Source organism: Tachysurus fulvidraco, chromosome 23 (genome assembly GCF_022655615.1).
Source record: "Tachysurus fulvidraco isolate hzauxx_2018 chromosome 23, HZAU_PFXX_2.0, whole genome shotgun sequence".
In the NCBI taxonomy this organism is placed as follows: Eukaryota; Metazoa; Chordata; class Actinopteri; order Siluriformes; family Bagridae; genus Tachysurus; species Tachysurus fulvidraco.
This window is the reverse complement of record NC_062540.1, coordinates 4,398,091-4,542,269: the sequence shown is the minus strand read 5'-3', so window position 1 is coordinate 4,542,269 and position 144,179 is coordinate 4,398,091. Positions and strand designations below refer to the sequence as shown.

General features: G+C 38.7%; 5 protein-coding genes and 1 long non-coding RNA gene across 14 annotated transcripts in view; 2 read left to right on the top strand and 4 right to left on the bottom strand.

The window, feature by feature from the left end:
- The window catches only part of nol9 (nucleolar protein 9), a 9,118-nt gene extending 7,528 nt beyond the window's left edge, over positions 1–1,590 (bottom strand). The window contains exon 1 of one of the 2 annotated variants that reach the window (XM_027144551.2): positions 1,454–1,590. The gene's annotated coding sequence lies outside the window, so the exon portion shown is untranslated. Of the gene's footprint in view, positions 1–787; positions 1,285–1,453 lie in introns of those variants that run through there. The other variant, XM_027144552.2, reaches the window with a different exon arrangement.
- On the top strand, positions 524–19,280 carry zbtb48 (zinc finger and BTB domain containing 48). 6 transcript variants are annotated; one of them, XM_027144544.2, is made up of 11 exons: positions 1,706–1,914; positions 2,341–3,072; positions 3,553–3,927; positions 4,006–4,098; positions 4,403–4,489; positions 4,917–5,071; positions 5,177–5,313; positions 5,544–5,708; positions 5,905–5,993; positions 6,306–6,664; positions 19,008–19,280. In XM_027144544.2, the coding sequence occupies exons 1-10, from the start codon at positions 1,825–1,827 to the stop codon at positions 6,624–6,626; spliced, it is 2,244 nt and encodes a 747-aa protein (XP_027000345.2). In that variant the 5' UTR covers positions 1,706–1,824; the 3' UTR covers positions 6,627–6,664; positions 19,008–19,280. The 6 variants fall into 6 exon arrangements, with proteins under 6 accessions (XP_027000348.2, XP_027000349.2, XP_027000347.2 ...); XM_027144543.2 differs by lacking the exon at positions 19,008–19,280 and adding an exon at positions 7,024–8,132; XM_027144547.2 differs by lacking the exons at positions 1,706–1,914; positions 19,008–19,280 and adding an exon at positions 524–805 and having other exon boundaries at positions 6,306–8,132.
- klhl21 (kelch-like family member 21) lies at positions 8,130–16,555 on the bottom strand. 3 transcript variants are annotated; one of them, XM_027144558.2, is made up of 5 exons: positions 16,378–16,555; positions 11,401–12,490; positions 10,178–10,583; positions 9,734–9,806; positions 8,130–9,398 (listed from the first exon to the last, which is right to left on the bottom strand). In XM_027144558.2, exons 2-5 carry the CDS (start codon positions 12,425–12,427, stop codon positions 9,057–9,059), a joined length of 1,848 nt encoding a protein of 615 aa, XP_027000359.1. In that variant the 5' UTR covers positions 12,428–12,490; positions 16,378–16,555; the 3' UTR covers positions 8,130–9,056. The 3 variants fall into 3 exon arrangements, with proteins under 3 accessions (XP_027000359.1, XP_027000360.1, XP_047662890.1); XM_027144559.2 differs by lacking the exon at positions 16,378–16,555 and adding an exon at positions 12,717–12,877; XM_047806934.1 differs by lacking the exon at positions 16,378–16,555 and adding an exon at positions 12,753–12,876.
- Positions 19,281–50,327: 31,047 nt separating the features above from the next.
- Positions 50,328–115,083, top strand: syt6a (synaptotagmin VIa). Its single transcript, XM_027144561.2, has 7 exons — positions 50,328–50,647; positions 96,378–96,765; positions 99,948–100,506; positions 106,482–106,602; positions 108,055–108,226; positions 110,969–111,119; positions 111,494–115,083. Exons 1-7 carry the CDS (start codon positions 50,494–50,496, stop codon positions 111,563–111,565), a joined length of 1,617 nt encoding a protein of 538 aa, XP_027000362.1. The 5' UTR covers positions 50,328–50,493; the 3' UTR covers positions 111,566–115,083.
- On the bottom strand, positions 103,176–111,079 carry LOC125140056. Its single transcript, XR_007139291.1, has 3 exons — positions 110,942–111,079; positions 107,317–107,418; positions 103,176–103,235 (listed from the first exon to the last, which is right to left on the bottom strand). It is a non-coding gene; the product is annotated as an uncharacterized LOC125140056 (long non-coding RNA).
- A 709-nt stretch (positions 115,084–115,792) lies between the features above and the next one.
- On the bottom strand, positions 115,793–121,497 carry olfml3a (olfactomedin-like 3a). Its single transcript, XM_027144579.2, has 3 exons — positions 121,174–121,497; positions 119,139–119,424; positions 115,793–116,906 (listed from the first exon to the last, which is right to left on the bottom strand). Exons 1-3 carry the CDS (start codon positions 121,294–121,296, stop codon positions 116,116–116,118), a joined length of 1,200 nt encoding a protein of 399 aa, XP_027000380.1. The 5' UTR covers positions 121,297–121,497; the 3' UTR covers positions 115,793–116,115.
- Between the last annotated feature and the right edge of the window lie 22,682 nt (positions 121,498–144,179).

Below are 144,179 nucleotides of genomic sequence, written 5' to 3'. Positions count from 1 at the left end.
ACTGGTCCAAAAAAAACAAAACAACAACACACACACACATGTATATATATATATATATATATACACACACACGTATATATATATATATATATATATATATATATATATATATATATATATATATATACACACACACACACACACACACATATACATATATATATATACGTATATAAATATATATATATATATACATACATATGTATATACACACACACACACACACACACACACACACACACACACATATATATATAAATACACACACACACACACACACACACGTAAATACAACAAAGGCTTTATCATAGAAAACTATGCTATTTTTGCTTTTTAACTAAATTATTATTATTATTTCTTTTATTATTATTCTTTTTAGTACTTTTATTTCTCAATATTATTATATAATTTCTCAACAACAAATGATAGATAACAAAATGCAATGTCATATTATTCAAATCTTAGAATAATAACACAACCTGAATGAGAGAAAGGAAAAAAAAAACAAACAAACATATAAGGGACTTTATAACTAAATTATCCCTATTTTCTGCTGCTCGTCCTGCGTCACTCAGTGCGGTTCAATCCGAATCAGCGCGTTAGTGGATAAATAGTGCACTAGACTGCAGAACAAACCATGAGCTCTTTAGGGCACCTTTATAGGGCGCGAGAAGCAATTTGAGACACAGCCGGTGTCACTTCAGTACACGGGGCAATAATTACACCTAAAATTATGCAATAAACCCTTAGCGTGGCGTTTCAGACTAACTAGCAAGCTGCTACTTACCTCTTTGTGCGAAAAGCGGTGGGTAAAGAACATTAATGCACTGTTTAATAAAAAAAACTCAGGATTTATAAAGAATTATGTGGCTCCTTGGTGGCTAAAGGGAACTAATTAGCAGCACGTTACCGTTAGCGCTCGAACAGAGTGGAAAAGACACACTCACGCTTGTTTATGCTCTTTTGTGCAAACGGTCATACATAAAGACAGAAAAAAAAACTATAATATCACCACAATATTATAGAAAATCTATACAATACAGCCTGCTGTCGTCTAGCGTAGGCTAGAAAAGCGGTATGGACCGTACAAATGGGTGGACGATACAAAAGTATCACGGAGTTTGAATAAGCCTTTTTTCGCTTTTTAATATATAAAGTATGACGTATCGGTAGGGTTACATAACTATTTAAATTTATGGCTATGTCTAAACCGTTAAGGCTGGGTTTATAAATTGTTAATAAAACTAGGATGTTAAATAATTTCTCGAGCAAAATATAAACCCTTTGCAGCGTACTGTTGCAGCGGCCAACTATTTTAAGGTTCGTCTTGAAGGTAACGTAATTTCCTGTTGGTTTTTTTTTTGTTTGTTTTTCTTCAACATGGCGTCTTTGCTTTTTTTTTAGTTGAATAAAATACATTACTTGCTCGATCTATTGTTAATCTACTACGTACCACTTCGGTGTAGGTTATTTTATATAAAAGACAGACCACCGCGCGAGGTTGTTGATACCGGAACGAAGGTGAGGAGAATCGCCGCTGACTTTAGGGAGCGTCACTAAAATACACACATCGTGATTAACGTCGAGTTAACGGAACCGAGCTGATAAGTGCAACCGTTAAGGCACTTAATAAAACGTCATGAGTGCTTAAAGACGCAATGTATTCAAAATCTATTTTAGAATATTATATTTTCACTCAGTAATTGCAGGCTGTATTTCACGCCTCTCAGTGCTGATACAAATGTGTAGTATTTTTAATTGTGAATAACCTCGTGCAGGCATTAAATATAACTATGTAGACATGATTAGAGAAATAGTAACAAAATGTTCATTATATTGAATTTACACTTTATTAAATTTACATCAGATCCCCTTTTGCAGTTCTACGTTTCTGAATACAATGATGACGGTCACGTGAGCATTAAATAATTCCACTCAATTCTGTACGGTTTTTTGTTTTCATACAGTTGAACAGTGAGTTTTTTAAAAAATATATATATATATATATATATATCTCTGGAAGATATAGAGTGTATGAATAAAGTCAAAATTGTATTGAAAATAAAAAACAAAACAAAAAAAACTTAATGGAAACGGGCGGGCACGAGCGTGTTTGGGGTCTTTTCTAATTTGCATATTTAAATGAGGTTACTTTGTCAATAATTCTATTTATTTATTTATTTATTTAGGCAATAAATTCACAATCCCATGCACAAACTGTTGTAGGCCTTAAAACAAGCTTTGGGTGGCTTCAATATTTAGAACTAATACATTTAGTCTCTTGTAAATCTCTTAATAACGTAATTGCAATGTATTTATTTTTTTATTTGCCCATACCAGCCAGTCTTCATGGAGAAAAGCACACTAGATGGTGCTCACGCTCAGTGGGTGTTGTACGAGCTCAACCAGCAGAGGAGGCTTGGAAAGTTCTGTGACGTGATGCTCAACGCTCCGAGCGGCCAGGTCTTCCCTGTCCATCGCAACATCCTAGCTTGCTTCAGCAAAATGTTTCAGGACACGGCTTCTTCCACACCACGTACAGAGATCAACCTTCCACAAGAGTGTCCTGTTGATGGACTTGAGCTGCTGCTGCATTTCTTCTACACTGGTGATCTCCAGCTAAACAGCAATAACGAGGCGAAGGTTCGACAAGCTGCGGACGGCCTGTACGTGCCACATTCGCTCCTTCCTGTCCAGAGTTTGGTCGGAATTAACGGTTCAGTCTGTAGCGAAGAGAAGCCACTTTACCCCCCACAAACTGTGGACACCAAACCGGACTTGACTGCTATGCCACAATCAGGAACTCAACGGGAGGTGAAAATCAACAACGAAAAGACCTCAACGAGGTCAGAAGCAGTAATTGTGGAGCTTGATGAGTCTCCCAGCACCAGCCCAGCCACCGTCACTCGATCTGGCAGGAGGGTGAGGGGCCCTAGCAGGCTGGTCAGAGACGACGCTGTTCCTGTAGTCTCAAAAGCAAAAAGAAGAACTGCAGCTCCTGGGGCTAAGGATGAAGGCATCATCTCAAATGATGGAGAACAGAGCTATACACAAGTGCCAAGTGAGGCTCAGGTGATTCATTCATGTTCATTCAATTTTATAACATCATAATCACAATTCTCAAACGTTAATCATAAGAATTCAGTGAAAATCAAAGTGGTCATAGGCGCCGTGGGCAGAGCAAGGCATTTTCCCAGTGATTCCAGTTTAATTAAAGAACGGCGCACTATTCCGTTTATCAGGTCATAGTTAATAATTGATGCTGTAACGCATCCACAAGCCACTTAGTTCCTGTTATCACTTATGTTATAGCGGACATAAGCAGTCGTTCCTTTCTTTTTCTGTTTCTTCTATTACACGAGACAGAAATGCAGCACTGTCGTCTTTCCTAGTGCACTGTTCTAGAAAATTAATTCTATATCAGAACAAGGATTCGTTACTGTCCTGTACTTGTTACTGGCATCTCAGGTTGTAATTCTGCCTCACATCTAAAAAGGGAATAAATCCGATGTTTACAATAACTATATATAAACTCTAAATTCTTCTCTGCAGGACGGACCTGGAGCTCACGAGAACTCCTCCGCCGAAGAGGACGGCGTGGAGGTTTTCATAGAAGACACCGATGAAGAATACACGCCGCACGATTCGCCCGTCGCGTCTCCTAAAGCTCCAAGAGGGAAACGGAAACGGAAAGGAAGCACGAGCGGCAAAGAAAACGGAGGCGGCTCTTCGAAAGAAACGAAGAAGAGCTCCGTTCAGTGTCCGACGTGTCACAAAACATTCCTCAGCAAATACTACCTGAAAGTACACAACAGGAGGCACACGGGGGAGAAGCCGTTCAAGTGTGACAAATGCGGGAAATGCTATTACAGGAAAGAGAATTTGCAGGAGCACGAGGCGAGGAATTGTCTCAGCAGGACAGATATGGTGAGATAATATGTGCTCGGTGTTAAGGAATACGACTCTTCTGCACTGATGCATTACTAAACCCAAATATCTTGTCAGATGTTTTCCTGTTCAAGGTGTCCCATGAGCTTTAAGAAGAGACAGGAACTGCGTACGCACACAGTCACACACACGGGCGAGATGCCAAATAAGGTGATTTAACCCCCAAAATCGCATCATACATTTTTTTTTTATTTATTTGAGAATAAATACATTAAGTAAGGAATAAAACACTGCAGGACTTGCTGTGATTGGAAAATAATCAACGATGTTACCATCCTGAGGCTGATTATTTTTCTTCTATGTACAACTGTTTCTGTTTATTGTCACATTCTATGATGAGTATAACTGTAATTGTCAAGATGTTTTCGTTCCTGGTGGACCTGTGCTACATAAATAGATTAACTGGAAGCGTTTCTGATCCTGTTGTGTTTCTGCACCTGGTGTCTGTGTGTAGTGCGCGTCGTGCTCCGAGCAGTTCATGCAGAAGAAAGAGCTCAGAAACCACATGATTAAAGTCCACGGAGCTCCGAAACCGTACGCAGTAAGAACCGGATTGTTAATGTCACTAATGTCAGTTCAGCTGAGATTCTGTTTAAGTTTGTTGGGATTTTAACACAAGAAACCGCGCACGCACGCACACACACATACACACGTGCACACACATACACACACACATACAAAAGCACAGACACACATACACACACAGACACACATACATACTCGCACACACACACACATACAAGCACACACACACATACACAACTCTGTCTGTTATTCACACACAATTCTGAGTTATTTACATGCACACATTTTTCTGTATGTTACTTGTTCGTATACACACACACACACACACACACACACACTTGTGATGAGAAGTGTTGAGAATGTTGAGAACTCATCATTCTGTATGTTTTGAAACTATTTAAAACGCATGTATGTGATATTAACACCCCCCACCCACCCCCCAGTGTCCACTGTGCCCCAAATGCTTCCTGTCCCGTACCGAGCTGCGACTCCACGAAGCCGCAAAGCACCGTGGGGAGAAGCTGTTTGTGTGCGAGGAGTGCGGCCACCGAGCGTCCAGCCGCAACGGCCTACAGATGCACATCAAAGCCATTCACAGGTTTCCTTCCCAACTCCGTATCCGACATCAGTCAGATACAGCAAGTTATAGAAAGTACGTATACCATTCTTTTTTTTTTTTCTTTTTTCCCCTACTTGTCTGCAGGAAGGAGCGTCCGTTCGTGTGCGAGATCTGCAATCATGCCTTTACACAGAAGGTCAATCTGAACATGCACCTCCGCACACACACAGGAGAGAAACCGTATCAGTGCCACATGTGCGGCAAGACCTTCCGCACTCAGGGTAAGTCCACTTCTAACCTACTGAACCTCCAGGCTGACAGGAAGGACATTCTAACTCAGATAATCACTCAGTACAACCGTGTTGAACAGAAAAGCATCTCAGAATGCACGGCTGAGGCTGTATATATGCATATAAGCTGTTGTCTGGAGACGTACATGTAGATAGAGGTTACTCGGAAATATCAATAAACTGTCTGTTCGAATACGAGTCGTGTGTGTGTGTGTGTGTAGCGAGCCTGGACAAGCATAACCGCACACACACAGGTGAGCGGCCATACAGCTGCGAGTTCTGCGAGCAAAGGTTCACCGAGAAGGGACCACTGCAGCGCCACATAGCCAGCAGACACCAGGAAGGTCAACCACACTCCTGTCACATCTGCAACAAGTCCTTCAAAGGTGAGCAGGCCTCCGGGCATACACGGGTCAATCAGGGGTTATTACTTTTAATCAAATGCCAGCACGTGCGGCAAAACGTCTCTGTCCTAACACTGTTTTTTCCAACAAACCAAACCAAAAGAGAAGCGTATTTATGGGTTGGAAGACCCCGTACGTGTGCAGCATGTCAGAAATGCGTCTCGTTTTCTCTCGTCAGCTGTCGAGCAGCTCCGCGTACACGTGCGGAGACACAAAGGCATGAGAAAGTTCGAGTGCAGCGAGTGTGGCTACAAGTTCACCAGACAGGTACAGACTCACCGAAACACCTAGATATCACAGTCAGGTGAATTCTATTATGTTATCGATCACATCTGGGACAAGGCAGCGCCCCTGGGACCGCAGGAGGGTTGGGGTCCTGCTCATGGGCCCAGCTGTTGTAGATTAGTGATACTGGGGTTTGTGATCAGTATCCCATATCCATATCCCTGGATCCTTGTTGAATCCAGGCTTTGCCCTTATTTAATCTATTTCAACACTAAGACTTATTAATATTTTCTTTTTAACATCACTTCATCGCAGACAGCTTTAGTTTAGTTCATTCTTTCGTCTCACCTTCAGGCTCACTTGCGCCGCCACTCGCAGATCCACAACCGTGTGGAGAACTACACCCCACGCCAGAGGAAACTGCGCAACCTAATAGTGGAAGACGAGAACACAGAGAGTACGTCGTCTCCTCCTCCCACAGATATGGCAAACGAGGAGACCCAGCCAGGCGCGACAGAAAGCGGGGAGCAGCAGGACTCGAGGGCTGCCAAGGAAACCGAGCAGGAAAGCTTCGGCATGGACGAAGTGATGGAGGTGTTGGTGACGGACACGTTTCCCATTCAGACTGATCTGGTGGTGGAGCTGCAGGGTGACGGGGCTGATGGGAAGGCTTGAGGTTGGAGAAGAAAAACCTACAAGCTGCAAAGGACAAGGTCTGAGATCTTGATACACGTACTTGCATACTTCTAAGTATTATTCAACCTTTTTAGGATACGTACAGTAAGATTTTAATGGTGTAGCCATCATCCAGCACGCCATTATTATAATAATTTAAAGAACTGTACAAGCAGTGACTAAGGATTCAGAGCAGTCTTAGCCATGAAGGTGAAGGTTTTTTTTTTTTACTTTTGCTAATATATATATATATATATATATATATATTTATTAGTATGTACAATAATTTTTTGGCTGTTTTGACATTTCATAGTTTCAGGAATTATCCAGTTATTACGTTCAACAGCATCTATAATAAACTGGAACATTTAAGATTTTATGAAACTCTACGTTTCAGCTAACGCAGCATTCGAACCACACGAGGAAGAAAATTCACCAAACAGGAAAAGACACAGCAGTCATGTCAAGTAACATGTCGACCTATGAATTTCGGACTTTAGGAGACGATAGACAATCAATGAGAGGAAAAAAAAAAAAAAAAAGAGTTTATTATGAAATAGGAATCACAGGGTTTTTTACACCTGCGTCACTTCATGTGTTTTCTGTGATCAGATAGCTATCGGATGGTAAAAAGACCAGGTGTAAATGCCCTCCGAAACGTTTTCGAGACAGATCTAAATCCGATTGTTCGAACCCCTTCAGGAGGTGGTCTGGGACGCATTTCAGATGAAACTGGACAGGTGTAAATGAATGTGGTTGTTTAAGCCACATACGGCAGTGCTATACTCCTCCCAAATGGAAGTACGTCACTCGCAGGTGACTCACGAGTCGTGCATCGCGCCAGAAACATATGTTTTCCCACCAGTGCTGCTCCGATCTTTCACCCAGGTGTCTCGTTGGGTCTTAAAATGCACTGCTGCCGCCAGCAAAAATGCAGCAAACAGTAAATGCTGTTTTTTGTAGCAACAGCATACACCAAAGTGTGTTTCATTTCAATTACCCCGGAAATGAAGAAAAATATATTAGCATTTTGGGCGGGAGCAGAAAGATCAGATTGATATCCGATTCGCTGAGACGCATTTATGTGGCCTAATGTAAATGGAACAGTTTTAACAAATCAGATAGCTATCAGATCAGAGACAGCACATGAAGTAAAAAGGCCTACAAAAATAAATCTATTCGAATTGTGTGTGTGTGTGTGTGTGTGTATATATATATATATATATATATATACACACCTTTACATAAAATTGAGTTTTGCAGGAAATACATTTCTAGTGTCAGCATCGATACCGAAGACGTAACGTCTATTTTTTTCCGATACGGGAGAACTGAAATCTACGCTGAGACGTCATGGGTTTATTTTACAGTCTCATATCTGTATTCATTTCTGTATATACTGTACGTATGTACATATTTTCACTTCTTTACATATTGTATGTCACGGCGATGCGATTACATTCGTTACTGAACATCTAACGGTGCAAATAAACAAACGTCACGGTTCTGCCAGCAGTTTATTCCTTCGTCATGCTTACAGACGTCACTACACGAACCAAAACACGAGGCCTGGACGGTGACAAATTTGGCCACAAAGCTAAAAAAAAAAAAAAAAAAACTGTAAGAAAAAAAAAAGTAACATACAAGGACAAGTACCGTTTCTGTATAGAGTACATAATCGAAATTCTTCATATTATTAGTCGTAGTAGTTAGTAATAACAAAACACACAATGTCTGCTGGAGAAGAGATTGTCAGAAGACAGATGAACTGCTTCCAGTTATTTAAGAGTGTGTTGAAAGCAAGTAAATAATGAAAACAACTCGGTCTTCATCGACTGTTTCACACCTTCATCAAAAGCAAACGTCTACATGAACATCCATAAATAAACTTGCTATCAAAATAATAATAATAATATTAATAAAAGACATAAAATATAATAAAAGACTCCGGTTGGACATTTGCAGCCTGTCCTAGAACTGATTTGTTCTGTGGGGTGATGATTGGGGTCTTTGCTGCTAAGGTTGATTGTACAAGCCAGACGATAATTGGCTGATGTGTTGCTCAATAAATATTTGTTTTAGATCCTGGTGTTTTGAAGTATATAATAGTGAAAAAAAAATTATTTCAAATAAAAGGCTGTAATAAAGTCTCAGATCAAGTGCATCTTTTCCTCCATTAAAGCATCACCGTGCTACTTCTTTTGTTTTTCGTTTTAACACTGATATTACATTAGTTGGAGTATGGTGAGAATTAAGCTGGTGTAAACACAAATCCTGGACACATCCGGCCCAAGAGTAACGGCATTCTGATTTGGGGAGCAAACTGGAGAGAATGAGGACCACGTTCAGGTTCTGGTTCAGGTTCCTTGCTCTTTGGTTGAGGTGAATATGTGATAAAGTGCGTATTTAGCATCGAGTACGACAGAACCATCAGTGTGCCGGGTTCACTTCTCGATTGCGGTGGTTCTGGTTAAGCTCGTTGTTGAGCTCTTGAAGAGCCTGGTGGTGGCGATGGTGTCTGTGCAGGAGGATATCGTCTGCCTCTGGGATGTCCACTGGCTCGAATGTACTGAGGACCATTGGCATGAACTGGCGGAAGATACTGACGCTGCCATGCCAGAAAGTGGGCTGTGGGAGGCGGCCAGCCAGGCTCCAGGTGCGAGCGCCGGGATCGTACACCTCCACCACATCGGACAGCTCGAACGTGTTGTCATATCCACCGGACACGTACAGGCGGCCTCCCAGGACTGCCACGCTTCCACCCACATGTACCTGTGAAAATAGTAGTGTAATAGCAATGTGTAATTCTTACAGGCATTTACCTGGATAGAGGTGTAAAAAAAAGAGAGAACCTGGGCTAGAATAAAGACTCTTCTCCCAATCCTTACTTTTGTAGCCTATACGAAATCAGTATCCTGCTCCCCGCATGAAGACACAAACATCTCCGAAATGCTCAAACCATAGATGTATGAACGTCACTAAGGTCTGTTTGACTTGTTTAGATCATTGTATTTATCTGGCATTTTCTTCAAACAATTCTGTTTATCATACAAGACGACTGAACAAATGAGGATAAATGAGGCGATGAAGAAGGAAATATCCCTTACTTGGGTCATTGGGCTAATCTTGTCCCATTCGTTCTTCTGTGGATCATAGGTGTCTACGCCTGCAGAGTCGTCCCTGAAACACAGTAACTCAGATGCATGATTCCGCAAAAGATAAACCAAAATGTGAGAAAGGAAATATGCTTAACAAAAAAAAAAAGTATAAACTAAACAAAAATTTTAAAACAATCTGGTGGTGAAAATGAAAGTTAAACTTTATTTACTTTGTACATAAGAAAATCAAATCTCTAAACAGTTCTTTCTTAGAAAACTATTTTGGAGATTGGCGGTTCGTTAAAATCTCGTGTTGTCGGTGCTTATCGATATTTACCACGTTATCGTACTACTGCCTAATCTGTTAGTGGAGATCCTGTTATCATTAGATTTCCATTAGGACTCTTTTGGGGAAAACCGTATGAACTTCCGTGTGCATGTTCTGTACCTCACCTTATAAAGTAGATGAGCCCGTTGAGAGTCACTGATTTGGGAGCAAAGGACCAGGGAGGCAGCTGGCCGCAGTTGACCAGGTTCCAGCGGTTAGCGTCGACATCGTAGCACTGGATGGCCATGGCGTCGTCACCAGTGAGAGAGCCGGTGGCGTAGAGACGCCCGCCGCATGCTGTTGTTGAACAGTTATCCATGGGGTGCAGCATGGGTGCCAGCGTTTCCCAACAGTCCAGCACGTGGTCGTAGCGCTCTGTGCTCTCTGAGGCCACCACGTACAGCTGGCCCTTCAGCACGCAAGAGCTGTGGTACTCGCGTGCCTTAAGCATGGGCGACACCTCGGTCCACTCGTTCACACTAGAGTTGTAGCGCCACACGCCATCATAGAGGCGCGAACCGTCAGAGCCGCCTGAGATGATAAAGTGGGTGGAGTTATAAGGTAGGCGTGGCCAGGGCACACCACCATTTCAGGTTTTTTTTCCCCCCCAAATCCTCTTTTAAGTTAATAGCCTGTGACTGTTCAGGGTAAAAAGTGCACCACCAGTAGCACTGTATATGTATAGCAGCTTCAGTATAACTACCTTCCAAACACTTGAGGATTTGTGGGAGTTTGAGATGTTTCTCTGGTGCAAACATTATTCTGTATTCCTGTATCATCAACTGCTGTTGTTACTCTGGCAGAACACCATGTCCCCATTACCTAGGTCTTAAAAACAAACAGCTAGTAGTTTATTTATACTTGTGTGTGCTGCCCTTTCGTGAGAAGTGTTCTAGAAAGCTCTAAAGGTGACGAAGGCCATGAAGCCATGAAGGATTATAGATTTTTTAATTCTCGATAAACTGCAGGTGGTTTACAAAAGGTATCCCATTTGATCTTATATTACCATATGATGCAGCTGGGACGTATGGATGAAGTAAAGACTGAATGATAAAAACAGTTATGTAACACAAATTGATTGCTGGGGGGGGGGGGGGGGGTCCATTCTGAACGGCCTTCTCAAAATAGTAAGAATGCAGGTGTTTATGTTTTTAGTTTAAACCGCTCTATTTTCATGATTTCTAGAATATATATATATATATATATATATATATATATATATATATATATATATATATATATATATATATATATATATATAAAATGATTGTAAACTAAAACACACTCTCTTGATATAGGATATGGATAGTCCTGTATCATATCAGCTTTCATCACTGGTTAAACCTACCTGTGACATACATATCATTGCCTAGTGCTGCTATACTGTAGCCTCCTCCAAGATGGTCAGGAAACTCGGCCAGGTATCTCCATTGGCCCGTCTGTGGGTTGAAGCAGTCAACGGTCACAAGCTCGTCACAGTCTTGGTCACAACCGCCGATCATGACCAGGATCTCTGCGAGACCGGTGGAAGGACGAGGGCGCGTGCGCTGGCAGGGACGGTCATGCCGGTCGTACTCTCCTGACTGGAAGCTGCGGGCCTCGCTCACCAGGCGCAGACACTCTGGGTTTAGATAGACGAGTGGGTCGCTCTCAACGCGGGCAAGTAGAAAGAAGCGGCGAACAAAGGGCAGACGGACCTGCTGCAGGAGCTCTGGCCAGTACTGGAGACGTCTCCGTGGATCAGCCTTGACCCAGCGTGCCGCCATCTGGTAAGCCGTTTCCTCTTTGTCCACACGCAATGCATCGTCCGACACTAGTTCAAGCAAGCGCTTCCAAGGCAAGCGCTCAAACTCCTGGCTCTTAGCCAGTTCCATAATGAAGTGGAGCACAAATCGCCGGGCACTAGTGGCTAGCTCACTGCAGGCATATGCCTCTGCAAAATCCTGGATCTCCAGGCAATTAGATAAATCAAGGCGCTGCTCCAGGAAAGTGCAGCATGCCGCTTTAACTGATGGGAACTGAAAGAGGTCAGCTGCCTTGAGCAGCACGTCCACATTGTCACATGTAACAGTCACGCGGCCCGTGTAGCAGAAGTCTACGAGGAGGCCAAGCAGCTCAGCTGAGACCTCATGTAGAGCAACTCTGTCCATAGCGCTCTCACGGAGTGTACCGGCAAACATAGCACGGAAGTAGGTACTGGCAGCGGCCAGAACTGTTCTGTGGCAGTGGAACTCCTTTCCCTCGGCACATAGCGTCACGTCGAAAAACTTGCGCTCGGCACGCAGCTCGTGGATTCCGCGCAGCAGGTTGACAGCATGAGCTGTATCGAAGAACGGCAGCATGGAATGCTGCGTCTGTAAGGCCGGCTTCTCCATCGCAGCGCAGCTTTGTCAGATAACAGTCTCTTGTTGGGACTGGACTCAAAACACGCTTGTCATCTGTAAACAGAGAAACCACATATCGCAGACAAAAACAATGGAATCAATCCTGTTATCCCTTAAGTTACTTATGTACAGAACAATGACTTGAACTCTGAGCTGCTTAAAAGTATATACAGATTGTGTGCGATTGTCAAATTAAACTTCACACTGATCTAGTTGCTAATAAAATGTAGCATGAATTAAATAATAAGAAAAATAATAAACAGTAATTTGTGTCAAGTACCTGACTTCTATGTTAAAGGCACAATTTTCCTCCTACCGGTATAAATTCAATAGAGGTCTTTACTGCTTAAAGCACTGAACGCAAGATGATGTGTCCGAAGCTTCTAGACTCTGATATCACTTATGATGAATGCATGTGACTGTGACTGTCTTAAGAAACAGCTCTTTACTGTCTGCCTGATCTATAAATACATCAGGTGTCCATTTTCACAGGGTGAGGAGGGGGAAAGTACACCTCATGCCATACAGCCTGTTTCAGTTAAGGTTACTGGAACTTTCCCTCCCCCAACCACCTCCAATATCCATAACTCTCATGAGTAAGTCCACAAACAGGCGTAGGCCCTTCAAAACAGAACCAGATCCAGTAAAAATATCCATAACTCATAACTGCTGTAGCTAGGCTGGGACTAAACAAACCTCATAAGCTAATAGTTTGGAAGTATTTTAAAAGGCAAATAGAAACCTACTCGAAAACTTCAAGCAAATCGCTGGTCATGTGCTCCTCAAAGTGATGGGTTGCTCCATTACTCATCTCTTACTGAAAATATAGCAGCCATTTAAAGTTCGTTTCTTTAGTTACCTCAGCACGAGGAGTGTATTTGTGTGTGTGACAGAAACCTATCATGATGACAATATTTACTCATTTGACCATGACAGTGTACGTTAGCCATTTCTACTGACAAGTTTCCAGTCATCGATTAAACCGATTCCTTGGCTGACAACCTTTAAATAAAAAGTAAAGTTCTTTTTGATGCTTATTACTTTAGGTTTAGATTCACATTCATTGCATTGAGGGTGGTCTATTTTCAAAACAGGTTGTGAAACAACCAGCAATCCTGTGTGACAAAAAAAGGAGCTGTCGCCAGTGAGCCCAGTTTACTTTCCATACAGAGATCCAACAACGAAGCCAGCACAACATTGAAAGACAAATAAACCCTGGAGAGGACACAGAGAAGTTACATGTTCTACATAATGCATAACAGTATAATGTGGTGATGGGTCTATTTTCATGTACAGGTTGATATGACCCATGTAACACAAGAACAACAGATAAGCTGGATATACTCGGACTTTCACAGCCAACTTGTTATTCATGTAAACAGGAAAAGGTCAAGAACAAAATATCACAGATTTAAAACGAATGGAGACGACATGTTGAAAATTTTTGAATTAGGCTCGACAAACAAGTGAAGGAAGAGACCAGAATACTAGCAGGGAGTGGAGCTGGCATGGGGAATGAAACTTGAGATTAGAAAGGCTGGATCAGGGCCAACTGTAAGAAACTATTATGCCTTGGGAGTTGGTAAGAGCAAGATTTATGACTGAGACTAGATAATAGATGGGACCACGGACATGGGCTGATACAGGAGCAGGGACAAAGACCAAGCCAGCATCTGTGGTGGAGACTGAGCCAGGCACAGAATCTGTGGTGGGGACTGACCCGAGGCCAGAATCTGGGGTGTAGACCTAACTGAAGCAAGAATCTGTGGCATAGACTGAATCAGGGCGACAATCTGTAGTGGAGACTGAACCAGGGACAGAAACCATGGTGCAGACTGAACTGAAGCCAGAATCTGTGGCATAGATTGAACCAGGGCCAGAATCTGTGGTGGAGATTGAACAGAGCCAGAATCTGTGGTGTAGACTGAACTGAGGCCAGAATCTGTGGCATACACTGATCCAGGGCCAGAATCTGTGGTAGAGATTGAACAGAGCCAGAATCTGTGGTGTAGACTGAACTGAGGCCAGAATCTGTGGCTTACACTGATCCAGGGCCAGAATCTGTGGTGGAGATTGAGCAGATGTAAGAATCTGTGTCGCAGGCCGAGCCAGGGCCAGAGTCTTTAAGATCGACTGAGTTAGGACCAGAACATATAGACATAGGATATATGAACAAATAGGAACAGAGTCCGACACTGAGATAAGAATAGGAGCATGACAAGAGGCAGAGCCTGGAGACTGATTGTCTAGGGCATGATAGAATGTCTAAGACACAAGCCAGGTCTGGGGTCCCAGTTGAGACAGGGAGCTATTCGTCAACTTTAGGGCCAGTTATAAACAAAATATAGCAAAAATGCACCTCTAATAATTGTGATGGGGACCAGCTGTAAGCAACTTATTATAATAGGGGTTTAGCGCTCCCTCATATACACAGTTTGAGGGACAGAAGTGGAAATATCGACCAACTTAAAATTCAAATTGGACGTTGAGAAGATCCTTGCTACAGTCAGCTTTACCTAAGGACCTAATGTTGGTAACCCTTCTTGACATTTGTTGGTCCAGAGTCATTGAGTTACATCTGACTCAATATCAATCGGGTCCAACATCATGTTAATGCACAGTTCTCTCCACCGGCTACCTTAAAACACTGATGCCTGCCTACAAAACCAACAACAGACCCCCAACATCCTGAAGGCACTTATCAAACCACACTCTACACTACATACATTCCCAACGAGCCTCCGGTATAGCCTGAAGTACCACATAGAGAAGGAGAAACACTAATTTGCTGGTATCAAACTACCAGCATTAAAATAGCATTTTCGATTTGTCATAAGATGAGAACTGTCAAACCTTGTTGGAAATATATATATACCGTATTTACATATTTATGCATACATAAAATTAGCCATCCAGCCAATGACACAGTGTTGCAACAAATATAACAAATGTACAACACCACACTGTTCGCACCCAAAATTAATCATGGGGTGATTCCATGTCAACTCCACCAGTGGCATAGGACATTTCCACCACTACATGTCAAATTTTAGTACTACAAACATGATCACAAAAAAATGTAAATCTTCTTTTCTTAGACTTTTCTTAGACTTTTCTTACTTTTTAGAATATTGTTAAAAACCCCCCAAAACAAATCAGTTTTTCTGAAAAACCTTGTCTTTAATAACTTAAAGTGAATATCCTATAAACATGCTCAGTATATTGCTGCTGTATATTGTACAAAAGTTCTAAAGTAAACTCTATCGTACCTGATGCACAATATTGTTATTTGCACTAAAATGCACTCACACTTTATGTACATTACTGATCTGTCATATACATTGTGTTTCTATTTAATACTCGTACCATCTATATCGTCTCACATTGTCTGTATTGTCTCGTCTTGTCTGTTTTTGTCTTGTATAGTCCAAGCTAAATGTATAGTGTTATTTACCGAATTACTTGTGTGTGTCAATGCACTTGGCCAATAATCCTGATTTTCCTTCCAACTTTCATGCACGATCACACTCATAGAAGTCCAGAGTTTGCTCTACTACTTCTACAATGTTGTAATTTCACACCGATATCGACATTGGAGATAACTAAAAATGATCAGCATCAGAATCCAACTGGCTTGGCAAATGTCACCCAGTGACGTCATCACAGTACAGCTACAAACTTCTCTAATAACGGAAATTCAACAAAACCCAACAAATTAGCACCAGTATCACCAAACATATCACAAATATTTAAATATTAGCCGTGTGTGTGTGTGTGTGTGTGTGTGTGTGTGTGTGTGTGTGTGTGTGTGTGTGTGTGTGTGTGCGCATATGTTATGATTAGACAGGAATGAAGCGACGACCGTTAGCTTTAGCAGCTCAAGGAGAAAACCAGCACGCAACAAGCGACGCATTCAACGCATACGCACTTTTTACACTTACCGAAATAATCACGGTGCTTTTTTTCGTCAGTCGCCTCTCGGCTCCAATGTTTCTTTAATCAGAACTTATCCGTGGTTTCTTAAAGAAAACTTTCAAACGGCATTCGTCTTCTCCTCCTTCATCTCGGCGCCATATTTGCTCGAAGTGTCCGGCTCACGCGCGCCCTACACGCCCGTTCATTGGACACTCTGCAGCTTACAGTGTCACGTAGCAACGACCGTCCCAAACGGCACAACAATTCTTATATAGGTTCCCTACATAGTGACCAATCTAAGAGCGTGTACTCACTACCTAGTGCACTTTAGATTCGATAATCAGCAATTTGGGATCCAGCCTGGGACAGTCGCAACCAGCAAACTTGCGAAAATCCAGGTTTTTGGTTTTAATTACAGTTTATTTAGCGCATACAAACTGTATTGTACATTTATTTTAATAAACTAAAATATTATTGTAGTTTTTTGTAATTATTATTATTATTATTATTATTATCATTATCATTATTATTATTATTATTATTATTATTATTATTATTATTATTATTATTATTGGTTATGAGAAATGGCGTCCCCTAGCGTTAATGAATGGCAAGGCAGTTTGTGAAGCCTTTGTGTAGAGGAAATCCAGGTAATTTTAAAATAAAGTTTATTAAAGACCTACGACATTAGAAAGTGTTGATTAGTTTTCTAAAACAACAGCTCTAAAAGGCAAATCACAGGCTTATTATATTACTGTGCTTGTTCTAATTATTTGTTATTTCTATAGTAACAGTTCATTGACAGGAACCTATGATTAAAAATGGGTCAAAAACAGTCATGTTATTGGTTAAAAAGTGCAGTTATTTTAACACACAGGTATTTAACATTTATGAGAGGAGTCTCCAGTGTCAGTGTTTTGTAACAGTAAATCTGTACATTTCTGCCAATGGACAGAATTTGCTTCAGCTGGAGAAACTGGCTTTTTTTTTACAGTACGTCTTGTTTTACAGATGTTCTACAACATTAAATAAAATTATGGCACATGTTAGATACAGGATACAGATTAAAAACATACTCTACATGGCTAAAAGTTTGTTGACACCTGACCACTCCACCCAGACGTGGTTCTTCCCCCAAACTGTTGTCACTAAACTTAAACCATACAATTGTATAGAAAGTCTTGTATGTTGTATGCTGTAGCATTACAATTTCCCTTTAGTGGAACTAAGAGGGCCAAAACTTCCAGCAAGGCAATGTTCCTGTGCACAAGATGAGCTTTATGAAGATATGGTCTTTCAAGATTGCAGAAGAAGAACTCAAGTGTCCTCTACACAGAGCCCTGACTCTCACTCAACCCCAAGGAACACCTTTGGGATGAACCAAAACAGAGATTGCACCCCAGTCCTCCTCATCCAAATGCCCAAAGAACACACTTTAAAATCTAATGACCTTCCCAAAGATCACTAACACTAATAAATAAATAACATTTACTTTGGGTTGGAAACAATAACTCAGTCAGCATCACCACCCCATTTTTGGTTATTTTTCTATCAGACCATGCACCATGATGCTTTATTCATGACATCATTAGACATTCCTACTAGTCCTCTGTAACTTTACATGTTTCATGACCCATACTCAGAATTTGTTCTCTGCTTTTAACCCATCCAAAGCGCACACACACACAGCAGTGAACACACACACACACCGTGAACACACACCCGGAGCAGTGGGCAGCCATTTATGCTGCGGCGTCCGGAGAGCAGTTGGGGGGGGTTCGGTGCTTTGCTCAAGGGCACCTCAGTGGCTGGCCCGAGACTCTAACCCACAACCTTAGGGTTGAGAGTCAGACTCTCTAACCATTAAGCCAGGACTTCCCTTCATGTTGGTAAATTTAATGGCAGTTTATGTGCCATTTCTCCGAAGTGCATAGTCGGACTGAAATGTGAGAGTTCGAGTGACTTTCATGGTCCTTTTCATGATTATTCCTCTAGGGTTTATTTGACTTTTATTTATTGACTGTGCCCCTTCGAGTTTGTCTTTAGTTATTATCACAGACTTTCTCCAGCTCTGCTCTGGTATCAAAAGGCAAAATGCAGAATCCATGGTAGTTGTGGCTCACGAGGTTCCTGTAGCAAACCCCTTAAACCCTCTCTGTTCCAGGAGTGCACTATCCTGCAGCTGCCCCTGCTCTCAGACCCCAAATTTCAAAGCTCGGATCTGCAAAGAAAAGTATTCCGCTGTGCTTAAATGTATATGTGGTAAAAGCCTTTTTTTTTTTTTTTTTAACATTTGTAGCCTTTTCCCTCCACGGCTACAGTACAGTGTCGAGCTCTGAGTCAGCATTCTTAAATGCTGTGGTCCAGACACTGGCCAGTTAATGTTTGGATCCAAACCGTATCAGGATGTTTAATCATCCTCTTCCCCTCCAGGCACTGACAGAATGACAAGCAACAATAAATAGTAGTCCGACTCAAGTCTCAGCTCAAAGTGAAAATCCATATCTCGATTTTGCCTGAAACATTTCTGCATGTATTTCCGCATCTTCCTGTTATTCTGTGTGCGTTTCCCTTCCTCTATTTCTAGCTGTCTCTGGAGCAGAACTTACCGTGTTTCATGCTTTTGTGACTTCTGATTTCTTGTGTTATTTGCTAGGTTCCCTGCTGTTGGGAAATATTTGTTCTCTTCTGATGGGATTAGTCGTGCACACTGCCAGAAATAATTCACTACAGACAGACAATACGGGATGCTGGAGAATATTCACTCGAGAGAAGAAGTAAAAATGGGTCGATTTGGAATGTTCAGAAGCAGCGACTGTATTGATGGAGATAAACAAATCAAAACAAACAAAAATAAAAAGGATCATGATTAACGTTAAAGGCGAATTTAGATGGTTTGTCTCAAAGCAGAGACGTTGCATGAATTTCTGGGTTCTTAAAAATCCAAAGTTTTGTGATCTAACCTTGTGTCACCTTGAATGGACAGTGTGGGCTAATTACTTCTCTTTTTTTTATCCATTTACAGTTACGTTTAAGGTTGTGGATGTTCTGAAAGAATCGTTAATTCCCTTTTTTTTACTTAAGATATAACAGCTATAAACTATAATCTTCCCTAATGATCCTCTTTTTTTTATCTCTTAAAGTTCTTCTAAAAACTCTTACTTCTGAAAATCTTCACCATATCGAAGATTGGACAATTTTCATTGTTACACAACAGCTGAGTTTCTGCCTAGTATTTTGGACTGTTTGCTGACTGTGTAATAAAACATCCCTACCTGCAATTACATCTATCTCTGCCTCCATCTTGTGACATTTCAAATCTCAAAGCTCTTATCACACCCAACACAGCACCATACTTCCGATGCTTGACTTGTCCCTTGACGTCTCAGGGTACAAGGAAGGTACGCATCAAGACTCTTCTTTGTTCTGGCATATAAAGTAGTGGATTGAACTTCTCCTAGATGTTTGAACAACTGAGACACTGGTGGACATCTAAAGCATGATACAGTGAACCAGTGTCAGTGAATTCATTGATAGAGACTTAAAACACTTCTCTAAGTCGCTCAGGATAAGGGAGTCTCCTGAAAGACAAACAATATAAAGGTATCATTCATTCATTTTCTACCGGGTCACGGGGAGCCTGTGCCTATCTCAGGCGTCATCGGGCATCAAGGCAGGATACACCCTGGATGGAGTGCCAACCCATCGCAGGGCACACACACACTCTCATTCACACACACACTCACACACTATGGACAATTTTCCAGAGACGCCAATCAACCTACCATGCATGTCTTTGGACCGGGGGAGGAAACCGGAGTACCCGGAGGAAACCCCCGAGGCACGGGGAGAACATGCAAACTCCACACACACAAGGAGGAGGCGGCAATCGAACCCCCAACCCTGTAGGTGTGAGGCGAACGTGCTAACCACTAAGCCACCGTATCCCCAACACAATGTAAAGGTAATTTAACATAATCCTGTGATTTATATTCGTCAGCACTGATGAAACAAATCCTTCTGATAATCAGAAAAATCAGTGCATTAAATGTTGTTGTTTTTTTTTAAACTCTATGAAATTTGTTTAATACTCTTTTTAGGACTCTACGTACTGCCAAGCCAATGTTTCCTCTAGAACATGTGCTTCTTTTCAAACTAAGGCAGAAAATACGCTTTAATCAAACATCAGCATGTTATACATATCATACAGCACCAGTCATCAGTCTGCATGTGTGCAGCATTGCCTGCTGGAAGACATTTAAACAGTGATGTCAAGTTTCATCTGTGTTTGTACACATGGAGCTGGATCAAGCTTTTTGAGATAAGTGCAGCAGCAGAGATGCTTTTCAGCGAGGATTGTGGATGCTTACACCAGCCATTCAAACGCCAAAGTAATAATGCAACACATTTACAGCAAAGCAGAACCCGGCTTTATTGTGTACTGGAAGGTGAATCTCGGAGAGCCGTGGTATTAAAGCAGCAAAAGAGTGTCGAGATCATCAAGCATCAAAGGGAAACCAAATGAAATGGACTGGCGAAGGAAATGCTGATTGTGTCGTCTTATTAAAGTTTCTTATAACAGCACTGCAGCGCACTGATTAGCCACGAGACACCGTTGATCAAACCACGTTCATCTTCATCCTTCAGAAATATTTCGATTCATCACATTCTCTACAGCACCATGCACTCAATCTGATGTGAAAACAACCGCTGTATTTCTTTCCTTAACCTAACTGACAACATTGTATAAATAAGATATCATTATGATTTACAGTACATAAGTTCTGAAGCTGCAGTGACCGACACATTTCACTAGAGGGAACAGTGGCTTGTTGTTTTTTTTGGGCTCGACATTTTCTCTCCTAACAAATGAAATCTGATCATGAAGCATAATGAAAGGGATCCATTATTATTGCTGTATTACTGAAACGATTTTCTTTCTTCCTTTTTTTTTATCTTGTTGTTTGGTGAATTATTTTATTGAGCAAATGTTTAATAGGTTTCACAATACAGGCTTTCGTTTAAATTAGCTTCTCCATCCGAGCATCTCATTTTACATTTAGAACCTTTGGTCTTGTTTAAAATCTGTTAAAGATTAGGTTGCATTTAAAATCTGTTAAAGACGAGGTTGCGTTTAAAACCTTTTAAAGACGAGGTTGCGTTTAAAATCTGTTAAAGACGAGGTTACGTTTAAAATCTGTTAAAGACGAGGTTGTGTTTAAAACCTTTTAAAGATGAGGTTGCGTTTAAAACCTTTTAAAGACGAGGTTGCGTTTAAAACCTTTTAAAGACGAGGTTGCGTTTAAAATCTGTTAAAGATTAGGTTGCGTTTAAAATCTGTTAAAGACGAGGTTGCGTTTAAAATCTGTTAAAGACGAGGTTGTGTTTAAAATATGTTAAAGACGAGGTTACGTTTAAAACCTTTTAAAGACGAGGTTGTGTTTAAAATCTGTTAAAGACGAGGTTGCGTTTAAAATCTGTTAAGAAGGAGGCTGTATTTGAAATTTGTTAAAGAGGAAGTCGTGTTTTAAATCATTCATTCGTTCATTTTCTATCACTTTTCCGAACTACCTCGGGTCACAGGGAGCCTCATCTCAGGCGTCATCGGGCATCAAGGCAGGGTACACCCTGGACGGAGTGCCAACCAATCACAGGGCACACACACACACTCTCATTCACTCACACACTAACACACTACGGACAATTTTCCAGAGATGCCAATCAACCTACCATGCATGTCTTTGGACCGGGGAGGAAACCGGAGTACCCGGAGGAAACCTCAGAGGCACGGGGAGAACATGCAAACTCCACACACACAAGGCGGGAATCGAACCCCAACCCTGGAGGTGTGAGGCGAACGTGCTAACCACTAAGCCACCGTGACCCCCTGTATTAAATCAGTTAGATTTTATTTTGAAATGACATTGCATTGCTACTCACTAAGCAAACACTTTAGCATGTACTGCATTTCCCCATACATCAAGTGTTCATTACATTTTCACTTCCACCGTGCACACTGGGTTAGTTTTGATATATGCTTCATTTCCTGGAGGCAGCAACTATTAATCAAAGAGATTAATAAAAATGTCCAAAGGAAGCAGTTTAGTACCTGTCATGTTAATTCCATGCAAATGTAGATAAAAAGCAATATTGCGACTGACACTGAAACAGCTGTCCTCATGACAATCCCCGGGAAATCTACAGACATGGGCCAAATGTGAATTATTGATACGAGTGTTAAAGCGGTGTGGATGCGAATGCCAATGATGTCCTTATTCCGCTGTGTGCGCTGACAGACAGGAAGAGGTGACACCAAGGAGACTGACAGACAGATACATGCAATTATCAGGATTGATTTTAAGCCTAAGATCTATTACATGTCCGATGCAAATATATCTCACCTAATTGACACTTATTTGAATGCTCAGCCCAACTGAATTCGTGTCTTAGGTAAAAAAAAAACAACTTATCGGATTTAATCCTGATAAAGCATTGATGAAGTCACGATGTTGCAGACACACTATCGCACTGCATACACTTATCATTAACACCTCTGCCTTATTGCCTGCTTAAAGCTTTTGCATTAGAGAAGCTGCCCAATGCATGCTGGGATCATAGCAGGATATATACATGTAGGAACATATTAAAGCCTGCAGCTGGACATCTCAAAGAAGCCACTCGTCCATTACGGCTCAAGAGACTGGAATTGAAAATTCAGTCGTTTCCTGAAGACAATGGTTATTATACATGAAGCATCATTTCCAACAAGCTCCCTAGCTGCTTTGACTGGAGAGCAAAGGCAACTCTGAGAAGAAGAAGAAGAAGAAGAAGAAGAAGAAGAAGAAGAAGAAGAAGAAGAAAAAAACGAGCTAAAGTGATGATCAGATAACAGATGTTAAGACTTTTGTTCTCCGAGGAAGCTGAAAGTCCCCGAACCTTCCTGCTGGTCCGCCTAATGATGAATGCCTCACTATGAGAACTGCAGAATTCTCATTTAGACGACTTGCAGCATTATGTCTCTTAAGTGTTTATCATTGCTCTGAGTTCGGTTGGAGCCAGTTCTGTGATATATTAGAACATATGGGATGATAATGCAGACTTTTCCAGGAAATTAGATATTTATTGAACTTGAAACCATATCTTTTCCTCGTGCCGTGGAGAATGATAACGGACTGCCTCATTGACATTCAGATATCAAATTGTCCAGTATATTGCTAAGCAACAAGGACGTCTCATCCGGTGCAAAAAATTTAGCCACAGGCGACACATGGCACATCTGTGATTCAAACCTGTTTCGGCGCCACGGGCAAAAGTCACACCTATCGCTATAGTATATTAAGACCAAAGGTCAATCACAATAGTAACCTCTTTGAGTGTTTTTCTTCTCACAGTAAGATGGGAATGTTTTTCTATAGCATTAGAATTATTAATATACTCAACATCACATATCAGTATTAATATCAATGTAGAAATTCATTTGTTCGTTCATTCATTCATTCTCTATCGCTTATGCCAATTTCTCGAGTCACGGGGAGCCTGTGCCTATCGCAGGCGGCATTGTGCATCAAGGCAGGATACACCCTGGACGGAGTGCCAACCCATCACAGGGCACACACACACACTCTCTCATTCACTCACACACTCTCTCATTCACTCACACACTCACACAATACGGACAATTTACCAGAGATGCCAATCAACCTACCATGCATGTCTTTGGACCGGGGAGGAAACCGGAGTACCCGGAGGAAACCCCCGAGGCACGGGGAGAACATGCAAACTCCACACACACAAGGCGGAGGCGGGAATCGAACCCCAACCCTGGAGGTGTGAGACGAACGTGCTATCCACTAAGCCACAATGCCCCCCAATGTAGAAATTCATTAACTAATTAAAAGTAATCTACATTTCTGTCAGAAGTTTCTTTAATAGAAATGATCTTACCATGCTTCTGCTATACATCATATTAGATGTGTGTTTGGTACTGGGATTTTCTCTTCGTTTTGGATGATACACTTAATCTAAGCTCCACATAATTTAAAACATCTATCATTATCATGTCTATTATAGACGTATTTTTTTAAATGTACTTAGTTTGTTGTATTTGACTTTTTTCTCTCAGAAGATCAAGAAAAACTTTATTAGGCATTTGACAAGAACAATAATATCAGCCTCCATCAGTGCATTATACAGTATATGAAGTCAGTTCTCCAACATACAGTATTAACAGGAAAAATAAACAACCTACAGCATCAAATACAAGTACAATACAAGAAATATAAGCAGTATAACGTATACAATTATAAGGATGCACAGGTGTCAGATGTTAAATATTTCACTTACCAAGTGATGGCTTTTGACCAAGAAAGGAAAAAGAAACAACAACCTTAACTTGGAATTCTGCTTATGTAAAATCAGATACATATTTTTATCTCATGTGATATCCTTTCACTACTATTTTGCAGTGATTCTATCGTGCTTGAGATTACGTTCGGGAATCCCGCAGAAGGTAAGAAAAATACGTTATGGACGATCCTTCCTAGCTTGTTGCCATAAAAACAAAAGATTTATAAGCTATCCATACAGTACAATATGTGCCAAGCTCGAAGGTCTAATTTAAGTCGAATACTGTATAAAAATAAAAAGTCTCGCTCTCATTACTTTCTGTTTAGGTCCTATGGGATGCCAGGCCTGATGCACACAACTACACAAATCTTTTCAATTTTTTATTCCCATCGGTTTCCCGGCTACTCCTTTCCTCCCATAGTGTACACATCCAAGAACTCTGGTGTCTCTGGTGTCTCTGGTGTACTTCTTCACATAATTTTTTCGCTTCCCGAAAGAGTTGACGGCCCTGTTTTCTCGACGCCGCGAGCATAGTTTGGCGTTAGTAGTACCGAAAATCATGCTAGCGTGTTGTTGTTGTTGTTTTTTTTTAAATCCATAAGAACAAACAACTTAGCTGTAGCTGCTGAATAGAAATCAGTCTGCAGATTCATCATTATGCACAAAACATCATATAATATAATAACGTCTCAATCAACCGTCTAACCAAACTAATTAAATTTCACACTTGTGTGGGCATCGTAAAGACTATCTAAGGAAATAATCACGACAAGAATAGTTGTCTGAGCTGTAATTATAAAACTAGAACCTAAAGACTTGTGTTTACTGCATTAAATATTTAATTTAACATAATACTTTGGCAAAAAGCAATGAGATCGAATACAACCAGATCATACAGCGAAACAGTTGATGGTTAAAGGCTTTACTCCGGGTTCTGAGCCATATTTAGGACACCAGAAGAGACTAATGATCCTCGACCAGATCTTGCTAATTTGATAATATGTCAGCCAGACTGATTCAAATTTTTTTTTCCCCAAGGTCCTTTACAGACTTCAGTCTCATTCTTGCTAAATTAGAAACTCAATCAGATCCACCACACTGACCCGGCCATCATTATAGAGAAAGAAGCCTGCTTCCATTTTTTTCCCAGGTCTTATGAATGAAAACCGGCTGGTTGAAATGTGGCGGAGGTAAAAATGTTGAAAAAGTTTGAGGAGTTGATGCTGACTACAGAGGCTAGAGAACAGAAATGTGAGCATCATCCCTCCATATAAAGCGTGTCTGCGAGTTAAAAGGCAGCCCTGACACTTTCATCAACCCTGCTGACAGCAAACCACTGCCTTTCACCTTGAAGTCTGAATGTCAAGCTTTCGTTTCTCAATAGGATTGCAGCTGCCTGTTTTTTCTCTGGCGTCAGCCAACAGCAGAACATGGCTGATGACGGAAAAGTAATTTATCGTATGATATTATCACGTACTGAACAAAATCCAGCTCATATATATATATATATATACACATATATATGTGGTAGTTTGGAAAAACCTACAGGATGTCGATGCGTCTTAATCCTGGACGTTAAACATAAAAAATATTTTGAATATTTTGAACATAAGAAGACGGCATGGTGGCTTAGTGGTTAGCACGTTTGCCTCACACCTCCAGGGTTGGGGGTTCGATTCCCACCTCCGCCTTGTGTGTGTGGAGTTTGCATGTTCTCCCCGTGCCTTGGGGGTTTCCTCCGGGTACTCCGGTTTTCTCCCCCGGTCCAAAGATATGGATGGTAGGTTGATTGGTATCTCTGGTAAATTGTCCGTAGTGTGTGGGTGAATGAGAGTGTGTGTGTGTGTGTGTGCCCTGCGATGGGTTGGCACTCCGTCCAGGGTGTATCCTGCCTTGATGCCAGATGACGCCTGAGAAGTTCAGATAAGCGGTAGAAAATGAATGAATGAACATAAGAAATATTTGACCAAAAAACGTGGTAATGTTTAATTTCGGTCACTTCATAAACCCTGCTTGGTGACTTTGTAAATAGATGATCAGTTCAATGTCCGATTTGATCAACAGGATGTTTTGCACTACTGCGAAAAGAAGAGTTGAATTTTTCTAAGAGCACTAAGAGCTCATTATAACATTGAACGACTCTAGATGCCCATATGTGTTAGCCTAAACTGTTTATCTTTAGATACCTATCGCCTATCTTCTTTTAAAAGAGCATACCTGACAGATCAACAAAAGGTTCTTGCTGGAAACCCAAGGCTTATAATAATTATAGGTCACCTTGCCTGTGTTTTCAATCTATTCTTTCAGCAATCAACATTAATTACTGTGGCTCAGAGGGAGGTTTTTTCACTGATGTTCAACACTGAATTTAAAATAGTACCGTTCTTTAGCAAATATCTGCCATTAACGCCAATACAGAACCATTCGTTAAATGGTGACACAGTGATTTCGGGGATCTTTGGGCAATCAGTAAGGTTTCAGAGGAGCCTCTTCAGGTCAGAGCTTCAAGTATCATGGTCGTAATTGATAGCACGGCTCGGAGAAAATCGATACAGGCGGATACATGATTATAATCACAAGGGAATATTGTATGGATTGGATGTGTAATGGGACAAGGAATGAAGAAAGCTTAGACGACTGGACAAGGCTTTGCCAAAGCTAACCTGACTCAAATCTGATATCATTGTTAAAAAAAAAAGAGTTGTTATCTAATCATCAAGATGTATGTGAACTCATGCTGCCTGATCTGATGCTTATGCGTGATCTTGACACACTTCTACTGCTTCTACTGCTCTCACCCTATGGGGTCGTCTGATTCATCCTGATACTTCACAGAGCTTTCTTCTACACATGTGATTCACTTTCTGCTCCAGGTTCCACATTAATAACCCTGACAATCTGCAATTCTTAAAAACTCTTACCCTTGCTCAATCTCATCTCACCTAAATATCTGACTTGATTTGTACTTACAGTAAGAACGGCTGCTTTAATCATCCAGGTTGTTTCTGCAGTCTAAAGACATATATTGTAGGCTGATTGGCACCTCTATGTGTAATAGTCTGAACAATTTTGCCCTGTGATGGGTAATGTGTTGGCACCCCATCCAGGGAATCCCCCACCCTGGGATTGACTCCAGGTTAAAGTAAGAGTGCCTCATCATCTTTCAATTGGTTGAGTAAAGACAGAAAAACAAGCCCAAAGATCCAAAGCAGAAAGGTGAGAGTGGCTTTTAGATCAGTCAGTTAATATCAGAGCATTCACATAAATGTCAGATTGCTCTTTTTACCATGTTTTTGAGTGATACTGTACCTCATGGCAGGGTCCTACGGTGTTAAAATGCAGAGGATGGAAGGTTTGCTTCACAGCCACACATGTCTGGTGTCAAACAGGAATATGACTGACATCATAATATTGTAGAAGTCAAAATTCTATTCTAGACACCCATAAAAAATCAGACTAGTCCAAACTCAGATTGTTCCGTTCACTTAAATATGTTTTTCCTGAATTGTGTGCGGCGTATTTTTTTACTACCAACACTGCAAACGATACAAACAAGGAGTGAACAGAGCACGTCTCCCAAGGCTTCCTTTTCTGACAGTAGAAAGCAGCTATACTAAAAGAGTTAGGAAGATAACAATAGAACAACAATAGCCATGAGTCAGGAAGAGAGTTAACTTGCAGACAATGTACATGCTGATCTTCCTTGTGTTTGTGTCCTTGGAGCACCCAGAGAGAACTTGAACACAGCCATATATTTGTATCCTTCTCAGTGACTCACAGAGTGGGATAATGAGTAGCGATGGCTTGTTGTATCCTTCATCGCTCGACGTAGTGATTAAGTGCGTAGGATGAGACGGGAAATGGAAATGAATGGATGGAAGCCTGTCAAGTGCTCATTTTTTTTGAAGCTCATTGTTTTTATTGCTCCATGTGTAAATGAGAACACGTCGCTGGATAAATGATCGCTTCAGACACAAAAGAAAACCTTTTGCTATATTCAGATTGTTCAAAATGCTTTTGCTTGCATTGTAATAGACACGAAACAGGGTTAGATTAATCAAGAAACAAAATACACGCAAAATAAATCATCTTAGATACCTTATTTTTCACTTTTTTACCGTTTGTTCAAGAAGTTATTAGACGCCACTTCCACCAGATTGTTGAATATAGTTCCTGTTCCTGCTCCTTCAGAGACCTTCGGACATCGTGGCATTGAAATGTGATTAGCATGAAGGTGTAGCTTTAACCCTATCAAATCTCAAATTTCACCAAGGGAGGCAGTTAATGGGGAAAACACCAACATTATGAAGACGGCGATTATACAGACATTTTGGTTAGCTTGTACTGGATTTCAGGATGTATTATGAATAAGATGGGAAGATTTTAATTGGGTTACTTATTCTAAAGATATCTCTTTAGATGTCTCTTTGCATGTTTTTACAGTCCATGCTTTCGTAAGAGTAAATGTGGTTTTGTCAGGGATGGAATCATTATAGCCATCGATCCATCCATCCATCTTCTACCGTTTATCCGGGGCCGGGTCGCGGGGGCAGCAATCTAAGCAGGGACGCCCACACTTCCCTCTCCCCAGACACTTCCTCCATCTCTTCTGGGGGAATACCGAGGCGTTCCCAGGCCAGCCGAGAGACATAGTCCCTCCAGCGTGTCCTAGGTCTTCCCTGGGGACTCCACCCGGTTGGACATGCCCGGAACACCTCCCCAAGGACCCAATCCCCGGACACGGAATCTGGCTCTAGAAACATGGAATCATTATAGCTTCACTTTAAAAATGATTCAAAGGAATAGTCTCTGATGTTATCCACCTATCCTGTTTTTGACAGATTCACAGGGAACCTAAAGAGAACGATAGGGAAAGATATACTTAAATATCTCTGTTGATCCATGAGGCATTAAAAGTAAAATCATGTTCAAAGCACTTCAAGGAACATGTAGGACTTTTAGGACCAACAAGGAAACATTACATTCTTTACCTGAGATATTCGAATAAACATGGTTTCTTGTCATTCATAAAGACTCAAATATATAGAAATTGAATGTATGATGCAAATATGAAGAGCGTTATGTCTTTGTGCCTGAAGTTGTTTTGCTCATGCCCCAACACACAAGCTCATGCTCATATTTCATATTGCATCTGTAAAATATAAACCCTCAATATATTAAAATAATTCATGCCCACAATGCACACCTTAGAGAAACTGCTCTTTACTAAATAATAATATTACAAAAGACAAGCTAAGATAACACTGGCAACAAAGATTAGCGAAAAAAATACACTAATCAGCCATGTCATAAGAAGACATTGTATGGATATGTATGGATTCAGCATGCAAAGAAATCCAAAAGCAGGTTAAGCTAAAAATAGACTTTTTCTACTTTTGTCCAATGTCCCCAGATGCATTTGTCAATCTCATTGCCTTTTTTTTTTTTTTTCAAAAAGCAGAAAACATGAGATCTGACAGCCCAGAACCCAGCAAAGGCTCTGGAGGTAAACAGGAGATGAAGGCTAAGTATATTGATGCAGTGATGCATGCTAAGATCCACTGTGAACTTTGACCCAGACTACTGCTTATGATTAGCAAGCAAAGTGGAAGCCTTGTTGCGAGATTAAGCGTTTTTTTTTTTATCTACATAAAACTCGTCCGTGTCAAACACTTCCACACGTTTTCTTCTCAAAAAAAATTCATTCATTAATTCAAAACTGGTTGTTTGCAACACTGGTGAATAGTGAATGGCTGATGGGAACAACTGTGATTAGTGAAAGGTTGTTGGGAAAAGAGGTGATCAATGATTGATTGTTGGGAATGATGGTTATTAGTAACAGGTTGTTGGGAATAAAGGTGATTAGTAACATGCCTGTAAGGTCACTGGTGATCAATGACTGGTTGTTGGGAATAAAGGTGATTAGTAACATGCCTTTAAGGTCACATGATTAGTGACTGGTTGTAGGGAACAATGGTGATTAGTAACATGCCTTTAAGGTCACTGGTGATCAGTAAGTGGTTGTTGGGAACAATGGTGATTAGTAACATGCCTGTAAGGTCACTGGTGATCTGTGACTGGTTGTTGGGAATAAAGGTGATTAGTAACATGCCTTTAAGCTCACGTGATTAGTGACTGGTTGTTGGGAACAATGGTGATTAGTAACATGCCTATAAGCTCACTGGTGATCAGTAAGTGGTTGTTGGGAACAATGGTGATTCGTAACATGCCTTTATGGTCACTGGTGATCAGTGACTGGTTGTTGGGAATGATGGTGATTAGTAGCATGCCTTTATGGTCACTGGTGATCAGTGACTGGTTGTTGGGAACGATGGTGATTAGTAACATGCCTTTAAGGTCACTGGTGAACAGTGACTAGTTGTTGGGAACAATGGTGATTAGTAACATGCCTATAAGCTCACTGGTGAACAGTGACTGGTTGTTGGGAACAATGGTGATTAGTAACATGCCTTTAAGGTCACTGGTGATCAGCGACTGGTTGTTGGGAACGATGGTGAATAGTAATATGCCTTTAAGGTCACTGGTGATCAGTAACAGGTTGTTGGGAACAATGATGATCAATGACTAGTTGTTGAGGTCAGTGGCGAATAGAAACAGGTTGTTGGGAACACTGAAGATTAGTAACAGGCCTTTAAGTTAAATTAGGGTGATCAATGCTTGGTTTTTGGAAACAAAGATGCTGAGTGTTAGGCCAGAACTATGATTTGTAACATTTATTTTTGTAAATAAAGGCTTGCACAGATACAACTCTGCCAGGTTTCACACTCTATACTTCTTTCCCATCTTGAGTAACTGACAGCTTGGTATGTGAAATAGAGAGTCACTTCTATTTGAGATTCAAATAAACTGCAGTATCCGGGATATAAAATAAAAAGATGCTATAAAATATAAACGTTTGGCCTGGTCAATGGACAATTATGGTTAGCATAATTTGTTTGATGGTGGTCAGTAGCTAGTTTTGTACTTCATCAATATAAAGCATTGCACTCACTTTAGCACAGCACACTTGGGTTGTATTCTTTATTTTCCTGATGGGTAGCTCAGAGAAATTTATTCATGTCATGCAAGAATGAATAAAGGTCTATGTCAGGCTGAGCAATTCAAACCAAGACATGCCCCAGTCTGGTTAAAATATGCAAAGACAAAAGACATGGTGTAAAGTGAAAGAAATATTGCCTGAGTACGGAATATGACAATGACAGCATGACTGCTGTCTCCTCCCAATGGGCTCAATCTGGTTGTGCTGGTAGGAAAAGAGATGATACACCACAGGTGACTGCTCCAGCCGTCTGTCTCTTCGCGGTGTGTCAGTAAGAACAGCTTTGCAGCTTAGCGATTCAGAGAAACGTTCAATCGAGCTGGAGCGTAGTGTCCTAGATGATGCTAAGTAAGCAGCAAAAGTCAGTCAGTCATTAATTAGTACATGCAAAGCACTCCCAGCAAGGTCTAACACAACTGTGTGCATTCACATTATGACCTAGGGCAGGTAATAGTATCTGTAACAAGGAATTCATTGAAAACAAAATGGCTTCAATCATTGCTCATCTTCTACACATGCACAGACAAATACACATGCAGTAGATTAAATATAACTACAAATTGATTTGCTTTGAGAGGTTCCTTTTTTGTCACACTAGCACTCAGTGTAAAGTATTTTAACAGATTGAAGCATGGATGAGGGCACGGTGGCATCTCTGGAAAATTGTCCATAGTGAGTGAGTGTGTGAGTGAATGAGAGTGTGTGTGTGTGCCCTGTGATGGGTTGGCACTCCGTCCAGGGTGTATCCTGCCTCGATGCCCAATGACGCCTGAGATAGGCACAGGCTCCCCGTGACCTGAGAAGTTCGGATAAGCGGTAGAAAATGAATGAATGACTGATTGAATGAATGAATGAAGCAAAAGACAATGTTGTTGCTAGCAAAAGACAATGATGTGAATTTATTAACTTCCTGCAGTTCTTTGTGCAGCATCGAGGTCATTGATACTGAGATAGCTTTTGAACTTTAGTTCACCTGCTACAACACAAGCATCTGTTGCAGCAAATGTTAAAGCAGTTTCTGTTTGTTTGCATGAGGGTGCATTATAACTTGTTTACCCTCTGCAGACCTTCCCGCAGCTCTGAGGCAAAGCAAAAGATCTCATACTCGGTTGCTCGAACTGTGTGTTTTATTCCATAATGAGTGTCATCTGGGTGTTTTGATACCTGCTATGTGTATTTTATGATCCGGTCCAATTTGGGTTTAGCAAACACAATCTTCTAATGGAATGTGGCGCTATATAACGTGACAGAGACGTGATTCGTGTGAAAATACTTGCTAATTTGAACAAACTGTAACGCTGACTCATAGCTCCAGGGTTCCTGGGTCAGTCCTGAACTTGAGATCATTTTGCTGTGTGAAATTTCTGTCCATGTTCTCAAGAAGAGTAAGCATAGAAAGCTTATAATACATTTCAAGGCATTTATTCTAAAAATGTAAATATATATATATATATAATCCAGAACATCTTGGGCTCTCTGTGAGAACACCTATAAAGCACATTATCTTCTTCTTCCCCTTTAATACTTTATATCCTTGGTGCTGGGCCCATTTTCCTCTTACAGGCCCTGTTCTCTTCTGCTCAGCTTTTTTATACAGTACATGAAAACCCCAGAATCTTCTGCCATCTAACTATCTAAAAATTAATTCCATTCAGTTGGATCTATAGTCTGCTACATTACTGGTAGTGGGTCTATTTTAGCCACGTAAGCTCGATTCTCTTTCTGTCCTGTTAAATCATGACATTTCTTCCGATTTCAGCTTTTCCCCTGCTTCTTGTTCAAGCTGTTTCTGTTTATCTTTATTTTTTCCACTGGCTATTTTTGTGTGACCTTTTCCTACATGTCACCTGGGCTTTTTTCTGAGGTCTGGCTCATTCAAGCAAGCTGGTTCAATGGTGGCGTCTAGATAAACAAAATGGCAAACACAGATTTCAGCTTCTGGCTCTACATGGGTGACCACTAGTTGCCAGGTGACATTTATAGTTGCTCTTGGGACCAGTGGCAATTATTTTATAAGCACTTGGCTTTTGAATCTAAGACCTGAACCACCATTGACATAAAGCCTTTTTATACTACATCAAGTTGAGAATGAAAGGGGAAGGTATAGAAATGCGGTGATTATCTGAACAGGGCCAAATGTTGTGCTTCTGTATCAAAGCCAGTAGTAATTTTTATACAGCATTTGTCACAAGCTTAACTTTATTTCCTGCTATTTTTCATTTTTAACAGTTTCTTCTCAAGCCTGAATGATAAAACTGTTTGTGCAAAAAATGTAAAATTTCTTCTAATAAGATGTTAATTATTTAGATTTTAAAGCTCAGCTCTGGCTGTAAAAAATGGCACCCAGGAGTATAGCATCTAATGATTCTTTTCATTTCCTTACACCTATGTGGTTGCTGATGGACTTCTTCCATCCAAGGATGCAACTTTCCAAGAAACAATTCAGGTAAAATCATTCAGACAAAATAATATTTACATTATTTTTCCATTAGTGAAAATGGAGTCAAACCAGACGAGACAACATTTGTCCAAATTTCCAACAGACTGCTTCATAGAATGAGAGAAACTCAAATCTATCACCATGCAGTTCACCTCAGGGGATAGTGTTTTGGGTTTAATTAATATTTGTGCATAAATACATCACTTGTGCTTTCTAACACTGTTAGACATGTTGCTAATGATGAATTGAATTGAATTCATGTCCATGCAATATTCTAATTCAATTCTTCAATTCATAAGTGATTCTATTGTAGTTTTAACAGGATTTTTTAACTAGTACCGCTTCTTAACTATTATTGCCAATACATTGTCTCATGGGATATCTTCAGTTAGGGGAAATAAATTATTTTATTGCCACAAGTAGGTTAGCACGTTCACCTCACACCTCCAGGGTTGGGGGTTCGATTCCCGCCTCCGCCTTGTGCGTGTGGAGTTTGCATGTTCACCCCGTGCCTCTGGGGTTTCCTCCGGTACTCCGGTTTCCTCCCCCGGTCCAAAGACATGCATGGTAGGTTGATTGGCATCTCTGGAAAATTGTCCGTAGTGTGTGTGTGTGAGTGAATGAGAGTGTGTGTGTGCCCTGTGATGGGTTGGCACTCCGTCCAGGGTGTATCCTGCCTCGATGCCCGATGACGCCTGAGATAGACACAGGCTCCCCGTAACCCGAGAAGTTGGGATACGCGGTAGAAAATGAATGAATGACACAAATATGATATAAATGTGTCAGAACTCTGTTGGCTTTCAGTGTGACATGTTTTTCAGTCTGTTGTATAAGTTTACACAGAATTTTATTGGTTGAAAATCATGCAATCAAATTTAAGACACTTATGAACAAGCACTTGGGGCATCTCAGAAAGCAAAAGACGTTTGATCTCAGCATTAATTTGAAGCTAAAAATATTTTAGACTTTTAGACTTATTTTAGAAAAAAAAAACCCTCATTTGATATTTAAACCTTTCTAAAAAGATAAAACAGAAACATTTATGTAAAATTACAACTTCTTAACAATCTGAGTTTCTTCTTGTATGTGAAATATGACTGACTAACCGCTACTGTGAAGGGTGACATGACAACGACATTCGGTGCTGAACACGAACACAATAAAACGTAGAAATTGTATTTTTTCTTCTCTGGTAAAATGTGTTAACTTCAAGTCACGATTGCTCAAATTAGATTAGCTTTATATGGAGTGAAGAAGGAGCATCATGGAGAGTTTCTTTAGATATAAATAGAAAAGTGTTTCTTTAACTGCCTAATGCATTAAGCAGCAGGATACTTACTAATCTTTTAAAGATAGCGCTACAATTACTGCTAAATTAGTAAATGGGGAACTTCAGAAGTCATCCAGAAGTCAGATGTCTTCCAGTCTCTAATGCTCACTGTCATTTAAAACAGTCTGATGGTAAAATTAAACCATTCCTCATTTGGACCTCTCAGCATTAGGGAAATTTTGACAAATTGAAAACATCATTCATATAATTCACTAGCATCTTGCAATTATATCATGTTTTTAAAAAAGGATCTTTCTCTATGATTAGCATGGTGTTATAATTTCAAACCATCATACCGAATACATATTTCAGTTTAAGATAAAAGACATTTTAAAGACAGCCAAAGTGCCATTTACAATCTACTGTATGTAGATATCTCAGATAACTCTTAAAATCTAAAAACTTGGAAATGAATTACCCAGGGAGGCACGGTGGCTTAGCGGTTAGCACGTTCACCTCACACCTCCAGGTTTGGGGTTCGATTCCCACCTCCGCCTTGTGTGTGTGGAGTTTGCATGTTCTCCCTGTGCCTCGGGGGTTTCCTCCGGGTACTCCGGTTTCCTCCCCTGGTCCAAAGACATGCATGGTAGGTTGATTGGCATCTCTGGAAAATTGTCCGTAGTGTGTGTGTGTGTGTGTGTGTGTGTGTGTGTGTGTGTGTGTGTGTGTGTGTGTGTGTGTGTGTGTGTGTGTGTGTGTGTGTGTGTGTGTGTGTGTGTGTGTGTGTGTGTGTGTGTGTGTGTGTGTGTGTGTGTGTGTGTGTGTGTGTGTGTGTGGTGTGTGTGTGTGTGTGTGTGTGTGTGGTGTGTGTGTGTGTGTGTGTGTGTGTGTGTGTGTGTGGTGTGTGTGTGTGTGTGTGTGTGTGTGTGTGTGTGTGTGTGTGTGTGTGTGTGTGTGTGTGTGTGTGTGTGTGTAGTGTGTGTGTGTGTGTGGTGTGTTGTGTGTGTGTGTGTGTGTGTGTGTGTGTGTGTGTGTGTGTGTGTTGTGTGTTGTGTGTGTGTGTGTGTGTGTGTGTGGTGTGTGTGTGTGTGTGTGTGTGTGTGTGTGTGTGTGTGTGTGTGTGTGTGTGTGTGTGTGTGTGTGTGTGTGTGTGTGTGTGTGTGTGTGTTGTGTGTGTGTGTGTGTGTGTGTGTGTGTGTGTCGTGTGTGTGTGTGTGTGTGTGTGTGTGTGTGTGTGTGTGTGTGTGTGTGTGTGTGTGTGTGTGTGTGTGTGTGTGTGTGTGTGTGTGTGTGTGTGTGTGTGTGTGTGTGTGTGTGTGTGTGTGTGTGTGTGTGTGTGTGTGTGTGTGTGTGTGTGTGGTGTGTGTGTGTGTGTGTGTGTGTGTGTGTGTGTGTGTGTGTGTGTGTGTGTGTGTGTGTGTGTGTGTGTGTGTGTGTGTGTGTGTGTGTGTGTGTGTGTGTGTGTGTGTGTGTCCTGCGATGGGTTGGCAGTCAGTCCTGGGTGTATCCTGCCTTGATGAACGATGACGCCTGAGATAGGTACAGGCTCCCCGTGACCCGAGAAGTTCGGATAAGCGGTAGAAAATGAATTAATGAATGAATGAATTAATTACCCACAAAAACTTCATATTATCTTAACATCAAACACTTTATAAATCTATTTTTTTTGTCTTCATATTAGATTAGATTAGATTAGATTAGATTAGATTCAATTTTATTGTCATTGTGCAAGGTACATTTACAGAGCCAATGAAATGCAGAATTTGCTCATTTATTTACCACCTATTTACCAAGTCATCCAGTGTAGATTATAAACAGTAAAAAAAAAACACTCAGTCAACTTCAGTGAACCTTTAAAAGTGCATCATCAGGTTTTTCTGAAGATCACGAGAAGAAGAAAAGTGAGTTCTGTCATTCTTTGTTAATCATTTCTTGATTATTTACGCAGTTTATTGATTTCGAATAAATGTGAAGTCTTGCCAATCCATATGCCAAGCCTTCTCATTATTCCTTAAACTTTGGCTTGTTTTTCAGACTTATCTTTAGCATTACCCTTAGACAGTGTTAACCATTTCAACCATTTTGACACTAAAGTTACATTTGATGACATTTACTTTAAAAACCATTTCATACGGGCCATTAACCACCACTATGGGGTGGGACATTCAATGCAGAGATGTTTAATGCTGAACATGGACAAAACAGACACAAATTGTTTGGCTTCTGGTAAAACACTTGATCGATCTACATTGTGACCCCTGCATGCCTTGATTTTGTGGGTATTTAGGCTGCGATTCTTGGATCCTTGTTCACTTATAAGTAAGTCTCATTGTTACGTTTCTTAGAACAATGATATTCAGAAAACTAAAATGTTTAGCTGGAGCACAAAGCTGATAGGAGATTCAGAGCCTGTTTTCTGCTGAGTCTCTGAAAGTGTCCTGATTGGATTACCATGAGCCCACACACATTATACATCACCCAGAAGGCATCGCATCATTCTCATACTTTCAGTACACAGAACCAATTTGAATTCTGGAAATGGTATCATGGAAAGCATTGAAATAAATTCATATAAGCTGTGCTGCGTTGAGTGCATTGGACGCTGCACTGTGAGTCAGGTGGATTTTGATATGAAGGTCTCACATGGCCTTAGGTGCAGTCATACTCTGTGCTGAGGTACTGTACTGACCTTCAAAAGTAAGAGTTAAAAATAGGGGACGGAAAAGGCCGTAAGATAATTCTAACCTTAATTTGACATCGTAATTGCCTCATAACTAGAGGGTGAGTTACTTGGAATCCTCTGAGTGAAGACAGAGAAGATCTTGAACCTTCTTGACAGTTCAAGGAACTTGACTTTATGAAAGATTTTCAAATAAATGAAGTCTGGTTGGGTTTCCGAGGAGCCGTTTCTAGTCATCGACCCGAGGACAGGATTAAGAATAAATTCAAGTCACCTGAGAGTTTTGGTTCTGAATATAGAACATAGAAAAGAACCAACTATAAGAGTTTTAATGGATTTCCACTCTAGGTAGTTTGGTTTATAAAGGCTTCTAAAAGAACTTGACATATTGACACATGTATTGACATATTTACTGTAAATAGGAGAAAACAAACCTGAATAAATTATGACATGATAGTGAAATGGGTGGAGCTTAATCCATTTTCAGAGTTAAAGTGAAATAAAAAGGTTCTTTTGAACCTTTATTTATTTGTAAATGTGCAATGACAGTTTGGATGTGTAACTTTTAACATGGATCTCTTTTTTTAAACCTGAGATTGAGTTACTTTCTGTGTAGACACTTTTCCAGGATTTCCTCTGGGTTCTTCCTTGTTGGATTAGCTACGGTAAATTGCCCCATTGGTGAATGAGTATGTGAAAGTATGTGTATGGTACAATGGCCTGGCTTTCCATGTAAGTTTTATTTACTACTCATGTGAGTGAATGAATGAATGAATGAATGAATGAATGATTGAATGAATGAATGAATGAATGATTGAAAATAAGAAATTCAGTATTCATTCTACATGCATTTTCCCTCAGGACAAACCCCAGAACCAGACTTAAAAACACTTCTGTAAGTTGAATAGGATAAGAGTGTCTGTTAAATGCCATAAATAGAAATAGAAATAGAAATGCAAACAAAAATGACTTATTATTAATATTTTATTAGCTTATAATAACAGATGTACAATTGGGTCCAAAAGTCTGAATCCAGTAGTGTTTCTTTTATGCGTTCTTTTCTAATTTCATTGCAAATGATTTTATTAGTAATATATTTTGAAAAACGTTTACAGGAATTTCAGAATTTCTTACTATTCGTTTAGTCCCCTTTTCACTGTTAATGTCTCCACAGGCAGGCTTAATAAAACCGATGATTCATGTTTTATCAAATGCTTCAGAATGTCATCAGAACATGTGCTTTATTGGAAAGGATAAGGTTCAAGGGAAACCTGACCTTTTTGTTCAAAGCAGTTAATATGGTCAATATCACGTATTTAGATATTTATATTTAAACAGGGGTTTAGAAATAGTCCAGAATATATGGAATATTTATTTATTACATTTATACTATTAAATTCTTTGTATTTTCAGTTGATTTGCAATTTAAAACTCAGAAAAAGCCCAGAAACTCATATTCTTATAGAATTGGGCATCATTTTGAATTTTTTTTTATTTCATTTTTTTTTTTATTTAAATTTTTGCTTTGTACATTTTAAATCACCCTATGGTTAAAATCACATTAAATAAACATGTTTTTCTGGAGAAAAAAACCCCAAAACAAACAAAAGCTTATCTGAAATGGCTGATTTGAGCTTTCAACATCTATCTCTTCTTTTATTTCCCCAAGTGCTGTTTCTTAGCAGTAAAAGAAACAGCAGGCATCCTTAATGAAAAATCATTCGTACAGTAACTTCTTGCCTCCCAGAAGCCCAGAGTTGTCCATTAGGGTGAGAATAAAATGTTAATGTGCAGCAAAGAGGACACTTTTCCATTTGTCCCTAATGAGCTGGCATTTAGGAGCAAGTGCTAGTGCTCGAACCACATGATTCCAGAGTCCTGACCTATTCCACTCGCAGTCAGCATGAACTGTGACATCTCTAGTTTAATTCAGAACACTGGGATGTGCTAAATATCCCATAGTTCACATGCTTGTAAATTGGAAGGCGGGAAAGAAAACCTCAGCTGAATTAAGAGCTGGTGTTAAGCTTGACATGAGGTTACAGGCTCTGGCGGGGATCAGAGATAGCGATCAATGGCTTAAGAGATAGAAACTCGACTGCATGCTTACGTGGCATGTTTCAGCGCTGATGGAGAACTCAAGGAGACTGACTGATTGCATTGAATGTTCCTGGAAGATGGAACCAAGTGGCAAACATGAAGGAAAGTCATCAATGGGCAGTCGTGAGTCACATAACAGTGAGCCTCTTAAGCAAAATGCCCATTTTAATAGAAGTTAACCCTTAAGACTCCTGGTAAACTAGGACCTTCCTCTTCTTTTATTTCACTGGATACCTTTTACTTTTTTATATCACCGGAAGTCTCCAGCTCTCGTCTAAAATTCCGTAGATGATCTCCTGCTGCTTAGTCACTGCGAGCTGTTTTATGCTTGAACGTAGCATAGCGCCGAATGTGACGATACATGCAGATAAGTCTGACGGGAACAATATTAGAGTTGGCAGATTTTAAATAAAGATCTATGGACTCTAATTCTGTTGCTGATTTTTGAGTTGGAAAAGTTGTCAGTCTTAGAACGAATGTAGTAATATTCTCACTTTTCCATTTCCATTTCACTGTTGGAATGACGTTGTAGAGTAAAGAATAATTTTTTTTGGTTATAACATTATTTTGCTAGATCGTCACAGACTAGCATTTAATACAGGATGAAGCATAAAATGTTTCCTGATGTCAGTAAAAACAATTTTTTCCTTTAATTGCTCAGTATTTCCACAATCTTGCACCGTGATCTATATCTTGTGTGGCTATGTACAAATGACACAATTGTACCGCTCTGATTTTCTCAGATCAGATGTGATGTTTCACATTTGACCAATTGCAAATGGACCTGATCTATTTTTAATGTGAATTCTCCAGTCCACAGAAATGCCCCACCTGCACACATTAATATTAATATAGTTTCCCTTCAGTTTTGTTTGACTCAATTTTGCAAATATCCAGTAAATTACCAGTTTCCCCATTTTACTGCCGATTATAGTCACCGCTCTTGCTGTCCTCTGAAAGTGAATAATACATGCTCATTGGAAAAAGGCTATGTGAATATTCTCATCTGACTGTTCGCATTTATTCACGAGGCCATGATATATATCTGATGAAAGTGGCTCAAACCTTTCTGATTCGAAAAGTGGCTGAAAATAAAAACCCTTTCTGATGTGCGCCACTTCACCCTAGAAATGTTAATGGATCCTTTGACACAACAGCAACTACAGTACTCATAATCTCAAGTTAGGGGTTTTTTATTTGCAAGACATGCAAGATGGCACTTTAAAAACCATAAATAGCACCAAAATAAAAAGAAGGACCTTTTATCTATACGTAGGAAACATATGATTATATGAATCCTTGTCCGTTATTGAAAAAAAAGTATCTAGGACATGGAGACACCAGACATGCCTATTTAAACATACACCATATCAAGGACCATCTCTTCAAGGCTGTTTTTGGTAATCTCTTGAAGAACAGGACACCATTAGCATTTGCTTTCTCGCTGTCTCTGATCCCTTGTTCGATTAAATCAGTCGGCCTTGGATATCAGCTCCTCACTTTCATTTCTCTCCTATCAAAATGGGTGATTATGATTCGCCCCTCTGTGTTTCAGCTCAGCAGCCGAATAAATCATGTAGCTGTGAGGGGGGAAAAAAAAAACCCAACAAAAAATCCACCGACATAAATCATTATTACCGTGTCAGTCTGTATGAAATAGAATCTGATTTATTTTTGCACAAGCTGTTGCTGATCAAAGCCACTTCAAACACATACAAATTAATGAGTAAAGAAAAAAGTTCCTGTTTGTTATGGTTAATAAGAATGGAGTGAACAAAATAGGACCTTTTTGATAATAAGCATAATAAAAAACATTGAAGAAAAACATCTTCACCATTCAACTTCTACCGCTTATCCGAACTACCTCGGGTCACGGGGAGCCTGTGCCGATCTCAGGCGTCATCGTCATCGAGGCAGGATACACCCTGGATGGAGTGCCAACCCATCGCAGGGCACACACACACACACACACACACACACACACACACACACACACACACACACACACACACACACACACACACACACACACACACACACACACACACACACACACACACTACGGACATTTTTCCAGAGATGCCAATCAACCTACCATGCATGTCTTTGGACCGGGGGAGGAAACCGGAGTACCTGGAGGAAACCCCAGAGGCACGGGGAGAACATCCAAACCACACACACACAAGGAGGATGTGGGAATCGAACCCCCAACCCTGGAGGTGTGAGGCAAACGTGCTAACTACTAAGCCACCTTGGTTAAATAAAATAAAATGAGATAAAAAATATATATAAAATTAACTTAAATAATGTAACTAAAATAAAATAAAAGTTAAGCAAATTATTCTGGCATATGTTGTAATATTAAAAGACAGTTTGTTAATAACAATGCCTTGTTAAATGTCAGGATGTGCAATAATTAGCATAAATTTTATTAAATCTCAGAATTATTTGTAGATTTAAAACTGAAGAAGAAGTCTTTATTTATTTTTCACATATGCATTACAGCACAAATTATTTTCTTTGTATATCCCAGCTTTTCGTGAGGTCGGGGTTGGACGGCAGGGTATTTTTGGTTGTTCAGAATTAAAAAGAAACAGCTTTGTTATACAATATATTTCTATGAGATAAACCGTAACTTCAATGCAAGTGAGATGAAGCATTTTGAACCGAAATACTAATTAAAAAGCTTCGACGTTGTACGAGTATATCAACACAAAGCGTTCCTCTGTGATACGTCCGATGTGATTTACGATGTGGATTTTCATGTTGTCCATTAATAATTCCTTTCATTAATTCACCACACTAATGTCCAGGGATGTTTCATTTTTTTTTTGGTGGAAATGGTAATGCTTGCACTGAAAAACCGTTGCATGCCCTCGTTATTCGGTATGCATCATTTATAAACGAGGTCCCTGGAACCCTACTAATCAGGGCTTGCATTTAAATAAATAATAAATAAAAGGCAAAACATACACTGCAAAATATATGAAAATAAAAAAAAACAAAGAAAGCCAGCAAGTGATGTTTACTTCCTCGTCCGTAATACAGGCCATATTCTTTACAGTCTGTTTTGTTTTTGTTATGTTTAGATTTTTTGTTCCTCCTGATATTCACAAGCTTTCGGTGATATATTATACATTCGCCAGCTCTTCAGGTTATGTACGAACTCCGTATCTGTTACTCATTTTAATGTAGCTCTAAAAGTCTTACAAAACAGACAGACCTCTGACAGGACTTTTAACTGCAGTCTGATTTAAACAAGTGCACATCCAATCTTTGCTGTGTGTGTGTGTGTGTGTGTGTGTGTGTGTGTGTGTGTTTGTGTTTGTGTGTGTGTGCGTCTCGCCCACACGCACATCTGTGCCTTTGGGCATGTTTGAAAGGCTGATGTTGATTAGCATGGCTTTGAATAACTGACCGTGGGTCTGCTCGATTAAACACCTGCAGCCTCGGCCTCATCACTTCACAGAGATTTAACACACACGATACTCATTTCCACGTGAAAGGAGGAAATTCACCCTAATGACCTGCGATACCTATTTTTATAGCGCGAAACACCTGCAGTCGGATCAAACTCTCATCCGGAAGTTAACGCTAAAATTTCATAACATAGATTAAGCAATCATTTCTACAGGTTTTTTTTTTATTTTCTCAGTTTATGGGCCGAAACCAATCATCACTGAGTATACAGATATTTCCATTTGGGTATATGATCAAAAGATTCAATTCCCAGTGAAAATATTGTGTAAGATTTGTTCATCATTTGTTCTGAAATTGATTCATCCAACTTCCACTGCTGTACAGTATAACTGACCTGGTAACATGCGACTAACTTCAGTCAGTAACTGAGTCATTCTTATCTGGGAATGAAAAAGAATCATTACGAGTACATCAGAGGGACAGCTCATGTTGGACGTTTGGGGGACAAAGTTAGGAAGGCCAGATTAAGATGGTTTGGACATGTCCAGAGGAGGGAGAGTGATTATATTGGTGGTAGAATGTTGGACATGGAGCTGCCAGGCAGGAGGCAAAGAGGAAGGCCAAAGAGGAGGTATATGGATGTAATTAATGAGGATATGAAGGTAGTGGGTGCAAGTGATGAGGATGCAGAAGATAGGGATAGGTGGAGAGAGATGATTCGCTGTGGTGACCCGTGAAGGGAAAAGCCGAAAGAAGAAGAAGAAGAAGATTGACTGAAATACTAAAATTGGTTGATATTAATCAAGCCAACATTGGGATGATTCTGTGGTCAGAAATCTCAAAAGAATTAAAAAAAAAAAACTTTTAGGATGGAGACTATTTAGGTGCTCTATAATAGAATATGATTTTGATTCATTGTGCCATGATTCAGCTTTTAAAGTATAAATATTATGCTGTATTTCGGTGCTAATTCTTTTTTTGCACTCGACCCAATACCTTCGACATCCACTCTGATGTTTCCAAATGAAGTGGAAGATCCTTCAATCAAATACGTGTATGATTACATCCCTAAAATGAAAAATGTTTTAACACTAATCAAGAACGATGCCTTTATTCTCAACGAAGCTGTCCGTTGGAATCGACTTCTTTTTAAATAATGCGTAGAGAAAAACTTCTGCTTGTTCAGTCTGGAATTATCTTACTGTTATCAAAAGCTCACTACAGCCCAAGTGAACCTTGGGAAAGATCCACTCCAGATAATTCCAGTCCTTTGAGGTTAAATCAGCAGTTTGATACAGGGATTCTGTCCAGTTCTCTTTCACTGCCCTTTTATTCTTCAAAGCTGACTTGACAGGGTTCGCTTGGGTTCAGATTAGCTCTGATCCCTATTGTCCTTGAAAAGCTGCAGGTGAAACGTCTTTGCCGTGCGTGCTCCACACATCTTGCGGAACGAGAGAGATTATTTAATATCATACAGTATGAAGGCATTTTTTATTGATTACCTGCTAGCTCAGAACTCTATGCTTACTCAAGCCTTACTTAGTTCTCTGCATTTTCTTCCCTGGCATAAATTTTCATACTAATGAAAGCAAGGACAGACTTTTCCAGCTGTAGGATGATATGTTAAATTATTTTGTTTAGGGCAGCATGGTGGTGCAGTGGGTGACATTCTCACATCCTGGTCTGTGTGGAGTTTCAGATTGTGTCCATGTAGGATCTCTGGACCGAGAAACGTCCACTGACGCTGGCATCAAATTCAACCGGCATCAAATTCAACACAACTGTGACCAGGATTAAGAGATTATTAATCAGCCTCTAAAGATGGAAGCTATAGGTAGAATTGAATCAAACCAAAATTTGATCTATAGCATGTCTGCTTCTAAACGGTAGCAATAATAACAACAAAACTCAACGTAGAACATATTTACAGTTTTTCTCCATCCGTGATAGGCTTAAACTTAAACTCCGCCCACTTGACATAATCACATATTATCATTTGAAATGAGAAATATATTACAACTGATTTCCTAAAATGTTGATTACTGGAGGTTGGATGTCAGACTTTCTACTAACAAATTGATAAAACATTAAGTTTGGTTTAGGTGGTCGAGTTTAAACCCCAAGTCCCCCAGGCTGTCCCCTTAATCTATAATTTCTCAGTTGTATAAAATGGAAAAAATCGGTTTCATGTGAATTTGCATTTACATGGAAGAACTACACCCTTTATCATTCTAACCGACTGAGTAACTGTGTTACTGTCATTTTTTTTAGCCGCAGCTTGCAACTGATTAGCTTTTTCTAACAATAGCAGCATTCATGACAGTTGAGCGGATTACAGAAAGTACACATAGTGCTTCCTACGAGTGTTATGAATGTTAAGAAGTCTATAAGGTAATAAAATATTAGCCAAAATGTGTCCATATTACCTTTCTGTGAGGAGCACGGAATTGAACACTTAATCCATTAGTATTAAACTGATTATAGACCCATTCAAATGCTATGGAGCCTTTATGTCAGACTTGTAAAGGTACCGTGAAGGTACCGAATTAAGTACTCAAATGAAGTGTCTGTTGTGTAAGAAGTGTCCAAGCTGCCAAAATCACCACCTACATGCCGTATATATTTTTGGTCCCATTTATAAAAGCATATGTACATCGACTTCCCTTTAATCGCCCCTGTCTTTTAATGTCAGCCGAGAATATAAAACTGACATGAATTCTTAAGGTAACATGAGGTTTATTTGAACCAACCAAGTACGGGATTGAAATAGAAACCGACGAAGACAGCTGAGGAAGTGGTGAAAATCGTCAGGCGTGCAAGAGAGCATGAATAACCGAAGTGTCACCAAGCCGTATCTTTCTGTCAGCGGCCTTAATGCCTGCCACCTCTGACTTCTCACAATCACTTCACAGCAGTCAGAACATCATTCATGCCACACACCCAGTAACGTACACAGAAACGTAGCGGAAATCTTCTTTCTCTTGTCCCTACCTCTTACCTCTGGGTCGTATGTTACTTTTACATACAGTATAATTTGCATATTTATGATCTCACCCCATTTATATTCCATTAACACTATTTATGTTTATACTCTCTATTATTACCTCAGTTAGGACACTAAATGTAATAAAATTCAAAAATCTTTCATCTCTTTTTAGTTTTTACCAAGTAAGCAGTTGGCATTTCTAATTAATCTTATGCACCTTTTATCTAAACGTTGACAAAATTAGATATTTGCAATCAACAACCCAGAGCCTTAACCTGGGTTGACCTCATTATCACATTGACCACATACAGTACATCGTTGGTAAAACTACATCATTCTGAGCTCCAAAATTCTACTTCTGATGAACAACTGTGTATCTAATGAATGGCAATTTCTTTTACTGACGCACAATTGATAACTTGCACACTTTGAAAATGAGACCCCCGGATCTAGGAAGATGATCATCTACATATTACACACAGCTAGGAAATAAATCCATTTGTGTAAACAATCAGGATGAATTGTGAGCTCATACAGCAAGAGGAAGCTATTATATTTGAAATGAAAAGTGAGAAATAGAGCATCGGGTCAAGCTTCACACTGTTGCCTATGTGGTGTCTGTTAACCTTGAGAAAAAGAGCGACTGTTGAAAAGTGCTAAAAAAAAACACATGAGAAAGCTTTAATAAGCCAGGTCTGTAGCTGTAGACGGTGAAAAGCCATTCACAAACATACTGTTCCAGACTTTTTCCAGACTCTTTATCTGCATGTAATGGCATACATGGCATAACCACTGGCAGCTGTAAAGCAGGTGGTCATTAGGGGTCATCCAGAGTAACACAGTATGGAAAGGAAACTGGATGTTCGCTGTCTGACTGAGCGGATCTGATGCTCATTAACTAAGAAAAACTGAGAGTGATGAAAACAGGCAAACTCTTGACTAGTCAGCAACAAACTTGGCAACAGGAATTTCACACAGCAAAAAAAAAACCTTCCACACAGTTATAAAGAAGTGCAATATTGGATTAACCATGCAAAAAATAAAATAAAAAATGATACGCATTCATTCTATTCTCTGGTATTTCATCTAAAATTCCCAAACGAGATTTAAATGAAGGAAGAAAATGAGTCATAATCAATGAGACGGAATCAGCTTAGGAGTAAAAGGAACGATCGAGATTTAAATCTATAAAACATGGCAGAGTCAACAAGCACAAGGATGTAATGAATGACATTATTGCTTAATAAAGAAAAAAAATCACCCATTTGTTGTTGTCTCCTTCACTTTCTTCTGAAGTTAGAATAAAAAAAGCAGCTAGTGCAACATCCTGAAGTCTTTCCTGTGCTCAAAAACCTTAAAGCGTTAATAAACTCTTACTACTCTACCTGTAAGTAGGATGAACTAGACAGTAAAAAAAAACTAATTGCTGAACCTAATCTCTATCTAACAAATTTGTAGCCAAGGTGTCCTTACAGTAGCACAGAGAAGATGTTGGAACATAGCCCCCCAGCTCAGCAGCCATGTGTTGGAGTTCACCCCGGTGAACGAGGGTCGTTTCCCTGAGGGTCTCTCACTGTTATTTGCGCTTATGGGCCAAATGGCAGTGTAGAGTACCCGACCTTCTTGGCGTCTCTGAGATGGGTGCTGGAAAGTGCTCCGACCGGGAACTCCATCTTTCTACTGGGGGGCTTCGACGCTCATGTGGGCAGCGACAGTGACACCTGGAGGGGCATGATTGGGAGGAACGGTCCCCCCGACCTGAACCTGAGTGGTGTTCTGTTATTGGACATCTGTGCTAGTCACAATTTGTCCATAACGAACACCATGTTCAAGCATAAGGGTGTCCATCAGTACACGTGGTACCAGGACACCCTAGGGCAGAGGTCGATGATCGACTTTGTGGTTGTTTCATCTGACCTCCAGCTGTATGTCTTGGAACATCATTTGGTTTCTAAGTTTAACGGCAGCAACTGATTACGAATTTCAGGAATCTTTGGTCAAACATAGAAATCTGTATATTTCATCCATTTAGAGAACAAACTTTTGATTTTAAACACGTTAAAAATGTAATTATTATCAAAATTAAGACTGAATAACTTTGGGAAAATGACAATAATCAACATTACATGATATCAGTCCTGTGTTAGAAGAGTCTAATAAATCAACATTAGAAGAAATTCGATAAGACTTTCTCAATTTTCTTGTCTGATGCAATCATACGTATGTTACACAAGGCCGATATTAGATTTCAGGATTTCTTATCGTTCAACCACTAGAGTATAAAAAAGATTATTTTCCAATAACAACTCATCCTGTCATGTTTTTATTGCTTATTTGACAAATTCCATAACTAATTTGATATAGTCAAAAACATTCTTATTGCATAAATTGGACAAGGAGTCAAAGAGCGATCAGGTGAAAACGTAACAGTATCCTTGACGTGACGACTGGAAACCTTCACCAAAAGAGAGAGAACATTGCTTAATGGCACTACCGTGAAAAAAAACCCATGCATGACTCAAGAGATAATGTGGTTTCAGTCCGAAACCTTCCTTCAACTGCTACTGAACTGCGGGAGGTGAACAGCCATTAGTTCGATGTATAAAGAAAGGTCAGGGTGCTGCGCTGATTTGTTTGGGTTTGAGTTCAGGACGGTCTTTTGTGGATGTTATGTCTCTCTGTCTTTTGTTTTGGTTTCAGTCCAGGCTCTGCCCCCCTGCCTTATTATTGGATTATTACCCTAATGTGTTCAGCTGTTCCATGTTGCGCATCGATTAATTTGTCTATTTTCCATCCTGTTTCTTTGTTTCAGTGCAGAATCTTATTGACAGTTATCTTGCGTTTCCAAGCCTTAGTTTCTCTCTCATCTCATATCAATTTATAAAAATACCTCTATTCTAGATTAACGTTGTCTAAATGTTGCTAGGAAATTAGCTGATGACTCTTGTCTTCTGTAACAATTCACCCTTGATTTGTTATTTTCTCAGCACAGGGGGATTTCTGTTAGAAAGTCTTCTTGTAAAAAAAAAAGAACGTCTTCACAGGAAAAAAAAAAGCTGGATTTCGCCTTTAAATCACGTCCACGTTAAATGAGACGAAGCATGTTTGCAAACAGATGTGCGATTTCTATTAGTCTGCCATTAACCAACAGCCACTCGAACAAGCCACAGCTGCTTAGTGACAATAAATCGGCAGATAACAGCAATTATGTTATTTGGCAAACAGATATATGTATATATATTCGCTCATAAAGCAGGTAGTTATAGGGTTATAGGGTGCAAAGCCCTGAGGAACGAGTTCCAAGAGAGATGTGTGCACCAGAGGGACAAGTGGACCTGAGAAAAATAAACCCACTGGTGAGAAGAAGAGCAGAGAGAAGAGAAGAGACAAGAGTTTTTCATTACATAGCAAAGGGAGGGCAGAACGACGGGGGCACCCACACACACACACACACACACACATACACACAGCACAGACTTCATCGCACTGCTGGGCTCATCTGTTGCGTCCCCCCATTGCAGAGCTCCAGATTTTAATGTGATGCAACAATCCTTGCTTCTGGGACACCCGAGGGCACAAATGAATCATTAAGCCCACACATTTGCGCACATATACTTATTGTATTCACTCACTCACACACTTATTCCCACACACACACACACAAGCACTGACACACATATCTCTGTGCTGAAGATGTTCTGACGCACACACTCAGAGACATACTCTTGAGAGACAGCACAGTATTCATGTGGACAAAAGGGTGCAGCTCGGCGAGTACGCGTGTGCCGATCCCTCCGGAGGAGCCTGTCACGCCGTCACACTGAGGATGCGTCTAGGAGCATGAGCGCCTTCGGGAAGGAGCATGACATGGTGTGTGAGAAGGCGGTGGCCCTCATAACCGACCTCTGCATGAACGAGAGCCCTCTGTTAGAACACAAGACCTGCGAGGAGTTTCTCCTTATCACCAACCAAGACTACAGCCTCAACCAACCCGGTAAACTACATTTTTAATCTTCTGCTGTCGTGTAATTTAACACGTATTCATCGAGAAGCACTTTATTTTATTTTACATTGATACAGGATGCCATCGAATTAAACCAGAGATGCCATGGAATTAAATGTCATTCTATTTTTTATGTTGTTAATTACGATCACATTTTGGAAAATCGTTTAGTTGTCTTTAAGAGCTCACAAGTTTTAAAGCTTTGGCTGTAAAATATTATCCAGCATGCTGTTCTGTAGACACTTTGCTGTAAAGTGTTTCAGGACAATTAGTTCTGTCATGGCTGCAATCGTGATCCCTAAAATCTCTGCAGAATTTCTCATCATAGAACCTCTCTACCGTTTACATTACAATCAGATCATGTGGACACGATTTCTGATGTTTATTAACATAATATGTTACCTCCAGAAAATAAAGGTTACTAAAACGAGCCCCGGAATTTAAAAAGCTGGCTGTTCTTTGCATCATAGAACCTGAGCAAGCACCGGTTTATCCTCGTAAGGGTCTTGGTGGATCTAGAGCCAATCCTGGGAACACTGGGCTCAGGGTGTAAATGCATCCTGGATGAGACATGAATTTATTGCATGTCACTATGCACAAGTTTTCAGGGAGGTGAGAAGACTGCCACAAAGACAACCTGTGATACCACACAAAGAGCACAGGATCAGACTAGGGATGTGTTACATTCATGACATTTAACATTATGACATATCCACGTTTATTTCATTTATACAACTGAGCAATTGAGGGTTATTAAGGGGCTTTGCTCAAGGGCCCAGCAGTGGCAGCTTGATGGTCCTGGGGTTCAAACTCAAAATCTTACACCTTAAATTATGAGCTGCTACTTCCCCATTTAATCTATCCAAACTATCCATTTAATTCATTTATCTGGGACTATAAACATGTATATTAAAATACCATACAATGGTAATGTGTGGCATTAACACATTATTAACATGCTGACAGCCAAAAGTTCCTCAAAGGTTTTTTGAATGAATTTGGATTAATAACTTCCTAAAGTGGGGGCACGGTGGCTTAGTGGTTAGCACTTTGCCTCACACCTCCAGGGTTGGGGGTTTGATTCCCACCTCCGCCTTGTGTGCGCGGAGTTTGCATGTTCTCCCCGTGCCTCGGGGGTTTCCTCCGGCTACTCTGGTTTCCTCCCCCGGTCCAAAGACATGCATGGTAGGTTGATTGGCATCTCTGGAAAATTGTCCGTAGTGTGTGAGTGTGTGAGTGAATGAGAGTGTGTGTGTGCCCTGCGATGGGTTGGCACTCCGTCCAGGGTGTATCCTGCCTCGATGCCCGATGACGCTTGAGATAGGCACAGGCTCCCAGTGACCCGAGAAGTTCGGATAAGCGGTATGAAATGAATGAATGGACTTCCTAAAGTGACTTTAATGGAAACCTTTATAAAAGGGAAACGATCTACCGTATAGATCCTGTAACGTATTGGTCAACTGGATACAGATCCAGTAAAGTATCATAATAGACTGAGCACAGCTTCTGTAGCAAATCTTTAGTAGAAACTTATTCCGATATCATATACAGTATTTATGAAAAGGGGAACAATGGCTTTTTCATAGATCGCAGGGTTTTAGTAATAACAAGGTCCAAAAGTTGTTTGACATTTAACATTTCTATTCTAAAACTCGTTATCAACATCTTACCAAAGCATTGTGTTGGAATTCATGCAAGGTCTCTGTGCAGAGTAAAGCCCGGCATCTTTGATTTGAGCGATCTCAGACATTTTGACATTGACGAGCAGTGTTAGACCTCTGAGGCAATGCAGATGAGAGAATCAGTTATCTTGACATTGTACAATCTCCTTGGAGAAAGCTAATAGTAAAAAAAAGATGCTTAAAGATGATTAGAAAGGGAATTATAAGTTATCTTTTGAAGCCCCCTCATGAAGCAAACCTTATTTATGAGATTTGAAACGAGTCTTATTTATCGATATGAATGTCCCAGTAATGGTTAAGCATCAAAAGGTGGCCAAAACTGTTGGCACCCTTCAGAGTTTTATCTCAGTGGATCTTCACAGAATTAGTTCAATGGCAAAACCAAAGAACTCTTTAGGACACTCTAATGAACCATACAGGTTTTTTTTTCAAGCTTAGAAACCATAAAGGTTTTGTTTTATTATGAATACAATTCGAAGGTGTGTTTATTGCTTGAGCTCAAATAAATCCGATCAATTTCCGCAAACATAGTGCACGAGTGTAACTACAACCTACAGAAGATTTCTATTGTAAAACATTTTGCAAAATTGCGAGAGGGAAAAGGGGGATTACGGAGCAGATAACGTCTTTACAGGGAGACGATACAAAGACATATTGTAGATACTGCAGGTGCTGCAAATCAGAAATACGTGACATTATTCTCCATGCAAAGACTGAGATCCATCTTTTACAATAGCCAATATGTCTGGACAAGTTTCCCATGTAGTTTGGCTAGAAATTGGATTTAAAAAAAAAAAAAGAAGAAAAAAGCTACAAACATTACGACTATATCATAAAACATTGGGTAACCAATTTGTAGGTAACCAATAGCTCATTATAATGGTCTATTTTTATGTATCAGGAAGATACTGTAACTGTGTTGTTCAATGAGCTCACACTGGAGCGCAGTGGTGTAGCACATTTTATCCGGCAGTCCAGAACTTTTTCCACTGCTTAGGGCAGTGTTGCTGTGTGACTAACTGCCTGTGTCAGCTGTGCTCATATTTGACGAAAATGCCTTCTGAGGCAGAGGCTAAACACACATCTGACAGCTCTGAGCTTCTCTGGCCTCCTTGTCACACATAAAAATAGCTGCTGTATTACTGGGAGTGAAGGGAAATTGATATACCCAGTTCATTTAAAAACCTGTTCAGTTTTAGGGGTATTAAATTGTTAACACACAGAGCTGGGAGAGTTATAGTTTCCAAGCACCATTTTCTGATTATTTGTTATGACTGTCCTGTACTCTTGGCTGAATCGTGATCAGACATTAGTTTACACATGTGTGGAGACTTTAATGAGTTTTTGTGTCCCAAGGCCAGAGTAGTATGGAATAAATTGACTTTACTTTGTATATGATCGTATACAAGTCACACACACAGTAATTGTAGAACTCCAGGACTCCAAAATGAATTTGTGTAGGTTATTTTTAATACTCCTAAAACTGGTATATGTTCGTTTTTTTAATTTTTCCCATAAAGGTTTGACACAGTGAGTTGGTCAAAAATGGTTTGTTTAATGTACTAAGAACATGTGTGTGTGTATATATATATATATATATATATATATATATATATATATATATATATATATATATATATATATATATGAGAATGGCCTACATTGGAGGATTTGTTTCTGAATCATACCACAATGCCCCCAGGAACAATGGAAAACACTGGGTAAAAAACACAGAGGTCAAAATCCCAACACTGTCAGCATGTTGAATGTCACAGCATGTGTATTCTGGCTCCGACAGTTCCTCAACCTCAGCTAGATCACTCCGATTCATATTTACTCACAAGTACAGATGTGCACAGTACTTCTGTCTTTAGTCCCAGTCATGCAGTGTGTATTTCTCTTTGTACTGTTTATGTAAGTTCTAATGAATTTAAATCCCAAAAATACAGTACAGACAAACTACTTGCCTAATTTAATGGTCACCATTTATATCAAGCTTCATATCTGACCGCTTACTTGTGCTTGTTTTTAATGCGTGCTGCTAGATCCAATGTCTACTATGAGCCAGATGACCTGTGATCCAATCTAGCAATAAACAAACAATAAAGAATAGTCTTTAATCTATCTGTACTTATTTCTGGACAATGTATTTGTATCTGGTTACACACAGCATCTACAGACAGTATATCAGCCAGAGGAATTTGTGAACTCTGATGATGATAGACTTTTTTTGGTAATACAAAAATACACTATTGGACGTGAGAACCTTCTGGGCAATGTGACAAAGGATCCCGGTTTTATATCCGACTACTTGGACAAACACTGGGTGTCACTCCAAAACAGACTGAGGACTATCAAAGGAACTGGCACACACCAGGAACTGAGGCTTCATGCTTTGTAGCTGAGATTTTCTGCACATAAGCAGCTCGCTAGCTGTCAGTATTGGAAAGAACGGTCATAGCAGTCACTGTGTTCTTTGCTGGGAAACAGATGTATTCAATACTGTGCAAAATAAATAAATAAACCCAGGCAAGATGATAAAAAAAAGAACACTGTTAAAATGTCTCAACTGGTTTGGTTGTTTACATTGGCTTGGTTAAAAAGACTCTGTAAATGCTTTGTGGGGTTATAAACACCGAAAAAAATAAACATTATTCACTATTTTTAGCTGTCAGTGTCATTCCCTTTTGGCTGTACATTGTATTATACTGTCTTTGTTTCTCATGACACCTGTCAATATTCATAGTCTGGCTTTTAAATGCAAGACCGACTTTAAAAGATGAATGCATTTTTAAACAAAGCATCATCTCAGGCCTGGTTCGAGATATAAAAAAACTTGGATTAGTCGGGTAGAAAAACCACATGCTGGGAACGAGTGTTAACAAACACGACCATTAATAATCTGTAGATACAGATCTACAGATGATGCATTTGTGCTGGAGATATTAAAATAAAACCGTTTGATCATTATCAGAAACACAACCCAGACGGACACCATCTAATCTTTTAGAAATAAACACTAAGACATAAAGTCATTGATGGCTAATTGCAGGTGAAGCCTATGCTTACAACCCTAGCTTTTATTAGTCCATTTCTCATGATATTTCTGGCTCCTGGTAGCTTTTATTACGACAAAATTTTCGCTGCTGGAGGATATTAGCATGGCAAGATGATTCATTCGATTCTTGGCGTCTGCTGCTTCCCATAACAAACGGACAGCAAGCAGATGTGCATTAAAGGTAAACATCAAAAACAGAAAGAAAAAGCTTTCTATAATATATGCATGATCAGTGCTTTCTTCTTTGACAATAAGTGGAAGAGCTGGATGGTAGCCAATCTGCACACTAACACCCAGTTGTGGTTCTGGCACCGGTGACGGCAAACCAAATGCAGAAGCAGAAAAGGCTAATTTGCATGATTATTATGTGTCTCAGTGACTCCGGTGTAATTGTTACTGTTGTGTGCCTGGGAGAACAAGGCGGGACGAAGCAGAGCTCTGTCAGGAGAGAGATGGCTGAGAACCAATTTGAATGATTTAAGTACATGCTACGCTTGATCAAGAACACGTTAACTGACTCACTGATATTCAAGCATACGGTATGCTTCGTGCGAACGAACGGCTAAACCGACCTACCTCCATGAGCCTGGATCCTTAAAGAGAGGTCCGTAGCAAACAGCAGTCCAGTATGAAACATCAGATAAAAAAGCAGAGGCGGACAAATGGGTCATTCTGCCCTGTGGAAAAAGGGTGCAAATAAGAGCCTTTAAAATGGAACACATCTTTCATGGAAATGTGCAAAAGCCAAAAATGGAATAATAATGTTTTTTTGACCTAGCAGTTGGGCAAAATATCAAACAATAATAACACATAGGCTCTGAAAATAGAACTACAGAACATGCAGCTTGTTGGCCAATTTATTAGGAATTTATTAGGATAGTTGCCATTTCGTGCAACTACAGTATCTATCTGTCTAATCAGCCAATCATGTGACAGTAGCACAATGCCGGTACCAGTCAAAATGGCAGTTAATGTTCACATCAAACATTGGAATGGGGAAAATTTAATCCCAGGGTCAATGGCATGGTTGTTCGTGTCAGACTGGGAATGAAACATTGTCTTATTTTTGAGAAATTACAGAAATCTTTTCGTTCAGTTTCTTGATGTTTCCTGAGAGACTGGTTTGAGCTGGCAGGAACTTAAATAACCTGGTGAGCAGAAATCTTGTTTTCTGTTAATCTGTGCACAATATTTATTATATTTGCATCGTGTCTTGTCTTGCACCATTTTCACAAGTTTGCACACAAGCAATTTATTTGACTTTGTAGCACTTAATTCTGTGTTATTTTACATGTAGCTTTAGGGTCTTAAAGGCAGGGTCTCCGATTTTTGAGAAATGCTTCAGAAAACTGAGTCGGGCCTAATAATAAACAAAAATCAAAACAAACGTGTAACCAATGAGCAGAAAGGGGTGGGGCTTGTCAATCTCAGCAGAGAGAGTGTTCAGTGCGCATGTGTGACATTAGAAGAAAGCGGTTTTAACATTGACATGGAGATTAAAAACAGAGAAAGAAAGAGAAGAAAGGCTTACGATAAGACAAGAAGTAGGACGTGTTAATATAGGATCAGCTTTCCAACGTTGAAGAGAACTGAAGGAGCAGGAAGTTGGCCACATATTCACAGGTTGGAGTTTCCCGAGTCAATAACTCCTGAGCTAAACGCTGTTACTACACAAATAACACCTCTTTTCTATCGCAGTAATGTAGAGAGGCAGCTACAACCGCGTTTTGTATAGTAACAGCGTTTAGCTCAGGAGTTACTGACTCGGGAAACTCCAATCTGTGAATATGTGGCCGACTTTACTTAAGACGCCGAGGGGCTTTTCTCCTTCTCGATAGGTGAGTAACGTTGGTTTTGCTTTGTTACACAGAACTAATATATGCCTTTGTCCTTTACATGATTATGCTTGTGTGTCATTTTTGCTTGTTTGTTTATCTGCAATCGTATTGTTCTTCCCTTCAGCTATGATAAAGACACATTTCTTTCCATTAGTTGCCTGGGTTACGTATGTATGTGTGAGCGGAGCTATAATACAGGGGTGGGACTCATTTGGGTTAGTTTGTTTGTTTTGGTGATTTCAAATGTCGACATTGGCTTTCAAAAATCGGACACCCTGCCTTTAAAAGAACAGAAATATGGTTGAAATGACAATAAAAGCTTCTTGACTTGACTATATCTTATAATGGCTACCTCCAGCATGACATAACACCATACCACAAACTGCAAATAAAAAAAAAAAAAACAAAGTGAGGTTTTTTCACAGTCACCTGAATCTCACAGAACACCTTTGGGATGTGCTAGAACAAAAGATTCACAGCATGAATGTGCAGCTGACAAATCTGCAGCAATTTTCTCATACAGTCATGTCAACATGGACCAGAATCTCAAAGGAATATTTACAACATCTTGTGCCAATGAAGAATTCATGCCGACCTTCCTGAACAGTGCTCAAAATAAAGTGGCTGGGATGTGAAGTGTAAGAGTCAATGAAGTTACAAAGCTACAGTTCCAGCAGAATGATAATGCACAACACCGTGAGATAAACATCAGGAGTATAAATGGTTATTAATATATTAAATATTAAGAACACAGGATAACAAGCTAAGAAATAGAGTAAACTTGATAGCACATGCACACATTGTCTTATTGTATATGATAATAGACCATCAGAGGTCCTGACGCATCCTCTCACATTTCCGCAGTCTAAATTGGATGGTCCGAGCATTTTGATCTGGAGGTCATCTTTAGTAGCTCTCACTGTTTTATCAGAACCACCCACTCTTCTGTTAAATATTACAAGGTCAATTCTTGCTCGATTGGTGCTGTAGTGAATGAGAATACGGTTCCATGAATAGATAAAATGTGAACCTAGTGTCAGCAGTAGCATCTACTGTAGCACCAAACAAAAAACATTTATTGTGCTAGATGAAAGCTTTTTCCTAGTGTATTTTTGAACCTGATCATGGAAATTTTAGTAACTGATAAGTTTTGCCTTGTACCTCTGAGGTTGGGGGTTTGTTCCTGGTGCTTTGGGTACTCCATTTTCTTCCCCCAGTCCAGTGACATGTGTTGTAGGCTGATAGGTAGATTTAAAATGTCTATAGTCTGTGAAAGTGTGTGTGAGTGTGTGGCGATGACTTGGCACCCTGTCCAGGGTGTCCACTCCCTTGTGCCCCAAGTCTCCTGGCATAGACTCCAGGTTCCCCATGACACTGTGTCGACCCTGTGTTGAGGCTGAAGTCTGAGAATGTAAGAAAGGCTTGATGATGAAACTATTAAGCATTGTTACAAAATAATATCATGGTTTCGTCAATGGCAGAATAAGAATCATTGGAGGTTGCTGCATAGAAAAATATCAGCTGAAATACAAGGGTGTTTCACTCAGTGTAATAGTTGAACTATTACAGAAAGGCTGCATGAATCAACAGTATGTTCTAGAAAGAAATCATCCCCAGCATTGCTTCTGAACGCCATGGGTGTTTCCAGAACATCCTAAGTAATATCTTGTTAAGCCAAATAATTTGATGTGGATGCCAACCATGAGACTTTATAATTAAGTCTTTTTAATTTGGAAAGACAGGAAGAGCTTAGCCTCGCTAGTGCATTTATACCAGCAAGCCCAGGAAATAACATTTAGGCAGTATGCATAATTTATCTGTGGTGCTATGCCACATGCAGATCATCATGTTAGGTAAGCTGTGGATTGATACATTCTTCTATTGAGTCAAGGATTAGACTGAGTAAAAGCAGAGTTGGTGGCCAGCCAGGGGAGGATCTATCAAAGGACAAAAGCTTTATTTAATCGGATTTGCATGAGCTTGTGAAGAATTAGACGCCACACAATCACTTGTTCAGGCCTGACTTGCTTGCCTGTGATAATCTTGTCAGCTTTGTCAGCAGAACCAGCCTGTTTACTGCCTAAATTGTCCCTTAGCTTGCTACTCCTTAACACCTTAGTCATTTTCCCCAGGCTATGTGGTACCAAGGGAATAACATCACTTTTTTTTAAAGACAATTCTCAAGTCCCCAAGGTCCAGCTTGTTGGTTTTGCCACAATTATACTGTATATGCCTTCAGAGAAGTGAACCCAAACCGATGTATTTTCGAGACAAGATGAAGAGAGGTTGCATGGAACTACAAGACATTTAAAATGGCTTACAATTTCCTCAGAATGCCATTAAGAGTTCAGCACCCAAATACACTATGAGTTACTTCTAGGAAAGAGCAGTACAATACAATAGAAAAACACATTATGCCGTCTGTGTTGAATTCAGTGCTCCCTAGTGCACGACCCAGAGCTTTACAAAAGCTTGAGGGTAATTGCTTGACAGGGGCAATGAAGGAGTCAGTGGCATTAGCAACACCTTCTGCACTGATTGTCTAAGAGCACTGCAATAAAATTAGAAGCAAATGTGACTGCTACCTTAAGGCCATGCACGGGGCTGACATTTATACAACAATCAGCAGTTAAACTCCTTGGAAGGGCTTATACAAAAAACCTTTTAAGATCTGAACTCTGTTAGCTGTAATAGCTATTATATTAATTTAATTACATTTAATTTAGAAAGTATTCAAACTCCTTCACCCCATTTCCATATTATCGTGAACAAGAAGAAAGAAAAAAAACGGTTTTCGCAAAGTTTTGTGAATGTATTAAAACTACACAATTGGAAATCTCACAATTACATAAGTACACCGAGTGCCTGTTATGACACTTGCAATAGATCTTAAGTGTATTTAATTTCTAGAATATCCTTGAGATGTTTCTGCAACTTAATTAAAATTTGTCTGTGGTACATTCGGTTAAACGGATATGATTTGAAAAGAAATACACATTTGTCTACACGTAAACCTCCACAGCTCACTGTCACATCCAGCTCCATTGCTAATCCAGGAGCCAGCTCTCTGCAATATGCTCTGGATCCAGCACAACTTCACATTCATCTTATTCACTTAAGCACACCTAACACACCTGTTTCCTGTTTCTAGTCATTATGTCTATTGGATTTAAGTGGGTGTCTAACATTTTCTTTGGAAGGTTTTGTCTTTTTTTCATTCCAGTTTAAAGTAGACCTTTCTGCAATTCTTTAGGATTTTGATAAGGATAAGGAAGTTTTGATCAGACACTGACTGATATCATACTTGTGGCAAATTCATTTTCTATCATTTTCTATCGCTTATCCGAACCTACCTCGGAACTACCTATCTCAGGCGTCATTGGGCATCAAGGCAGGATACACCCTGGACGGAGTGCCAACCCATCACAGGGCACACACACTCGCATTCACTCACACACTACGGACAAAAGCTTAAAATTCCCGCATTGATCAATCTTCAATATCACCCCATACATTTATATACAAGCAAACTGTCACTATGATTCACACACAGCGCCAAGTAAGAGTTTATTCAATAATGTTTAGAGATTTATTATGATTAATACAACATCACCGTAATGCAGATGAGATCCAATGTTTTGTAATAAATTCTCTTAAAAAATAATCTTCCTGGCTTACGTGAGGTTAAAATGTAGTGTTTTACAGCACTGAAAATGCATCTGCCCCAGTGGCAATTTAACATTGTTAGCAGCGTTATACTCCAATTTCCTGGAATCTGTTGTGTTCAGGAAGCTGTGTTTTCTATGAAAGTGCCATTTGGAGTCCCCTTAGGGGATATGTCTTTCAAACGAGCACAGCTGAGATGGCAGCGCACAAGAGATGAAAACAAATGGAAGCTACGTCAGGATGTATCAGGGCTTCAGCAGACAGCAGTGGCTTTAGAATAATTCTATAAGATCATAGCAGTAAGAAAAAGAAGAGCTGAAAGTCTGAGAGCATGGTTTGAAGACTTCAGCAGGAAGGAATTAGTGTTGGGTCTGTGGTGAACTCGGAAGATGCTCCGACCTGTTAATTCCTCAGGAGCTCTTGGTTACACAATTATTCTTGACTAAAAAACCTTTGTAGAAAGGACATTATTTGCATTTACATTATTTACTATCCAGTGTCACTCAAACGGGCATGAGGTTCCCTCCTGATTCTGTTTCCTCTCAAGGTTTCTTCATCATATCATCCCATGGAGTTTTCCCATAATTACCATTCAAGTATAACACCTCTAAGTTTATGGTGTTCCTGTTGTGTTTAAGTTGCTTCTGTCGATGCATTTTTCTAATTTGCACACTAGTGGTTAAAATATTAGACTTGTTTTCATACACAATGTCAGATAATTGAGAAGGTCTTGATTCGGTTAAATTCAATTACCCGTTCTCGAACTATAAAATCAGAAGATGAGCCTCTTCATCAAGTCTGAGTGTTTATAGATAACTGACTGCTAGTTCACGATTGGAGCCCTTGCAGCTGCTCCAGTACTCACATCCACTTGAACTATATACACAAAACTATGGACCCAATTTAATTTTGATTGCCTAGTGTGACCTCACAGGAGCTCTATGGCTAATAAATACTTCACATGGAAGACGGACTAATGTTAGTCCATTCCAAATGTGCCTGAAATTACACACTGCAGACTGCCAACAAAGTAAATACATATGCATCTTTTTTCCCTTAATAATTACAGGGAATATTCGACTAAGACTAGTTTATTTATAATTCAGAATTCTTGAATGTGCCTCAAAACCCATAAAATACGATAACACAAAACCTATCCAGCCTAAAAACTTTAAAAATGACAGCATTCATTAATAACAATAAGGTGCGTATTGATGCAGCACTGTTGAATACTCGTGTCTGATTGGTCAGAAGGGTCTGTTTGTTGTTCTGTAAATGTTTTCAGCAGTTCAGATCACAGCTTTATATTAATGTGCTAAAAATATTGTCTAAAAATGTCCCCCCCCCCCCCCCCAATTCCTGGTTTTTGCCTTGTCATTATTAAGAATATAAAGAGAGGCTGGTGAAGGAACAGCTGCTTACAGTCGGTATAACAGGAACTAGCTAGTTTCATGGAGCAAGCTAGCTGGTTATTTTCCTGTAACAACATGACCTCAGGGGTTTTACATGTTGTCATGACGCAGGGTAAGGAAGCGGACCCAAACGCAGGATAGCAAAACAAAACAGGGTTTAATAACAAAGGGAACACAAAACAGGACACAGACTGAAGACAGGACAGGACAACAGTAGATTCCACGCTGCCATCGGCAACGTGGCACACTTAAATACAAAGGACAATCAGATACAATTAGGAGCGGGTGTGGAAACAGGGAGGAACAGACGAGGGCAGGGCAGACATGTGACGAGGAACATAAACAAACAAATGCACGTGGCCAGTCATAACAGTCCGGGCTGAGTCATAACACATGTCACATGTGTGGTACTATATAAACAGTTAGCATATGCAGTGTTAAAATGAGTATTGATGCAGTACAGTAACAGTAACTGACAGCTTTATGGTAGAAATGATTCCCCTGGATTATCTGTAGACCAAATAACGATCGTTCCGTACCTTCTCCCAGATGGAGATATTAAATCAGATGTTTAAAAACTTCGTTGTTTATGTGTAATTTGTAATTCAATATAGATCAGCAGTTAGTTAATGTGAAATGAATGCACTGCTTAATCAGCAGAAAATATAATGATTTTTGACATGTTCATTTATTCCGAGTAATGAAGCTGCACTTTATGTATACAGTATAAGCAACTGCATGTAGATTTATATGAAAAAAAAAAAGATATATCAACATAATCAATTTATAATTTATACATGTTTATATGATTTCAGTGAATGTTCAGACGGTGCTGTTAGTGATACTTTATTAAAATAATAAACAGCATTGTGTTATCTGATCATATTTTATACAATTTCATCAATTTATGTGTCGAAAATCAAAACATTGTCCAGAATGCATTGAAGTGTTTTACTAATCATTAGACATAAATGAGTGCAAACTGAATTCCTCTAAAGCAACATCTGGAAAACGACATAGGAAGTAATGAGTTATTAACTAGAAATAGTGAGATAATTACTTGAAATAATGAGCTATTAAATCAAATTACTTTTAATCCTGTGCAGGACTTTCATAATATTGTGAGAAAATATCAAGTCGAACATGTTTTAAGTATTTCACTGTTTGTAATACACACTGTTTTTATTTAGTTTTGCGTTTCTGTGGTTGAAAGTGCCGAAAGTGTCAAACTCACTTTGCAGCTATTACTCATCGTGTGACAGCGGACGAACTCGTGAACACACGTCATGCTCTGTGAGTTTGCTCTCATTGTATGCTTTTACAGGAAGCAAGCACTTCAATTTGTTTGAGAGATGATAAGGTCTGCATTCGTTCTCCTAATCAGACAGACCACGCACTCATCATGCAAAATTCACAATGCCAACTCATAGTGCTGAGTTGCTCGGTAAGCTGTATGTAATCATTTCGAGAGGTCTGACCAGTTCAGCTCGATGATCTAGTGTTTCCGGTCTCAAATCTGTTTAAGCTGATTTTAAAGCTGAAATAAATTTTTCTGCTTGTATTAAAAAAAAGAACAGTGCATGTACATCTCATATTAATCCTCACGTTCTGTGAATAAAATACTAAATATACATTTTTTCCCCATTGTATTTCTTGCTTGATTGACAGAAAATGTTTGATTGACTCAGATTCTAAAATATATAGCTTGGGTATAAATCTACTGACTTTTTTCTACTGTATATGCTGTGAATGATCATTTCTTTTATTTTGATGTTACCAAATGTATAGCTAGGTTGTTGAAACTAGGTTGTTGCCAGGAGATTATATGAGGTGCTAATGCTAGTACTGGTGATGACTGGACCAATTCAACATCTGCATTTATCTGGCTGTGGCCTTGATTTACTGAAAATAAATACAGGATCTATAGTATCATCATGGCTACAATTGCTAGTTTCACGTTCAGGCCATCCTTAAAAATATTTTGGTTTGCAGTAACAGTAAAAAAAAATAAAGTGGTTGGTAGGTAGGTCTATATTTTTCAATGTAAAAAAAGCACAGCAATGCAAAAAAAGCACTTACCTACAGTAGGTATGACTTTAAACAAATTAGCATATCGTGACGTCACTGACTGGGTCTTCAACCCGTGCCTTCGTGCGCATCATTGCAAACCTCATTTCGATGCTGGACACAGTTTTTCCAGAACTTCGTGCCAAGTTAAAGCGGTGTCGAGCTGTTTAAATGAATTTTTTAGATGTATTATGATGCCCGAACCCGTTAATATTATTTTAGTGCTTTTGTATTAGTTGTTTGAAGAGTAAAAAAAAATTGCTCGGTCTTAACGCAAATTTACAAGTGGCAAGACTTAAAAAAAATTGAGTCGGTCCTAAATTGACAGGGTCGGTCGGGTTACGGCAAATGGAATGGCCTCATTATTGGATTTTCAAACGCTAAAATGATGCTAGTTGGTGGATTAGCTAGCTTAAGTATCTCTACACTGTGATCTTTGGACGTGCAAATAAAAAAATGCTTTTGGTAGATGGTTTAAAATTTGGTTCAGTAACCAGGCAGACATTTTAAAAGGCAGATGAACAACATTTAACTTAACAAAATCAAATCAGATTAAATAAAATTTTATTTGTCGCATACACATGTTTTCCAAATGTTCTCCGTGCATGTAGTCAGGACTGAACTGAGATTACTCCACCTCAGGTTCACCTCTTGGCACCTACACATCAAAGTTCAATGTGCAAAAACACATAATTAGAAAATGCTTAATGTTCAGTGTGGAAATTACAGAGTAAATGCTCGGCCCATTAAAAACCTCTGTGCTGAAGCAAGTGAGCATGGGTCATGTGTTGAATATTAAGCAGGTTTGAGAAGCGGAGAGAAAAGTGAATAATTTGCTCATGTTGTCTGCCTGGTACAGTATGAATTGTTTCTAGGGCAAAACAAACAGAAAATCCTGTGCTGTAATTGCCTCCCTAAAACGATTATGTTTGATTTTGCGTAATGTGATGGTTCAGTTTTGCAGACAAATAGATTGGCTTTCTGTAATGACATTTTGTGTTCAGTGCCCAAACATATAAAACATTGCTTTTCCGGTAATAAATTTGTAATAATGTTTTACTAGACATATTAATCATTGTAAAGGTCCACACAAAGCAATGAACGAATAAAAAAGAATTAATTAGAAAGAAAAAATAAACTTCATTTATGACATTTATTATTATTATTATTATTATTTTTGCAAATATTTATTTATTTATTTATTGTTTTTTTTTTTTTTTTATTGATTTAAAATACAATTAATTAATTGCTTCATGTGATCATCATTTATATTTTACATTTAAAACGTTTGGTGGATGTCCTTATCCAGAGCGACTTATTTATCATTTATCTCATTTATACAGCTGAACAATTGAACGTTAAGGGCCTTGCTTAGGGGCCCAGAAGTGGCAGCTTGGTGGCCCTGGAATTCAAGCTCACATCCTTTTGAACAGAAGTCCAAATTTTAACCACTATTCTATGATTGTTTATTTTCCCATATGGTGTAAAGCAGATAAATATTCAAATATTGGTGTGCTAGAGCTATTTAAAGTAAACCTGGTTAAATATCTCTCTGCTCTGTCTCTCTGCTGACTGTCGCTCTCTCTTTATTGAAACAATAACTGAAAAAAGTGTGAGGTTAGCATAAAAAAATTGAAATATTAAGTTTCACTTAAAAGCTGTGCTAGGAAAAACTACACACCGAAAAATATAATAGAAACCAAACGAGTATACTTTGGATCAAACCGGTTTTATATTAAAAGCTGAAACGTGTGAAAACCTGTGTAGAGCGTGAAGGAGGCAACACTGGAAATGTTACCACTGCCAAAGGGCTTAGATAAACATTAGATCAGTGTGCAATCATTAATTATTCATCTGTGCCAGCTGGGACAAAGCATCATTATTTTATTTCATCACTATTTTATTTCAGTGCTTGTTTGTGACTTACTTTATGCTTGTTAAAAAAAAATACAGAGGTCTGTACAACAGCTACGGTAATTTAAGATGACATAAAAAAAAGATACTCTGTGGATAATTTCAGCGAGAATAACAGCAGCACAGTTTTTGTGCCACGGCAGATTAGCACAATTTTCTTCCAGCGTGTGTTGTGTCATCCACAGTGTAATCTTTTACAGAAAAAGAGCTTTGCTTTATTAGATCAAGAGGAACAAATAGCGTAAATGATTACTTGTGGTATCAAATCAGGAGAAATGGGTTGAAGGAGAGCAGAAGTGTTTATTAGTGGTATTGTGTGGTAATGGTAAAGGACATGGGATTATTATGGGTGTGAAAGGAGCTAAACACTTTCAGGATGCTGAGAAGGATGAAGATCTTGGAATAGTCCACTTCAAGGGTGTTATATACTAATATGAACCTGTATTTTTGTCATCTTCACACTAATGCTCTTCTTCAGTGCATCCTCAGTCATCTCTGAGAGGTCTGGATTAACTGCAGGGCTCTCAAGTTTTGAAGACAGGCAAGCGTGACATATCCACACACCACCACCCCCACAACCCCATTTTTTTTCATTGGTTGTTATGTGTTAAATCTTTCCCAGATAGTGTCATTTTCTGATTGGCTGTTGTGTAGCCTCTTATTTTGATTGGCTAATAAGTGTCAGGCTCGACTACGAACTGAGACGCGCTTGATTCCTGCCCGGTTCCATAGAGACAGCCGTGCAGACTGATACATTTTGGGCGTTGCGGCTTATTAAATATATGATAAGTTTTTTCTGCGTGAGAAATACAATGTGTGGCGAGACAGCGTGACAAAAGACCGAAATGCGTGACACTTGACAGCCCTGTAACTGTATTCGGAAACTCAGTAGTAGAGAGCGTACAGTACAAATCACACTGACTGGATGTCCTACAATGATATTAACTAACAAAGTGAGCTATACAACATTATATCAACATTATCAACATTATATGAACAAAGGTAATGCTAGCTGGCTAGTTAGCCAAATGCGCTTTTCAGTAATTAAATTCTATACAACTTCATTGTTTGTGAACTGACATGCAATATTTCTCTCGTGTATGTCCTGGTGTATGTGTATAGTTTTGTCTGTACTGTCTATGGTGCTGTCTGTTATGTTTACTTGTTGTCGTTTCTAACTGTTGTATGTTTTACAATTGCAATACAGCCATGTGAATGACATTTTGTGTGTAACTTTGACTTATACTGGTGTATACCTTTGGTTGATTACTTTTTCTGTCTAGTGTGCTGTTTATTTGTTACCTTTTGTTGTTTACAGCTGCACATTTGGTTTTTTAAACAGAAATGTCTTTGGTTGCCTGGTTGAATGACAATGGTCACTTTGGTTTTTTATTTTAACATCGGACATTGCCTTAAATCGGCTTCACAAAGTTTAAAATGACATTTATTTATTCGTTAATGAGCAAGCGTGAGCTAAATGTGGCAAGGATACACTCCCTGAGACGAGAAAGAGAAACCTTGAGAGAAACCTTGAGAGAAACCAGACTCAAGAGGAAATCCATCCTCATCTACAGTAGGTGACACCTGATAGTGTGATTATAAATCATTTCCTTTCTACAACTGAGTATTTTCAAGTGGAGTTGTGTAACCTGGAGCTTTTGAGCAACTGATAAATCGATTTAATTTCTGAATTCATTATAGAGTAATACAGTAATTCCTTCCTGTTAAAGCTATCAAATATTCAATGATGGAGACCTGAATGATGGATACTGACCGCCGCAACAGCGGTTTAAATCCACCTCCATGGTCTACAAGCGTTTCTGTCCCTAGCGGTCTCATATATCTCTAGGAAGTCTTTGTTGCTTGCTGTACTGTAGCTGTTTCTACAGTAGCTGTCTAGCAAAGATGCCCCTTAAATATTATCCTGAGTGTTACCTATACTCTGTAGTGGCATTAGACATATTTAACAAAACAGGCAATTCTGTAATGTCTTAGAAATTGGTGCTGTTGATTAAACATTTGAACCTGAAGTGACTTTTGGGAAGTAATTGCTTTATTTTGATTGGATCATGACTTTAGCTTTTTTATGCTTTAGTTTTTACTGCATTGCCTTTCATTTGTAATGGTGATCCAAATAAATAGCACCAAATGAAATATTTTATGTGATTTAATTATATTTAAAGAAAAAACACTGTTAATGAGAGTGTGTGTGTGCCCTGCGATGGGTTGGCACTCCGTCCAGGGTGTATCCTGCCTTGATGCCCGATGACGCCTGAGATAGGCACAGGCTCCCCGTGACCCGAGAAGTTCGGATAAGCGGTAGAAAATGAATGAATGAATGAATGAATGAATGAATGAATGAATGAAAAAACACTGTTAAAGTAAGATACTGTACTCTAATAAGACTACATGTGCTTCCTTACATTTCACCCTGAGTTATAATGGATTTCTGCAGGCACTGAGCCTCCACAAAGGCCCATTTGAATAACTGTGTTGAATTCGATTGAGATTCTCTCCAGACCAATCCCTGTAGAACAAAAACCTTGACTCTCTCTGTCTTTGAACCTCTTTAAGATTCTTCAGCTGCAGAAAGAGCTGCTTCAGTGCTTAGAGAGCCCAAGGTCACAGGGGTATCGATACATGATTCATTAAGAAGAGGAAAAGAAGACGCTCAGGCATGTATGACACGATGCTTTACAATGAAATTTGCCGGTACACTTCATACATATTCACATCAGCATCTCTTCTCGGTACACATGTTGCCAACATATTGGATTTTCAATAGGAAGACTTTAAGACAATTCATACACAGGTATTTTGGGCATGATGTTGCAAATGAAGGATTTTTTTCCTTTGTGGGTTGTGTAGTACATAATCTTTATGCATTTTTCATACAACACTTTATTTTACTAAATCATGTTTCGTGCTCAGAAAGACCCGTGCTTCATTGTACTGTATGTAATTTCTGGGCACGTCATAGCTCATCTGTGCCATAAGTTCTGGTCTCAGAGGAACTCTGAAAATCTGTATCTAAATTATTCAAAAGAAATATTAAGAATGAAAAATGTAAAAGTCTCCAGCTCTGTAGAGTAGCCTCCCATGACGTATACTATTTTATTTATTTATTTATACTTTCATACATAAACCATGAACTGGCATGTATGCTACAGTAGTAAACTGTAGGGTCATTAAAAACAAATACATACTTTTACTCTAGAAGCCCAGTCCATCATCCGTCATGCCTCTCATCCAACACACTCTCTTTTTTCCCCTCTCCCCTTTTTACACCGTCGTATCCCACACCACCCATCTCAAAAATAGCTTGTACCCACAGGCCAAAGAAACTGACTAATGATTGTCTCGCCTACGCTTACAGTACAGTACATATTTCCTACACATTTCTATGCTGGACTTTGTCTCTGTCTTTACTACCGTACATTACAGTGCATACTATACTAGATAATATTGTGACGGTTACAATCCTACTGATACACTAAGTTAGCTATTTAAGCCAGCTCGATTTCACAAGATTCGTTCTCTTTATGATTTAGACCAGAGGCATTATTCTGTCATTTCCGTAATGACTTTTATGATTAAATAAACGATTGAATTTTAATGGAGATATCCGATATTTTTTTATATACACAACAGAAAATGTTAAAAATGTAAAAGAAAAAAAATTAAAACAGAAACTATATATAAAATGGAGACTTGTACCTTAGACATTTAAATATCTTGTAAAAGTTATGAATAAAACATGACAGGATGTGTGGCTCAAGGAAAATAATCAATAGCAGACCAGAGTGATGTGAACCAATATGAAGAAATTAATTCCCTAAAGATGAATATTTTTCTGTTTGTTACTGTTTAGTCCTAATATTTTCCGGACATAACGTCCTTAAGAGTTTTATCCTGTTCACAGTTTCATATTAAAAACATCTAGAATAGATAGATAGATAGATAGATAGATAGATAGATAGATAGATAGATAGATAGATAGATAGATAGATAGATAGATAGATAGATAGTCATAAATTCTTTCTTTCTTCTTCTTGATGGATTGCGAGGGAGGGAGGGAGGGGAGGGCGGGAGGTAGGAGCCGGATGAATGAAGAAAGACAAATAAAGAAGTCCGCCCTCCTTCCTTCCTTCCTTCCTTCCTTCCTTCCTTCCTTCCTTCCTCCCTTCCTTTCTTTCTTTCTTTCTTTCTTTCTTTCTTTCTTTCTTTCTTTCTTTCTTTCTTTCTTTCTTTCTTTCTTTCTTTCTTTTCTTTGTTTCCTACACTGGAGACTCTTTTTTTCTCAAAACAAAAAAATAAATAAATGAAGGTTTGGGGTGTGTGTGTGTGTGTGTGTGTGTGTGTGTGTGTGCAATAAATACCACATTTACCAATCAAAATTCAACAGTGATGTGGTTCAGTTCATGGTCGGATATTTCTTTCGAATGAATAAAATCCAGGTCGTAACCTCCGTCTGCTGTAACGCTGGCCTCAACAAACCGGTTAACAAAGATGTATAAATTGAATCAATGAAGTAAAAATGGATCACCTTGTTTCCTTGTGTAACTTTGGACGACTGTTAGCCGGTTTATATGAGCAAACAACCGGGTTTGACCGATATCTGTTTAAAGCAAAGTGTCAATTTAACAAGGAATCCCTTGTTGTAATCCAGTTTGATAAACGGGAATACGTAATACAAAAGTGGTGCAATGTGCAGCCTGTGCAGAGAGGAAGGATACACGATGTAAAAGAGAAAGTATAAAAGGGATACTGTGACAAAGTGAACAATATCTACAGCTATTAAAAAACCCTCATAAATAAACCAATGGATTTCTGATTAAAATTTGGTCATTGCTTAAACTGTAGAATTAAAGGAAAAGCAATTTGCTCTTCCACTCTGTAGAAATCATTTGCCACTCGTGTGCATCACTGTGCGTTTCATTTACATCATTACGGCTTGCGTTCCGCAGTGTAACTCCAGAGCAGAGTGCAGGAGATACAGTATAATGCTGGTGCAGCTGATAACAGAAAGAGAGAGAGAGAGAGAGAGAGAGAGAGAGAGAGAGAGAGAGAGAGAGAGAGAGAGAGAGAGAGAGAGAGAGAGAGAGAGAAGGGGGGGAGGAGAATGATCTTTAGGCTTCTCTTGTCATATGCTCGAATAAATGCAGTAGATGGAGAGATGGCAATCAAGAAGGAACGAGGCTGTAGCGTAGAAGGGAAGCAGAAGGAAGGCACTGCAGTATGTTCTGACTCACTCTGAGGCTGTAGACCGAGCCAGAACGCTCAGGCTGGAATATTGAATCCATGCAGCCCTCTAAAACCTCCACTCACACGCTCGTCCGGTCCCTCTGTCGCATGCAGCACCACATCCTTAAACAGTCAGCAAGAGCACAAAAGCCTGGGGAGTGCACGTGGCTCCTTTTTTCTATCCTTTCATGTGCTTACACACTTGCTTAATCTCATTCTCTTTTTTTAAAATAAACACAACAGTAATCGGTTCCTTTGGTGTCTCTGCTTATTCATACACATGCTTGTTATTCATGAGGAGGCTCCTCTTGAATATGCATGTGTGTGTGTGTGTGTTTTTTTTTTATATCTTTTCTTGTAAAAACGTGCTTTGGAGCTGTTGCTTTATTGTCGGTCTCGTGTGTAACAGGTCCGCGTTGGGGTTTGTAAGTGTGTGTGTGTTTGTGTGTGTGTGTGTGTGGTGTGGTGTGTGCACTAGAACCCTGGGGATTATGAGGCAGTTATTGGTACTGTGTGTGCTTGTGTGTGTGTATGTGTGTGTGTGTGTGTGTGTGTGTGTGTGTGTGTACAATCTGCCCCCCAGGATCATGCTGACTGGCTGCCTCACACTGCCATAGAAACGGCATTCAGGAGCGCAGGCTCATTCAGTCTAGGCACTGGCAAGGGTGAGCATCGTAAGGAACGCGGGACAGAAAGAGACAGGCTGAGAGAAACAGTGAGAAAGAGAGAAAGAAAGACAGAGGAAGTGTGAAAAGTGTGAAGAGAGGAAAGGCAAGCGCCGGTGAGTACAGATCATCTGTCACATCTTATTCAAACAGAAGCGATAGCCTGTGGATGGAATTTGTTGCAGGGTGTGTGTGTGTGTGTGTGTGTGTGTGTGTGTGTGTGTGTGTGTGTGTGTGTGTGTGTGTGTGTGTGTGTGTGTGTGTTTTTCTCAATGTTTTGTCTGGTTAGACCAAGAGCAAACAAACAAAGTAAGACCTGGAGCTTTTGTTGGTGTCCTCAATACAAACATGCACTTGATGCCTATATTTTTGAACTAACTGAAGTGTGTTTCTGTGCTGAATTACTTTTATGTGTGTGTGTGTATGTGTGTGTGTGTCTGCAGAACATCAAAGAATATGATCAGTGCCAGTGCTCATCTGTGTTGTGTCTCTTTCTGCTTGTGCTTTATCAACGGCTCCATCGCAGACACTTTACAACTGACCGATGAGGATTATGTGACTCATTTACAGCCATAACATTTTCTTTCTCTGCCTTTTAAAGTGGCTTTGTCAATATTTAATCGAAAGGAAATGATACTTTAGTGTTTGTCGTTTGCTCTTTGCCTTTGGCTTTGTGTACACACACACACAAACACACACACACACACACACACTTTCATGTTTTATCTTACCTTATGCTCATTGATTACACTTAACTCCTGAATGTATGCACTGATTGATATTGGACCTTTGTGTGTAATTATGCCACTAGACATATTGTGTGTGTGTGTGTGTGTGTGTGTGTGTGTGTGTGTGTGTGTGTGTGTGTGTGTGTGTGTGTGTGTGTGTGTGTGTGTGTGTATTCTCTACCTCTTTGCAATACAAAGTATGCTGTACAGTGAGAGTTGCTTCACAGCTTTTGTGCCTCATAGAGTGTCTTTACACACACACACACACACACACACACACACACACACACACACACACACACACACACACACCCTTACATAAAGCTCTCTACTCTTTACCCTTCTCAAGAGATCAATATTGCTGCCAGTTAAGTCATTCTTGTTACATGGTGAGACCTTTCAAGCGCAAAACTCAACAATGTTGAATTTCATGCCCTTAAGTCCCAGAGCCTGTAAACCAGTGACCCAACCCTGGCTTTGACTAGTCATAACTTTGACTGATTTGCACATATTTGCACTCCTTAAAACCCTTCTGCAGAAGCACATTTTCCTATCACTTATTTTTCTGTATCCCAGTACAACCAGGAAAATTGATTGTGTTGAATAATGTATGGTACCCGCTGCTCCATGCTGGATGATACAGTGCAGCTCTGTGTCTTGCAGGTCTATAAAGCACTGAGTGAGATCGAGCGCAAGTGTGTAAGTGATTTTCACCTGCTGCATGAAAACACGTCCTAAATGTAATCAGCCTCCATCAGCTGGGCCACATGTGGCACAGTGCCATGCTCATGGTCTACTGGGCACAAACGGGCAGAATGTCATCATGGCTGACATGATGAGGTTGGGCAGACTGACCATGAGGTCTCTCTCTCTCTCTCTCTCTCTCTCTCGCTCTCTCTGCAGCAATGTATTCACTTTCTCTTGTACAGTATGTATCTCTTACCTTTACCTACACCCTAAACATATTACATTACTGTATCTCAGTTTCTTGCATATCAATTTTCTTGCATACAGAATTGTGTCTGTACCATATTCTATATTTACGTTTGTAATCTTCTCGAACTTTCCTTTCTTTTGCTCTCTACTTCGCTTCCTTTTTCTTTTGTTGCTCCTCTGTCTTTTCTTTAATCCCTGTCTTTTGTGGCTTTTTCTTATTCCGTCTGTAATGATATGGAGACTGATCAGGTGGTACGATGGGAGCAGTTTTCACAGGTAGCTCCAGCCCTGCAGTGAGTTTTCTGGTCTCTTGTTAAAATGGCACCTGAGCAGATCGAGCTACGCAGGGTTCCCATGCGGCAGCCAGCGCGATGCGCAAACACAGCGAAGACACACACACACGGTGGACTTGTACAGCTCTTCTAAAGCCCCGGCTGGCGGTGCACACATAGTTAGAGATACGTAAAAGACGTCTGCATGCTCTCTCGTGTGCTGTTAAAAGACCAGTCCATTTTCGACGCTATTCGATATGCACTACATAAATGAACAATATTATTTATGTTGTAGACACAGGATTATGTTGGATTGGATGATTTTTACACACTGAATAATTGTTATAAGCAGTTCTACATAAATCAGTGTTTTAAAGCGGCAGTTAGTATCTGATTCATGCAGAGTTACCATTTTACATTACTGCAGCGTGTAGCCCGGAGCTAATCCGGACACACAACAGAACATATAACATGTACAGTGTTCCAGAGGACAGCTCTAAATTCTCTTGCATCCCTGATCGATGCTGATTGATCAATCTTTAATGGGCTGTGGCTAAGCGAGCTGAATCCAGCTGCGTACCGAATCCGGTTTAGCTTCAAGGTTGCATCAGAGATGAATTTTATTTATCTAGAACTTGGTACTGGATGTACCAAGCAAACCGTGTGGAATAACACACTTGAGAATGCTGTTATTATTGACGATGGCGTGGCGTGATACGGACAGACGTGCAGCAGAGTTACGTCTAACTGCTGAAACTTTTCTAACAGCAAGTATAGATAGATAGATAGATAGATAGATAGATAGATAGATAGATAGATAGATAGATAGATAGATAGACAGATAGATAGATAGATAGATAGATAGATAGATAGATAGATAGATAGATAGATAGATAGATAGATAGATAGATAGATAGATAGATAGATAGATAGTCTATCTACATAGATAGTATATCTATCAAATTAAATTAGTATAATTAACAACAGATGCACAATGAGACACCTCTATGTTTATTTTGCTGCCAGTAATGTGGATTACTGTGAATTTTATGAACTCGTACTTGGTTTGGCTCGTGAACAAGATACGATTTTGGTAACGGTTGTTCCCAAGTCAATACCTTGTGATCGCCACCTTTTTATACGATACGTTAATCAATGCCGAAAGTGCAAGAATAAGCAATAATAACTGGATTAAACACGGAGAGCTTGAGGCTGACATGCAACAGAGCAAGCAGGTCAGAGATCAGAATAAGAAGAAAAGGCGAAATGTTAAGTCAGCACTAAAAATTGATTAACTGACCACCTAATGAGATTAAAGGGATTTTCATATTCCACATTTGCATGTTCAGATGTACGTCTAACTCCTGAAACCTCAAGCCAATATTTCACTTGCTTCTGAAAGACAATGCGATTATGCAAATTTCCTCATGGGCTCGATAAAATATCTAGCTATCTGAAGCAGCACAGCACACAAGGAATGGCAGAACTGACAACAGGAGTGTTGACAAGAAGAAATACCCCCTAATGACAAAATGACTAAATGTGACAAAGTCAGAAAGACATTTAAGTGAGTCAAGACAAAATTTTGTGAAGCCGTTTCTCCGAGCAGGACTGGACAGAAATGGATTCAAGGAGCGAATATTAAGTATAGGTTTAAATCGACACGCCGGAATCTAAAGGCCGACTTTGTAATACGTTTTTGAATAACTTTTCCTTGATGATGGTGTAACCTGAGGTGCTGGCTTAATTTCCACCCTGACTAACTCTTCCGTATGGAGTCTTAACAGTAATGACATTTAATTGACCATTTTTGCCGTGTGCATTTTACAGCTTTTAAAAGAATCTATTAAAAGTAAGTTTGCATACTTTAAGTAACACAACAACGAATCAGAAAAACGCATCCACTGAAGCAAACAGGAAACAAACAAGAAAATGTTACGATAGAATCAGAACCGATATGAACTAAGAAGAAAAAAGGTAGGTCTGGAGAAAACAGAGAGAGAGAGAGAGAGAGAGAGAGAGAGAGAGAGAGAGAGAGAGAGAGAGAGAGAGAGAGAGAGAGAGAGAGAGAGAGAGAGGAAATATGAGTCTAAATGTATCTACTGATTTTCAAACTGCTATTAACTTTTGTTTTAGCCTCAGTACAGAGATTATGATGTTCATGAAGCAATTCCGTTTTGACTTAATGTCGATGTCTTTTTTTAGTTTATTTGATGTCTGTTTACGTACTTACAGATGTAGCTGTGTCTTCATAATTCAGGAAGAATATCTTGCGCTTCTCTTTTTTTCACCGCAGCCTGCATTGCATATCTTCCCAGTCAGGGAATTGCCTATTGATCTACAGAGCTTAATAAGAATATGTAATATTTTTGAATTTCTCTGCACTCTGACCTACAGTTTCATTAATGGTGCGGAGTTCAAACTATATGCATGACCATCTGTAACTGTTGCATAAGAAGGTCTAGAATGATGAAGCAAGGATCGAAGACCTGGAAAGTTGCAGTTATTCAGGGGTCTGAGGACATCGGCGATGCTCGTGCCTTCACAATCTTGTCAGCTTATTTCAATGTCTTTTCAGATCGTTTCAATTTTTCAGTCATCAACCTATTTTTAGTTGTGATTTAAAGTTTCTAAAGGGTTCGAGAACCAGACCAGACTATACTGAGTGAACTTGCAGAACGACAGTAATAAAAAATGCATTACCGATATTCCTCTGAAATCTCGTCCTCAGATCCCTTATTGACCAAAGTGCGAAGAAGAAGAAAAGAAAGACGTTGAAGATGACGGAAAATCATGCAATACTTCGAGCCCTTTATTCTGTAACTATTTACTCAGCTAATAGTTGAATGATGACCCTTAATTATTTCAGATATTAAAAGCAGAGCAATCAATTTGTTCTAGATATCCTCCGGGATGTTTTTTTTTATCTATACAGATGACCCGTAAGTTTGACTAGGAATAATTTAATAAACGTAGACGTAGACGCTCGCTGTTTCATTAACTAAAACTGCGGGTGTGCATAAATTAATATCAAGCCGAGTATAAATTAATATAAATAATTCACCATAATATTAAATCTGTCCATGGTCTTATGGGGGGGAAAAACCTCACAGCTTAATACTGTACAATCTTCTCTTTATGCTCTTTTATCTCATATTTCTGATTACGCTTCATTAAATTCTTATCGATCCAAAGCCTGCAAGCACAATTTAGATCTATTGATCCAAATCCTGCAATAACTACAAATTCCCTCTTTCTTAAAAGGTACACTAGAGGTCTTAATCATTGCTGTGAGGTAGCTATTAAATTGGACACGTTATTAAACACTAATAGTTACCATCATTATACAATTAGGTGTACAGTACATGCTTCTACCCTTTTCTCCATACATAAAATAAATAAATGAATCATAACACATGATTTAGTGTGAGAATATAAGCGGATTTGGAGGTTATTGCAAAATAAATTATTAAATAAAGTATTCATGCTGGATATATGATCACCCACAGAAGGCATCTCAAGTCAGCTTATATTTGCACAGATAATCAAACCACAGTCATTTAATCTACAAGAAATGTGAGTGAAATCGGATTAATGTGCTTCCATGTAGAAATGTATTAGAGCACATTTAAAAATCAAGACTCCTATAAATTGCTTAATGGAGCGTGAGCATGAAAAGTATTAACGTCCACCTCTGCTGTTCATGAATACATTCTTCCACACATCCCTTGTTTTTCTGAAGTCCAGCTAATAAGATCTGGGGTTCAGTCTTCCCAGCGCTCTGCAAGTCACCTGCTTCTTCGGTTAATGAGATGTGTATAAATAGCCTTGGCATTATTGCCGAGACTACCGGGTGGCTTTTGGTTGGAGTTTCAGTTATCACGGTTTCTCTGTGCTCTAGCTGACGGTGTTGTTGTGGGAAGACGGAATGTGGTAAAGCTGTTACTTTGCTCTTTCTGGCTGAAATGTCATATCAGGGAATATTCAGACAGACTCAGAGGTGTTTAACAAGCTATCAGACTTAAATGGAAACATGAAAAGTGACTGACTGACAGGTTTCTGAAATTTCGCTGCTCGAACTGCTGAGAGAAATAAACAACACCTAAAGAGGCTGAAGATTTATATATATATATATATATATATATATATATATATATATATATATATATATATATATATATAAAACCATGTTAACATTTAGTACTTCAAGATTCAAGACATGAGTTTTTATTTGTCCAGTAGTCAGTTACATATAGTACATAAGATTTTTACATTTTGCTAACACCAACTACAAAAATTAAATTTAGAATAAATAGAAATAATAATAATAATAAGAAGAAGAAAATTAAAAGAAATTGTGGTATGATGATGTAACAGTATTAAAAGTATTAACACTGCTTTCACATAGTTCTATAAATCCAGGATTAAAACCGTGCGTGTGTGTTTGTTTGTGTGTGTATGTGTGTGCATGTAGATCTTCCAACAGCAAGGGCATAAAGTGACAAGTGACACGGTACATCCAAAGAACACTGTTATCATAAAGCAATCATACCTTCAAAGCCTCTCATCACGTTGCTGCTGAGTCTGAATGCCAAAGAATCTTGGTGGCATTTCTTGAACACAGTTCTGAAACTAGCATTCTGCATTAGCCTATAGAAAGACCAATCATGTACCAGAACAAGGACTTACTTGAACGGTGCTCTTCCTTGAGTGGACGTCTTTACATAAAGCCTACTGTATGATGTGTAGTGTCTGGGTGTCCAGCCTGGCTAGTTTGTCAGTCTCTATAGCAAATAAACAGCTGCTCGTCCTTTACATCTTATATTTATACATTTATGACATGTCCAGACATTCATAATCCTTACATTTATCAATTTGTCATTTAAAATGAGGAGATGAGGGTAAAGGGCCTTGCTCAATGGCCACCAGTGGCAGCTTGATGAGCCTTTGATTTGTACTCACATCCTTCAGAGCAGTAGTCCAACCTCTTAAATACTGAGCTACCACTTGCCTGTATGGGATGTAATGGTGCTACTCATTGACAGCTGGTAGGTCAATAGAGTGGCGCAACTGAGAAATAAAATGAAAAGCAGTAGCCAATGATGTCAGCTAAAAAGAAAAGTCTTTGAAGGGCTCTGCCCCAGGGGTACCATTTCAGACTCCTAAGAGGGTAATGGGTGGAGGCGTCTAATCACCTTTAGAAAGACAATAATACACCTGTGGAACCCTAGAGATGTGCCATTCACTGTAATTTGTTGTGTTGTTTAAAAAAAAAAAAAACAAGTCCTGATGTGGTAAACTTCATTCGCAGAACATTTGCATTTCAGTTCTATCAAGACCTGTGTGTACTAGGGACTCTTGCATTCAGTTGTGTACAATAAATGTTTCCTGGATTGCAAGATCACAGCCATATGTTGGTTACACTGGTTGAGACAAGCTGGCTGCTGGCACCAGATCTCACCGTCCGTTCTGGGACAACAGCTTTGCTCCGAGAGGAAACCACCAGTTTATTCAAGCAAGGTAATATGGCTGTACTGGTGCCATAGTGAGGCCACAATCTGGACAAGGCAGAAGTCCTGTATTGCTGTGTTTTGTGTTGTCATATTAGTCTGCGTTATCTTTTAGGATTTTTTTTCCAGCTACAGTAAACAAACTTACTTGCACAGCTCTAAATATTCTTATTCGAATGCAATAGTCCTCTGTTTCATATTCCCCTTGACCAGCTACTCCTAAAAGTGGTCTCCTTCTCCTAAGTACCTCTGTAGTACAAAGTACCTTTAAATAAGGTATCATAAGTACAAAGGACAGAAATCTATTCGTTCTGAAAACACCATAATACATTCTAAATGTTTAGTTACAGTTGCAGAAAACAGCTACATGTGATCGATAAACCCAGCGAATACCACTCGATATACTCTGAGTCATTCCTGAGAATTCTTCCTTAGAGCTTTAAAGCAGGTTATATATAGACACATATAACAACTGATTTGTTATATGTGGGATTTGTGTTGAGGGTGAAGATTCTTCCCTACTGAATCGGTAAAAATATACATTAGCGCGCAAGAACACAATGATCATATTTAGGCATTAATTGACAATGAACAACATTAGATGATATTAGATCATTTCAGAACATTTACAGTAATACAATAAATGGATTCCTTAAGATAATAACAAAAACAAAATAATAGCCAATAAAATGAGATGAGCGTGTTGAGCTGCTGACAGGTACGGAAGGATTTAGAGATTAAATGTGAGCCCGGTGTCTTCTGCATTGAATACAAGGAGCCATATTTAACTCATATTTAACATTTCTAATGTCTACGTGCAAGTCGAGACCTTGATAATGTGGGAGCCAAAAACTCTGCAGGAACAGGGCTGGGCAGCAGCGCACCATATTGTTTATTCTGTATATTGGCTCCAGTTAAAGAAAGGACTCTGTGGAGTTCCCTGGCAAACAAACTAAGGCTAATCCACTTTCTAACATCTAGACACGTACTTACTATCTAGTCAACATGACTCATGAGTCGTTTGAAAAAATATAATTCTCTAATGCTTTCAGTGCGCAAGTGATGTGATCACAGAAAGATCGTTGCAACACCACATCTGTTGTCTTTTGTGCCTCGCGCCTCAAATTGACACGCTCGGACACATGAGAAGCGGATGTGAGAAATCAAGCTTGTGTTGTCCATAATTTGTAACACCTTGTGTAGCAAGAACGCCTGGTGATGGAGTTTGCACACAGCGATAGACACGGATCAATAAACAACACTGGCTTCTATCAAATCCACAGAGTTAGCGCAAAATCAAACATGCTGCAGGAAATGAAATCGTCTAGAGGCTCTTGTATCGGCCTCAAATTATGTAATGACAGTCGAGAAGGCTTTTTTTTACGCTAATCTCAACAGAAATCATAACAGAAATATCCTAATTACATAGCTGAAATTAGACGATAATATGTTGGTCAAAAACGTCTCAAAGGTTAATCACAGTTCTGCAAAGAGATTCTTATTTATTTTCACTACGTTCGACCAATTGTCAAGAGATGAAATCATCTTAAGCAATTAAATAGTTATTATTCGATTAGTTCTAGTTGGGACCTCTAAGGATGTCACTCGATTAATAAAAATAATTGTTACCTTAGGCCATCCTTAAAAATTTTTTGGTTTGCAGTAAAAAAAAAAGGGTCAGTAAGTACAGTAGGTCTATATATATTTTTTTTTTCAAGTTTCAATGTAAAAAAAAAAAAGGTACAATTTTGGCGATGGTGATTATGTAGGTATGACTTTGAACAAATTAGCATATCGTGATGTCACTGACTGGGTCTTCAGCCTGTGCCATCGGGCGCATCATTGTAAACCTCATTTTGATGCTGGACACAGTTTTTCCAGAACTTTAAACAAGTTAAAGCGGTTAAAGCGGTGTCGAGCTGTTTTAATTAATTTTTTAGATACCCGGTGCCCAAACTCATATGACTTTGAACGGTGACCGCGAACATTTTGTTTACTGCAGCCACAGCCATCATTACCAAGCGTGAACCGTTGACTCTGACAGTGAATGAGAGAGAATGAGACGAAGCGAACGCACAGGCCATAGAGTGACATCCGGTAACCAATAGTGTAAACATAGATGACATCACAGGTTTTTATTTAAAAGAAAGAACGTAGCCTTCGTTTGTATGTAGGCCTCGCCAATATATTTACAATACTTACTAAATATAATTAATATTATTTTATTGCTTTTGTATTAGTTGTTTGAAGAGTAAAAAAAAAATCTGTCGGTCTTAACGCAAATTTACAACCGGCAAGTCGGTCGGACTTAAAACAAAAAAATGAATAAAAAAAAGAGTCGATCCTAAACTGACAGGGTCGGTCGGGTTACGGCAAACAAGAAAATTTTTAAGGATGGCCTTCATTTAAAAAAAAAAAATCAATAATACTTTCTTACTCTGCTCAATTACCTACACTTGCTTAAATAGATTGGTTTTTAAAGCACGGTGTAATAACTAAGGGATGGCTGTGTTTCTGATGACTTATACTGTATATAATAAGCATGACCTTTCTACATTATGTATATTAATGTGCAACAAGCCACAATAAACTGGAAATGCTAGTCACAGAGTCACATCCCTGTAGTGCATTTCTTACAAAAAAAGACAGTAAATTTACTAGAAGTGCTAATGAGTTGCTTAGGGTTTTATTACTTAATCAAACCTGCATTGTTTTCTCCTCATCTACCTTGAGGAGCGTGCTTGTATTTGCGCGACGCTCCGGTCCCTCATCACTTTTCCTTATCCAGCTCCATATTAAAGGTTTAAACATGATACATTTTATGGTTCGACTGAATGTAGTGAATTTGAATGTAAGATATTCAGAGATGTTTTTTTTTTGTTGTTGTTGTTTTTTGTCTAGGAAGAAATGTTTCTTTTCAAAACCACTAAAATGGCAGATGCAATTTAGGAAAGTAAACAGCTTAAATGTGCTTAATCGTTTTAGCTCATACATTATAAATCAGCTATATGTCAAAGACAAAAATACATCAATGTCAAATTTGATCAGTCTTAGTGTTTTGTTGTGATTGTTGTGGCTTTTTTGAAATGTGAGATACCGGACTCTTGCAGAGTATTTTGTGCATTTTTAGAGGAAAACTACTTGACTTGGTGAAAGGAGAAGCCCAGGATGTTTCTTTTAAACTCCTACCAGTGAAAAATCATTATGTTATGACTTTCTAAGACAACTGTACTCATGTTTGATGTACTGTATGTGAATCGAAGAAGGATCTGACTGAATGCATGTTGTGATGATGTTACGTGACGAGTCTTGGCCCAAATCTGTGGCAAAATATGGAGAAATGTTTTGAAAAATTGCAGGATTTGTGTTTCCATGACTGTAAAATCGTTAAAATCATTGACAGGTGGTTTAATTTTTGGTTTCCACATCAGATGTGGATTTACTGTTAACAAATGACCTACAGTGAGTTATCTACTTTATATGTATATGAATAATGGTATGAAGAAGTGAGTCTGTGAGAATAAGGGTGTTGTAAATTAGAATTTATCTGGTGACCTACTCAGCCTACACATTCCAGTAAAATAACCTTATTATTAAATTAGCTAGTTGGCTGACAAGCTACTGTAATGAGTTTCTATACAATATTATCCTGTGATTTTCCAATTATAGCCAAGAAATTTAATTTAAAGCATTCAGCAGACGCCCTTATCCAAAGCAACTTGCATTTATACAGCTGAAAAATTGAGGGTTAAAGGCGTTGCTCTGGGACCCAGTGGTGACATCTTGATGGACCTGGGATTCAAACTCACAACCTTCTGATTAGAAGTCCAACACCTTAACCACAGAACTACAGTTCTACTTTCCCTTCAGTTCTTCATCTACATTGTTCTCTGTCCCAAAGCATGCTATTATGCCCCACTAATCCACTTGTGCTGTAAAGGGGCACTCTTGTGATGTATAATTCAGAGCCCTGAGGGGCAGTTGATGAAACAGTACTGAAATGCATGGTGTGATTGGTTTTTACAGTGTACAGTACTTCAGGTTATAATTCAACGACGCCGCTGGGCTGACATGGTGGTCATTTTAAAAAAAAAGAAATAAGGTGGCAGCATGAATTAATATAGGGGTCAGAATGTAATATTTTGACACCATGAATTGTATAACTTTAATTGAGGACTTATTATATTGTCTAACGTCATACAGGTTATTTTAATAGTGGTTTATCTATGTCAATCAAAACAGTGACTCCAGGATTTTAGCATCGTCCCATGATTGACGCTAAGGTTTCTGTCACCAAACTTAACCTACAGCCTTAACCTCGGTATCTAATCATTTCTAATTTTTCCTGAAGCTGTTCTTTTCTCATCTATAGCAAAGCACAGATTAGTTCTAGCTGTTTGGCCACAAACATTTCTTTTGCTACACACTGTGCTTCCTTCATGATTCACATGCATATCAACAAGACTACACATTTTGCAGCAGATCCTGGATTATACAGTAAACAGACATGCTAATGGTTGCTGCCTTCATGAGAAATAGAGGACATGTGGAGCTCAGTTCTGCAATCGATGGACTACAATCCCATCTGGAATGTGACCTGTGATATATCTCCTTTTTTTTGTTTCATGCACGTGCTGGTTTGCTGAGATCAATAATTCGGCAAGACAAGGAGAAGTGACAGGGAAAATGAGGTCGACTCATCTCTCTGGATTTAACGACCCGTTAAGACGGAGCACCATGGTATTTCCACATGACGTGAATATCGACTCGGCTGATCAGGGAAACCTTTAGTTGAGCAAAGTAATAATAACTTGGACATGCAGCACATAACCCAGCAAAAAAAAAAGAAAATATTTTATATCTATATTATATTATTTTATATTATATAATATAATATATTATCATCGCATTGTCATTTTTTATGTATGACAAAATCTCATCATTTGATTGCATGTTATCCATACATTTTCTACACTATGGCTAATGTCTTAGAGTAAATGTTTTCCTCTCCATGTACTGAAAGAAAAAAAAAAACATCAATATCTCCCAGTGTGTATAACACAGTAGCTCTAATTAGCTGCTGTTACTGACCCCAATGGGAATATTTGGGTGTCAGATGGCTCATTAACACTTAGTCATCTCCCTGTCTTCTGGCTACTCTTAAACATAACGTGACTTTGTGTTGGTTTTTAAATGAGATTTTTAAAAATACTTTTAGATTTTGAAACTTCTAGCATTCCAGGACTCAATGTAGTTAAGTAGCTATAGTTTTTTTGTTTTGTTTTGTTTTGTTTTAAGTTGTGTCAAGATGTGAAAAAAAATGAAATGCACTAATAATATGACATAGTAAGAACCTCTGAATGACTTTGAGTCTCTGTGTCTTACTAGATTTTTTCCCGCATTTTCAAGTTTTATTTATTCCGAGTCAGACACTTTAAATCCATTTTACAAGTGAAATACTTTACAATCCAAGCAGAACACTGAAGGTTAACAGCATTATTCTTTAAGTGCTCTCTGCCCACCCTGATGTCTCAACTTCTGAAGAGTGGAGCAGAACCTTAAACACGAAGCTTCTACTTCACCTTCAGCTCCAGTGGAGTCATTGGAATCAGTCTTTCTTTTAGCTTTGAAGAAACTGAAGAGTACAGATCATTTCATTCAACAAGCTGAAACCGGGGTCAAGCTTAACATCGTTTCTTCAAAACAAGATGCCATCATTTTTTCATCTAAAAGTAACACAGCCACAGCCCATTTAGTGCTCTGGGATATTATTAGCAATACTGTATAATAACAGCACAATTCATAAAGTATAAGTGCATTAACTGCATACATACATGCTCACCTTACAGCCCCTTGATTAGTTTCCTATAACATCAGGAACTGTTATGTTAATTAATATGTTATTATACATTTCTATACTAAACTATTTCTATACTTTTTTTTATAAATATATTTTAAAAAAATGCAAATATGTGCATTCGGCGCTGTGGTATAATTGTTTGTTCATGGAATGAGTCTCCAGTTATAGTGCTTTGTAACTGCCGGGTGTAAATCTGTATCTTTAAGGGACTTCTTCAAGACTGAGGGCTTCGCAGTTTCTCAGGACCACGGTATGGTGCGGATTTTTGTCTTGATGAAGAAAGAACCATGTATATGAAAAGTAAACTGTAATATTATATGTGCAAGTCATATTTGAGAGTTTTTACAGTAACTCAACTAATCCATCAGTTCCTGGAAGGTTGTTAATTGTGAGTACATTAACATTAGCTTGAAACAAACAAACAGAATATCCTGATTAGCTGAAGTTAGCATTATCATAGAGGAAGTGATCAGCTAAACTAAACCTGCATGTACATTTTTATTAGTGTGGGTTTTGTAGAGAGAAAGTAAAGGTGAGCATTGAAAGTATTCACTAAAAAAACAAATAATGTAAAGTACAATCATGAAGAAAGAAAGATATTCATGAAGTTATTTATGTCCAAAAACACATTATTGTAGGGGCAGTTTTACAAAAGCTGTAAAACAGGGAACAAATGGTCTTCATTAACTTAAGCTACAGTAAGCAATGTATCTAGAAGCAATTTTAATGAACTGATTAAATGAGACAAGTTGATTGGGACACTCTTATTCATGACACGTGTAGTCACTCTATAACTGAAATTATTTTCAAAGTAGTGGTAAAAAATTTGATTAAAAAAAACAAACATCTCAGAGTGTGAAATAAAAGAAATAATGGCTGTTTAAGAGAAAATCAACAGATGTCTTTAGTTCTGTTTTATTCCCGACCGTATCGTCACCTTATCTGATCTCGATGCGGATCGAAAAAAATAATGTATAAATAAATAAGCTAAATATTACTTGCTGATTGCAAGTTGGTGAAAAGAATTTAACCTTAAAGTATCGACGGTTATCAATAGCAATATCTATTTGACTTGACAAGGTAATGAAAAAGTGAAAAATGTTTCATCTTACTCCATTGTCTATATATTGATTTTTCTTTAGGCAGAAAGACTTTAGCAGAGTGCCTCTAATATACTTGATGTATCGAACAAAACGCGATAATGGCGTAAAATTACTGGAAACTTGCTGTAAGCAAGCCGATTTGGCTACCGAGATTTATTGTTTTATCCGTTTATTATTCAAATAGTCCACCACACGAGTCTCTCTTACTATAGAAACGATAATGTATTACAACAAGCGCATAAATATAAGCCTATGGTTCGTCTTGCAGATTTTGACCGATCAGAATTAAGAATCCGACCGCACTGCGATAAATAACATACATACAATATAATTTATAGCTTAACTGTGTCCTACTGTATATATTGCTATGATGGTTTTACCTCAGCACAGGTTGCTATAGGCTTTCAGGGCATATATAATATTTGATGAAAAAATTCTCACGACAAATATATAACAATATCCATTTAATATTTAATTATTTTTTTGTAGCATACTGTACCTACAAATTTTGGCATATTTATTAAAGTGCATTCGATAACAGCGATGGTTAGAGACACTCTTAATTCACACTCCTGATTCTTCTTTAATCACTTGTTGAGGTAATCACAGGTTGAGCATGTTGTGGGCCTCCAGCATTCTGTGGATCTGGGGGATTAACGGATTTGAGACCACAGTGAAAACACCATCATGAAATACCGCAATCTATAAATGGTCCAGGTGTGGCACAGAGATTTCCTGGCATCGCTGAAACAGTATTTTGGAGAGCCGTAGTAAATACTCCTTCTGTGATGCCTGGGGTTTTCATGCAGCTAAATGTGCTGCCTCTCCATTAATCAAAGCAAGGATAACACTAAAGCGCCATCTCAAATCCTTCACTTGTCCACTTCCCTCAGCTCTCCGCTCTTCAATACGAATTGTTCTTTTTTTGCCTGTAAACATGTAAAGTTTTTCAGACTGCAGTGGTGATATGAAGGAATCTGGAAAGTAATGCTCAATATTTATACATGGCTCCAAACAACGTCAGACTGTTTATACATACAAAATGGGTCTATATATTGTGAATGAATGAATCCCCAAGCTTTTGGATTTTGTCACAAATAACCATCATGCCAACTTCATGCAGCTGTATTCATATGTGGCAGTTGACTGACTAACACATTACTTTCCTATTTCATGCTGGATACCCTAGTTTTTGCAGAAAAATCCATTAATATTGAACGAAAGACCTACAGGCGCTGCAAAAACAATGCACTTTTTTCTTTAACACTAGCCACCGTGTGTAGAGCCATAATCCATCGGTAGAGATCCTGTTCTGTAGATTTCAGCTATCAGTACTACTGAGCTGCATTACCAGCGCATATATCAGCATATATAATACATTCTGCAGGATCCTAGTCAGAAGTGCTAGTCATTGTATTTCTATGCCATAGTACATCGGTAGAAAAGAGCAAATTTGAGGTTAACAACGTTCAGTTTTAAAACAAAAACATAACATAGTCTTTTAATACACAGAGGTACTTAAGAGAAAATAATTTACCAGACACTTTATTATCTATCTATCTATCTATCTATCTATCTATCTATCTATCTATCTATCTATCTATCTATCTATCTATCTATCTATCTATCTATCTATCTATCTATCTATTTATTTATCTACTTATCATTTTAAATTGCACAAAAGTCTTCCTTTGAAAACTAATGATGTTTTAAAAGCAAGGGTAATTAGATAATAATTAGAAATATTCATTTAAATGTTTTGTACGATTTCTAATCATTTTTAAGATCATTTAGAATTTATAATTGCTTTATATCCCACTCTGTTCTGTAATTACACCTCATAGTAAGCCAATTTAGTTCAAGCTAGTCACACGTGTTATCTTCTTCCTCCACTACGTGCTCCCCTTGCGAGTCTTTCTTTGCTTACTAGAGATAAGCCAATTTACAAGCAAGCAGGTGACCAGGGTGCGCTTGGTGTCTAATGGGCCTGTTTCTATGGAAACCAGGTTACACTCTAAGACACTTGCCTCCCCGGGCCATGGTTTGTGCTCTAACTTGTCTTTCAAACGAAGCTTAATTGAATCGGTGGGCCTTCAGAAATGGTTCCTATGCTCCATGTCCATGCACAACAGGCGTGAACTCTGTGCCTCATAAGAAAGTGCGAGGAAATTAACTGCTCTTGCATTTCAACAGTCTTGAGATCTAACGCACACACATTTATCAACCAGAGCTCGAGATTTGTCTGAATACATGCAAGGCAACTGAACGAAAACATTTATTAGATCCAGTCATTTAGCTGGCGTTAATCACTTGCCGTCTATCGTCGTGACAAAAATGTTTGTATGCTATCACTGTAATCGTGTTTACTTAAAGGTGTGTTTTTCCTTATTTTCTTATTTCCTAGTACAAATGAGCATAAATCCATAAGCTATAGTATAGACTCTGCACAAATTTATTACGTTGGCTTCAACCCATTTGCCTGAACAGCCAGATAATTGATCATTTAAAAGTCAGCAAAAAACCATGCTGTTTATTTGTATTATGCTTATAACAGTGGACATTGTCTCAAAGCAGCTTTACAAAATATCAGAAATATAGTACAGAAAGTTTAATATTATACAAAATTTCAAGATTAGACATATTTAAATGTGCTTGTATTTATCTGAGGTGACTGTGAAGGGGAAAAAAGGGACTCATAAGGGAATCTCATCCTCATTTTGGTGATATTAGAGGGTGTTAGTGTAAATATACAGCCTGACAATTAATAAGTGTTTTGATTAGGAGGTTGTTGTCCACGAAGACCACATTTAGTTGACAAAACCTGAAAGAAAAAAGAAATAATAATGAAACAAAACCAGAAAATAATTATTAAAACACTCATATTTATTGATATCACCTATACAGACTGACGTGAACTATTTAATTACTAATGGCTATTTTTTATTACGTATTATTATTTTATTATACAATGTGTATATTTATACTGTAAGAATGGCATGAAATATGAGATTTAAATCAATGTAAGGAACACGACACGACGTATACAGATATTACTACATAATTGAATTTGACTTTTATAACTACAGTATGTAAAAAAATTATAACAGTCCACATACAATTTAAATAGAAAATGTGTAAATGAACATAAACAGAGTTCTGGATATGATGTGGCTCTGTTGTATTGTATATTTGATGGATAAACAACACTAGTAATGATCACTACTCTAAAATACCTTGTGTTTTTTTTTTCTTTATATATGTAATTTTTGGGACTTTTAATTTGCTCCTTAAAACATGACCGAACTGACAATGATCAACAACTTTTTTTCTAAATTGCTAAAACATTTCATCTCAGATGTTGTACAATATAAACAGATATAAAGAATTCCAGTTACTAATTTGAGGTCTGGGATTAAGGCACAAGTCTATGCATGATACGTAATTCTTGTATAAATTCTACAAAGCAGCAGGTTGAGCAGTCTGCAACAAGACTAAGAGTGATGTGATTAATACATGTTATTATCTTAGAGCGACTTAATGAGGTCTCGGTTTATTTAATTATTTAAATAGAACAGTGTCTTCACTATATTGGGTGCTATAGTGAGCTCATGTTTCTTTTATGATGCAAGATCAGGGCCTGGTACTCATCATGCACAAGTGTCTTTAACATCCATGAAGATCCTGATTCTGTTTCGTTTTGACTTTCACTAGTGATTCAATATGACCGGATCACGCAAGAATTAATTTTTCATATTCAAATTAGCCAAAAACTTAAAAACATAAAACATAAAAGCTCTTAATATTTTTTAATTAAATTAGAAATGAACCTCTGTGCCACCGGAAATTTGTAAAACACTGAGAACAGAGCACTGCTTTTTAAATCCTGGGGCAGGACGGAGACCGTCACACCTTCTGTAGAGCTACTGCTGCGTTGGTCAGATTTGTGCTCTTCATCATTTGAAGACTTCAGCAAGAAGGAATTAGTGTTGGGTCTGAGGTGAACTCGGAAATTGCTCTGACCTGTTAGTTCCTCAGGAGCTCTTGGTTACACAATTCCACCCGACTAAAAATTTTTTTCATTATTTACTATTAATTTACACTTAAATAAGAATAAGGTTCCCTTCTCAGTCTGGTTCCTCTCAAGGTTTCTTCATCATATCATCTCAGATAACTTAATAACTTCATTTTAAACTTTAAAATGTTTAAAATGTTTTTTTTCTATTTCTATATTTCTGGAAAGCAGCTTTGACACGATGTGAATCGAGCGTTTTTTCCGCAATATTTTAGAATAAACCAATCCGGATCTATTTTCCAAAATATAAACAAACAAGAGGTCTGATTTAAACCTCGGCAACCCTGAACAGGCTTACTAAGGAAGAAGGAATTAATGTTAGAAATAGATATACAGATGCAAGTTTTCCAAAAAGAAAAAGAAAGAAAGAAAAAAATGAAAAGTACACTTGCTATTTTTGATCTGTTGAATAATATATTTGTTTTTGTCCTGATCTTTGTACTCAGGACAAGTGGTTGATTGTGAAACCTGCAATCTACAGATAAGTGTCTCATTAACGGAGTGCTAATCGTCGGGATGGCATGACCACACTCCCACACCTTTGTGGTTCATTAACCATGTCTCCTGAGGTAAAAGATTTAACCACAACAACGTTGCTGCTCTGTGCCTTCTGTTGGATTCACACCTCAGCACTAAATGACAAGAGTAGCAATTCATACAGGACAGAAATCAGTGTGTTTCATACACGTTCCGGGTCACGATGATGAGATTTGCCTTAGTTCATCCTTCCTACAACAATCATTTACTTTTGAATGCTTTTTAGATTATATCTCTGCTTTGTGCTAAATTCCAAATTTTTAGGTTTTAATTATTTTTTCTATCAACAGCTCATACAGTAGATCCAGTGTCATGGTTATTATTATGTGCTCGATCTAATCTAATTTTCAGTAATTTATTGACATTGTGAACTTATTCACAGAGACCTTTGTAGCATGTGTATGTTACATTTACGGCATATTGGCAGATCTCAATTATACAGCTAAGCAATTGTGGTTTAAGGGCCTTGCTCAGGGGCCCAGCAGTGTCAGCTTGATGGCCCTGGGGCCTGAACTCACACCTTTCTTACACCTTAACCATTGACCTACTAAGTAATTGTTGACACGATTGAGTTCTTGGTTGAGACGGTGTTATTTTTTTTCTACAAAAACTAAAATAATAAGATTAACAGTAAGTTCTGATTTTAACAGTAAGTTTTAAGAGGAACTGAACTTTGAAATTTTGTGGACTATTATCTAATAGACTAATATCATTGACTCAATTGCTGTGGCATAAAAGCAGTAAAACGCAATTATATGAAAATAATCGCAAAAAAGCAAGTATATGAAAATAATCATAAACTTCGTGGAGGCATCAGTAGCTCTGTTGGATGCCGATGTTCATCATGCCGTCCCTCATATTTTCCTCTAATAGCAAATCCAATTGTGTTTAATTTCGTTTTTTTTTTATTTCCAATTAACCTATGAATAAATAACAGAATAATGGAAAGTATGTACAATACTATCCACCAGAGAATACAGTATAGTGTGTGTATTAAATTGTGTTACCACTCCAAATGCTAAGCACCTCATTATATTTTGGAGTCAGATAAAGTGCTTAGTTTGTGGAGAAAAGCTTTACCGACGTGACAAAATGATTCCACTCACGATACATAATCGTTATTTCAACCGAAATTAAAGCTAGATGTTTCTTTTTATTGCTAGATTTTGTGAAATTAACTTGTACACGCTGCACAAATTGAGCTGCGATTTCTGTATTAATTGCACAGACACTATCACTTTTAATGTTCTGATTTTATTTATTTATTTATTTTTGCAGTTAGTTTAAATTTAAGCACAAAACACCAAACAGTGCTTAGTATGGCTTTTATACACAGATCTGTTCCCAGATAACTAGCTATTAGCTTGTCTTTTGCTTCATTAACGATTTATTTTTATGACCTGAGAAAACCTTTCCCATTACGGCTGCTATAAAGCATGTCTGCAGTTTTTCTTCACAGAAACATTGTCTTCCTGTGATGCTGTTATGCACACTGTGTGTCATTTATTGAGAAATGGGATATGAAGCTTTCAGAATAGAAGCATTTTTTGTCACATACATTACAGCACAGAGAAATTCTTTGAAATTGGGGTCCAAGCACAGGGTCAGTCATAATACAGCACCCCTGGAGCAGTGAGGGTTAAGGGCCTTGCTTATGGGCCCAATAGGAGCAGCTTAGCAATGCTGGGGTTGGAACCCTGACCCTCCAATCAAAAACCCAGAACCTTAACCACTCAAGCAACAGTACCATGCAGAAACAGCATGTTTTTCTGTTTATTTCATAAGGATCTAGTTTTGAAGGTATTCATTTTTTCCACAGCGGTGTCATAATTCTGATTCTATCAACTTCTCGAATTATATCAACCATTTTTAACTGAAAAAAGGAATATGTGGTCAGTCAGATTTAAGATTCTTCTTCTTTTCTGCTTTTGGCTTTTCCCATTACCTTCATGTCTGCTTTTAACTCATCCATATATCTCCACTCTGTCCTTCCTCTTGACCTCTCACCTACTCCATCTCCAACATCCTTCTACCAACATAACCATCTCCCTCCTCTGTACAGTATATGTCCAAACCATCTCAATCTATCCTCTCTGACCTTGTCCCCAAAACTGTCCATTCTCATCACTCCTAAAGAGAACCTCAACATCCTCATCCTCACCATCTTTTCAGTTGAGAGGAAGCCTCATGACTTTCAGTGGAAGTTCAAATAGACACAAAGAAAACTCCAACCAATAACCCCAAAAACCCTGGAGCAGCTGAGAGGCGGACTATTTACCTGCTGTTCTAATACGAATGTTATGAAGCTTAATTAATACAGCCATTATTGTTTTTTTCAGGATACTAACACTCTTTGCAGTGATAATGAAGTGTGAAAACTGATTAGTGTAATAATGACAGATTGACTATTAAGACAACGACATGCAACGTCAACCTCTACTCTTCCTTATAACCACCTGTGGCCTGACAGTGTAAATCTCTACAGTAAACTCAAGGTCAGGGGTTCGAGATAAACGTGGGTGGTGAGTTTGAATTAAATATTGAAAAGCTAGTACACTATGTGTATTTTATTTACACAATTTTCTAAGCATTAAAAGAAAGTCAGCAGTGACGGCGTGCTGTATCGTAGCCCATCGCACAACTTAGATTATTTCACACTGACGATTATTTTTTTCCGTCGACGACAACTACTGACATTGCTATTTATTAAAGAACAACACCAGACTTTTTATCCAGTTCTAGTTACATATGTGGAACATCCATGAGTTAGTTCATATCACTTACACTATGTTAATAGTCATTCCACCACAAACCTTTTTTTTTTCTTTCTCAGCTTTACTTCTGTGATCAGTCCGACTAAACAAATATTAAATGTAGCTTACATTAATTCGAGACATTTAGACGAGTTTCTTAATGACTCGATTGAATGATGTAGCATGATAGAACCTGCTCAACTCATGGAATATTAACATAAACTAATTACTTGAGGAAACCTCATGAGGTTGGTGTCTCTGATGGAAATTCTACCTTAGCATTACATGTATGTGATTAATATACGCTTGGTAGAACAGTGCAATGGTAATGTGTCTGCAGGTACAGTATAAACATGAGTGCCACGGGAACAATTATCACCTCAGGTGTGAGTTCAGTGTTGGTTTTTTTTAGCTGTATTTAAGCTAATTGTGATAATGATCCTCAATCCGATCATGCGCATCTGATGTATGCGTTTGAATTAAAATCATGTTGCAAAGAAACCCCAAATGCGCCCCATAGCGATGTCCTACTGTGTTAGAAAAATTCTTTTAACATCTTTTAAATACTTTTATATGCTAACCCTAAACCTAAAAGTTCTTGTGTAAGTAGTTACTACTGATATATTAACATAGTACAACAAGGACATTAATCTAAACCTGGGATTTTCATTGTATATGCATCTAGAAGTAATGTATTTTATATATATATATATATATATATATATATATATATATATATATATATATATATATATATATATATATTATGCACCAATCAGAACAAAGTTTAACAATGCTAAGATATTTTTTGCTCTTTTAATGCTCTTTTAAGTATTGTCACACAATCGTATGTTGTGCTACAAATGGTGACGCTTGCCAGATATAAATTTCAAAACAATTTGAACTTATTTTTGTGTTAGACAAAAAGCGCCATATGGTGTCAAAGACGTGCTTTTGAATCTAAACATATCCTGAAATGGTTAATTTATTTTTTTTTTTGCTATTGGAAGGAACAATGCTTTTACTCTATAAAGCTCAGAGTTAAATAAGTGCACACAGTGACTGCTAAGCTGGTCAAAAGGACCCAGCTGTGCTGTTAGTGATTGTGGAATGGAAAGTTGACAGGCAGACAGACAGACTTTGTATCGCAATTTCAGATTACAAGAAGAATCTACGGACGGGATGATGGTGTAAGAAAAAATTACTGGCTCTAGAAATCCATCCTTCATCCAAGAGAGTGGACATCGAGTTAAAAGAACTCTCTAACTGTGAGGTCCACGAACATACTAGAATTAGGAAAATAAAAACAACATTAAGTTCTGGATATCTGAAAAGCTTGGAAAATCAAATGATCTCAGACTAGGTTAATTACTGTACACTTCAGATGCTCACAGGAAATCTAGATGAAGTTTTATTCATCCTGCTATTCACATGTGAATCAGCCCTACACAAAGCTCACTGTCTTCAATGTTTGAGTTGTTAAAAAATCATTTTACTCATTAAAATCTAACCCTTGTCATCGCTCAACAAAAAGGCTTTGTGAAAAAAAAAAAAAAAACATGAGGACATTTAAAAAAAACTCCAATTAGACTTGGCTACAGACATCCATGCGTGTCTGGAGATTTGGGATTCATTTGCCTACTCAACAACTTCATAGATCTTTCCTTCTGCATAACAGCTGATAAATCGAACTAATCAAAGCCACCGAGTAATAGACAGCCTCAGCTTCAATAAAAAATACATTAAAAAAAAAAGTCAGCCTTTCTTGCTCCTTTGTGTTGGCTAGGAGAGAAAAAAATAATCATACTGTCTTGAGATTATTTGGAGAGAAAAAACAAAGCTAGATCTCCCAGCGGTATGCTAAATGACAGCCTTGTCTCCACTTTTCATTCTAAATCAGTGTTTGCGTACTGCTTGTCAGCATTCTCGAAGTCTCTCCAGCTTTATGATGTCCTAGCTCATTTCCAAGCCTGCTCTATATAGGAGAAAACGTGCATTTGTTTTCTTACACACCCACTCAAAGGCATTTCACAGATGGCAGCTTTGCAGCATCTTCCACTGGCATTGTTTGTTTGAAAGTAGATTACAGGCCTATATGCTGTATGAGTGATTAATTACATTGCGGTGTATTCGTGTGGGAGTGTTATGATCATCACTTTTCAATAGCCTTTGTTTTGCCAACTGAGGATTACAGATTTCCTTTGCTGCCTATAAAGCCACTGTCAGTGAACTCAACGTCAGTGATGATATATACAGTATGACTATATAATGTGTCTCTAACAGGCGAAAATATCTACCGAAATATATTAACATGTATGTTTCTGTGTCTCTCTCACCGTCTCTGCCATCTGTTTCCACATATTGTGGCACTACTTTTTCTTGGCTTTCGTCTTCCTGGCTACAGACGTCACTGTTGGCATCCCCGTTGGCGTTCTAGTGGCGTGCAGTTTGGCATTGCTGCTACTGGTGGGGTTAGCTTCCTGGAAACTGTGTTGGATACCTTGGCGCAATAAGGCCGTGACGTCGTCCAGTTCAGTCGCCCTAACCGCAGAGAGCTACCCGTCGCTTCAGCCGCTGTCACGTGTTCCCAGTCCACAGCAGCCCCTGGTCGGCATGGCTATGGAGAAAGTGAAGGAGTCTCTAACACCCATCGGCTTTCTGGAGGCAGCCGTGAAGATCAGCCACACGTCACCTGACATTCCAGCAGAGGTTCAGCTCTCCATGAAGGAGCACTTCCTGCGGCGCACACAGCGCATGCAGAGACAGACCACAGAACCAGCCTCATCCACCAGGTAGTACAAATAATTATATCACTTCATTATATATCACCTTACCTACATCTTAATTTCTATCAGTTCGCCACAAATAATGTACTGTATTGTAAACTTGTATTTGTTTACATGCCTGTATGATAGACACCGTTGCCGTCAGCTCCCTATATGTTTATTCGTACAAATAATTTTTTTCACATCACAAGTTTGATGGATTCATGTGCATTGTGAGTTCACTGGAACACAAAACAGACACAACTTTAAGAAGAGAATTATATAAAAGTGAGCTACCTAAAAGAGACAGGCGAATATTATAATAACACCCAGAGACGGTAACAATAGCAGACCGCGCCAATAACAGGGTCAACATGCCTAGAGGTAATAAGTGCAAATTGCAGACAGATGACAATAACATCCAGGTAACCATGGTTACAGCTCTCCTGCTAACAAGTAAAGTCCACGTCATGCTTACGGTACAGATCGCCAGAGACGCGTCGGAGCCTAGAGCCAGACATACGTAGTCTTTCATTTGATATTTCTATTTATCTTGAGTTCTTACTCGGAGAGTGCAGAGATGTCAGGGTCAATCATTTCCAAATTGTCATGGGGTTGCAACAAGCACAATAAACAGAAGCAACAGATTGGTGAAGAGAGAGAGAGAGAGAGAGAGAGAGAGAGAGAGAGAGAGAGAGAGAGAGAGAGAGAGCGAAACCGAGGGCAGATGGAAATCAGTGGTGTCATGTAGCGAATGTCGTCCCATGCCAACAAATCTGTCTGCCTTGCCATCATTGATTTTATGCATGTCCTCTGATAAAGACCAGCTTTTTCTCATGCTAATTTGTTAACATGCAGTGTGACCTGCCTGTCTTCACTACAGGAAAGAGTTTCAGTGTATCATATGAAACATAAAGTGGGGAGAAGTGGGTTAGTTGTGAGCATCTTGCACCTCCAGGGTTAGGGGTTAGATTTTCTGAAGATTGTCCATGATTCCTGTGTGCATCTAGTTTGCACGATCTTCCTGTGATTTCCTCCAGCTTCCTGAGAAGTCATGAGGAAGGATCCTTAAGAGAATCCCTTCTGGGATTAAAGCAGCCATGACAGAATACAGGTGTAGATACATAAATACAGACAGTACTAAGAGTGCTAGTAGCTAACAGTGTTTCTCGATAAGCAAAGAGATTAAGAAAATTGATAAAACATTCTGTTTACGTGCACGCAGAGAGCAGATCTCACACACACACACACACACACACACACACACACACACACACACACACACACACACACACACACACACACACACACACACACACAGAGACACACACACATCATAAAAGTTATATGTGGACTAACTATGAGGCAGATGAGAAAGGCATCAAACTTTAGATTGGTGTCTTTATGTCACCGATCCACTTGATTTCAAGAGAAGAGGTGTGAGGGAAATATGCTAAATAAAAACATCAGTGCGACCTGTACAGACAAATCGATGCGGTAGTAGAAGTGCCGGTATTCAAAAATGATTTGTCTTCCATCGATCATATTAATAGCATTATTAAGCAGAGATATAAAAGAGATATTATTAAGAGATGACATTTCTATTGACCAAAACTATATATATATATATATATATATATATATATATATATATATATATATATATATATATATATATATATATATATATATATATATATATATATATATATATATACCACAAACAGGTTGACAATAAGACCTTATAAATCCAGATCTACCCTTTATCTTTTTTTTTCCACATCATCAGCTGTCACCTTGACACCCTGGAGTGTATCTCAGAGTCAACCAGGAATTGCCTGTTTGAGCTTCATATTAAAAACCACTGTGGAGTGAAACTTCATTGAAGACGGAAACAGGAACAAATTCCTTTTTTTTGTCCTCTGGTGGAAAAAAGTTAAACCTGAAGGAAATCTATAAATTAAAAAAGGGATTACACAAATGAAGGGATGTGCAATTTATTTGGACTTTTCCATGTTTTCCAGTGTGATTAGCACAGCAAACATATATCAAAGCTAATTATATACAGACATTTGAAATCCTGTTTGTTCAGTCTAAATATATTTCAAAAGGGTTCAAAGCAAAAAAATCTCCCACAGCTACAATTCTATAACAAACTCCTTTTCCCGAAATCCTTAATCAACCAAGTACAGTCACATAAACCACTGTTTCTCATACCACAGACTTAGCTAACACTTAACCGCCTGTTAGCAATTAGCACACTCTCCATAAATAACCCAGACTTTGCCTGAATCTCATGTATGCTAGTCTGGTAATGAGGTTAGCAAGTAAAGTTTTAATGAGAACCAATAGCATGTTTAAGAGTTCAATCTGTCCACTGATTTACTTTTTTATTCACTTCATGTCTTGATTAAACCATTTATAAATGGAAGCCAAAGGTCAGGCCAGAACACTTGTCTTTACTTTTGTGCTTTTTTCAACACATTCATTAACTTCTAATAAAAGATCTGCTTGGAATAAATACTAGTCTGTGTCACGCTGCTGGTCTCCAAACAGAAGAAAAATCCAGGATGGTTTATAGCAACAACTTTATGTTTAGAATACAAAAATGGAGTTTATAACTAAGAAACCAGAAGACTTATTGACTGGCTGTCACAATATACAGTACTGACATTGAAGGCTCCTTCCAGAAATTACAGGAACTTCACCATATCAGCAAATCTCAGTCGCTGTCTACTAGCTTATACATCAAAAACGATAAGCCTTAATGTTGTAAAAGGTGAATTGACCGATTTATTTAAAATGTCAACGACCAGTTTGGCTTGTACCGCCAACAATTCCAGAAGAGATCCTTAAAATCTATTTTATCTAACCTAGAAGCAATTAGAAAACTCTTTGGTATTTAATTGGGACATATTGCTTCTTTACACTTACTCAGTTAAGTGGGTGATGTTTAATCCATAATTCAGTTACCTGGGAAATCATTAACCTTCGTTCAGTATTTGCAGTGGTTAATTAGCGTTTCGGCAGGTAAAGCTGTTCTCAAAGACCATCACATTAAGGTATGTTGGATATGAATGTGTATTGCTGTGAAAGCAATATGAAGCAGTTGAAACAGGTTCAAATAATACTCTAGAATTCAGAACAAACCCTTGGATGAAATCCTGGATTTAATACTGAAATGTTCTCTCTCTGGATCTCATTCTCAGGCACAGCTCCTTCAAACGTCACCTGCCGCGTCAGATGCAAGTAAGTAGTCTGGATCTGGGCGATGACTATGTGGACGTGGACGCGCAGCCCACAAGCATCGGACGCATCAATCCAGAGCTCTACAAGCAGAGCATGCTCGAAAGCGAAGAGTCGGCCAAGAAGGGTAGCGGCAAGACTTGTGGTAAGATCAACTTCTCACTACGTTACGACTATGAAAACGAGACACTGCTGGTCCACGTCCTCAAAGCTTTCGACTTGCCGGCTAAAGACCTTTGCGGCAGCTCTGACCCCTACGTCAAGGTCTACCTGCTCCCGGACCGTAAGAAGTTCCAGACACGAGTTCACCGCAAGACACTCAACCCTACATTTGATGAGATCTTTCAGTTTCCAGTGCCCTACGATGAGCTGAACAACAGGAAGCTGCACCTCACCGTGTTCGACTTTGATCGCTTCTCCCGGCATGACATGATCGGTGAAGTCGAAATGGACAACCTGTTCGAGATGTCTGATCTCTCCCGGGAGACTTCCATCTGGAAGGACATCCAGTACTCCACCACTGTAAGAGAATTGATTTCCCTTTCAGTTCTAGTGCATCTTCATATCATTTTATTAATTAATTTCACAATTAGCTTATTAGGTTTAGCGATGTTATCCACAACATTTTAATTAAAAAAAGGACCTACAAACACATATTTGTCTAAATTGTAGCTCATATATACAGTATATTTAGTGAAGTTAATTCCCACTGGACAAATATTCTGAAACATGCTGAAGTCCACTTAATGTGAACAATGATAAGGAAAGTCTTTGGGTGTGAGTGCAGAAATAAGCAGTATTTGTTAAATCATGTCAGATTACTGCAGTTCTTTAGACAACTGCTAGAAACGGTATCGTATAATCGAAAACAAAAATACTCCCTATTTATCTCACTCGACAGTGCAGATTTTCTGGTTTGTTAAGATAAGAAAATCAATGTCTTGTATTTATCATGCAAAACTGTTAGAACAACCTTACGATTTCTTCTCCAGCAGTCTGCAATTTCTCAGGGACTTTTTTTCTCAGACCTCAACCTGAATTACAATCCTAATTAATGTCATGTCAGACTCTTCGGCATCACCAGGCTTCATTAGGGTATGTGGTAGATCAGGTATTTCAAGCGATCTGCGATAAGGGTGATGAAGGAATCACCTAGTGCGTGATCTAGTCAAGTAAGTTTGGATCTGTGCCACTCTCTGGAAAAAACAGATGTCACCTTAAGGCAGTGCTGTCCAATCCTATCAATTGTGTGGGTGTAGGTTTTCATTTTAGTCAAACAGGAGCCACACCTGATCTGATTCCACCTGTTTCATCGGTTGATTTTTCTTTTAGTTGACTCTGTTGTGGCTTCTGCATGGTCAGAATGAAAACCTCCATTTACACCGGCCCTTTCTGGATAAGACCCAAAGTATTTTGAATGCTGTATATTAAACCTTTAAGAATGATTTTAAAGGTACATAATTGGATCTTGATTCTTGATTCACCCTCAGCTTACACAACATCCATTATTTAGATTTTAATCATACTTATAAATTAATGGGGGGGGGGGGGGGCACGGTGGCTTAGTGGTTAGCACGTTTGCCTCACACCTCCAGGGTTGGGGGTTCAATTCTCACCTTAGCCTTGTGTGTGGTGTTTGCATGTTCTCCCCGTGCCTCTGGGGTTTCCTCCGGGTACTCCGGTTTCCTCCCCCGGTCCAAAGACATGCATGGTAGGTTGATTGACATCTCTGGAAAAATTGTCCATAGTGTGTGAGTGTGTGAGTGAATGAGAGTGTGTGTGAGAGTCCTGCGATGGATTGGCACCCCGTCCAGGGTGTATCCTGCCTCGATGCCCGATGACGCCTGAGATAGGCACAGGCTCCCCGTGACCCGAGAAGTTCGGTAGAAAATGAATGATAAATGAATGAATGAATAAATTAATGAATATACTAAATGATGCTCATGAAATTGTAATATGATGAAAATAGTACAGGGCCTGAGCTCTTGTTTAATTTGCTTTGTTGATTCGTCAGCCGAATAAATACAGTAGCACCGTTGGTTTTTGTTAATTCAATGTGTTCTCCTGCAAAGGAAGTTGAAGGATGAGCTGACTGTGCACTCACACACTTACAGCTCACTTTAAGCAAGTGTTAAGTATCAGTAATCTCCTCCATCTGTAAAATAAGTCGTGTCTCAGATTAAAAAGCTGCCTCCCTTCTTCCAAGAGACAAACATTTTAATTAAGTAATTCATTAATGAATAACATAGTATTTACTATTGGCTTTAAAGGTCATGCTATATTTTTTACAGTGTATATACAGTCCAGGATTAATGTTAGGTATGATATTTCTGTCCTGCACATACTTTATCTTAACTCTGAATGAAACACTAAGTAGGTTAAAAAAAATATTATTGATGGTACCATTCAACAGGACAAGGAAAGGTAGCGTGAGTCATAAATAATCCCACCTGTGACGTAGTATTTTAATTTTACAAACGCGTCAATGATAGAAAGTTTCCTCGGTAGTGATTCACAAACAAACAGCGCATGCTAACGTTTATCTCAGAGGTTGTAAGGTAAGACAACATGCTGTTTCACACTCAATTAGTTGCTTAATGGTAAGAACTCAAGGACAAATAAAGGAAAACTACAGCCATCGTGAGTTCCTCAGTGATACATGGATTGAGGAATAGCACAATGAGAATAAATGAAAAAATATATATATATGTCTTGTTAAATTTTTTTAGGCAGATTTCCTGCAACAAAATAACTCTATTTCTAAAAGACATCTGAAATGAAAGCGTTTCTGTTTGTGGTGGCACTAATTGCTCTGGTGTTTTTCGTTCTTAGTAATTGATGCTAGCAGAGAAGTGAAAAAAATAAATAAAAAATACTTTGCAGCACTCAATTATAGAGGAACCGATGATGCAAGGGATTTAACAAGACACACAGTCCAGCAGAAGGCTGGGATTAGACAGCTTTGATATGGCTTCATGTTCATTACAGTGACTGTTTCATCACGAATTAGCTCATTGACAAGCTGGAAAGCGTAATGGGTTTGGCATTTTAGACCCTAGCTAAGGCTCAAAGGATGCTTTTCTCATGGCACTGCATTAAGGGCATTTTCTGTCAGCGCTCACAAACAAAACAATAACAAAAGAAAAAAAAAAACAGCTGTCACTTACCATTACATGTGTAAGCATCAGCAGCTGAAGTCCTTACAAATTTGTCTGCTCTGTTTCACTTGGTGTGACCTAAAAGAGAAAAATCTGTTGACAAGAACAAATACTGCGTTTGTATTTGTGACAGATGACAATATGGTTTCCATATCAGTGTGTATGTAACACAGAGTCAGTTTCATTATGGGCAGCAAAATAACATGATGCTAACTTGATGCTAAAGTGTCTTACGAAATTATATTTGTGTTTTTTTATTTTCTGCATTGATCCTGTAGTAAGAATAAAATTCTCTACTTTCTATAGACATTTGGTTTATATTGTAATTGACATCAGGTAACTCATTTTTCCAAACCTCCACAGGATCCCCAGGATCAGCAATGGCCTGTAGCGTACTGTAGCGTGTCTATAAAAATGCTCCATATACAAATAAATATGCTAGTTCAGGTGTCCGATTTCTAGCCATGTTATCACAAATCTGTCATTTGTTGCTGAGTCGCTGTTATAATTAATGGAAATATAAAAAGGAATTCAACAGCACTGTGGTGTAAATATATATAAATTTTAGAATCTGTTTTTTTTTTCTAATCTCATCTTGGAGTTTTTTTCCATTGGTGATATTAAACTTTATAACCCTAAAGCTTCTTTGCGACAATGCCTATTGTTAAAAACGCTACACAAATCACACTGAATTAAACTGAATTGAATTACGTTGGGGAGGGGGGGGGCCACGGTGGCTTAGTGGTTAGCACTCACACCTCCAGGGTTGGGGGTTCAAAGACATGCATGGTAGGTTGATTGGCATCTCTAGAAAAATTGTCCGTAGTGTGTGAGTGTGTGAGTGAATGAGAGTGTGTGAGTGTGCCATGTGATGGATTGGCTCTCCGTCTATGGTGTATCCTGCCTTGATGCCCAATGACACCTGAGATAGGCACAGGCTCCCTGTGACCCGAGTAGTTCGGATAAGCGATAGAGAATGAATGAATGAATGAATTACTTGTAATAGGTCCGCATTTCGAAGCAAAAACCAGTTAATAACAATCAACTTTGTTTAGATCAGTGTAGTTATAAAGACATACTGCATATGATTGGAGAGTTCTGCTCAAGTGTAACTCTGGATATGGACAGAAAGATTTTGCAGTTCACAGATTTATTATATTATTAATGAGTAAAATATAAAATTGGCTCCATGTAACATCCCAGCAGCCTTAAGGAAAGTTAAGAAAGGAAAGAAAGTTCTTGAAAGTTATAGCACACTCGAATCCGTGTCTATTACTATAGTATCTTGTGATAAATCAGCGTTAGTCGGCTGCAATATCCACTTGACACCCTTTCTATCCAAGCAAAGTGCACTTTAATGTGACTTTCTGGATATTTTTTTCTTTCTCACTGATTCACTCTGGAGACTGACTATTGGTGCTTCCTTCAAGCAGCTTTTAATAGCATCATCGCGCTCACATTAGTGCTCTGCATATCAACTTTGTGCGTAGATAGATGTTAAGCCACAGCGGGAGAAGAGTCAGGGCCCTCGTCCGTCCCTGAGCGGCTTAGCCGGCTCATTTAAGGTGATTAGAGTTTCCACCAGTCTTAATGCTGTGGACAGGATGAGACTGACTCAGGCACTTTGACTAAATAACAGCCCTTCTACTTCATCTTACATGCTTAACATCCCAACAGGCTTGGATGTTCTCGGCTTCGAACGCTGTCACTGGCTTTTGTTTTTTTTTTTTGTCTCTTTTCTGACCTGCCTTGAACCTTGGAATAGCTTTGAGGAAGTGATGGCTAACCTGCCATGGCTGTGTAGACACAAAAATTCAGAGACTTTCAGTGGTATTGACGGATAATTAGCACCCAGTTGGGGTGGCGTCTTTTCTTAGAGAGATATAAGAGTTAATTGGCCAGGGTGGCGGTATCTGTCCAAACAGCCCACCACTCAGACCTCAGCAGTGAGTCACAGGCCTATTAAAGTCACCCCAGCAGTCACAGTCAGAAGTGCCAAGCTACAGCGGCAGATACCTACTTAAAATGTTTCCCAGAGCCTAATGACATACGTCTGAGGCACAGAATTGTTATACTTATGCCTGATTGCCAAATTATTCCCAGGTTGGAAATGAATCCGAAAAAGAAACAAACACAGTATGTAGCACCAAAGTAGAGCCACTGCTGCTTTAATGGTGCAAACAAGACAGAGGTTTTGCTCAATAACAAATGTGAGCCATGAAAAAAAAAGCCTTAATAATGATTTAGATGTCTGTGACATCATCGGCAGATGATGATCGGGGTCTCATCAAATATCTAGCCTTATGAATCTAAATCGTATCTTTTCACAGCAGATTCATTGTTAGATTCATTGGTATAGTCAAAACATTGAATTGTTGTCAAAAGAATCTAAATGTTATTGTTTCGTAACAGATCTGATGCAGATTCAGTTGTGTATGTTTACATCTGTGCTGTATTGAAACAGACACCCAATAAGTCTTATTAATTCAGTTTGGAATCAGACACCAGCTGATAAAATGTCTGTGATTGTTTTTTTTGTTTGTTTTTTTACTTTTTAGTGGTAAGCAAACCTTTATCCCAGAGGCTAAAAACCGTCATTTCTGCCTACATGTTCAGCAGTTTATGTCTTTGTCATGTCTCACGCCATAGAGGAGTGAAATTTGGATAATATGAAGCTCAGTTTTTCCCTAGAGTACTGGGGGAAATATGTTTAAAGAAAGATCCCAAAAAAATCTCTCTGAGATTCCCCAAGTGATTTTTCATAAGGGTCTAAAATTTAAAGGTTTTTAGCATCAACCACTAAAATTATATATAAGGTTACCAACAGGGAGAAAAACAAACATCTCACACTGAAAGCCAACATAGTCCTGACTCAAGTTAGATCAGATTTGCCGAGATAAAATAATTTCATTGTCTCTAGGAATGGAATGCAGATGTACTGGTAAACATCCAGTGTTATAAAGCGAATCGTTTTAGCAGAACTACTGTACATGTACTAGAAATTGTCACCATGTTATTCATTTTCTTAGATCGACACACATTTAAATCCTGAATGTATATTCTTAATATTAATTAATGCAGTTAATAATGTTAGTTAATCAAGCATTACAAATAAAAAAAAAAAAATAATAATACTCCTTGTACATTCATCAGATAGCATATTTCTGCTGATTAGAAGAGACAAGTTGTCATGCACATGACATGACATTTTAGGTCATTTTTAATCAAATGAAAATATTTTAATAAAATTCTATTGGTCATTGGTCATTTTTCCTGCTCAATCACAGTTTCCACAGGTTGATTTTCAGTCCACTGACATAGTATTTGTGTGTGAGACAGGAGAGCGTGGACCTCGGGGAGATCATGTTCTCGCTATGCTACCTGCCTACAGCTGGAAGACTTACACTCACTGTTATCAAGTGCAGGAACCTCAAGGCCATGGACATCACAGGATATTCAGGTAGAGTTTTCTTTTTTACACAATAGTGTACTTCCACTCGAATAAATATATTGTTTCATATCTGTTAAACATCAATTTGCTGTAAATAATCTTCCTGTAGCACTGGAGACCCTAAACACCCCATGTTATACTTTTCGAAATCAATTCTTTAATATTTCTTAGCTGTGCACCATTAACCTGATCGGGCAAATTCGATTCTAGTATTTTGCTACGTCATTAAAGCCGCAAGCAAATATAGCTCAGTGTTCGACAGGAGCTCAAAGCAATGGATATAAAAACTAACTGTCTCGTTATATATAACGGTTTGAATTTCAGTAATATTTGATCACTACTCCAATAAAAAAATGTTTCATGTCACTAATTTTATTCACATGCAGTAAACCCAAGCTATTAAAATGTGCCCAAAGCATATTTGGCGTCTGAGTCAAACATCCCTATCCAATTTATTCCGCTTGAACTGGGAGTAATTTGGTGCCTGAGTAACGTACAAAAATAATAAATCATACGTATCACACACTAAAACATGGTAAAGCTGAGAATCAGTATGCAGTAATAATAGTGGACTTTGTGTCCAGTAAAGTGCTGGATGTCTGTGGCTCACTTTGAGTAATAAGTTGATTCATCAGTAGTTTGACGAAACGAGTGAAACTTAGAGAGAAAGCCTTTTTTAAATCCAGTCCATGGGACCTCCTGCTCCATCCAGCTCAAACTTACCCTTAACGCTGACACACCTGATCCATCTCCTTAGCTCCTCAGCTCCTCTTCCTCAAGTTTGATTTCTAGATGAAAACCTAGTGCTTGGAATTGTCCTGAAGCCTGTGGTAAAAAAAAAAAAAAGAAAAAAAAGTGAACAAAAGACATCAGACTGGCTGAGACTAATTCATCAACAAATGCTTGAGTTGTTTTGTGTTTTCTGACATATTAAGTTCCTCAGGGCTTTGCGAATTAATTTAATTCATTTATTACTAGTTCATTTCATTTCACTCCATGTGTGTGAAAAACATACTTGGAAAATAACCCTGATACTGATTCTGATAAGTAGTTCTGCTTTATCAATCTTAGTAGCATCAATAAATTCATAGAAAAGTTCCTAATAAACAAAAATGGTTATTTTTTCCCACACAGACGTCCAAAATAAATGGTGATATCAAACCCATTTCTGTTCTCTGAGATGCCAAGAGAGCTTGTTCATCTTCAACAACTAAAAGTCTTGCAACCAGAAAATAATTAATTTCTTGATACTGGTTGAAAATAAGTCCATTTCCATTCCATGTGATATAACCCCAGTGTACTTACAGTTTATGATGGGTTAATGTCATATGTTGAGCTGATTCAGTGTCGTAGATTGGTGCAACAGTCTGTTCAGCTCTAGGTTCTTGTATTGATATCGAGGGTCGGCAAAGGCATTTGTTATTATTCAAATAACAATAACTTATTCCTGTGTTTGCGCAGATCCTTACGTCAAAGTGTCTCTCATTTGTGATGGGAGGCGTTTGAAAAAGAAGAAGACCACCATTAAAAAGAACACACTCAACCCCATCTACAATGAAGCCATCATTTTCGACATCCCTCCAGAGAACATGGACCAAGTCAGCCTGCACATCTCCGTCATGGACTACGACCTGTATGTAAACCTTGGGGTTCAGGGTTCAGTGATTTTATTGCTTCTGTCTTGGGTTATGAACCCATTCACCCAATAACACGAGTAGTAATTAGTTAATGGATATTTATCGATCACACATTAATTTTCTTAAAGGCATCAAAATTTACAGGAACATATGAAGAAATAAACAAAGTTGACACACACAATAAATTCATATGATTTTCAAAACAGAAGGTGTTTTGGTTTGGATTATATTAATGCTCTCATTCTAATAAGTTTATTTTCATTTATTAGTTCATTTTTAGTATTTCTGTAATGCACATCTTTCACAGGGATATTGGGTCCCCTGGTGGTCCAGCAGTAGTGTCCCACTCTCTTGTTTCATAAAACCTGTGTCAAATCAATTGTACACACCAGATAATTTAATAAGGAGATGTTTATTTCACATTTATGGAAGACGTCTCCAGTGTCTGTGCTTTGCAGGTTTTCTGCCATGTTGTAGTTTTGAATTTTTTGTTTAATAGTGACAAAAGTGGGCATTTTTTGTCTATATTCTTTTGACAAAAATTTAACTTTGCATATTACCTTCAACTGAAAGGTGCAAAAATTAGCTGGTATTTTTACGTGTAATTAAGTTAGAACTTAATTGATAATATCATAATATCTTGTTTCATAGATGTTCCACAACATTAAATGTTTACTTCCTTTAAAGTAATTTTAAAAAGTTGTTTCTTAATGAATAATAAATGTTAAGCAAATTATTCCGTACTTTTGAGGTAAGAGATAGACGAATAATTAAGGAACATTATGTATATTTATGGATATTTCAGGGTTTGTTTATTTTCACAGCCGCAAACCTACAGTATTAACTCAAAATTAAATTCCACAGACTCCATCGGTTTTTATTTCCAGAACTTTTAAATAGAAATACAATAATATTTTGTTAATAAAAAGCTGTAGAGCTCTGTATTCGTGAACCTTGCAGTGACAGAACCCATTAAATCTGAACTACATTACATGTTAATCAGAAGCTACATGTTTACAAGTTGCAAAGACCCAACCAGTCTAATAACTATGAGTTTGTGCGTGTGTGTGTGTGTGTGTGTATGTGTGTGTGTGTGTGTGTGTGTGTGTGTGTGTGTGTGTGTGTGTGTGTGTGTGTGTGTGTGTGTGTGTGTGTGTGTGTGTGTGTGTGTGTGTGTGTGTGTGTGTGAGTGTAAATAGATGATGGATCACATCGAGTCCATCAATTGTTCCACCTTGATCCAGAATATCTCAGTGTCTCTTAACATACATTAACCCCGTTAAATTTCGAGCTCGATTATGGCATCATGGTGTAAAAATTGTATACGTTTTTTCACTTTCGAGCGCACAAACATAGCCTTCTAACATGACCTTTCATTCTGTTTCACTCAGAGCTTTGGTCTCTAGTCCCAGATTCTCAGAAAGAACGATGGAGGCGATTTTGTGCCAGAGAGAAATATAGAGAGTGACACATATACTCAAACTGAAGCTCTGAGGAAAAGGTCAGGAGAAGGTAGCGCTAGTCACAGGAAGCTCCTGTTTATATAGACGGTGCGGTTTGTGTGAAGTTTGGACTCGAGGAAGGATACCACAAAAGCAAAAGCATGTTACGTATATTGCTTTTTTTTATTGCTAACTGTAGTTACAGCATATAAGGAATATATAAATATATATTCATATGACAGGATTACAATACCCGCAGGTCTTTATTGTGTTCATGAATATTAATGAGATTATATTTCCATATAGGAAATATTTAATAACAGATTCATATGCCACATGTATATTTACATACACACTTTATATGTTATTTATTTAAGTGTTACGTGAGGAAATAAATATATTACATAAAGTTTATAGAACGGTGGCATAGAAGCCTTTATTATCGCCACATATACATTACAGCACAGTGGAATTCTTTTCTTCACATACCCCAACTGAGGAGGTTGGGGTCATAGTGCAGGGGCAGCTATGATACAGTGCCCCTGGAGCAGGGGGGTTGAGGGCTTTGCTCAAGGGCCCAGCAGTAGCAGCTTGAACCCCAATCCTCCGATCAACAACCCAAAGCCTTAACCAGTTGAGCCACCACTGCCCAAAATTTATTTAAATTTATACAACTGAGCAATTGGGGATTAAGGCAGCTTTGGTGGACCTGGGACTCGAACCTATGACATTCTGATCAGTATCCCAACACCTTAACCACTAAGCTACTATATAATTATGTATTATCTACGAAGTGGTGTGAACAGACGTGACATAAATCAGTTACAACTACTACCTTAAAGTTGATGAATTTCTTATAAAGTCGTGTCCTGCAGTGCGTCAATGCAGTAATAATGAAATTTTGCCAATTTAATTATTTATTAAAATGTTTTATTGTTCTTGTTCTTGTTATCACTTGTGTTATAGTAGCTGTAAGTGTAAATGTATTGATTCCATGTTGGAAAATGTACATTTCTAGCTTTATCTCTAATAGTTTAAGTAAAAGTCCCTGTTACTATAGCAACGATATGTATTAGAATGAGAGCACTAACTTAAATCTTGCAGCCGGTACTCTAGCAAACTATTCATCGTCTTCTGACCAATCAGAGAATTCGACAGGGTTGTGGTAGAAATGCTGAGTCATGATTATTTCATCAAATAACATTTTCTAACTAATTTAACTAGAAAAAATAATAAATAGCTGGCATACATTATGTACATGATGTGTACCTGTTTATACTTTCCTTTCTTTTCCAGGGTGGGTCATAACGAGATCATTGGAGTGAACCGTGTCGGGTGCGCAGCCGAGGGACTCGGCAGAGACCACTGGAATGAGATGCTGGCATACCCACGCAAACCCATTGCACACTGGCACCCGTTACTGGAGCACAAGAAATCAGAAAAAGAGGTTTGGGTCATTTGTTATTTCCTTTGTGGAAAATCCTGTATGTTTATTTAAAGCTAGTGGAGGTTGGCAGGGTGGAAGGGCAATTTGTAATAAGTGGAGATTATGTGTTCTCCCCCCAATAAAAAAACAAATCATTATGATTCAATCCATGTCTGGGCTCTCTGAAGATCCTCTTATGGACCTAATATGAATAATTCAGTAAATGTGTCAAATGATATATTATAAATTTATGTATAAACACAATCTCTCCTGTAAAAAAGATTGTAAAACGAGAATGGTTTTAAAGTTTGATGAATCACTCTTGAGAGAGAATGATGTGGTTGCTTCCTTCGCAGTGTTCTTTACAACAGTTTGTCCCGTTTTCTCTTTTCCAGTGGAAAACCAGGACGGCTAGTTTTGACAGTCAGGGCTCGTGCCCTTCCCCCAAAGCACCCGCCAGCCCTTGAATGGAACCACATGTGCCCCAGAAGGCCTGGCTCCCTTTCCTGCTGTCTGTCTGTGTGCCCGAGGGGGAAAAAAATAAAAAGCAACAAAAAGTAAACCAGAATGTCAAAATCCCTGCCATCTCCAGGTCTCCTCGGTTTCTCCAGGGCTTCTAAGCGCCAATTCCATGCAGTATTTCTCTAAAATCTCTGGAGCCAGAATCTTGTTTTGCAGTCAGTTCTTGGAGGGCTTGTGCACAAATCTTTCTTGAAACATGGAACCTTTTTGGTACAGGAGAAGAATTTATTCCAACCCTTCAAAAGGTGGATGAAATCTAACTATGGCATTATCAGAAGAATCACTTCAAGTCAAGTGGATGAAGTTTTCCTCGTAAGACGATCACATTACTCAGCGCCTCGTTGCTTGAAAAAAAAAGCTTATCTCAGAGAGCCGAGCGTCTGAGCAGTTAAAGGAAAGACGGTTCAAGCCAGAAACGGAAAAAAGACTCAATCTAAGGCAGCGAGAAGTGATGAGAGTAGAAGAGGAAAATGAACTGTCAGCTGTTATACATGAAGAAAACCTCTCCAGATTCTTTTGGGAAGGAAAATCAGATGTTGATCACCGACATTGTTGAGACTTTTACAATAGCCGTCTTGAGCTTTATTGATGTCATAAAAGAAAAAAAAAATTGTGTTAGTCATGTCATTCAAAAAAAAAAAGAAGAGGCGTTTGCCAGTTTAACCAGAGCACAATGATCTCAAGTGCTTTCCTTACTGTTCTCCAAATAGAGATATTTTAAGATCGGCTTGGTGTTATTGGTGGATGATAGAATAGTAACATTTATCTCTGTTAAATTAACACATTTAGTTTAAAAAATATATTAGTCAGTACATTAGTACTCATGTTCTCAGTAGTCTCTCTGTAGTTTTCTGAGCTCCATTTGAACTTTCTGCTAAAGATTTAAAGTAGTTTTATAGTTGAAGCTCACGTTAATCTGTTTTTGCTGTCAGTTGATCACCACTTGTGTTCGACAACTCCGTCATCGGTTTGTTTGATGCGCACTACTGGAAACAGGTTTTATACATAAAAATCTTAAGGGCACACTACAAAACTTATACGGTTAACGACGTCAACCTTTTCTTACTCTCGTCACATTAATCGCACAAAATGAAGCACCAGAAATTCCTCCAGAGTAATAAGACTAACACGTGGAGTCGGAAAAAGACCAAAATACAAATGGTTCATCTCTAAATGAACAAGACAAGATCTTTTCATCTGTGTGGTACTTCATTATAAATCAAGTGTGTAAATAAGGATATTTGAAGCCTGAGTGTTATGAATTACACACATAAGACTTAGGATAAATCTTTAGAGGCCATTTTCGACTCCTCAGAAAGCACAGTGCACTCCAGCAATTTACCAACAAGTGCTCTACATACAAGGGATTTATTCATTATTGCTGTAATAACTTGGCTGTTGACTGTATTTGTCACGCTTAACAAACACATTTTTTATACTGCTGAGTCCCTTTTATGATTCCTTCTTCGGTAAAATTCGCAGAGCACAGCAGTTTCTGTAAGCACTCGGCCAACGGAGAAGAAAAAGGCGCTCAGAAAGAAAAAGATGCATGCAGGCAAAGGCAAACTGAACCACATTTACCTTTTGGCTTTAAAAATGAGCTGCAGTTCTTCTCCATCACACACTATACTAAGCACACTACACTTATAGCTAATTCGTTATATAAAGCCTTTAATTCATCATAATGCTCCCAATGTGGTGAAAGCCTGATAAAAGCACAGAGCTATAAAGATGCAATACAGAACCATCTAAAGGGGCAACAACAACAACAAAAAAATATATGGTTGAATTTCTTATCATTTTGTAGTATCATTGTTCTCATCGAGTCATTTTTCTAAATCGTTCTACCTGAAAACCCAAAAAAAGCTTATATTGGTCTTTGTGATTTGATGTTTTCACATTTTAATGCCATAACCGATGTTCTTGTTTTGACTGTAATGTAATATGTTATGATGCTATTTTGTGTGGTCGTCTGGGAAAAGCCATCAGATTCTGGAAAATAGACAAAATCAGACTTTACACTTTTGTACTAGGACCTTAGATTTTTAATGTCACTGCTAGTACACTGCTATGAATTATCGCTCAAAAATATACCAAAAAGGGGAACTTTTTCTGCCAAAAACATCCCCAAAAAATGAGCCAGTTGACAGCAATGACTGACAGTTGCACGGAAGCTCCGCCTCTTTCCTCCATCTCCTATTAGCATTATCTCTCTCTCCGATAATCTCTCCTGTTATTTATCTTGCTTTAAAAATGTGCCTATACTTTCTGACAAGGTGACAAAGTAAAAGGTATCTAAAAAGTATTGGCACCCCAGGGGTATTAAGCCCCGCCCAGAAAATAAGTGAAATTACAGAATTACCACGACATGGACATGTGACATATCAAAACACTCAGCCCCATGAGAGGAATTGTGACTAGGGTGTTTGGTCGATGTCACGTCATGTCACTTGCAGCCCCACTCCCAAATATGCGAAATCACAGAATTAACACAATATCAACATGTGACATATCAAAATGTTCAAACCCTGTATATATGTGCACTACAATGTCTTTACACCTTAAATAATTAAATTGTAAAAATTATATATAAAGTCTTTATGATCCTATATGCGAAAAGATAAAGTTTTTTTTTTATGGGTCAGGGCAAAATCTTTTAAGAAGCATATACAGTATATATTCTAAAATGCCAAAGTTTCACCATGAGTTTTCCCAGACCACCACATGTTTATGTTCTACACCACTATGTAGAGTCACGTTGATTTCAGTGCTCTCTATTGTTCACGACTCATTGTAGACATCCTTATTTGCTTTAAAACCTAAAGAAGCTCCGACATTAGAGCGAAGAACACATGGGAACAGCGTTAACTTAAATTAGACACTTCCTTTTGGATGTCATCCTGCATTCATCCCAGTGCCGTGGTGTGTCTTAAATCACGACTCACTCAGTGAGGATTACAGTGGGCTGCAAAAGAACTACAAGTGATAAATCCACATGGACTCAACTCCTTAAAATTGATGAACCTTACTTTAGTGCTCAGAATTTGTCAGCGCTTTAAGTAGAAGCTAAATAGAAGAAGTAATAGAAGAAAACACCTCCATCAGCCATCATACATTACAGCTGTTGAGGTTTACATGTTTCTATGTGAAGAAATAGATCTACTCTTTTGGTGAATAACTGCAGGTAACTGTTTGATGACTTGACAACTTGTTGTACTGTTCTGATTCCTACCTGTACCAACCATGTTTATGATGTCCTCAGGCCCCGGCACTATAGACACAATCTGTTCCTGTTGTAGGTGGAATCTGTGAAATGGGTACAAATTACTTTACAGTCTGTGCAGTTTATGAACCTCTTTTTCTCTCCTTTGTGAATTTAACAACTTTCCAATTTTATATTGCTAATTTGTACTTGTAAGAAAACTGTCTATTTCAAACAAGCAGAAATAAAGTTGTCAGCTGAGTCGTTTCATTTCTTCCTCTTCATTGCACTTCGTCACAGATCGATGCGAGTAATGAGACTTGCTCAAAAATGAGCACAATTTAAAAAGAGGGATTTACAAAACAATTAGAAACATTTCCATTCTTCCCAACTGACATAAGTGAAAAATCTGATGTTAAATACAATGCCTGAATGTCATTCCATAAGCAAAGTCGCTAACCTTATGTTACGCTAAAACCATGGATCTCAATATGGGGTCAAGTATTTTTTCAAAATTCAAAACCACGACGCACCATTATCAGTGGCGCAATGGCGGCTCAAGTTGTTAAGGACCTGGGCTGTTTATCAGATGCACAGAGTTCAAGCCGCAGGTACCAACAAGTTGCCACCACCAGGAACCCACTGTAAGCAAGGCCAACATCCCTTCCTGCTCAAGAGGCAGTGCAACATACTGTAGCTTCCCATGACCTCAACCTCCAAAGTTGGGACATGTAAAGTATTCCACTGTGCTATAATGTATGTGTGACAATAATATAGGATTCTTCTTGTTCATCAAAGTTATAGATAAATTCATCAAGCCAATTGTCCAAAAATAATTTTGATAAAAATGGGTTTTATGGTTGGAAAATTCTGAAACGTCTCTGGAGTTAGTAAATATAACTGTATACATTTAAACCATGTGCCTATTTATTTAAATAGCTTCGTTGTAAAATGAATCTGGACCAATGAATGTGTTAATTCTTTTATTTATTGTACTGTTTTACAGTTATTTGAGCTCATGAATACTTTCTAGTCATTGCTATTAAGAAATAACAATTTCGGTTGATTTCTTATGAGTTATCGTACAAATAACTGTAGCTCACAACTGTAATACTATTCTGACCACAGATGAGTGGCATTTTGCCTTGTAATAACATCATATTTTTATATTTAAGTTTATAAAACATGTCAGTCATTCATTAGTTTTAAATGTCTATGAAGGTATGTTAATAAAGTAAGTGTACAATCTTTTTGGTCAGGTTTTTCTAGTAGTCTCTTTGCATTAGTGATTAGTTATTCCTCTGGAGGTGGAGCTATGGTAAACAGCTTCTTTGTGAGAGCCATCTTGTAGAGAATCTGGTAACCGTCATCCCAGGCATACACGACCTTCTCTACAGGATTGTACTTCATGCTGGAGTGAGCTCCAAAGCGCCTAGGGAAGTACAGAAGTGGAGCTTCATCAGGAATTACCATGTCATTAACATCATATACACACTGGACTCTAGAACGGCTGGGGGGTCTAGTGTTGTAGACCACGTAAAGCGTTCCACAGACAAAAAATGCGGCTTCGGCGTTGATTCTGGAGCATGATGTTTCCCACATATTTTCGATGTCTAGCGTGTCAGAGTCCATCTTGGCCAGGTTAATGGTGTCTCCTATGGCATACAATGCCCAAAGTCCTTCCTCTTCAGCAATCAGGTCAACCATGGTCTCAGGATTTAAGCTGTACACTGACACCTGGTCCTGTACAGGAAGAACGGCACTGTCCACCAACGAGCCATTCTTCAGATGAAACTTGTTCACCTGCAACTCTGATCCCTCCGTTATGTAGTAAAGAAAGCCATCATAGACAGCATGTCCAGTACCTTTCCATGAAGCAGGGAGGGTTATCTGCTTGCCTTTGGACATGTCAGAAGATGCAGAGAACTCTTTATTCGTGTTGAACTCGTACAGAGTGTCCTCAGAAGTTCCATTAAAGATGTAGACCTTTGCTGTCCTGGCATCTTTTGTCCACACACCTTTGGTGCTGCCCAGCCTTTTCAGGATTTTCATTGCTTGGATCCTTGACACAAGGTCGACGCAAACTGTGAGGAAATAAATTCATCTCCATCAGTGTTCAATGTCAAACTTATAGTTCCACATTAAACTGAACGTTTTCAGCGCTGCTGAATTCTCAAATCTGAAATGAGTTCTGACTGTAAAATAAATGCTAGCTTTATTTTAACATACTTGCTCTAAAACATGCATAATCTAAGCCTAATAATGAACAAATATTCATGTAGGAGACAGTTATCTAATATTTAGGAAAGGAGTCTCCAGTTTCAGTGCTTCATACTGTTGTAGTCAGTCTTCAGGAGGGAAGTTTCCAAAACTGTACACTTTCTCAGTATGAGGGAGAAAAAAAATAGAAAACCTATTAAAAACATTCCAGGCCAGAGTTTACCTCAAGGAAAACGTATTTCATATTTTAATAGATTTTCATTTTTAAATATCCTTGGCACACATTTAGCCTGGGGGAGTGAATTTTGCAGACAGAATCAATAAAACAAAAAAATGAAAACCCTTCACTTCCTGAATCTGTTTTACTCAGAACTACCGAGAATGAAAAAAAAGGGACGTTAACTTAATGAAAATAAGGCCAAGATGAAAGTAGAAGAGATTGCAGCCCTGAAATTATTGTAAGAGGACATTATCTATCGCTCTGTAGTGAGACCTTTCTACTTCTCTACTTCGCCCAAAAGCAAGGGGTTTCCTGCATGTTATAAAAACATTTCAGAGCACAGCTTATCCATGTCTAAAAATTGTACAGGACTGCAAAAGGCTTTAACGGTTACAAAGGTGTCATATTTAAGATGATTTGTGACAGTTACTGGGGGAAAAAACTGAGTCTACATCTTGAGGAAATAGTCTGACTTAAGTGCAGCTGTCCTTTTTGTTTTGTCCTCAAATCAATAAGACATAGCAGCCTAGAGGAACAAATCATCCATCACCAGCTGGAATGATTCAGCTCTCAGAACATGATAAAGGACTTCTTCAGTATGAGCTAAGTTTGAATGGAACCTCATCTGACCTGTGCAGCAGCTAGCAGTGCTCCAAGCCATGATCCAGTTCCTTAAAATGCCAGTAAAAATATAACACACAGATACTAATGGACACTTTCCAGGCTTTACGAAATTGTGTAATAAATAATGAATTGTGCAAGAAATTCCAGACTGAACTTGGATGGGTTTATTCTGTATTTCAGAATGTTGAGCGAGAAAGCAGTTGATATCAAATACGATATCCAGAACACAAAAACATGGAAACCGGACTTTATTCCCCCATGTCCCAAACCATCAGCTTTGCCTTAGTAAGCCTGGATTTGTTTTAGCTGCAAATGGTATTCATCTCCTGACATGAAATAAAGGTCTGCTTCAGGGATCCAGATGGGATCAGCTTTGTATACATGATTTAAGGTACAATGAGGAAACCAGGTTGCAAGTAACATTTGTCACTTAAATGATGTTTTCCCTTAAATCAGGGGTCATCAGATGGTGGATTCGGGACTTAATGCAGACCTGACAAAGTATTTCAGCAGATCAGACCAAGAACTTCAACATTGTACAGTAGCTGTAGTAGAACAAACATCTCATAGCTCATACTGTTTCTAAAGATGAACCATAGTGTTCATAGTTTCTGTAACAGAGCCTCTCTTTTTTACCATTTACTCATTCTGGTATGATCATTAGAGATATTAAAAAGCCAGCTGGACAGAGAAACTTAGAACAGGTTCCAGATTTAAAAAGTGGTACCATGGAATTCCAGTATGAACAAAAACTAAGCACTACAAGATGAGGTGTCTTATTAATATCCGTAAACTAATCATTAATTGTCGAGGATCGAAAAGGTTGTTGCGCTATTCAGTCTTTTGGCTTACTGGATCTTTTATGCTGATTAATTCTCACAAGTATTCGTTGAACATTCCTTCTGGAACAAATGTTCCTGAGGGCTTCAAATATACTTTAACTGTCTGAAACTGGAGTGTTTACAGAAGCACAAACATGCAAATAATAACTTAGCAAATTATAATAAAAACCCTAATTCAGCATATGACATCAAATTCATTGAGAAATTCCTGTCTTGTCATTTAGCCAGGATTCTTTTCCACTTTTACAACCTAGGGATTTTGCACAGAGAATTCAGCCAACACCAGGGCAGCATTTAATGAGTAGATAAATATAGTCAACGTCCACTTGCCAAGACACCATCTGAAACCATCTGAAACCGAAGGTGTATGAACAAAAGAACTCAATTCCCACACATGTTCAGTGTCTCACCTGAAACCTCAAAAAACTCATCCTTCTTCTTCCTCTCCGTCACCACGGGCTCTTGTTCCACCATTTTGTCCGCTGCTTTGACACAAGGTTTGGGTGGATGTTTGGTTTCAGTGTAGTCCATCTCTCGCTCCACCCGGTCGACCCGCACCCCTGCTCCCTCCAGATCCTCCCGAAGCTTCTCGTGCTCCTTGTTCAGTTTCTCCAGCAGATCTACAGCCTGATGCCTGAACTTTTTCAGGTCGGTGTTGTAACGGTTGTTCTGCTCATTCCATAAGGCAATGCGTTCCTGAACATAAAAAAAATTATAAAGTTGATGTGCATACTGTGTAGTGTGTAGTACGTCATCACATCTTCATGGAATGTTATTGGGAGATCCCAAGAGGTATCATGGACGACATGGACTACTTTCCATGACTACACTGATTTGCAGCCTACAGGAAAGTGTGCCAAGTGATAAGTCATTACATATATGTTGACTCCAACACACACACGGTGTGTATTCAAACACTAAACGCTCGATACAAAGTATTGCTCAGTGTGCCTTGTTCTCCTGAACCTTGTTCCTGGTTATAGTCATATAGTCTGCTTTTTTCATCACCTCCGCCTTGCCTGCCATAATGACTTTCAACTTCGCCTTGCGTTCTTTTCCATTTGTTTCCATCTGCCAATTTAAAAATAAAGAATTTCCACCTGCAAGTGATTTGCTGCCTGACAGAAAACACATTCTTCCATAAGAAAGTGTGTGTGTCTGTGTGTGTGTGTATATCTGTGTGTGTGTCTGTGTGTGTGATATATATATGTAATATATATGTCTGTGTGTGTGATGTATATAAGTGTGTGTGTCTGTGTGTGTGATATATATATGTATATCGAGATCTCATATATATCTCGATATATATCTCATATATATCTCGAGATCTCATATATATCTCGATATACATATATATATATATATATATATATATATATATATATATATATATATATATATATATATATATATATATATGTATATCGAGATCTCATATAGACATTGTGCTATTACATAGTGGGGAGTGTTAAAATTGAATTTTGATCTTAATCCTAATATCAGTAGCTTGATATTAGGATTAAGATCAAAATTCAATTTTAACACTCCCCACTATGTAATAGCACAATCAGCCATCACTGAATGTTATTATTTCTTATTCCCTATAATTCCATGTCTATTTTCCAAACGATTCCAGCCACTCTTATCTTTGCCCAATCTTTATCCATAACTCATCACTGAACTCAACGTTGGACTGAAGTTGAAAAAAAAAAAAGCTTAATCTATTCGAGTGATTTTAGTCTGTAACATCGGTGCATATGAGATGATATGACTGAACAACAAATAACTGATTGATTACTTTTAGGCACATATAAACAGATCTTTATACCCAAGATTCAGGACCATTTATAGAAGGTGTACTTGTGATGTGCATGCTATAAATTGCAAAGCTGAGATTTTAATAATGCATAAGGAAGGAGCTCCATTTTACTGATAATAAACATGCTGACGTTAGCACATACTGTACGTCTGGTGTAGAATGGGATTTTGGTGTGTGGATGCAGCACAACACCGCACACTGTTAGTCAGAGACATTTACATATACAGTCTTTCATTGGTTTTCCAAATGGTTAAAGAATCCTAATAAGTTTTTTGAACTTACAATCATCCCAATACTAAAACATTCATTTTAGTTTGCATTCATTTTATTTCTTCGGTCTGAACATGTAGACCTGGCATTAATATATATGTATTATAGAAATGCTCAAGGCTGTAAATTTCCATTCTGTTGATATGCATTGCTATATTCCTGCATGGCAAACTCATTCTCATGATTCTCGGTTAGTCTTTTTTTGATGACTCTCTGTAGTCATTTTTGCTCACTGCCTCACTGATAAATACTGAAAGATTTTTCTTGGCTAGAAAATAAAAAGCATTTCAGCAGACGGCAGATACGAAAGCTCACGACAGCTAAGTGTGGTGGGATCACTGTAAATATATTCTTACCTCCATAGAAGCCAATCGGCTTTCCAGGTAGTTCAACAGGGTCTGGTACTGGTACTGGTACTGGGCCCGAGAGAGCTGAGCAAGCATGCTGAGGAGGATAGAAAAGAAGAAGCCTGCTTTCATGGTGAGTTCAGATGTGGGACACTTTGAACCCTTCTTCAAGTAGCCTCAGGACTAAAAAAAAGATTTGCAGTCTGCCTTGGGCACAAACCCGGAGATGAGTCTTTGCAGAAGTTGATCAAAGAAGTGACCATGAACAAGAATGACTGCTTGGGTTTCAAATTCTCTGGCTTTCTCCTCTGGCTGGAATGTTTTCCTAAAATCTGAAGGAGGAGCCATGAGTCTTCGGCCTCAATCCATCCTCCGTACCGAAGCTCGGTTTCAAATATTAACCCTATATGGGGTTTTGTCATTTAAAAATACGTTCACATAAAACATAATACATAAAAAAAAAATCCCTGAATTTATAAGTTTGTGTGAAACTAAATCGCCTTCATATGGCAAGTTAAAAGAAGGAGTAGAAGGTAGACATCACGAAAAAAGTATAAATAGTTCTCTTCAATGTAGATATATATATATATATATATATATATATATATACAGTAGTTTTTTCTATAAATAAACTTAAAATAAACTGCTTAATTTTTCCTCCTCATTTTATTCTGTTTGAATAAGGATATATAAAAGAAGTATAGATGAAGTATACTTGCAACGATTCAGTTTTACATCAATGAATGCCACTTTCTTAAAAATTGTAAGAAAAAAATATAAATTTAAGGCTAAGATTTTTCATCATATTTCTGCCATTTGGATTTCTATTAAACAGAAGTTGTCCAGAAATACCCCTGTCTTTCCAACGTGTCTTATTCGCTATCATTCAAAGTAAACAACATCATCATTAAAGTCAGGGTATCCAAAAGCAGCTACAGCTCCATATTTTCAATTAGCCAACTGAGACAGCAATACAGCAGACATGTACCACCTACACTAAATCTGTTTTATTTAAGAGCATATTGGCTGTTTGCATGTTCTGAAGGTAACAGAATTAGCCAACACCTCCGCAAACAGAAGAGCAGGTCGTCTTGACTGGAATAAGAAATAAAAACCGGACGCAAACCCGTTTTTGTTCCAGATTTTGCTACAGATTTTTATTTATTCCACAGAGTGGAACAATGGTGATCATGCCAAATAAATGAATAAATAAAAGGCATTAACTGTACATGAAAGGTCACCATGATATCGATTAGATTATACTACAGAAGGTATTGATTCGTTTGCTGTAACAGCATCGGTCGGACAGTAAATCAGTTTGGAAGGTTTATATTAACCCGTCAGCCTGCTCAATCATGCGGTTGTCCTATCAGCCAATCGTGGAGCAGCAGAGCAATGCATAAAGCATTTAATAAATAGCAGTTAATGTTCACAGTGAAAATAAATTTCGAGATGGAATGGAACTGTTGAGCACCCTGATGATGAGATAGACCAATGACAAGTGCAGGGAAGCAAAAGTATCTCATATAATTAATTGTTCTTTCTTGGGCTGCTTCCTGTTCAGGGTCACCACAGCAGATCACATGGTCCACATATTAGATTTGGCACCGGATGCCCTTCCTGATGAAACCCTCCCATTTTTTTCTGGGCTTGGGATGGCAATGAGAGTTAAAAGCATCTCATATATTCATACTTTATAACCTTAAAGAGCAGAAAGGCATCTCAGAATTCATAAGACATTGAACTCTGAGGTGATTGGACTACATCTAAAAAGAGGAAGCTGAGGCTATCTTGGGAACAAACTCACCAAGACTAGACATGTCGTCTAGTCTTTGTTTTAATTTTTTATACTGTTATCTCAGATTTCTCTTCTTGGTTGCATGATATTATGTGGTGCACTGCTGCAACCTGATTGGCTGACCTGATAATTCACTCAGTAAGCAAGGGTTCGGGTGTTCCTATTAAAGTGACTGGTGAATGTAAGTGATATTCTGTATAACTGAAAGTTTTCAACATGGGAAAGTCTTCTGAGTGGAAATATTATTGTGAGGTACAAAGAGAGAAAGGAAACTGATATCAGAATAAATGATGACTCTCATTTACAACATTAAATGACTTTCCACAACATTAAATGTTTGATTAAAAGTACAGTGTGTCATTCTATCATAAATCATTTGTGAGCATTTGGCAAATTGCTGTGGTATAAGAAGAATAAAATACTTTGGGGACATGCCGTTCTTGGAAAATAATAATTTTGGTAAAGAAATCCTTACAGAGAACTATTCAGTACTGTCATACTGTGAAAGAAACAGCTGTTGTTGTTGTTTGCTCTGAAGTGACACAACGTGATGATGCCACATCATCAACACAATGTGCCTTTTTTAGTGTTTATTATCCTGTCAAAAAAAAAGATGTTAGTCGTTTAAATTTTAATGAACATGAACACATAGGCTTTTTGTTCCTGAAATTCATTCATCTTCAGTTAGTGCTTCATTCTGGTCGGTATCATAGTATCATACAGGTGTCTGTGTTGAGAATACAGGGCATGAGGTAGGAATACACCTATTTACTGAAGGTTTTTAGGAGGTGGGGGTTAACCGGTGAAACCAGTAACCTGATCTTAACATCAAAATACTACACCATCATGTTGGCAAAATATTTGTTCATGAAAGTTGTAACTTTACTATGTATTAAAGATAATTATGTCAAAATAATGTTACACACAGCGATGTTTCCGGTGTCAAACATTATCTGAGTTAGTGTTGGGAGACACCGCCATCTGCTGGCAATGAAGCTGAAGCGTCAACTTTACTGTACAGAGTCCTTTCTCTCAGTCATTAATTCATCATTAAGCCGCACTAAGCTGTACGTATTATTAATGTTTATATATAATGTTTTAATAGAGAAGTCATCTGATGTGATGTCTAGGACAGTGACTTAAAGAATAAAATAAGGTATGATGATATAAGACAAGAATCAGCCCGAATTTGAGTTTTTTCCCTAAAAAAAAAATGTAAAAAATTCAGTCATTCAATAGCTTCAATCATACTTTTTAACCGTTTATAGTTACTGTTGATGTGATGAAATGTCTTTGTGATTATTTAGTTTGCTGTCGCTTACATTCTACCAAACGTTTTTCTTTCTTTCTTTCTTTCTTTCTTTCTTTCTTTCTTTCTTTCTTTCTTTCTTTCTTTCTTTCTTTCTTTCTTTCTTTCTTACTTCCAACTACATCCATTAGGGGGCAGCACCAACTAGGATTTCAGTACAAGATTCCTTTAAATATACCAAATTATTTGGTGTTTTATTAAAGGAGATTAATATCAATCAATATATGTTAACTATGTTATATACTCTATCTATCTATCTATCTATCTATCTATCTATCTATCTATCTATCTATCTATCTATCTATCTATCTATCTATCTATCTATCTATCTATCTATCTATCTACACAATTATTTAAAGGATGTAACACTGTGTCCATATGGAGACAAATCTGCCCCTAAATCTGCACTAAATCTTAAAATCTTTCTCACTTTGTCACCCCATCACCCACAACCCAAACATATATGAAAGGAAACATTTTTTATTGGCCTGAAATAATGATTGAGAGGGTCAGACAACATGACCACCGAGCGCCAGGTCGTATAAATGAGCAGGCCAGCGTCAAAGCACCGTAAATCCTTCGGCCCCTTGTAAATAGCTTTAATACACACGAGGCGCCAAATCACTTGACCTGCCTTAGCCTTGCAGTTTGGGAGCTTTCCGCTTGACTGAGCATACTGGAGCCAGCCTCCCTCGTCAGATTCCCTCGCTGTCAGGCCACATTAATGGTGGAGAGCTTATTAGCGAGGCGTTGCCTTTACCATTTTTCCTTTTTTCCCCCCAGCCTTTTTCCCTGGCTCCAACCCTTAGGGCACTTGAATGCTTCATTTGTGGCTGGGAAGCTAATCAGCTGCTTCTATGACCTCCACTTCTTCTCTATCCTTGAACATGGTTTCTGAAGGACACGCAATCTGTCCTGCACTTGAAGCGATAGGGTGTAGATAAGGAACAATATTGTAAGCCTGTAGAAGAAAATAAATAACAACTCAATTGGAAAGCTGACAAAAACTAGAGCCATGAGTTTCTTTAGCTTGGTTAGACTTAATATTCAAGGGATTCGTTAGTACCAATAGGGGAATTGGTTTTGGTCTGATAACATGTTCATTTACTTGTTCCACTGGGGTAGGAGGAAACAGCCTTCATTTCCATCATCCTATATCACATAATACTGTATGACATTGTCCTGGTTATTAAGGAGTTACAGTGTCTTCAAGAAATACAAGAAACAGAATCCAACAACTAATAACGTTTATACAGTATGTTGGAATAGAGATCGTGAAGGTGTGGCCAATCTGAACACACAGCACAGTGTAAGCTAGGGTTATTAGATTTAAAAAAATTGCTTAAAGAAAGAAAGAGTATTGTCACCTGTAAGAGCAGTTCAACTGTACCGAGCACCGAGCACTTCCTCTGACACTTCCTTTCCCCGTGCTGCACAGGGTCTGCTGGGTCTTCTGCTTTTAAGTCAAAGCGCACTTCATGACATCTAATGCTCAGGTCATCGACTTTCCTGCAATTGATTAAATATTTAACATATTTAAAATAACACACGGGATGAGGAATTCATACAGCTGCAAAATCCATAAACAGCTCAATGCGATGTTTTTTGACAAGCCTGGTACCTTAAAAATAACAAGGAGAGTCATTTCGGTATCGGGATTGAAATCTGTATCGATAGCTATCAAAAACATACTTGTACTCGTTCTTGGTGTGGAAAAAAAAAGATAAATACATCCCTTTAAAAAGTGGTAGCTCTCAATCTGCTCTCGCAACAGGAATTCTATCAAGGAAGAGAAATGATTTGGATTTCATACTAATGGGAGAAATAAAAGTTACAACTGCTAACAGCACCCCTGATATTTAGCTGCTGTCACAAACCACCGTGTGTTAATTAGCTGCAAGGCGGCTATTTATACGTCAACCTATGCAGTTTCAGACCAGTCATAACTAAACCTGCTATTATGCATGCAGTAAAAATGTTGCCTCATAGTGTTGAATGCGTCCATTTTTTTAAATGTCATTGCTCTACTTAATTTGTATGCTAGACTGTGTGCATTAGCTCAGCATTAGAGACCTCACAGAATGGGCCAAGAGCTTCAGTGCTTGGAAAAATCCTGACAAAGCAGCATTCATGCTAGCAGGCTATAAGTGCCCTACCAGCTAGGCCACTGGAAATACAGACGCAACTCCAGTGCTATGTCATCACTTAAAAACAAACTGTACAACTCGCAAAAACAAACCATTTCACCAAACCCTGTGCTGTCCTTCTGCTTGCTACTACCTCATACACGTCCTGATAGCAGACAACTGTGAAGTGTCCAGGAGTGTGTTAGCTCTCGTGTGATGCTCCGAGATCTGGGGTTTTTTGTGTGTGTGTGTGTGTGTGTGTGTGTGTGTTTTTGTGTTTTTGTGTGTGTGTGCGTGTGTGTGTGTTTATTGTGTTTGTTCTTTGTTTTACAGCTATACATCTACAGATTCAAGAATTTTTTTATGTTCCATATACATTCTGTTTTATGTTCCATATACACTTCTGTCAATCCTGAATGCGATGCCAGTACATCTTAGTGCACCAGGCACAACTAACATTCACACCTAAGGGCAAATAATCATGTTTTTGCAATGGGTGAGATGAAACCAGAGAACCTGAAGGAAGCACACAAATATGGGGAGAACAGGAGAAACCCAACACAAAAACAGTAACCCAAGCTCAGGATCAACACAGAAACCACAAAGCTGTGAAGTAGCAACAGTAGCCGCATTACACAATAGTTACTCAAATTCTTATAAATGGGATCCATATTTATATATATATATATATATATATATATATATATATATATATATATATATATATATATATATATATATATGTGTGTGTGTGTGTGCGTGTGTGTGTGTGTGTGTGTGTGTGTGTGTGTGTGTGTGTGTGTGTGTGTGTGTGTGTTTCCTCTCTATTTGCTTCTCTTTTTCTACCTATCCTGAGGCATCCAGAGATTGACTCCAACCTCTAAATGTCACCCAAATGAGGATGAGGTTCCCTTTTGAGTCTGGTTCCTCTCAAGGTTTCTTCCTCTTCCATCTAAGGGAGTTTTTACACTCCACAGTCACATCAGTCACCTCAGTCTTGCTCGTTGGGGTTAAATACAAACATATTTAAATATAAGTCTAATGTTATTGCTGATCTCTTGTATACTAATAATCTTTGTCTAATATTAAACTTTCTGTACTATATTACTTATGTTTCGTAAAGCTGCATGGAGACAATGTCCACTGTTATAACCGCTATACAAATAAAATTGAATTGAATTGAATGGAATATAGTCTTGGGGTTTTGGTACCTGGCTTGAAGCAACTTTTTGCATGTTGGACAAAACATTTTTTTACTGTTCCATGTTTAAAAATAGAGCGCTGGAAATGTTTACATAAGTCAGAAAAGAAGAAAGAATCCCAAAATTCCTTCGAAGAAACTTTGCCGTTATGGTTTGCTCTACCTCACACTCCATGGTGGGAAAGCACACTTTTTTGGTGTTGAGTGGTGAGTATGTGGGAGCAGGGGATGTGTGTGTGGGGGAGGGAGGGGGTGGGGGTTGTGAGGTGGGGGATTGCACCGTGCACAGCGTTACCCCAGAAAGCGTTAATTAGAGCAGCGCCTCCCATCTGCAGCAGGGCACGGCAGACCGACATGTCCCCTCACGCTCTCGCCTCACTCTTATTAGCACTGGCTGCTCTCACGCACACGTTCTCTCCGCTCTGCTTCCAATATGACTAATTTATAAAGAATGCTTCATAACCCCTGATCTGTCAGTGGGATGAATATGATGGGAAATGGAAGAGTGGCAGGAGGCTTGGCCACTTGGCTGTTAATAGTTACAGGTTTTGGATGGCTGACGAGAAAAATGAGCATCATTCATCGGCTGCGTTATATGCACCGATTTGGTGATTATAGTTGCGCAACAGCTTGTTATTGTACCGTAACTATGGCAAGACCAGCCATAGCCTCGCGAGCTAGCTGTATGTCTGTGATCTGTTTTATGTGTGTAACTTATTTGGGTACAATTCTTATTATCTTATTGCTCATTTGTTATACATATTATTAAATTATATATTTATGTTTATATTTGTCTACGATAGATAGATAGATAGATAGATAGATAGATAGATAGATAGATAGATAGATAGATAGATAGATAGATAGATAGATAGATAGATAGATAGATAGTGCATTATTTGATTGACGTTTAATTGTTTATTTGATGTTTACGACATTTGTATGTCATGATCATTTGTCCAGATGTAATTTGCCACCCACTGTTTAGCATCATGTTCCCTTTTGATTAAAAAAAGTTTTTGTATCTGTCCAAAGATCAAAACTATCTCTATCCAAACATTGCAATCCAAGCAAGTCCACATGAATATCTGCTTTTACAAGCATAAAGAGAGAGAGAGAGAGAGAGAGAGAGAGAGAGAGAGAGAGAGAGAGAGAGAGATTTTTCACTTCACTTTCTAACCACAGAGCTGGTGTCACTTTGCGGCTATGAATGTGATGTCTGCTGATGCCGCTTATGCTGACCAAAATAATCTATGAGCTTTTTTGGAGATCAGATTTACTAATGAAAAAAAAATGATGGTAAAAACAGCAAGATTTTGTGAAGTGCATTTCTAAATCCCCACACAGAGATAATTACTGGTTATAATTATGCACACTTTAGGGCATGGATCATTCCTTAAAATGAACAATACACACACACACACATACACACACACACACACACACACACACACACACACACACACACACACACACACACACACACACACACACACACACACACACACACACACACACACACACACACAGAGGGATCACATGCAAACCAGCATTTATGCCTGTGTGTGGCACAGACATGCCTTAAAGGCTATTAGCATAATTGCCTTGTGGCTTACGTATGGCAAATATCTCAGAAACATGTAGCTCAGAGCTCGGTGCCTCCCTGCTTATCATGTCTGTTAGGCCGAGGGACATTTCAGGGGCCACTTTTAGGGGCACCTGTGTGGAGCTTAGAGCTTTCTTCAGCCAGTTCTGTGTGTCACACGGTGAGGAAAAGCAGAGACTAGACTCACCTACTGAAGAAGCAGAAGAGCTCTGAGACTCTGAGTAAAGAGACTCTGTTAGAGGAAGAAGGAGATTAAGGACCTGCTGCTGGATAGAGATGAGGATAGAATGAGAAAACACTCCATTTAGATCTACACCTGGCTATTTCATGTGTCTTGGATCATGTACGTTCAACGGAGTAAGAAATGTACTGTGTTTGAATGCGATTCGCCGTGTTTGTTTTTATCAGTCTCTTTAACATTGGTGTTAATGTAGCACATGTGTCCTGTAACGTCCCTAATACCTGTCTCAAACAACATCCTGAAGTGTTTCAGAGATCGGATATAAATCAAATGCAAATAAGATTCAGTTTTATCTGAATAAACCAGAGAATTAGAGAGAGGGAGAATGAAAGAGAGGAGAGAGAGAGAGAGAGAAACAATGACAGAGAGATAATTAGCAAGCAACTAAGGGGAACTACACTAAGAGTCAGAGTGTGAAAAAAGATAGATAGATAGATAGATAGATAGATAGATAGATAGATAGATAGATAGATAGATAGATAGATAGATAGATAGATAGATAGATAGATAGATAGATAGATAGATAGATAGATAGATAGATGTGGAAACAGGGAAGGATAGGACGATGAGAGTGAGTGAATCAGATGAAGAATGAAAGAGAGAGTAAGACAGATCGATACAGAGAGATTCAGACAGACAGACAGATAGACAAAGGAGAGAGTTTGTACAGAGACACAGTGAGAGAGACAAAGGATGTGTGTGTGTGTGTGTGTGTGAGAGAGAGAGAGAGAGAGAGAGAGAGAGAGAGAGAGAGAGAGAGAGAGAGAGAGAGAGAGAGAGAGAGAGAGAAACTATCAAGCATTTTAGGAATAGAGGCAAAAAGCACAAGCTAGAGATGCAAGTAATGAGAGATAAAGATGGGGGAGGGAGAGGAAGAGAGGGAGAGAGAGAGAGAGAGAGAGAGAGAGAGAGAGAGAGAGAGAGAGAGAGATTGAGTGAGGGATGCTGCCACAGTCAGACTGGCTGGCTACAACATGATCTGCAGCACACAGTGTCATATGATTCCTGGGGTCAGAGGTTATCCGAGCTGATGAATATCGTGACAAGGCCGCTCACACTCTAAAGACGAGGAGTCGCTTTCACTCCTCCAGTCTGGAAAGTTTATTTGTGGAATTTGTTCTGCCAGCACAGGACTGTAAACCTGCCTCCTTCCCTGAGAAATACAGCTACAAACATAATAATAATAATAATAATAATAATAATAATAATAATAATAATAATAATAATAATAATAATAATAATAATAATGACTGTAATATAGAATAAATGTACAGCAACTCAGATCATATGGAATATGGAGAAAACAGGAACTATTCATTCATTCATTTTCTACCGCTAATCCGAACTTCTCGGGTCACGGGGAGCCTGTGCCTATCTCAGGCGTCATCGGGGATCAAGGTAGGATACACCCTTGCCAACCCATCGCAGGGCACACACACACACACTCTCATTCACTCACACACTCACACACTACGGACAATTTTCCAGAGATGCCAATCAACCTACCATGCATGTCTTTGGGCTGGGGTAGGAAACCGGAGTACCCGGAGGAAACCCCCGAGGCACGGGGAGAACATGCAAACTCCAAATGCATGGAGTTAATTGCAAATTCAAAGCTGTTTTCATCTTACGTTCAGACTATAGAGTGTCCAGGCTGTTTTTGTAAAAAGTTCCTGTGGTAGAAATGTCGGGGATGTTGTAGCTTAGTGGCTAAGGTGGTGGACTACTGATCGGAAGGAATCAATAGAATGAATTCGAGTGAGGTTGAGTGAGGTTTGTTGAGTACCAACAAACCAACACTGCTGGGCCCCTGAGCAAGGCCTCTTAAGATTCCATAAATGCAGAAACCTTTCTGACTATTAAAGGATGCTGAAACTCGAGACTCCTGTTTTTGGTATAAACGTTTAGAGAAAGTGTCACTCTATGTATGGTTTAACACATCTGAAACATATTTAATATGACCTGCCTCTAAATATGGAGTTTGTATCAGGGACGGCTGTACTGCTATACCTTATGCTAACAGTGCAAAGTTCACTGCGGTAAAAGGCGTACAAATTACAGCTGCATGGCTGAGCATATTTCATCTAATCAGTGTAGGTTTTCTGTCTCTCAAAATCATGCAGAGTTTTTTATCTTTCAGAAAAAGGCCCGGAGCTAGAGTCAGAACGTGGCCCTCGTACTTTGCTCTCCTTTGCTTTGATATAATAATGTAACTCTGTCCTCCATGACAGGACCTGTGAAGAGCTGACAGATGGAAAGAGAGTTCGTGGCAGCCTCGTCATCATGCTTTCGCTTGCCCTGAAAACCGCGTGCCATGGTGCTATAGTCAGCCTGTAATGAAGCGAGGTGTTGCCAGTTCAGCCATTTATTAACACGCTAACAAGGAGCGGAGTGACTGATGGCCGGGTGGCCAGGCTTGTGTTTGTGTATGAGAGCTGCACAAAGCCGTGTCAAACCGCACCGCATACCGCCACAGACAGGAGAAGGAGAATCCATTCAGATTGTTGACACTGAACTTTATGAACCATATGAGGCCACATTTCAGAGTTTTTCCCTGTGTGGCTGCTGTCTCGCTCTCACTCCTGCGTTACTCCTTTTTGGCCTTCTGCCTCAAAGAAACGGCTTCGAGTATTTTACTTAATTTCTAGATGCTGATGGTTTTAAGCTAGAATACATGTGAAAGGATTGTAAAAATACAAAACTTCTGCACTCTTGAGTATTCTGCGTAAAACTAAAACCTTTATTCGCGTGTGCTCGCAAACAGCAAAGATGGCCGTTTCTTTGGATGGAGGTTTCTTTAAAATGTACAAATGTACAAACTAACTATGTTTTGTTTCATTCTGTTAGATGCGATTCACAATAAATGTTTATGAAAAATTAAGCTTGAAAGGAAAAAAGCAGGGATGCTACTTGCATGTCATTGCCTCAGGTGAGAGTACATGCTGTACATTTGCAGTTAGCTAGTACTAGTTAGCAGATAAGCTAATCTGCAAAACCTAGCATGTAGCATGTGAAAACAAATGAAATACTCTGTGAACATTTTTTATTGTTCATAACTCAGAGGCTGTACTCTACACATTTGAGATATTCTATATTTCTCATTGGATCCAAAAAGAAAACAACATCAGTAGCGGTTGCAACACGGCCGCAATTGTTCTTCCCTACGTGACTATGGTGCCTGTTTAAAGCCTAAGTAAAAGACTTAATGATTACAATCTATTGATCTGTTGCCAATTATTTATTCCTCATGGATACATAACACTAAATCACATCCATCACAAATGCAAGCTGGAAAGCTGGAAAAAGAAGAAGAAGGAGGAGGAGGAGGAGAAGAAGGAGGCTTTCCATTGGGGTGATTGTGTACAAGTCTAATCCGACATGCTGACAGGTATTTATGCTGATAACAGACTGCATTTTTGGCAAATGAGGCACAACACGTTGCATTTTCCTGTCCATGTAGGAGAAAAAAGTGTGTAAGAGACATGCATGTGCTTGTTAGGCTTAAACTCATGTCAGACAGATCCGTGCTCAAGCTATTGCATGTATATTCATCACTCAGAATCCCAGCTCGCACTCATGTGGTAATCCAGACATTTTTAGCAGGTGGCGCAATTTATGATTACGCACGTCTCGCCACAAGTGCTTATAATAGGAGCATTTAGCATGTGCAAAATGAGCTACTTTTAGGGGTTGTATACACAACAATGTGGGGTTTGTATCTGAGATGACACTGAGATGGATGATTTCCACAAAAAGCAGCTCTAAGAACATGTGTTTATTTCATATTCCAGCCTGTTCCATTTCTCTGTCCAGCCCTGTACTAGTCCTTCTCCTTATCACTCAGAGAGCAGATAATGGAGGGCAGATTTAGCCTTATTAACATCATTAGTGTTATCCCTGTCTAGTCATCCGAGTGAGTAGGAGGCACATGCTGGTGCCGGATGCCTGACATGGTTCTCATAGTGGCGTTGTGCAGTGCAGAGACTGTCTGCCCTGATTGGACTGAGCTCTGTGGGAAATGGCTGCGTAGCTCCATGAGAACTGGAATTTATGCGTACTGTGGTCTAAAAGACGTCACTCACTAGACTGAGCGTTTTGATCAGGAATGTGACGCGGTTACACCGGGAAAAAGCGATAGGTCACTGAAGGCCAGAGATATTATCATGCTTAAAGAAGTTTCATTATCCTTTTCATAAACAGCGACAAGATCAATATTTTGAAATCCAGCATTTAGTGAATAGTTCAGATTATCAGTAATCTATCCAAAAATCTATCTTCTGTAGCACTTCCCACACAGGGAACCTGGAGATATACCAGGAGACTAGGGGCACAGTGGACAGGGTGCCAGACTGTCACAAGGCACAGTCACACACACACACACACACACACACACACACACACACACACACACCAATTCACACACACTACGGACAGATTAATCAGCCTACAACGTCTTTGGACTTGGGGAGGAATCTGGAATACCCAGATGAAACCCCTGAACCATGGGGAAATCATGCAAAATTGAATCTCTGGCTCCAGAGGTCTTGAGGCAAACATTCTAACCACTAAGCCACAGTGTCCCCTTTACAATTAATAATAAACACAATAAACAATTCTTCCAACTCCGATTTCCAACCAATCAGATATTGAAACTGAAAACACTAGTATTTTGATACCTTTGATACATTAGATATTTTTGCCATTTTTCATGGAAAGGACAAAATGCATTCTATATGATAAACACGGTGGTGTAGCGAGTTACAATAGCAATTTATTTGTCCACTGATTTATCCTGAGATCAGGTTACTGTCTGCATGTAAAATGGCATGTTCTCCAAGTGTAGCTTTCCCCAAGGTTTCTTTCAGTTTCCTTCCATCTCTCCAAAATATGCAGGTTGGCAAATTGGTATTGCTAACATTCCTATAGGTATGGATGAGTGTGTGTGTGTGTGTGTGTGTGTGTGTGTGTGTGTGTGTGTGTGTGTGTGTGTGTGTGTGTGTGTGTGTGTGTGTGTGTGTGTGTGTTTGTGTGTGTGTGTGTGTGTCCAGTCGTTAGATAGAAACCAGCCTTCCCATGACTCCCAAGGAGGATGTACCAAATATTAAACATTCTAAAATACATGTAAATAATCCAAAATTATATTATTCTACATAATTCCCACTGTTATGTTATGTTGCTGCTAATACAATTTAGATCTAAGGCATTAGATTAAAAAATAATAAATATTTTTATTTTCAGATGTTTGGATTGCATTTTGTCATGAAATTGAGATGCAGGCTTTGGACAAATATTTCCTGGATTATGTTGAAATTTATAATGTGATTAATCTTCACAATGCTTCCTAGACCACCAGACAGAGAAGATGTGCCAAGCATGTCGATAGTGTGCACAGACAAAAATGTCAATTTTGGTCTCCTCTGACCACAACATATTATTCCTATAGTTTCAATGGCACTCGATCAACTTCAGTGCAGCATTTTGTGGGTTGATCTCCTAAATATATCTTAATATAAGTGTGTACGATGGGATTTTTTTTTTTTTTTAAATTTGAAGGTTGTCTTAATTTTTTAACAATGGATGCATAAGACATCAAACTGTAACCACCCCATACAACCAAAAGCATCTTAAAACACACATCACATCATACCAGATGACCTACAAAACTATAAGACCACATCGAGTTCTAGTCTTGCCAGACAAGAACAGGAGAACAGGAGAGGTTACATTGAATATGGACTAAAACTGGACATCACCTGGTTTTTCAACAGGCAATGTGGTAGTTTAGTAGTGTTCCTCTGAGCAAGGCCCTTAACCCCCAATTGCTCAGTTCTCACTCACTCACTCATTGTCTACCGCTTATCCGAACTATCTCAGGTCACGGGGAGCCTGTGCCTATCTCAGGCGTCATCCCGCAACGAGGCAGGATACACCCTGGACAGAGTGCCAACCCATCGCAGGGCACACACACACTCTCATTCACTCACGCAATTTTCCAGAGATGCCAATCAACCTACCATGCATGTCTTTGGACCGGGGGAGGAAACCGGAGTACCCGGAGGAAACCCCCGAGGCACAGAGAGAACATGCAAACTCCACACACACAAGGCGGAGGTGGGAATTGAACCCCCAGCCCTGGAGGTGTGAGGCGAACGTGCTAACCACTAAGCCACCGTGCCCCCCAATTGCTCAGATGTTTGATTTAAAATAAAGTAAGTCACTCTGGATAAAGGCATCTGCCAAAGGCTTTAAATGTGGTTTTGCTGTTGTAGGCCTCACACCTCCCTCATGGTATGATGATATGTGGTTCACCACCGGTGTAAAGAGTGGTTATTTGAGACAATCCAGTCTGCCCAATATTCTCTGACTGAATTTATCAGCAATGCCTACAGAACTACAAAACTGTCTCTCATTTAGTTGTTTTTGTTTATCACACCACCCTGGGTAATCCGAAATACTCTAAAATACTCAAACCAGCACATCTGGCTTTAATGATGATGCCATGATGAGTGTCACAGCTCACATTTTTCACCATGCTGATGTTTGATGTAAATTTAATCTGAGGCTCTGAACCTGTATATGCATAATTTTATGCATTGCACTGATGCCTCAATGGTTCGGATGATCGAGTAATTTCGTGTATGAGCAGGTTTACAGGTGTATCAATGTGACCAATAGTGTACTTGTATAAACAATTGTGACACATGGTACCTGTCTGTAGGTGCTTTTGCCTATAAGGCATACATTCTTAAGGAAAAGGTAAAGACTTATTAATATTGTCATTGCAGGTTATATTTGTCTTGGAGGCTTGAAAGAGAAGGCTTTCAAATTACAATCTGCTTCTTTAAAAAATAAACATACCAGGGAAAGATCATAAAACTGCCTTTGTACACTGTTATGACAAACTGCTCTTGGCTCCAAAAAGGGTGCATTGTGTGTGGATGTCTGTCTCCGATTCAAACATGCAAGTGCCTCTAATTGTGAGACATATTCGGAGAGATCAGCATACTCCGCGCTCTTATGGTTTCACAGGAGCCTTGGGAACTATTAAGATGATACCAATCTAAACCAGTGGCTCCAACTCAGGCCTCCCACAGTCCCAAGCAACCTGGCTAACCTGAACACACCACAGCATGTTCCCTGTGGAAAGCCGGTCATGAGCGTGAGCAGCTAGGCACTGACAGATGTGTGTCAGAGCTTGGGTAATTATGGGGACACTCAAACAGGCACTGTGTGTCATCACATGCCACACTATCCATGCTAAATGCAATGTGTCTGGCCGGCATACGTCTTTAAGGTAGTTAGTCTAACGATGTGGCTGTGCATGTCATGATGCTTTTCCATAATTCTTTTGTCCTTGTTTGGTGTCTGACTCACATTCAATTATGGATAATAGAGGATAAATGGGTAGAAAAAATGTTAATCAGTACATTTTATCATATTTTTCTTTTTTTTTTCTCTACAAACAGTGTATGTATATATTTTTTGTGTACAGGTTTAAATGAAGGGGAGCATTCTTTATTGTCCTTAATAATGTCTGGTCTGGGTTGAGGTGGTTTAAATGAACCTAATAACTTGTTTATAGAGGGGGAACACGGTGGCTTAGTGGTTAGCATGTTTGCCTCACACCTCCAGGGTTGTGGGTTCGATTCCCGCCTCCGCCTTGTGTGTGTGGAGTTTGCGTGTTCTCCCCGTGCCTCGGGGGTTTCCTCCAGGTACTCCGGTTTCCTCCCCTGGTCCAAAGACATGCATGGCAGGTTGATTGGCATCTCTGAAAAATTGTCCGTAGTGTGTGAGTGAATGAGAGTGTGTGTGCCCTGTGATGATTTGGCACTTCGTCCAGGGTGTATCCTGCCTTCATGCCCGATGACGCCTGAGATAGGCACAGGCTCCCCGTGACCCAAGAAGTTCGGATAAGCGGTAGACAGTGAGTGAGTGAGTGAGTGAGAACTGAGCAATTGGGGGTTGAGGGATAAGCGGTAGAAAATGGATGGATGGGCCTTGCTCAGAGGAACACTACTAAACTACCACATTGCCTGTTGAAAAACCGAATGAATGAGTGAATGAATGAACTTGTTTATAGTAAAAAGTCTAGTTTAGGCCATGGCTACTACAGATACAGATCAAGTCACTGATAGTATCCCATTCCTATTGTAAATAATATTTAATTTTTTGCCAAAAAAAGTAACCTTCCAATTTATGTCCAAATATTTTCAAATCTATGCGTTAAATATCTGTTTCTCCATATAAAGATGTGCAAAGAAGAAATCTTAAAGTGTCTGTAAATGTCTTTTACAGATAAACAAACAGCCTAAAATTGAACAGAGCTGAAAAAGGCAAGAGTTTTGATAAGATGTGAGTTCTCTAAGGCTGAAATACACAACACTTTGTGCCTCACGGTCAGAGGCCCCTGTCTAACCCCAGTCTCCAAATGATAAGCTGGAAAACAATAACACATGCTATATCTTCTGTACTGAAGATCTGGAAAACTCTCCATGCTGTAAACTACTTGGTTATTACTCAATTGTTCCTCAAGGCTTCTGTCTTATGATCGTTATCTGTCATATAAAGATTCTTAATGATGTTGCCTTACTATGAGCTGCGTCCTCAACTGTTTTTTTAAATGCAAAAGACAGACAGAATGAGAAAGAGAGGGAAGAATAGTCTTCATTCCTGGCAATCTCTGTGTGCCTCACAGGAGCCTTCTGGTCTGAGCAAGAGCTCCTGCTCACAATTTATAGGAAAATCAGTCGCTGCTCATTGTCTGTGTATTTTGTTCATTCCAGAGCTTTACAGCACTGCTCAGTGTAAAGTAAGCTTGGAGAGAGTTCTGTCAAAAACATTTATTAACTGGGCCGAGAGAGAGAGAGAGAGAGAGAGAGAGAGAGAGAGAGAGAGAGAGAGAGAGAGAGAGAGAGAGAGAGAGAGAGAGAGAGAGAGAGAGGTTGTGGGTGAGAGAGATTGAGGTAACAAGGAGTTGTGAAAATGTAAAGTAGCATGCAGTAGATTGGGAGTTTAGTAATAAAACTAGACCAAGTGAGACACTGACATAAAGATTAAGAGTAATCACATTGTTTTAATCCTGCAGGCTATAGACCATCAGAATTTTACTCATCTTGTGCTTTGGTGTGGTCCAGATTTAAAGAGTGACAGCTATGGCAACCGCTTTGTTTGTAGCTGGCTGGTATCAGCAAGGTTCGGGCAGCGTGGAGCTGTTTAGAGTAACGTGGGTCGGCGTGAAAAAATCCCAAGCATGCACAAAACATAATATACAGAAGCTCGGCGTCGCCCAGCAAAAGAGCCTCTCTGTCTGCTCCTATCCCTCCAGGTGGCCATGTTTGGAAGTGCTGACAAATAGGAAATCTGGAGCAAGAGTTGGGGACTTGTAGCTCCTTCCAAAATACCCAGCCCCCCTGTGATGAGAATAGTTGTTTGGTTTGCAAAAGCAAAAAATCGAATCATCCACATATTTGGTCTGGTCTTTGAGCCAACACGAGCAATGTTTAGATTCGGTCTGTGATCAAAAGGCCGTCGCTGCTGCAGCATATGGAAAAAAACCACCTTTTATTTGCCTGAACATCAGTGGAAGAAATGTGGACTTCACAGGTTAAGATTATACATTTGGTCAGACAGAGAGTCTCATACTCCAGGAGAATAGGTACCATGTATCTTAAAGCGTGGGCTGTGATGAAGTAGTGAAACATCTCCAAGGTAAAGTCTGATTGCTTTGACTAGTAGACCTGGATGACTGAATCCATTAAACTAAGAGTGTAATTCTATCTGGATCTGTATTTATTTAGTGCTCCAACTATTCATACCTGTGTCTGTTTTGTCATTTAAACTCAATTTGTACATGGCCCAAACTGGATAACACTGAAACACACTCTGAGGTACAAATACCAGCACTGTCAGCATTGTCTCCAAAGATTCTGCCATTTCTTCAACCTCAGCTAAATATTTCTAGTTCGTAATTGGTCTTAATTGCTCTATAAGTCATTCATGCCGTTATTATTTTCGGCGTAGCCTTGGTCATGGTTACTATTTTAGTTATTTGTTTTGTTGTATTCAGTTTGATTCATTTGAATAAAGAGTTTATTACATCCCTGCATCAAAAGACATACAGGATGTAGGTACTCTTATTATTAAACATCCATTTAGACTCTGTAAAGCCACTGATTTATAGAACAAGGTACTTTAAACATTCACACAATGGAATCTTTGAGAAGCTTCTTAGAAATGGTGGCAGTTAGAGAAGAGCTGCTCTTAGCATTTGGGCAAGAGGTAATTGGGATCACTCAGCTCATTTGATGTTGATAATGGAGCGATGGGAAATTCCTGTCAGTGAGCTCTGTAGTGGGTTTCGCAAGCACCTTGGCAGCCTCCATACACTCCACATGAGGGAAACGCGAATAAGTCATAGCATGCTCACATAGCTGTCATTAAAGGAGTGTGTATATATGTGTGTGTGTGTTTTTTTAAGACGATTAATTGTAAAAGGTATGTACCCTAGACTAGTTTCTCCAGTATTGAAGGTGAATACCATGTCAGACCCACCCACTTGGGCCTGTGTTGGGATACGATTTGAGGATTTGTGTTTGAGATAAATGTAAGTTGGAAATATTTGGTCTGCATGGATTCTGCATGAATCACCTTACATGTCATCTGACCTATTGAAATAGGTGGAATTCATCTTTCTTGAGATGTTTTTTCTTTTTTTTTCAGTTTGGTAAACCTAGTGCCTCATTTAGCCTTAGTTAAAAGTCAGTATTTATTAAGCATCAGATATTTTCCCCTTGTCCTCTGAGAATAATTATTCCCCCTCAAATTATAGAGTAAGTTTAATACTCATAATAAATCAGGGTTCAGCATGCGTGCCAAAAGAAACAAGATATTTTAGTGCCTTTTCAGACAATAAAAATGAAATGGCAAAATAATAGTGCTGGCCTTTATTTTATGTCATATTATTGGAAAGGGTGCAGGGGTAAACAGTTCATTTTTATCAATAACAACATTAGGAAAAGAATTCAAAGGCATGTTTAAACCTATTAGCAGGAAGTCTCATTGATTGTTCCTTAGTCTTTTTGTTTACATTGAAAAAGTCCTCGTTCAGAGGATCTTACCAATTATTTTATTATTTTAAGCATACTTTTTAGGCTAGGGTTAAGTCTTTCTAAAGGTACCAACAAATTAAGATGCTGCCAGGGGCAAGAGTCAGTACTGACAAATAAGAAAATTAATACTGTAGACAAGCGTCGGGTAGGGGAAGATTACTCCACTTCATGGATGAACAGAAAATATTATTAAGGCATGATTGTTAAGGCTCATGCTAAGCCATATTTGTGATTTGAGGGCTTGATGAATAGTGCAGATGTGAAATTTGCAATCAGGAAAGGCTCCATTTTTGTGTTTGTAGTCAAGAATTAGTGTTTAAAACTCAATTCCGGTAGCTATGGGATGCTAGTGATGGGAATACCCCAGTGGACTGACATGGGTAAACTTAGAAAGACTGACTATAAGAATTCCTGCTATGTCCAGGAAGACTTTTGTAGACTTGAATTAACGTGGGACTGACCAATAATTTGAGAGGCCTACTTGAAGAGTGCAGGAAATTTTCTCCTTATGTTGTTTAGGAATAACCTTCTTGATTTAATAAGTTGTAGATGGTCTTCCAGGTTTTCAGGTTTAGGGGTGATGAGGGAGTTCTTGATGGAGATGGTACCATCAAGGCATGGGCATGCATTTCTTGTAGTACAGCAGCTTTGTGCATTTCTTTAGTACAGCAATGACAATGGAGGGGAAGAGAAGGGATAAGCACAGAAGGGAAAAATGGTAGAGAGCTGTTTTCTTTGTTAAATGATGCTATTTGCAGCAGTTATCTGTTATTCCTTAATTCGACATCTAGTACTTCATGCTGTATTTTTGGTATTTTTATGGTTTAGGCTTAAGGGCCTTGCTCAGGGGCCCAGGAGAGGCAGCTAAGTGGACATAGGATTTGAACTCACAACTTTCTGAATGGCAGGCCAAGACCTTAACAACCACATCCCCATAAAGGTTCTTTGTCCTTACATCTATGTTGCTATGTTGCTTGGGACGTAGTAGATTAGTGGTTAAGGTGTTGGGCAACTGATCTGAAGGCTGTGTGTTCAAATCCCAGGGCCACCAAACTGTCACTCCTGGGCCCCTGAGCAAGGCCCTTAACCCTCAATTGCTCAGCTGTATAAATGAGAAAAATGTAAGTCGCTCTGGATAAGAGCGTCTGCCAAATGCCATAGATGTAAATGCTGCTGCAGCATTATATAGAAAGCAATGATAATAATAATAATAATAATAATAATAATAATAATAATAATAATAATAATAATAATAATAATAATAATAATAATAAAAGTGGAATTATGATATTGGGTTTGTATGGCTATCAAACTAAGAATTTTTTCATTCCATTCCCCACTTAATAAATGGTATTTAAAAAATGTTTTACTTTCCCAAAATATGTCTCACTGCCAAGACGGGAAATCGAGGCTGCCGCAAACCACATCCACAAAATAAAGTGAATATTATCAATTATTTCACAATGTTCATACTTTAGTAAGAGAAAATAACTGGAGCCAACCGTGTTGTGTTTGGATAGAAATTTCATCCACGTGCTTAGTCATACATTAGTGCCTGGGGCTATAGGGTCTGGCAAAATATTCTATTTATTATTACACAGCTCCCAACTACAGTGTGGACATCGAATCAGCTGAAAAGCTTGCTAATTTCTGTGTATGACATGAAAACCAATTTGGAAAAACATAATAAGCATGTTTATTGCTTATTTTGGAGATGGTAAAGTCTTGTGAAGTTGCAATTGACATGAGAAGTAAAAAGAATAACCACAGCAATTTTGGTTTTGGTTCTTTTCCACAGGAATCAGTGTGTCAAGGTTCCTTTCATCATTTGTGTACATTAGTTATCAACTGAAGCGATCTTATCGTGCCCTTATCTAAGAGTTAATAAAGATCAGGAGCCTTAAAGTTCCCTTTGCAAATAGCTATTCAAGATGATTATAGTCATGATGTTGATGCTGATGATGATGCTGATGATGATGATGATGATGATGATGATGATGATGATGGTTTTAGAGATCGTTAGGCAAAAACTGGTACTTACCTTGATATTTGCAGGAAAACAGCCTATATAAGATTTTTTAAAACATAAACATCAGTTTGGCAAAATAGATTTGTTTTCTTAAAGATATAGCCTCAAAGTATATTATTGTCATTTTCATTATATATATATATATACATATATATATATATATATATATATATATATATATATATATATATATATATATATATATATATATATATGTATATATATATATATATATATATATATATATATATATATATGTATATATATATATATATATATATATATATATATATATATATATATATATATATATTTGAATTTGTGTAATTATTTATAAGGTGAAGCATTCTTTGAAGAGATGTTTATTAGGCATGTTTTGTAGGACTCTTCAGTGTCAGCACCTTGGAACAGTCAGGGGTAAAGCTGTAACTTTAAGTTCACTAGATAATAATAAGCTGCATTTGTCTTATTAACTCCCCACAAGAAAGAAAAACAACAGAGTCTGCTGAGGGAACTGGTTTTTATAGCTGCTATAATGTAAGTGATAACAGGAACTAACTGGATTTGTGAAATTTCCATATTGACCCTTTTTACCAGTATGCTTGCAGTCCATTACACTGGTTGAACGAAAATCAGACACTTTCAATCAGTATAAATTAATGAATTATTTTCTGGCTGGAGGTCTGATATTGATCAAATTTAGTGGTTGAAGATAAAAACCTTTAAACGTTAGATGCTTTGGAACAGGCACTTGCATAGCAGAGAGCAGAAATGGCTTTGATATCACCATTTACTTCTGTGAAAAACGAATAACTGTCTTTATTTTTTGGAACTTTTCTATGAAGCTACTGACCCTAGTTGGTCCAAAACAGAAATATTTATTAAACTAATGTGGTGATGTAGTAGTTCAGTGGTTAAGGTGTTCAACTACCAATTCAGAAGGTTGTGTCCACCATGCTGCCTCTGCTGGGCCCCTGGGAAAGGCCCTTACCGATCAATTGCTTAAGTGTATAAAAATTAGATAAAATGTAAGCAGCTAATGTAATGAAAAATATAAAGCTTCAAATTCTTAAAGCCCTCTGTGTCTCCTTTCATATGAGCTTCATTTTAAGCTCCCAATTTCATTTTTGGCCTCTGGTTAAAAAAAAAAAAAAAAAGAGTTAAATAAAATTATACAAGTCTTTTTTTGTTGAATGTCTGTAATATACATTATAGGAATATGATTATAAGTATAATATAATCAACTAGGGGTGTAATTTTTTATTGTGGCACGATGCACGTGATGGGAATGTGCAAGTCTTTTTCTATTCGTTTTGCACCAATTCAATTGCATTGGTTGAACTCTAGAATCTGCAGCACCCATTGAGTTAAAATCTACAGAAGGCATGCTGGCTCTGATCTAATAGGGCCAAATCACGATGACAAACATGCCCAAAACAGCTGTTTGTTAGCTTTCAAACATCATCCCCAAGCCTCTGTGATCTACTGTACATTGCCCAGGAAATCAGGCATTTTAGCCGTCTTTGGAGCTCTGTTCAGCTCTGTTCAATTCGGTTTGACCATTTCCTCCAGGTCAGAGACTTTTGTTAATGTAATT

Bases quoted from the DNA above. Each gene is read 5' to 3' on its own strand.
- zbtb48 (XM_027144544.2), top strand. From the start codon at position 1,825: ATGTTCATTATATTGAATTTACACTTTATTAAATTTACATCAGATCCC. The intron at 1,915-2,340 runs GTGAGCATTAAA...TGCCCATACCAG, and splicing joins AATACAATGATGACGGTCAC to CCAGTCTTCATGGAGAAAAG. The intron at 5,709-5,904 runs GTGAGCAGGCCT...TTCTCTCGTCAG, and splicing joins CTGCAACAAGTCCTTCAAAG to CTGTCGAGCAGCTCCGCGTA.
- klhl21 (XM_027144558.2), bottom strand. From the start codon at position 12,427: ATGGAGAAGCCGGCCTTACAGACGCAGCATTCCATGCTGCCGTTCTTC. The intron at 10,584-11,400 runs GTAGGTTTAACC...TTATCATCTCAG, and splicing joins CAATGATATGTATGTCACAG to GCGGCTCTGACGGTTCGCGC. The intron at 9,399-9,733 runs GTAAGGGATATT...CTATTTTCACAG, and splicing joins AGATTAGCCCAATGACCCAA to GTACATGTGGGTGGAAGCGT.
- syt6a (XM_027144561.2), top strand. From the start codon at position 50,494: ATGAGCGCCTTCGGGAAGGAGCATGACATGGTGTGTGAGAAGGCGGTG. The intron at 100,507-106,481 runs GTAAGAGAATTG...TGTGTGAGACAG, and splicing joins ACATCCAGTACTCCACCACT to GAGAGCGTGGACCTCGGGGA. The intron at 111,120-111,493 runs GTTTGGGTCATT...TCTCTTTTCCAG, and splicing joins ACAAGAAATCAGAAAAAGAG to TGGAAAACCAGGACGGCTAG.
- olfml3a (XM_027144579.2), bottom strand. From the start codon at position 121,296: ATGAAAGCAGGCTTCTTCTTTTCTATCCTCCTCAGCATGCTTGCTCAG. The intron at 119,425-121,173 runs GTAAGAATATAT...TTTTATGTTCAG, and splicing joins GCCGATTGGCTTCTATGGAG to GAACGCATTGCCTTATGGAA. The intron at 116,907-119,138 runs GTGAGACACTGA...ATTTCCTCACAG, and splicing joins TGAGTTTTTTGAGGTTTCAG to TTTGCGTCGACCTTGTGTCA.